Below are 137435 nucleotides of genomic sequence, written 5' to 3'. Positions count from 1 at the left end.
AATTCACCCTGTGTAGGCACATACCCATGTTGATCAAAACTCTCCTCGAGCTCTCTTAGATGATCATCCGTGGTCCTTATGGCTGGGTTTACCAAAAGCCTACACAATGGTACCCCTGGAAGCCTTTCTTCCTAGTCCACAAAATGCTTGGACAACCAATCTTTCAATAGTTCTGTAGTCACCAACCAGCCAAACTCATCTCGCAAAAAGAAGGCATATCTTGTGTTGGTGGGTCTTCACGAACAGAGGCACATCTTCTGTTAGTGGGTCTTCACGAGCAGAGGCACATCTTGTGTTGGTGGGTCTTCACGAACTAGCCTTTTCCTAGAGCTTTGGGGGGTCATTGAGCCACCAACATGACTATCCATTGCGGGTGTAACTACTGCAGAGGCTTCCTCACTCACACGAGGCACTTCAGTGCTTTTGGATCCTTTTGGTTAAGAGACATCCACCACATCATGTTGTGTACGAGCCTTCTTAGAATGAGTTTTAGGAGCCATCTTCTACCCTCATGTAAAGGCTAATCTGAAGGCACAACACACACAACACTTGTTAGGCTCTTAAAAGACAAAACACCATGATGATCAAAAAAATAAATATGAAGGAAGGGGGGAGAGAGAGAGAGAGAGAGAGAGAGAGAGAGAGAGAGAGAGAGAGAGAGAGAGAGAGAGAGAGAGAGAGAGAGAGAGGAAGAGAGAGGGAGAACTTGGCAAGGGGGAGGGTTTGGAAAGGAGGCTACAATGGAATGAAGGAATTTGCTCTATATTTATAAAGAATAATAAGCATTAATAAAAAAAAATAATGATTAAAAATAATAATTTAAAAGTAATTAGGATTAATAAAAATTAATAATGATTAAAAACCCTAAATTAAGAATTGCTTTTTGATTGCATAGCTTGATCCTATCCGAGAGTAAAATAGTTAAATTGCATGGCTTGATCCAAGATGGCAAATAGGAGCTCTGACCACCAATCATGTAGAGAGAAGCTATTTTTAAAGTAAGTTCTTCGAAAAGCATCAAGATACTTTGATATTATCATGGACTCAATCATTTTTGTTTCTATTATCTTTCATCAAGCATGATGATGCTAGAAGCGAACGTTACTCCTCTGGAAAAGAAAAAGAAGCAAATGTTACTTTGAGTTAGGAAGACATATAAGCAAGAAAGTTTTTTAAAAAAGCAAAAGTTACTTTGAGTAAAAACTATGTGAAAAAAAGACTTAAAATCAAGAAAGTCCCCGTGATTGCCTTTTTAAGAAACATTGGCTAAAATAAAAACGCTACATCTCCAAGGTGAATAAAGCTTTAAAACCATCTAAAGGTGATACATATGTATCCCCATTAGACCAATTAAAAGGTGGCACATAAGCAATACAAGATTTCAAGATGGCGAATAGGAGCTCTAACCACCAATCATGTAGAGAGAAGCTATTTTTGAAGTAAGTTCTTTGACAAGCATCAAGATACTTTGGCTTGATCCTCATACCGTCTCTTGTGGTTGCTGGAGCAAAATCCCAACGGCTGGAGATGGTACACAAGCTCTCTGACAAAGCGCTGCTGACTCGGTGGATGCGCTACCTCACGTCATCGTGGCCATGCTATTATTATGTCATCGTGGGCATCGTTGGAGCATTGGCACTATTATTGCATGGGCGTCGCTGGAGCGACCTCTATTGAGCGCGCCGCCCAGATGGAGAATGTGGTGGTGGCCAATGCCATTAGTGTGTATGCCAGATTGCCACGTGCATATGCCACGTCAGATTATCGACGGTCGACAATCTGACGTGGCAGAAGCAAGATGAGTATGAGCGCATAGTATATGCATCTTGCTTCTGCCACGTCAGATTGCTGATTGTCAGCAATCTGATGTGGCATACACATGTGGCATACACTCTAATGGCATTGGCCACCAAATTTGGTATATCTCATGATCAATGATTTTCACATCAAGTGGGAATTAAAGGCATTTAAAATTAGTGCTATGGAAACTTCAATTGACCTCATCAAAATAAAAATGACCTTCTCATCATTGTAAAACCTTATGAAATTAGTTGGTCGGAAATTCTTGTGATCTGCTACCTCAAATCAAATCGACTTGAGGTCTTATGGCTTTGATTACAAATAAATGATACATGAACATCACTAATTTTATGGAAGGTTGCATTATTTTAGGAACCATGATGTCATTAAATCATAAACACAAACTAAAATCATCAAATAAGACTATTTGACCTCAGTAGAAGGAAGTAAAGGCTTATTTAAGATATGATTACCTCATTTGAACTCAAATACAAGCCAAATGTCAACTAGAGTTGTCTTATGTCTTCACAAGATCCTCCTAGATGCCTTGTATCCTCACTTGAAATAATAAGATCTTACTAAGACTTATACCTACCCATTAAAATTTTTCATACATGGTACATGAAATATAGTTGCCCAAATATTTAGATGGGGCTTCACTATCTCTTATTCACTAGAAAGAAATATGTCTTATAAAAAAGCCAAAAGAAGATGACTATCATGATCATGCATTGTAAATAAGCCAAAAGAAGTTAAATATCATAATTGCAAGGTAAGTCCCAAGAAAAACACCAGTGGAAAAGATTTCTTTAAACTTCCATCATGCAGCCAGGTAAGGAAGATGGCTTAACTTGATCTTTAGATATTATCATGATAATAGCTAATGAAGGGAGGCAAGAAATAATTATAGATAGTGCATCAAATGGGCATCATCCCACAAATGACTTCCCAATCATTTAGTTTAACTCATCTGTTACCAATATATGTAGACATCTGGCAGGATGCACAAAGCTACAAGAGGCAAACTACACCATCTGACATGATGTTTTATAAATAAGCACAATAGGCATAAGGTGGCTACAAAGCAAGGTGGAAATGTCACAGATCAACATGCATGTTGATGTTATAGTATCCCATTGTAGCAATCCACACTCGTGTTTCTATCATAGCCATGGTGGCCTCTCTAATCAATTATGTGACCTGTTTCTTTTTTTTCCTAATCAAGAACTAGATTACAGGTATGAACCTGTTTCTTTTTTTTTACCATGGTACCAACACACTCTCATGTTTGCATCAAGATCTTGTTGCTCTCATGTCTAGACTAAATATGGGAATGGAAGGGTTTTGTGTGGGGTTGAGTTACCATTATGTGCTCTTGTCAAAGAGGTAGATTTACCACTTAAAATTTAGGATTTCTTGGCAATAACCACATAAAATGATATTTGCAATATGCTAGCAGTATGAAGATAACTTGTATTAGATGCCACATTCTCATGATGTAGGGACTTGATGCCCCTAGACTTGCTAGTTCATGATAAAGACAGGGATCTGCTCAAGATCGCCGATCTTGGGCTCATGTGAGCCTTCATAATATCTCTCAAGAGCTGGCTCATGCGAGCCTTTACAATATCTCTCAAGAGCTACACACATATGCTAAAAAATGTTGTTGAAATTTCTTGACAACATTTTAGAGCCTACATTTATCAATCCCCCTGACATATTAGGGCACGTTTATTTGCAAATTGTTACTCTTGGTATCAAGCTCCTTTGCTTCTAGGAGCCACCCATTACTCAGATCCTATTGATATATGGTCCATTTGGATGCATCTTTAGTAGGTGGCCTACACCTAATTTTGCTCAACCTAAGTTTATGAATTTATCATACATCTCTCTTTTTGCCCTAATAGGTTGAGCAATGTTGCCTCTTTCTCCTAGTTGAGCTAACCCGTAAACCACCTCTTTTCTCAAGGGATGAAGAGCTACATCAACTACTTTTCACATATTCAGGTAAGCAGTCTACCTCATCACGTTATTCTTTACTTACCTATCTGTTATTTAACACAATGAATATAGCTCCATAAATTTATTATCAAAAGTTATAAAGATGTAGGAGGGTCACAACAAAAAAGTAAGGATAAAAGAATTATAGTCTCAACACAATAATAACTCAAATAAATAATAATGAAATTCACACGAGTTTATATATACATACTAATATATAATGAGACTCATACATATTAATATACAATAAGTAATTGTAACTTATTTATTAAGTTTTATGTAGGTTCTGTGTAACATAGGTGATAGCATGTATTATAACACAAGGATTGCATGTCCCTTTCACACAAAACCATATAGCACATGTTCCATCACACCTGAGTTTATGTATATTATAATCACCTCTGTATGGCTATGTTGGGAAGGCAGGCTCCTAGGCATCTCATGAAATCCTTTCAAGCAAGTGTTCCGAAAAAAATAATAAAAGTTTAGGTGCATCATTTAACAAATATTTTCACACCTCGGGTTTTTTTTTGTTCTATTATTGTAAAGTCTTGAGAATCTCTCGATGTAACTTCATCTTCTTGACCAAAAACAATAAATTAGACTTAATTAATATCAAACAATCTAGTTTTACTCTCAATTGATAAATTTATGAGGATTAATAGCTATAATTTTTATTCAAAATGGGATCAAAATTAAAAAATTATTCAAAATGGGATCAAAATTAAACTAAAAATTGAGGCAAGCTTAGTAGTTTGTATTAATCACTCACTTAGCTTTTCATATGGTTGTAAATTTCCTAATTTTTTGTTCTTTATTATTAGGATCTAATTAACCTTAATGAAGATACATATTTTAGGTCCAAATTCACTAATTGAAAAGTCAATTCAAGACCAAATTAAATGTCACCCTCCAATAGTGTTTCTCTAACTCTATAACAACTACATATGGCCTAACTTATAACAAAAATACTTAAATGACACCCTCCAATAGTGTTTCTCTAACTCTATAACAACTACATATGGTCTAACTTATAACAAAAATACTTAAATTAAATGTCACCCTCCAATAGTGTTTCTCTAACTCTATAACAACTACATATGGCCTAACTTATAACAAAAATACTAAATTAAAGATTGATCAATATTTAAAATTATAAAATTACTCTAGTAATGTGAAAATGAAGTTAGTATGAAGTATGTCATAGACAAATAGTAATGTCTCTATTTAGATTCCAAGCTAGAGTGAAAAAAGAGGCTTATTTTAAAAGCCACAAGACTCGTGCCAATTGATTTTTTCACGAGATACTAAGCAAAACTCCTCGATCATTGAAAAATATGTCATAGGTTCTGGTCTATTCCATGGAGATAAGCTGCATTATCATCTGCTCCTCCACCTATGTGGATTAAAGGGCAAAGACGTTATAACCCTATATCTTAGAATTGTAAGAAGTTTCTCATGGCTTCCACTATGAACAAGAAAAGGGGATAACCATGTTGGATGGAGCAAAAAATAGGAAAACTATGCACCCTAAATGAGAACCTTGTTATGGGCTGAATAGTGGAGTGGAGTGCACGATGCTAAGCTAGTCGTAGGACCCACCACATGTATAGCCTCATCCACCTATCCCTCTATAAAAACCTACACAAGTGAAGTAAAGTTAGAACACTCATAAAATAAATGATTGTTTTCAAAAACATAGTTTAAGCACAATAGAAAACCATGATAGAGAGAGAAAGAGTACATCACATGAGGCAAAGATTTAAGGGTCGCTACATTCCACACCCATGAACTCCTAGGACTAAGAGTGTGGTTGTAAGGTAAGGGGGTAAGCACATACTGAAGTATAATTCCCTACATTTATACATGCATCATCTATACATGCCTTTGGGAGACTCCAAAATGTTCACAACTTAGAAGGCACCGACAACCACAAGTGTCCATATATATATGCCTTCCTTTGGGAGACTCCAAAATGTTCATAATTTAGAAGGCACTGGTGAGACGACCACATGTGTAAGATGATTATGCATAGGATTAAAGCCAACCCTAGTCACTAGTGACATCAATGATTGTGTGGGAGGATTGCAACCAACCCTAGTCACCAATGACATCAATGTGCTCTTGAGTCAAGAGCACCATCTCATGGTAGGTTGCACAAGATGTTGTGGGAATAGAGCATAGCCACATCTTGTGGGGCATCAGCGGGATGATTGGGCCCTTAGAAAATCAAGGTAGGGTACGCTAGCACCATCATCCTAGGTAGAGCACAATGAGTGATTCTTGCTCTTTTGGAAAGACCAATGTTGACTTCTTTAACATCTATATTGCCCCCCCAACCATCTCCCCCTCCACCAAGTATCAATGGGGCACATGATGGCACTGCCTTCTGTATTATTGAATAAGAGTGCCTCCTCAAGTATATGGTAAGTGTATGGGAGGCCACTCTAACATGATTGAGTCCTCACAAGACCAACAAGGAGGTAGAACACACTCCACTATAGCATGTGAAGAGTATGTACACTACATGGGAGAATTTGATCTTCACCACCAAGGGCCACATTACACCTTGAGCACCTTGAGGAGTTTAGTGTTCCACAACCTCCTCTTTTTTGAAGAGGTCAGACCATTGGAACCAAGCTCCCAATCTCACCCACTTGGACCACATTTATCTTTATTGGTATAATGGGCATGTGACCAAGATGCCTCCATTGGCATCCATGCAAGAGGATACAGCATGTGATGTTGTACAAGAGGACACTCACAAGAAGTAGTATCTTTCACATCACAAAAGTTAAAAACAAAAATCACACAATAACAGAGATGGACAAAAATATTGTATGATTGGAGTTATGTAATAGATGGCGAAGCCCCACACTCACATTCCTACGAAGGGAACTTTGATCGTTTATATCTTGGATCTAAACATAGGTTCATGGATATGACCATAATCCACTACCTAGGTCCACAACTATGACTATTTCTCACCTCATGGCCATAACCTAGGTTCATAATTATGACCATTTTCTCCCCTTGTAGCCATCTAGGCTCATCTTAGACCTTGTTTAAGTCCCACAATGTCAAGATACGGTGTCTAAAAGTAAAGTCTACCTAGTCCATGTGTGGATTATTATGGGTGAATAATCCAATGGAGCATGTAGCCTATTTGGAAATTTGCCAAACCTAATCCAAGTCGTCTCCTCTAAACCATCCCGTGTGAATAGGCTAGAGTTAAATAATATCAGAGAAATTCGTATACACGGTGCATTGAATATTACCAAATAATAATAAATTAAACTTAAATAATATCAATTAATCAAGTTTCACTCTTAATTGATAAATTTATAAGGTTTAGCAGCTTTAATTTTGATTCAAAATGGTATCAAAATTAAACTAAAAATTGAGGCAAGCTTAGTAGTCTATATTAATCATCTCAAATTTTTGTTCTTAATTATTATGCTCTAATTAGCCTTAATGAAGCTTCATATTTTAGGTCCAAATTCACTAATTAGAAAGTTAATTCAAGCACAAATTAAATGCGACCCTCCAATAGTGTTTCTCTTCCTCTATAACAACTAAATTTGGTCAAAATTATTAAAAGAAAAAACCTTAAATTAATTTTAAATTAAAGACTAATCAATATTTAAAATTATAAAATTACTCTAGTAATGTAAAAATGAAGTTAGTTTGATGTCATAGTGATAAATAGTAATTTCCTTATTTGGATTCCAAGTTAGAGTGACAAAGAGGCTTCTTTTAGAAGCCACAAGCCTCGTGCCAATTGATTTTCACATGAGATACCACGCAAAACTCCTCAATCATAGAAAATATGTCACAAGTTCCCCTTTATTCCATGGTGATAAGCTGTATTATCATTTACTCCTCCACCTGTAAGGATTGAAGAGCAAAGATGTTATAATCCTATATATTGGAATCACTAGAAGCTGGTCATGGTTTCCACCATGAACAAGAAAAGGGGTAAACCATGTTGGGTGGAGGAAAAAAAAAGGAAAACAATCTTCTCGTGCACCCTATATGAGAAACTTTACTATGGGCTGAATAGTAGAGTGCACGATGCTAAGCTAGTCATAGGACCCTCCACATGTGTAGCCTCATCTGCCTATCCCTTTATAAAAAACTACACTATTGATATAAAGTTAGAACACTCACAAAATGCACGATCATTTTCAAAAACATAGCTTAAGCACAATAGAAAACCATGATAGAGAGAAAAAGAGTACATTACATGAGGCAAAGATTTAAGGGTGGTTGCATTCCACACCCATGCACTCCTAGGGCGAAGAGTGTAGTTGCAAGGTAAGGGGGTAAGCACATAGTGAATTATAATTACCTATATTTAGAAATGCCTCATAGTGCATCATCTATATATCCCTTCTTTGGGAGACTCCAAAACGTTCACAACTTAGAAGGCACCAGCACCACCATAAGTGCCCATATTTATACCCCTTCTTTTTGGGAGACTCCAAAATGTTCACAACTTAAAAGGCACCAGCCACATGTGCAAGATGATTATGTAGAGGATCACAACCAACCCTAGTCATAATGACATCGATGATTGTGCGTGAGGATTACAACCAATGCTAGTCACCCATGACATCAATGTGCTCTTGATTCAAGAGCACCATCTCATGGTAGGTTACACAGGATTTTGTGGGAATAGAGCATAGCCACACCTTGTGAGCGTTGGGTGGGATGATTAGATTGGGCCCTTAGAAAATCAAGGCGGGTTTAGGTGTTTAATGCTAGCACCATCATCCTAGGTAGAGCATAGTGGGTGATTCTTGCTCTTTTGGAAAGACAATGTTGAATTCTTCAACATCTATGCACCCCCACCCATCTCCACTCCCCCAAGTATCAATGGGACACATGACCACACTACCATATGTATTCATGCATAAGAGTGCCTCCCCAAGTAGATGCATGAATACATGCATGCATAAGAGTGCCTCCCCAAGTAGATGCTTGGTGTATGGGAGGACACTTTAACATGATTGAGTCCTTGCGCCCTAACAAGGAGGTAGACCAAACTCCACTATAGCATGTGAAGAGTGTACACTACCTGGAGAACTTGATCTTCACCACACCAAGGGCCACATTGTACCTTTGAGGATTTTGGATGTAGTTTACCATAACCTCCTCATTTCAAGAGGATAGACCATTGGAACCAAGGTCCTATTCTTACCCACTTAGACCACATTTATCTTGATTAGTAGTGGGTGTGTGACTAAGACAGATCCATTGGCATCCATGTATGAGGATACAACATGTAGTGTTATAGAAAAGCACACACCTAAGTAGAAGGATCTTTCACATCACAAAAGTTCAAAACACAAATCACATAATAACAGAGATAGAGAAAAAAAATTGTATTATTGAAGTGATGTAATAGATGGCAAAGTCCCACACTCACATTCTTGCTACTGCAAAGGGAGCTTTGACAATTTTTATCTTGGATCTAAATATAGGTTCATAGCTATGACCATAATCCACTACCTAGGCTCATCTTGGACCTTGTTTAGGCCCCACAATGTCAAGATATGATGTCCAAGAGTAAATTCTACCTACACCATGTGTGGATTGCTATGGGTGAATAGTCCAATGGAGCATGTAGCTTATCTGGTAATGTGTCAAACAACCTAATCCATGGGATGGTGACCTAAGAGGCTAGACTCCTTTGGATCCAACTTAAGGCGAGGAGCTTTGGGAAGAAATGATCCAACAAAATGTAAACATGAGCAGAGGAACACTGCAACACCTAGAAATAGGAGCTACATAACAGTTGTCTAAGCTCCAGAGTTCACACCAACTAGCTCTATAAACAATGCTATTAACATCATAAAAAGAGCATTGAACTGCCCTATCTTTAGGTAAAGCTAGCAAAGAGAGCAAGACCAAGAACTCTTCAAGGTTTTCTCTGTGGGAATGAAGTAATCAATGTTTTAAACATCTGGTATTGATCCAGAGCTAGGTTTATCTCAAGCTGACCACAACCAACAAGCAGCCCAATAACTGCAATTATGGCAATCAGGACATCTCTCCTTTGTTATATCATTTAGGGGGATGAGTGTTCTACAAAACAACCGACAGTAAGCACAATGCAAGTAAGAGTCCCACTTTCTACATGAGCTCATTATAGAGGCATCTTCAACATGAAACCAAGTTCCAGTTCTTTTGCAAGGACAATGACACAGTTACGATTGAAAGTGGTTAGACGAGAGCTATAAAGTATCCTCTCAAACACAGACAACAAACAATCTCCTATACAAACCCACTCTTCCCAAGCAAAAGAAACACATAGATTATGAAAACCTTCTAAGGAAACTCATGGATTATCCTAACCCCATGTTAGAGAAAGAAAGGATAAAATAAGCACAAGAGCTTGTGATGAGGAAGCTACGGGCTAAGAAGAACTATAGCCAGTTCTAGAGTAAGTGGTCTTATATGAACCACTAACCCCACATGAGCGTATCCTTGACCCTATCCTAGAGTCGATCATAGACCCAGTAAGGGAACCTCAGCATTTTCCAAAGGCCTTAAACATACCCATAGCCATTCTTAAGAGGCTACATAATGAACTAGCTTTGGAGCCTCTACCTTATTAGGACCAATTTAGCCAGACCCCACATTGCTAGATGTGGGCTTTGGAGCCTCTACCTTATTAGGACCAATTTAGCCAGACCCCACTGAGTTCATTGCTAGATGCAATGAACTCAGTGGGAGGTGAAAATTGGTCTTGCAAGGGTCATCAAAGTTTGCACAACATTTTCTTTGATGTGATTAAAGAAAATGATGACTTTATTTGGTCCAAAGGCAAGGAAGGATTAGTGCACATCCCTTACACATTGGTGAGTCCTAGCCCACCTTAGAGTGAGTATGAACCTAGCAAGTGTGAGAATCACCGGTGAAATATAACCCTCACAACCTTCTTTTCCTCAAAAGTCCAAGTCCTAATAAGTTCTCTTTTGCAAGGAAATTCTAAACTTTGGAGAGACTTATCCAACTCGTTGATGAATGGGAACCAAAGAGCCCACACAGCTGAACCTGAACCTGAAGAGGAGAAGGATGACAATTTAGGCCAAGAGAGTGGGGTCAAGGATGGAATATATAAAGAAGCTAAACTCAAAGAGCTCACTGAGCCTCAAGAGGAAGATCCGAGCCAAGTTCCCAAGAACTTTAAGTCCTACAACAACATTAGGGGCATAGTGGTACATGGAGAAAAGGCTCAAAGAAGCTTGGGAGAGCCACATGCTTCATATGTGACAACCCCGTTGAAGTCAAAGAAGTTAGTCTCGCTAGTCTAAGTCAAGAAAATAAACCAATGTTTATTACTAAAAAGACCTCAACCCAGAGCAAGAAGGAGAATTGATAGCCTTACTCAAGAAATTTCATAATATTTTTGCTAAGAAATACACTGACATCATGAAGAGAGTTCATTTGGAAGTGGTGAAATGCACTTGGAAATACACTGAAAATACATTGACATGAAGAGAGTTCCACTGGAAGTGGTGAAACACACCATTCCTCTCTATGAAGATACAATACCATCCAAACAGACAACCTACTACATGAATCTTATGCAGTAAAATGGTCAAAGAAAAGCTAGGGAAGATTTTATCAACATGGGATTTGTATATGAAATTAAGCACATGGAGTGGGTGTCACGTGATCGTTCTCCTAAAAAGAACAGCGGATAGCTTAGAGTGTGGATTGGCCTTAAAAAGATTAATGTTGCCATAGATTGCGATCACTATCTCTTGCCTTACATCAGCCACATGTTGGAAAGAGTTGCCGGAGCATTAGCTTATAGCTTCTTGGATGGCTTCTCAAGCTACATATAAGTGACGATTAACTAGCCAATCATTATTTGCTATAGTATGGGGAACCTACACATATCATGATATGACATTTAGCTTGACCAATGCCCCTACCATCTTCCAACACTTGATCTTCCAACACTTGATGTGTATAGCCTTTAAGGATCTTATTCAAAAGATCCTAGAGATGTTCATTGATGACCTATGCATGCACTCAAATTAGAAGGAACATCTTGCTCATCTTCGACCTGTCTTTGAGAGATGTAGACTCAAATGTCAATTCCAAGTAAAACATGTAGTATGGCGAACCTACACGTATCACGTTATGCCATTTAGCTTGACCAATGCCCCGGCCACCTTCTAACACTTGACGTGTACACTCCATGTACAACCCATCTATCTTAGCAAATATCCCAACCCTATAAAGGAGAACTCTAGACTCAAAGAGGCTAAGAAAGTACTCTAAGAGGATAAAAATTTATATGAGTGGAGGCTCAAAATAGATAATTCCTTGAATTGAGCGAGCGGATTCCAAAAAGATACCCTCCCCCCTCCATGAAGAGAGAGAGGGGTGAATACAATTGGAGAGAGAAACATGACATAATTATTTGAGAGGGAGAGGGCGATAGTGAGCTAGAGGAAGGATATCATTTTCTAGTGAGCAAATTCCAAATAATTAGTGGAGCTACTTTATCTATCTAAGAACAAAGAACCAAACCTTAAAGGTAGTTCTTTGCTCATGGAAAATTCCTCCCATGGGTGGACATGTTTTTGTTAAAGTGCCTAAAATAACTGTGAGAACCACATCCCATCAATTTCATGACTTCGTGGAGTTTCTTGTCATGTTCTAATTACAATGATAGGCTACTTGGGTATTATATTTGGAGCTTGGACTTTGGAAGGCTTCAAATGTCACACTCTTGTTGTGTCTATCTCATCATGTTTACTAGATGGTCACCCTATTGTCACATTTTCCCACATGATTAGAGTGACTTTTCTTTTTTCTACATTTGACAAATTTATTATGAGATTTTGAGGTGAAAGTTTCATTTTCTTTGGATTTGTCATCTGTAGGTGCATTTTTGGGCTTCACCTTCTTAAAGGTATGGTCTAGAGTGCTAGTATACTTCCCAATTCATCTTCACTTATGACCTTAAGGAAATCCTTCTCCAACCTCCAGTAGTATGTGACTTAGTGCCACTAAGTCACATACTATTGGAAATCCTCCTCCAACCTCCAATAGTATGTGACTTAGTGCCACTTAGTCAATTTCATATTTGGTCTTGCAATGTAAACCAAAAATTGGTTACAATAAATGTAGTAAAAGTAGCAAAAGTTTAATGCCATAAGTAGCCGATCCACATCTACTTATTTTGGTTGCTTCAGCACATGTACGATCTTGGTGAGTAGACACAACAACATATCCCCAAAAACTATGCACTCAATGAATGAAAAATAATATAGCACAAGAACCTATGTACGCACTTGATGGAAAAAAAAACCACCCTGGGATTACACAAGAATCTTTGTTCAAAAAATCACAAAATACACAAGAACCTCTCGGAAAGCTGATTCAACTTCACCATGATCATCACTTGACATAAAAAGTAAAACTATCTTGAGAGTACACAACAATCATGAGAGTATACAAGTAAAACCATCTTGAGAGTATACAATAATTTTTGTCCAAAAATAACAAAGTACACAAGAACCTCTCAAAACAAAATTCAACTTCACCGCCTCGTGCAGTGCCCTCTTTGTTCTAGACACAAGAGTCTATCTTATGAAGAAAGAAAAAGATCAAAAGCAAAAATTATGGAAACAACATCAAATATGGAGCAAAATGAAGATACAATACAAGCCATGTCTTCACAATAACCAATCACTAAATCTAACAAATGGTCACATTCATTGGTAAGCATTATAGAAACATTATAAGAATGAAAGCCAAGAAAAGATCCAATTTTTTTGGTAAACAATAGCAACTTTATAAGAAATAAATGAGGAGTGGGACACATTCATGTTCCTTATGTCTAGATCCCCTCTTGCTCATTGTTTTCTAACCTCTACTTCACTAGCTTTCCCACTCACTAACCCTTGCAAACACTTCATTTTACTAGCTATCATGAGGAACCTAGCATATAAGGATAAATGAATTTAAAAATCCTAAAACCATTGATGCTTGCCATTAGGTCACTTATTCTTAGGCATCCTAGTTGTAGTAAGAACATTAGGTCATTGATGGGTGCAATTAGGTCACTTATTTGTAGGCATCCTAGTCCTAGTAAGAACAGACTAAGTATAAAAGTAAACCTCTCATGATGTAAATATAGAGCAACTATAAATATTCTCTATATTCTCATTTGCGCATACAAACAAAGTGTTCTATCCACTCTCATTCGCATACAAACAAAGTGTTCTATCCACTCTCTTCCGCAACTATAAATATTATCTATATTCTCATTTGCGCATACAAACAAAGTGTTCTATCCACTCTCTTTCACAACTTTGGGTGTGTGTAGGCATGGAGGTTAAGAAGGAACTAATTTCTCTCCTCTTATGGTTGTTTCTTTTCCCTTCTCCCTTCTGTCTTCTCTTCTCTTGTCTCCTCTGTTATCTTCTCTTATCACCTTTTTGCTCAATCGAAGCTTTACACAATATGAGATCAAGGTTTTAGTAGCCACATTGAGCCATTCCTTCTCCAATTTGTAACTACAAGACATGAGGAACCACTGCAACATAATAATGCATGTAGGATGACCACTTGTTAAGATGTGAGCTCTTGCCACTATGAAATTTCATGGTATGCTTCTCTACAACCCTCTTTTTGCAAAGCTAAAGAAGAGTGGACAAGAAGGTTTCATGGAGCATGTAGATACAAGATCCAAAACCTAACTATTGATACTTAAATTAGATTTTTGGCATACCTCTTGCACTTGATAATTTTTAATGTGAGCAATAAGTAAATATGAGAAAGCTCACATCCTTGGTAATTAAAAAGCTACATAAAGGAGGGCAACAAAATAAGAAGATTATTGAATGCCCCTAATGAGGAAAATAGAATGGTTCTCCAAAAGCTTGACCCAACTAGGCAGCCAATAAAGAATATTTTAGTATTATAGATGATTCCTTGGGATTTCAAAGCAACCATACTTGCTGACTAAAAAAACAATTCATTCGATTTGTGACAAGAAAAAGAAAATGGCAATAAAATCCTTATCAATGGATGGATTAAAATCCCTATATGCTAAGAAATTATGAATGAGATTTGCCATGGATGTAACCATAAAAGAAATAGGGGGAAGAAATATGGGGTGTTAGCATCACATCCTAATGCATGTTTGGTCCAATTGGCAAAGGCAATGCCAAAATGACCAAACACAAACATCCAATCCCAATGAGGACAAGTGCTTTAGCAGCACATAAACCTAGCCTGAAAAATCAATTATAAGTGTTACGATATGACTAAACTTTTCTTAAAAATAATCACAATTGCCATAAGATGGGGAATAGAAATTTCTCTTGGTGGATATGCTTCTTATCTATAATTGATGATGGGCTTGAAGCAAAAAGGAGATTTTGGGACTAGGTGACCCATTTTTCAAATAAAGGAGAGGTGAGGTGTTGAGCCATTGCATCCATTAATTTCTAAGTACCAATAATGAATATATGTTGTCTTTTTTGTGGTTAGCCATTTTTCTAATTCTCTTCTTACTTAAGTTTTGGAACCCTCGAATGAGAGGAAATTGTGCCTTTCTCCTATTGTAAGGCCTCCCAGCATTAAAATCTCTTAAAAAGCTCCCTTTAGCTACAAAAAGAAAGCACTCTCAATAAAAGAGTTAAAACTATCCATTACTACACTCAAGCTAGCACTAGTCTTATACTTGAGCCATACAAGTTTCTCAAGGCTAATTTATGAATCTTGAAGAAATGGAAAAAAAAAATCATAAAAGTACGTAAGAATGCTTGATTAGTGTGCATCTACCCTGGTAAAAAATTAAAATAAAAATCATATACCTATCAAATTTATAGCTTCTAAAATTATTACAAATATTATTAAAATATTGTAATAGCCTTAATTTTAAGGAGACAGATATTTAAAAAATATCTTTGTCTTTGGTGGGAACCCTAGTTTAGAGTCATTATTATAACCATTGATTAGGAGATTGTCAGAGGTTCAAGCGTTAGTTGGGATAGCCTGGCCCCTTAGCAGGAATCCGAGGCTCATTATTAGTAGGTTGTGATCAGTTGGTCATATTTTGAGGGTGGTGACCATGTCTATGCCGCATAACCGCCTATGTTGTATACGCACTTACCACATCACCTGATGTGCAGCATTATATATGGACATAGTTATAACAAACTGAGATATCCAATGCTTGTGAGTATCCACAATCTCTACACTTAGTAAATCCTTCATCTAGAGTCTTTCTAGATTTCTATCTAAGCTCTACATGAAAGCACATGGGTGGACAACACCATCACATCATACCTATCACAGAATTTTAAATTTTATCTTTTCTCTATCTATTGCATTGTCTGTTACACTTTGTTTTGCTATCTATCTTTTTGTTGTGCTATATTCTTATATGGTATTAGAGCTTAGGTGTTTTTAGGAGAAATAGTGCATAAAGTCTAGTCTTCCTTTTTATAAAATACTAGGAGTGATGCCTTCTACCTTGACTGGGTACAACAACTCTTTAATGAGTACAACCCAGTATGTGAGATGCCAAAATCTTCAACGAATGGACCACGCAGATCAAGGAGAATAGACAGTAAGGAACAGAATATGATCTCATTGTCAACATGGCCTTGATGGGGCTGAGATAATGGGAACAGTGAAGAAGCCAACCACCTTAGACGAAGCCTGCGTCGTACATCCAAAGTGGAAAGCCACCAAGTAGTTTAAGTATGATAACATCATAAATAATAACACCCAGTTGACCAACCACACCAAACGAAAAGGTAATTGGTACCAAATAGGTTTATAAAGCTAAGTACAAGATTGATGGCTCATTTAAAAAATACAAAGCTAGGTTGGTTGCACAGGGACACAGGTGAAGGGTTTCAACTTTGTTAAAATCTTTACTCCCACAGCTCGGATAACAACTATCAAGGTATACTTTCCTTGGGTTCTCATAAACAGTGGCCAAGTTTTCACATAGATGCCAACCCCACCAGGTTTTCACATGCTTGGATTAGAAAACAAAGTTTGCAAGTTAAAGAAGGTATTGTATGGCTGAAACAGGCCCCAAGGGCATGTTATCATAGGATATACCAATGTTTAAAAACGAGTGGGTTTCCTAGAAATGATTTTGATGCTAATTTATATATTATAAAAAGGCATGGCAAGATTGCTTTGGTTGTCCTATATATAGATGACTCAAACATCACAACTGACAATGAAGAAATAATCTAGTAGACAATGGATATGTTGAGCTATGAGTTTGAGATAATAGACTTGGACCTTATGCACTTCTCTTTGGGGATTCAGGTTTGGTAGGAGTTAGGCAATATCTTCATATCATAGTAGAAGTATGCTTGGGAGATTCTTATTGGGATGATCGACTGGCAAACATGTATCAATACCTATGGAGGTGAACATGAAGCTTCCTGCATAAGATATTTCACCTTAGTAGACATCACGAAGTATAGGAAGCTGATGGGGAGTTTAATTTTTATCATTAACACTAGACTTGATATCATTTGGTGTTTTAAAAGCAGTTTTCTAACAAGCCACGAGAGAGTCATTAGAAGTAAGGGATGCGAGTACTTAGGTGCATCAGAGGTACTCTTAAGTATGATGTCACTTACAGTAGTGCAGGTGACACTCTTATGGGTTACTGTGATCCAGATTGAGCAAGAGATTATGATTCTAGGAAAATTGAGTTTTTGGATATTATTTTTTGCTTGGTTATGATACTTTCTCTTAAACTAGCAAGAAGTAGCCCCTACAGTGGCACTTTCTTCTATAGAAGCTGAGTACAAGGAAGCTTGTTTTGTTGCTTGTGAAGTAGTATGATTGAGGAGGATTTCAGTGGACATGGGAGTTTAGATAAATGGGGCTACAACCTTGCAATGCAATAAAATGAGTGTTACATGGTGATTGCCGAGAACCCTGTGTTTCATGCTCAAATGAAGCACATTAAGATTCAATATCATTATGTGCAAGATTTGATTGAGGATGAGATAGTGGAGCTAGAGTACTCTTCTACGGACTAGAATTGTGTCAACATCTTTACCGAGGCTCTTGGGAAGCACCAGCTCACTTGGCATCTTCATCGACTTAGTGTTGGGCCAAGAACATAATCTATCTTCAGGCAGACATTAAGGGGGGTGTTAGTATACACTCAATGCCCGCCTCTTAGCATGTATCTCACATCTATGTTTGTTGCACATTTGTAAAGGCCCCCATTGTGAGGAGAAGCCATTGGTGCATATCGCTTTGGTGGGAACCCCAGCTTAGATGTTGATGGGGTCGTTATTATGACCATTGATGGTTAGGAGATGGTTAAGGGTTCAAGAAGGCCCAATGGTATGGGTTCATTATTATAGGCAGGTCAATTGGTTGGATTCAAAGGGCGGTGAGATGACTGTGTCTATGCCACGTTAGTAACTACCCATGTTGTATATGCGCCTACCACATCACTTGTAGCACTATATTTGGACATAATTATCAGAAACTAAGTCACTTTTGTAAGTATCCACACTCTCTACACTTAGTATATCCTCCATCCAAAGTCTATCTAAATTACCATTTAAGCTCTACATAAAAGTGCATAAATGGATAGCACCATCACATTGTACCTATTTTAGAATTTAAATTCTCTCCATTCTCTATTTATTACATTATCTATTGCACTATGTTTTGTTGTCTATCTTTCTGTTTTGCTATATTGTTATAGGAAATCCTTTGAAGTATGTTTACAAAAGTCTCTAATGTTGGAAGCCAATGCTCTATCCTGACCATCGTTACTGTGCAGGACTTTATAAGGTCCTCTTTATAAGGAGTAGTCATTGTGTCTTGAGCATGCTCGAATGCTCACTTGATGTAGTTAGAATTTTTAATTTTGAGTTTTTATTGAACTTACATAAGGTTCTTGACAAAATTCTCTCCCAATCAAATATGAATATTATTGGTATATCCACCTATTTCTCTTGCTAATCAGTGTGTTTGTAGTTCTAAAACATCAATAAGAGATAGTCTGTAGGGACTTCCTAGTTATGAAAAAACAAGGGATAAGTTTATGTGATGCCACTCAAGAAATATCTCATGATATATTTTAGTTAAAAAAGCTAATAATTTTACAATTCAAAAACATTTCAAAGAGAATTTAAGCAATATGTTAGGTTAACTTTATAGTACTTAAAGCTAGTTTGTTATTTAGAAGTACACCATTTGATAAAATTCTTTGGTATGGGGGATAGCCCCACTTGCAAGCCTCAAGGATGCCTTGTTACTCTTTTGATCTTGACACAAACATCATTGAGAGAGTAGTGACCTCTCTTACCATTTTAAGCAAGAAGGCATAGGTCCATGAGATCATAGCTCTATATGATGATGCAATTAGACCCACAAACAATCTTTTTGACTCTTATGCTCACATTTTTAATCTAAGTGTGTAAAACAATGTTGTTACTGCTCACATTTTTAGTATATGTGTGTAAAACAATGCTTTTTTGGATTTGATGATTGATAGCACACAATGGAGCTAAACTCACACAAAAACAATGCTCAATGAAAAGAACACAAGGGTGTAGAGTGTGAGAGAGAATGGCTAGCTCAAAGGGGATAGAGATTAAGCTCTCTGCAACAAGTATAAAAGAGAAACTACAAATGAGTAGCAACCCTAAACAATACATGAGGTTACTTATATACTAGCTAACCCTTCACACATTGAAAGATCCCTATCCCCACCGCGCAACGAATTTTGAGGTGCTAGCAGCAGAAGTAGTGTTGGAAAGTGCACACTAGGTGTACTATTTCTCTAGTCTACATTTGTCTAGTTTCAGTTTTGTCTTGATGAGTCTTGAGTGTGTGCCATGTGGCACCTCTACATTTATCCCATAAGCACTCTCGCTCATGGTCTTATACTTGGCTCTATCTATTCAGAGGTCACATCAATGGAAAGTATCTCTCAGTTTTGCTTCATTCCTTTGCAGTCTTCCTCATGTTTTGGTTTAGTATGATACCATGCTAGATTTCTAACATGGTATCAGAGCCATGAAGATCCCTCTTCTCTCCCCTCAGTCTGCTGCAGCTGCGTCATTTCCATCTTCTCCTTTCAGTTTACCTCTCCCACATATCCTCTACCTCTGCCCCGCTATCCTTCTCTGACATCTACCCCAAAAATCTACCCGCCATCTCCTGCTGGAACTGCTCGCTTGTCTCCTCAGGCTCTGGCCGCTCCTGTCTGCCCCGCCATTCTCTCATTTTGCTGCGTGTTCGTGGAGCTGCTGTCTATACCAGGCCGGGTGCTACTGTTCAGTCAGTTTGCGCCTCATCATCTTCTCCTCCGGCCTCCACTCCAACTTCCATGTCTCCATCTTCTACTCCAGCAACCTCTACTGCAGTAGCTCAAGGCACTCTCCATCTAAGAAGGATTTTCAGTCTACTCTCTATTTCTTGAAAAATAAAAAATCTCAGTTCTGAATTTCATTTACTTCTCTATCTTGTACGGGATTAGACACTGCCAAATATGGTAAGACCTTCCCATCTCTCTCATAATTGTCTATGCTTTCATGCTATCTACCACCATTGATCACCAATGATGTAGATCATGGGGTAATGTCATGACTATTTGTCTACATGGACTTATCTTTGTCCCTATCTAAGAGGCACCCCTGCATTACTCACTCTAGCAGGAGGATTGCCCTTGAGGAGGGATTATCAGTCAAGGTTCATCTCTCTGTCTATCTACAATCAGTCAGTCTCTCTGTCTATGTGTCTATCTTGTGTGATCTTACAGTCACATGTATCTGACACTCTGTCTATCAGTCTCTATATGCCTCTCTTTTGTGGATTAGCTACCTACATTCTCTTGGCATTTTCTGTCTATGTCCCCATTTATCTTCTATCTGCTGTCAGACTCTCTCATGTCTATCTGACAGTCTCTCTCTCTGTGGGACCACTCTACTGGCTGATTGTCTCTCTGTCTGTCTGTCTATGATCCACTCTTGTACCTACCCTTGTGGACCCATATGAGGATATCACTTGAGGAGGGGTGTCTCAGGATCTTTGTCTGTCATGTCTTATGTCTTGTCTCTTAGTCTATAGGTCTCTATGTCTGTCTTCTAGTCTTGTCTTTCTGTCTTCCTCCTAGTGTCCACTTAAGGAGGGTGTTGGAAATAAGTGCACACTAGGTGTACTATTTCTCTAGTCTACATTTGTCTAGTTTCAGTTTTGTCTTGAGTCTTGAGTGTGTGCCATGTGGCATCTCTACATTTATCCCATAAGCACTCTCGCTCATGGTCTGGTACTTGGCCCTATTTATTCAGGGGTCACATCAATGGAAAGTATCTCTCAGTTTTGCTTCATTCCTTTGCAAACTTCCTCATGTTTTAGTTTAGTATGATACCATGCTAGATTTCTAACAAGTAGCACTTCTTGTGTGGGGTAGGTTCCCTCAATTGGGGCCTCGCCCACGTATATCCAGACAAGAGACTAATCCCTCGGTTCTTCCAAAACCGACGAACCCAGAAAAAACTTTCCTCACCCGGAAAGCATGGGCGATTCCACCAGGATATTTTTACTCCAACGTAGTCAAGAGTCTTAACTAACTGAACAACTGATCTGACCGAACTCGTAAGTCCCATAATCAAAATCAAGGAAAAGACTTGCACTTGGATCATAGAGAGACCAACGCTTTTTTCCTCATTGAGAGGCACATCCATTGATTCTTTTCCATAGAACAATTTTTATCCGGGATTTACTTCATCTATCGTACCATAATAGAATTGAGTCTCATTTTAGGGATCCATCAATCCAACATAACCCCATCTAGTCCCGTGGGTTAGCCAACCACCCAACCACTGTAGTGATGGGATCCATTTAAGAATTTGGTTAGGTTTTGTCCCGGGTACCAGGGAAAAGAGTTCCCAGGTCCCCCTAGTCAGATATTCATGCAAACTTAAAACTAGTCACACCACTTACACACCCAATATGAAATTTTCTTTTTCACAGATTCAGCTGTCTTTTAAAACAATATTTTAATGAAACTATAGTATCAGTGATCATAATCCTCCAAAAATATCCGGTTGAATCCTAATTTCTAATTTTTCCTTCATCGATGTACCCATGGCATCATTGGTAACCAGAACGCTTACCACCTATCCACTCAGGGGCCCTTTCGATAGTTCCTAGCACATCCACATCCATTCTTCACATACACATTCACATCCATTCATCATATACATATTCACATACATTCTTCACACATACACATCCACATCCATTCTTCACATACACATACACATCCACATCCATTCTTCACATACACATTCACATCCATTCTTCACATACACATCCACATCCATCCATTCATTTACATCTATCTGATTCACATCACATCTCATTTCTATGCAAGTTTTCAGTTTGATTTTCTTTTGAATACAAGGAGTATTTCTTGAATCAGTATCCCCAAAACTTCTTGATCGAAATTCTGGATTTCATACCAGAATTCCTCGAATTCTATAACCTTGATCCACAGATCAATTCAAAGGGTCTCAAACTTAGTTTCACATTTGGCAGGAGTTTTGAGTGTATTTTTCTAAATTGGTCACACCTTCTTTCCTCGAAACTGACGAAAGAGTTTGGTCTTGGTCATAGTCTGATTCAAGGTTCCAGTCGGATAAGATTTTTCTTGAACTATCTTTCTCGAAAAGGTTTGGTAATTCAGTTACTATTTTACTGAATTTCTTTCTTTGAATATTCACGTAACTGATTTCTAAAATAGTTACAAATTCTAATGAGGAATAAATTAATCATTTATCTGAATATTTCGATCTCGATACATTTACTGAATTTTCTTTTTACAATCCATGTGAATATAAAACAATAGAAATTTCTCTCTTAGAGTATTTAATTACTCATTTATCAAATACTCATAGAATTTAAGAGAATTCTAATTTTGATATAAAAAATCTTTATGCATCTATTTATGCATAAAAATCAACTTTAATGGGAATAACACTTTTATGATAAAATTTTTTTTCCTTTATGCATCTTTCTATGCATAAAAATCAAATTTAATAAGAATAACACTTTTGTAATTAAAAAATTCCTTTATGTATCTTTCTATGCATAAAAATCAAATTTAATAAGAATAATACTTTTATATTAAAAAAATTCCTTGATGCATCTTTCTATGCATAAAAATCAAATTTAATAAGAATAGCACTTTTGTAATAAAAAAGATTCCTTTATGCATCTTTCTATGCATAAAAATCAAATTTAATAAGAATAACACTTTAATAATAAAAAAATTCCTTTTTGTATCTTTCTATGCATAAAAATCAATTTTAATAATTTTAACACTTTTATAATTTTAACACTTTTTGTATCTTTCTATGCATAAAAATCAAATTTCATAAGAATAACACTTTTGTAATAAAAAGTTTTCCTTTATGCATCTTTCTATGCATAGAAATCAAATTTAATAAGAATAACACTTTTGTAATTAAAAAAATCCTTTATGCATCTTTCTATGCATAGAAATCAAACTTAATAATTAATATCAGTGATATCCATGCATATTCAGAGATGAATATGTACATGGAGTAAACAGAATATTTCTTTTAGATGCAGAAATGGTGGGAATTACTCTTTTGGAATAACATAAAAATAAACTTTCTTTATCACAAAATTCTGAAAATTTTTACCATAACCTCCTTTGTATGGCTGACCATTTCTCATTTTTATCTTTCTTCATTTAACTTAATTAACCCAAATTAGAATTATAGAACTCTAATCTACACAATTTTTTAAATTCAAGAGAGTAAACAATAAGAAGAGTTTAATTAATCTTTCGAGAAAGGTTGGAATGTAAAGAAGAGAAGGGGGTAGCCTTTTCATCAACAAAGGCATAGCATTTGAATTTAATTCAATCATCTGCAATTCATAAAAATCAAGAAAACCATAGATTTTTCATTAAACAAAGTCAAAAAATTAGCTTACATGGAGCTTGTAAGCTCTCCTTTGGCTTGAGGGATTGAGGGTTCTACTATTGTTTGAAACAATAGTGGCCACCAATTCATTTTGGAGAGGATTAGGCCAAAAACAATTGAATTATTAAAAAATTCAATGTAGATGGCTCTCAGGGACAGGAGCAGAGTAACAGTGCATAAACACCATTAAGCTTTTACAAAGGGGGAGGCTTCTATTTATAGGAAAAAGTGAGCCTCTAACCAAGCAAACTGATTCTAGAATTTTCTAGATCAGTTTGGTTAATTTTTGACCATTTTTGGGTCAATTCAGCTTACTTTTTGGATCTAGTTTTGAAAAAGGAGAGAGGATGTTGGAATTAGGGTTGCAGGAAAGCACACAAAGCTTGGAGAAGAATAAGCAAGAATGCACACAACACACAATGTATTAGATTGTGTCAATGTACAAAAGATAAGTTTGCCCTAGAAGGATGGGCGTATATACAAGCCGGGGGAAAAAACCTCCTAAAGAGGGAAAAAGTGCCCCGACGGTCCTAAGTATGTTCACACACATCACTGCCTATATATATGGCAACAAATCCCTCCTGGGAGTGATGGTGTGAACGAGAGCTGGCACTCATGTATAGGGAACTACCATGCCCAAAGTAGATCAGTACACAAAGGGGAGCAAGCCCAAAGCTTTGCGGAAAGCTTCGAACTTCTCACGAGGAAGCGCCTTTGTGAAAAGATCGGCGAGGTTGTCCCGTGTTGGCACATAGGCCAAGCTGATCTCTCCTGCTGAGAGTCTCTCCCTGACATAGTGATAATGCACCTCAATGTGCTTTGTGCGAGCATGAAAAACTAGGTTTCTCGCAACTGCCAATGCGCTCTAACTGTCAGTGTAGATAGAGGTGGCAGACTCCTGCCCAACACCCAAGTCAACCCATAAGCCGTCTGAGCCATACACACTCAACCGTAGCTGTGAAAGCTACCCTATACTCAGCTTCACAACTAGAAGTGGCCACAGCAGGTTGCTTCTTGCTCAACCAAGATATGCATGAGCTACCGAGCATGAAACAAAAACCACTTGTGGACACTCTTGTGTCATAGCAACCAGCCCAATCTGAGTCCGAAAAAGCATGTAAATCTGGATCCCCCCTTGGGATAAAACAACCCAAGATGTATGGTGCCACTCAAGTAGTGAAAGATGCGTTTAGCTTCTTTCCAATGCTGAGACCCTGGGCTATGCATAAACCTGCTCACCTATGAGACTGCAAACTGAATGTCCGGCCTCGTAATGCATACATAAATGAGGCAACCAACAGCTGTCTGATAAAGTGTGACATTAAAGTGATCTCCAGCATCATGAAGACTCAACTTTAAACCTGTCTCCATTGGAGTAGCAATAGGCTTGCAGTCTTCAAGGCCAAATCTCCGCAACAATGTCTCAATATACTTTGTCTGACACAAAGCAATACCTCCATCACACTGCTTAAATTGTATCCCCAAATAATGATGCAAATGCCCCAAATCTGACATCTCAAAAGAGGCATTCAAATTAGCCTTAAAATCAGCAATATGACTCTCATTTGGTCCTGTGAGCAGCATGTCATCGACATAGAGAGCAATGATTAGATGTACATCATCCACACGTTTAGCATATAAAGTGCTTTCTGTTGGACTATTCTGAAAACCATGTGCAGTCAAATATGCATGTATTTTTTCATACCAAGCTTGTGGAGCTTGCTTTAAACCATATAAAGCCTTTTTCAACCTACACACTTTGTTTTCCTGCCCTCTTTGAACAAAACCACGAGGCTGTGATACATACACCTCCTCATGCAAGTCTCCATTCAAGAACGCAGTCTTTATGTCCAGCTAATGTACATTCCAACCATTATGAGCTGCTAATGCACAAATGCTACAAATGGTAGTCATACGACAAGTGGGAGCAAAGGTCTCACCAAAATCAATGCCCTTTTCTTGAGCATAACCCTTTGCAACAAGTCTAGCCTTATAGTGATCAACACTGCCATCTGGCTTTCGTTTCAACTTAAAAACCCACTTACATCTAATGGCCTTTTTACATCTAATGGCCTTTTTACCAATAGGCAAATCACACAAAGACCATGTACCATTCTTCATTATAGCTTAAAAACCCACTTACATCTAATGGCCTTTTTACATCTAATGGCCTTTTTACCAATAGGCAAATCACACAAAGACCATGTACCATTCTTCATTATAGCATCATATTCACTTTGCATTGCAACCAACCAATTTTTTGATTTTTGTGCCTCATCAAATGAAAGAGATTCTTCCTCTTCACACATACTAGACACAACTAAAGCATAACAATCTGATGCATAAGAGGCATGCTGAAAACCTGAACGAGTAATACTAGTCATAGGTGCATCAATTTTACTATTACACGCAAGGTTTGCACCAGCCATTTAGGCATACCTCTAGCCTGCTCATTTTCAGCCCTATCTTCATAAATTACATCCTGTAAATCTGCATCAGAAATAGGCTGATCTATGATGTCGTTTGAAATCTGCATAGGCTGAATATTTACCTCATTAGGACTTACATTTGAATTCCCACCTGTAAATAGAGGCAACAACATATCAAATACATCCCGTGAGCTCACACCTGTCTCTTTGGTACATGATAACAAAGGCTGCACAGCATCTTCCACAAAAACAACATCTCGACTAATCAAGATACGCTTTGATTGCGGATGATACAATCTGTAACCCTTGCTCGCAGCACTGTAAACAATAAAAATGCGTTTGACAGCCTTATCATCCAATTTTCTACGTTGTTGCACAAGCACTAAAGCATAGGCCAAGCACTAAAGCATAGGCCAAGCAACCAAAGACACGTCAGTGACCAATAGAAGGCTTCCTGCCATGCCAAGCTTCGTATGGAGTAATAGACTACAAGGCCTTAGTGGGACACCTGTTGAGTACATATGCAGCACACATGACAGCCTCAAGCCAAAACGCATGTGGCAAAGCTTGGCTCTTGACCATACATCGTGCCATCTCCATAAGTGACATGTTTTTCCTCTCAGCAACACCATTTTGCTGAGGGGTATACGGCACTGTACATTGGTGTTTTATCCGACTAGCCAGAAATGCATCAAACTCTTTAGACATGTACTCCCCCCGTCAATCAGAACGGAGGGTGCCCACAGTACAATTGGATACATTTTCAACCATAAGCATAAACTGTTTGAAGCACAAAAACACTTCGGACTTTGCCTTTAGTGGATATACCCATGCATACCTTGAGTAATCATCAATGAAAGTCACGAAGTACAAGTGTTTACCAAACGACGGAGTTTGCATAGGCCCACATACAGCACTATGTACAAGTTGCAATTTGCGAGTGGCCCGCACAGAACCATCCTTTGGAAACGCAGAACGCTGCATTTTGCCCAAAATATAGCCTTCATAAACATGTTTCAACGGTGCCTCAAGAGAGGGCAATGAAGCAACCATATCAAATTTCTGCAAACGCAGCAAATTAGCAAAGTTCAGATGACCAAAACGAGCATGCCATAGTTTTGCATCTGAAACTGCCTTTTCATCAGAAACTGCATTTGCTGAATCTTCAACACACTTGTCATAAGAATTGAGCCTATACAGCCCACGAAACAAGGTGCCAGATACAATAATCGTATCACCAGAAGTCAAATCATGAACAGTACATGTGTCATCCACAAATTTGACTACAAGTCCAAGTCTAGCAAGTGTAGAGACAGACAATAGATTCTTCTTTATCCCTGGCACATACAAAGCATTTGAAAGTGTGAAAGTGCTGCCATTTGCAGCACTTTCATTTGCAAAGCATCTGAAAGTGTGAAAGTGCTGCCATTTGCAGCAGTAAGCATAATTTTACCAATGCCCTGGGTAAGAAGCATTATTGGCACATGTGACAGTATTCCCATTAGGGACAGCCTTAAGAGAAGTGAACATATCACGATGCGAGGTAATATGCTTTGTAGCACCACTGTCAAAATACCATACATGAGAGTCAACAGAAACTGCCAAACATGCATCATGTACAGATGGGTCATACTGGCAATACACGCTAAACGCCCATTCTGTATCCTGCACAACATTTGCAGAATCTGCATTTGTAGAAGCATCCGCTATTGTGGCGGCATTTGACTCTTTTTTCTTTGCCTCTTTAGCCTTTAGCTTAGGGCAATTCTTAATGACATGATCATTTGCCTTACAATAGTTGCACTTGATCTTTTTCTTGCCTTTATCAAGAGCCTTCTCAGACTTATTGTTGTTACCTGTGGAAGAAGAAGAAGTTGCAGACCTTCTAATAAGAGAAGAAACAGTGGAAGGGGCTGCCTTACCACTTCTTCTCTGCTGCTGCTGGGTAGCAATAAATGCTTGATCAACTGCACGCTGCCTGGCCCTGTTTTGCCTGGACTGCGCTTCTTGCAAGAGCTTGTTGACTAAAGTATCATACTTGACAATATCAGGTCTGTCCTCAGTATAACAAGTCTCCACGAAGCAAAAGTCTGATATGATTAGGTAAAGCATCAAGAACATTCTGCACAAGAGAATGATCAGGAATAATCTCACCAGAAGAAATCAACTGTTCCTTGAGATCTTTAATCTCAGCAAGAAAAACATTCATGTCATCATCTTCCTACATAATCTTCGATTCTAGCTCTTTACGCAGGTAAGAGATTTTTGCCTCGTAACGACCTGCATACAAACTAGCTAGAATATCCCAAGCCTGTTTTACTGTTTTAGCTGAAGAAATATGTGGGGTGATGTTACGTTTGACAGAAAGTGCAATCAAGGCATGAGCCTGCGCATCTTTACCATCCCAACGAGCTTGTTCAGCAGTGGGTAAAACAGCAGCAACAGTAGAGCTGCTAGAACCTGCAACATCCTCAACAGATCCTACATCCATAGAAGATATGCTTTCAGTGCCCCCTCTAATAAGGGGTGGGGGTCTTAATATTGAATTTACACATGATAAATGCATGCCCATGATAGATAACATGAAATGCAAATTGTACTTACTTGAACTACTTTGAGCCATGGTTTGTAAAAATTAGACATGTATGACAAGTGTGATGAAACACGTCTGGCAGAAACTTTAAATATAATGAAAGATGGCCTAGTTGTGGCATGCTAGGTTTGGCCATACATTGATTGGTGGATTAATGCTTTTGTAAAAGCATGGGATGTTAGAGGATCTACCTCAACTTGATCCCCCACTTAGATATGTTTGTGAAGGATGTATCCTTGGCAAACTCTCTCGCTAACCTTTTCCAAAGAATGTAATGGATAGAGCTCGTAACTCATACATAGTGATGTGTGCGGTCCAATAAAGTGGGCTTTGTCTTTGGAAGGAAATCTTTACTTGGTGACCTTCATTGATAATCATAGCAAATTGGGTTGGTCCTACTCCATGAAATAAAAATTAGAGGTATTTTCTTATTTTTAAGACTTTCTTGCTATGGTTGAGAATGAAACTGGCATAAAAGTCCAAACCCTCTGTATAGAAAGAGGAAACAATTATCTAATGCTTTCAAAGACTTTTTGGCACAAAAGGCATTAAGAATCGATACACATCTCTTTATGCACCATATCAAAATGGTGTTGCTAAGAGAAGAAATAGGATGCTCATGGAGATGGTTAGATGCATGGTTAAAGGTCAACAGCTTTCACACAAGATTTGGATAGAAGTAGTTCTTTGTGCTACCTATGTACTGAATATATTTTTGGATATAAAAATCCTCCTAGTGTCTAAAATGGTTTTCCCTGAAACAGAAAATCAAAAAGAACTTTCCAATGTGCAATTGGAATTAATTGAAAATAGGTATAAAGGACCTTAGCCTAAGGGTCCAGATTTTTAGAAATTTTTGGATTATGGTCCAATTAAGGTTTCTATGGACCAATAAGATTAATCCAAATGTAGAGAGGAGATAAATTGAAGAATAAAAGAAAACCCCCCCCAAAAATGAGTAAGATGAAGAGTGGACTAAGGACCAAAGAAAAGAATTAAAAAACTGAATTTTAACACCTCAGTGTGGGGATCTCCCCTCATGAAGTAGGCACCTTTTTCTCATCATTACCCCCAAATTTTAATCAATAAAATGAGATATTTTCATCTCTCCTCTGTTGCCATATATAGGTACCTAGTGATGTGTGTGAACACACTTAGGACCGTCGGGGCACTTTTTCCCTCTTTAGGAGGTTTTTTCCCCCGGCTTGTATATACGCCCATCCTTCTAGGACAAACTTATCTTTTGTACATTGACACAATCTAATACATTGTGTATTGTGTGCATTCTTGCTTCTTCTTCTCCAAGCTTTGTGTGCTTTCCTGCAACCCTAATTCCAACAGTTGGTATCAGAGCAGGCATCGGTTCCCAGGGCTACGCCGCTAGCACCCTCCAACTCACGTTCTCCGATTGAGGTGAGCTTTCACGAGCGCTTGCAGGTCCCTATACTCTGCAAATAAGCCCATGAGGCTTTGCATTCTCAGAAATCGCATCTGAGGTCGTTTCGGGCTCCGTTTTTGCATTGCAAGTTCTGCATAGGTGTTTTCGTCATTTTGTGAAGAAATTTAGAATTTCGACAGTGCAGTTTTCTGCAAAACAGGCATACGTATTCTATTGTGGACCGTGCTACATAGCACGAGTTGTTTTTTGTTCAGTCTTTGCTTCATTACAGGTAGCTTTTACATCAGCTTCAGTCAGCCCATGGTTGATAACAGCAATGATGTATTTTGCATGTTGTCTACTGATGATAAATTGGATGGAGATAGCAACTACCCGCTTTGGGCATACATGATGCAGCATGTTTTGGTTGCAAAAGGAGTGTGGAACATTGTGCAGGGTATCCCTTGTTAGGGTGGGAATTGAAAGTAAATCTTCATACCTTGAACAAAAAGTATATTTTGAAGATAAAGATCTTCTTTATAATAGTGTGACTATCTTGCATAGATTCCATATTATTAACCAAACTCTTTTGAGAAGTAATTGCTTGGAAGCATCATTGTTAAGATACTAACTGTTTGAAGATAAAGATCTTCTTGGTAATAGTGTGGCTATCTTGCACAGATTCCATATTATTAACCAAACTCTTTTGATAAGTAATGTGCTTGAAAGCATCATTGTCAAGACTCCAACTTTTTGAAGCATCACTATCAAGATACCAAAGTGTCTAAAGAGGCAGTTGCACTGAGATATGAATCCTGGTCAAGATTAAAGCTACAAACAGCCATAAGTGAGAAGTCTTCAAGAACAACATTCGTAGAGTCACTCTAGTTATTTTTTTCTTTTCTTTAGCCTATAAATTATAACACTCTTCAAGTGTATGGCTAGGCTTCTTCCAACACCAACTAGTAACCTCCTTTGGCTTCTTGGAATTATCCTTAACCTCAAAAGATCTTCTTGAATAATTCTTCTACTTAGTTGGAACTTATTACCTTTTTCCTTGGTGTGATAAGAGCCTGATCACTTCTATAACTCATAGATACATTGTTTTTGGAGTGCTCCACCTATAACAATAAGCTAACAAGCTCCTGGTAGGTAAGAGGGTTTGCTCTACCTCTCAAAGAAAGTCAGAGGAAAGTATTGATACCCATATAAGATTCCTGCAAAGAGTTAAGGGTGATGTTAACCACTTCTTTGTCAGTAATAATCTCATCAATGTTGAGAAGTTGTTCTCTTAAGTCCTATAACTTGGTTAAGTGTTCATTCATGGACTCATTCTCTTGCATTTTCTCATTATCAAGTTGCCTTTTGAGAAAAGCAACTCATGCATCATTTATAGATTGATACACAATCTCTAAAGTGTCTCCAAGCAAGTTTAGAAGTCTTGTAAGAATGAATATATTGAGATAATTGACCTTTTAGACAAAGTAATTAGTGCCAAAGCTTTGCATCAACAATAATTTAAGGGGCATGTATCTGGGTCTGTTGGTGGCTAAGGAGTAGGAGGAGTAATTGTGGTAGGGTGGGGCTCATTCACGACCCCATAAACCCTTAGCAGTAAGAATATTTATGATCATGAAACTCTAGACACAGTAATTTGACCCATCTAACTTTTCTTCTTTTTTGAAAGAATGTGGAGAGACATGTTACATGAGGGCAATGCTAAATTGTATGGGTGATGGGGGTGACTGAGATACACCTCGCTTAAGAGGGGGTGACTGAGATACACCTCGCTTAAGAGGGGGTGTTGAAATATGTAAGCTCGGTTTATGTGTGTGTGTGTGGGAATGCACCCTAGAGGTGTAAGATATTGTGGAAAGATAAGAATGACACATAAGAAATTGTGTGAATGGTGAGAGCCACATAAAAGAATGTAGAAAAGGAGTTGCCACATGGCACACATGTAAAGGATATTGGGTCAATGGCTATCTATATTAGAAGCCTTTTATATGGTTCATAACATATGTAATAGAATTGAGTGTTGAGTGTGCTAAAGTCTCTCTCTCTCTCTCTCTCTCTCTCTCTCTCTCTCTCTCTCTCTCTTTGGTGTGGTTTAATCCACCTTAGTTATGCTTAATCTATGTTGCTAATCACCATGATCAATCCTATAGTAGGATTCTTAACATAGTATCAAAGCTCAGATGGGCTCTTGATCATGGTCCATATCTATGTATAGTTTTCTTATTTATGAGGTTATTTGATTAAGCATTATTTTCATTTCATTATGAAAAAAAATTTAAGCACACTCATTATCATTAGTACTGCATTTGGAGAGAGATTATAATGTTGGTGATTTGAGAGATTTAAAGCTGCCATTATCAAGTTTGAATAAAGTGCAAATGGAGTCACCCGCCATTGTCAAAATCATGGAAGCTACCATGGAAGTTGAGGAGTCTCGAGAAGGTATTTTGTGAAGTTTTTACCTCAAATTTTTTGGTATTTTGGGCATAGAAATTGCTCAATGTTTGAAAAGGGTTGTTGATTTATGAGATGAGAGGATCCCATGGTTCTTTGCTTGCGCGAGAAAAGATGAGGAGGTGTGCATTGGTGTGACAAGCTGTGATGGGCTAATTTGTAGCTCATAATGGAGCATGCTTAAAGGTCATGGATCATCATGGAGGATGGGCAACAAAGATGAAAGACTTGCGAGTTCTTCCGCAGAATTGGCACCTCAGATTTCTTGCAGAAAATCCATGAAGCTTTAAAGCATCCTTGTTGAATATGCATGTATGGTTGGAGCATGTACATCTTGGAGCTCATGAAGGCCCCGTCAATGGTCATGGAAGACCTCAACTTGGAGGTCTTGAAGAGGCAAAGAATTTGACAGCAAAGAGAGCTGTGTTTTTTAGCTCATTTGGGAGAGATTGTCAAGTATGGCAATTGTAATTTATAAAAAAGGTAGCAAGAAGGAGGAGGACATCCCAACCAAAAACAAAGGGAAGATACAAGGGCTGGCTGGTCACTAGCAACCAAGACAAAAGCAGCAAAAAGCAAGGTATGGCAGCAAGAAAAAGCTTGTGCACACAAGCTAGAGAGGAGAACTGGCATAGAAAAAGGGTAGCATAACAACTATGGCTAGTAAAGAGAGTGTGGAAGAGTGAAGCAATCAACGAGTAGCCTGATGCTGCTGCAGAGAAAGTGGGCACATCAACGACGATAACTCAGGAAGCGTAGAAAGAAAAAAAAACGCAGTAGAGAGCACCAAACCTCTATTGCACAAACAATAGCATAAGTTGCTCAGTAGAGCAAAGGGTGTAAAGAAGGCGAGTGCACCTTGGTAAGGAATTGAGAGAAGATGTCTACGTGTTAGGTGGTCTAAAGAGTGCGACTACAGGTCACAGTCCAACGAGTGAAGCAATCAACGAGTAGCCTGCTCTGCTGCTGCTAAGAAAGTGGGCACGTCAACGATAACTCAGAAGCGTAGAAAGAAAAAAAAGCGCAGTAGAGAGCACCAAACCTCTATTGCACAAACAATAGCATAAGTTGCTCAGTAGAGCAGAGGGTGTAAAGAAGGCGAGTGCACCTTGATAAGGAATTGAGAGAAGATGACTACGTGTTAGGTGGTCTAAAGAGTGCGACTACAGGTCACAGTCCAACGAGTGAAGCAATCAATGAGTAGCCTGCTAAGAAAGTGGGCACACCAACGATAACTCAGAAGCGTAGAAAGAAAAAAAAGTGCAGTAGAGAGCACCAAACCTCTATTGCACAAACAATAGCATAAGTTGCTCAGTAGAGCAGAGGGTGTAAAGAAGGCGAGTGCACCTTGGTAAGGAATTGAGAGAAGATGACTACGTGTTAGGTGGTCTAAAGAGTGTGACTACAGGTCACAGTCCAACGAGTGAAGCAATCAACGAGTAGCCTGCTGCTGCTGCTAGGAAAGTGGGCACATCAACGATAACTCAGAAGCGTAGAAAGAAAAAAAAGCGCAGTAGAGAGCACCAAACCTCTATTGCACAAACAATAGCATAAGTTGCTCAGTAGAGCAGAGGGTGTAAAGAAGGCGAGTGCACCTTGGTAAGGAATTGAGAGAAGATGACTACGTGTTAGGTGGTCTAAAGAGTGCGACTACAGGTCACAGTCCAACGAGTGAAGCAATCAATGAGTAGCCTGCTAAGAAAGTGGGCACATCAACGATAACTCAGAAGCGTAGAAAGAAAAAAAAGCGCAGTAGAGAGCACCAAACCTCTATTGCACAAACAATAGCATAAGTTGCTCAGTAGAGCAGAGGGTGTAAAGAAGGCGAGTGCACCTTGGTAAGGAATTGAGAGAAGATGACTACGTGTTAGGTGGTCTAAAGAGTGCGACTACAGGTCACAGTCCAACGAGTGAAGCAATCAATGAGTAGCCTGCTAAGAAAGTGGGCACATCAACGATAACTCAGAAGCGTAGAAAGAAAAAAAAGCGCAGTAGAGAGCACCAAACCTCTATTGCACAAACAATAGCATAAGTTGCTCAGTAGAGCAGAGGGTGTAAAGAAGGCGAGTGCACCTTGGTAAGGAATTGAGAGAAGATGACTACGTGTTAGGTGGTCTAAAGAGTGCGACTACAGGAGGTCACAGTCCAAAGAAGACGGCCGACAAAAGTGCAAGGTAGCAAGTAGAAGCAAATAGACCACAACCTGCCATAAAGCCGACTGCTGCAGGTCACATTGTCCAAAGAAGACGGCCGACATAAGTCCAAGGTAGCAAGTAGAAGCAAGTAGGCCACAACCCGCCGCAAAGCGTATGGAATGGATAAGAAAACCTCACAATAGAGGTTGAAGCAAATGGTCTGCTCAACAGTGGCAAAAGGTCATGCGGTGCTGGATGTCATCACTGCCACGTCGATCTCACTGAAGAAGAGAATAGAGCAGCTTGAGTGAAGTGAGGCAAGAATAAGGCTAGGTGGGCAAGAACCTCGCAATAGCAGGAACAAGGTCACCATGGAAGCTTGGTGAGGTAAGGTTAGCATAAGCCTTTGAAGATGAAGAAGTTATGGGTCCCATAATTATAGGTCCGGTTTGGCACGTAGCAAAGAAGGCGCAACTGCCAGCATTATTGCAATTCGGCATGCTATAAAAACAAAAAAATTGTGTTTCTTGTTTTGGATCTTATTAAAGTGTTAAGGGTGGTTTCACAAACGTTCGCTCTTGTAAACACTTAAAGCCTTGTTCACATGCTTAAAAGGCATGTTTTGTTTTTTGTATTTCTCAAATAAGATTGTTTACATATGGGTGCCCTGCCCTTGCACCATACATAAAATGGTTGTATTTTCTCTCACCCATACTTATGAGGGTTCCCTACCCAAGCCCATGGGTGCTTGAAACGGTTTGTATTTGTGGTGTTATGCGTAAGTTTTCCACAAATTGGGTGTGCATGGGTTGGTTCACACCCGAACATTTATGTTCAAATTGGACTCAGTAGTTATGTTGTGAGCAAGTGGGCTCAAAATGGACTTTGTGTCTAGGATGGTAGACATATGCACACACATTCTTTGGTCTCCAATTTTGCATTGAGGGGGAGTGTTGAGAGACGTGTTACATGAGGGCAATGCTAAATTGTATGGGTGATGGGTGAGTGAGATACACCTTGCTTAAGAGGGGGTGTTGAAATATGTAAGCTCGGTTTATGCATGTGTGGGAATGAACCCTAGAGGTGCAAGATATTGTGGAAAGATAACCTGGGTTTGCATCATAAGAAAACCCTACTTGATGACATAAAAAGTCACCAAATCTCTAATCTACAATCTGTTCCAAAACATCTGTGAAATCCTCGTTGGTAGCATAAGAATCCTTCATCAAAGTGAAATCCATATGGTAACCCATAGAAACCGCATGGCTCAGGGATCTCCGAGATAATGCATCTGCTACCTTGTTGTCTTTGACGGCCATGGCCACAACATGGCCTTCTTGGTTCAAGAGTGCTCCAAAGCAACCACAAAAGGTATAGAATAACCAACACCGGTCCTTTGCTAGCATAAAGTCTCAATCCTTCAAAAGGGTTTTGTTTCAGCTTTGGTCCCCAAAGATCCCATGGCTTTCTAGAATGCCACATAAGATATTGTGTGAATGGTGAGAGCCACATTAAAGAATATGGAAAAGGATTTGCCACATGGCATGATGACATGCAAAGGAGATTGGATCAACGGCTATCTATATTAGAAGACTTGTATGGTTCATAACATATGCAATAGAATTGAGTGTTGAGTGTGCTACTCTCTCTCTCTCTCTCTCTCATGGAGTTTTTGGTGTGATTTCATCCACCTTAGTTATGCTTAATCTATGTTGCTAATCACCATGATCAATCCCATAGTAGGATTCTTAACAAAGAATACCAGATAAATCATTCGATGAGTTAGTGGCCATACTTGATTGCTCTTTTAAATTTGAGAGAGAGAGATGCTAAAAATAGCTTGAAAGGAAGTCACCAGATGCTCATGACTAATCTGTAAAATCTGCAGCAGTTGAATCATATGATTGAAGTCTACAATTGAATTAGGCGATTGAAGTCTTGGATGATCGGATAAATTAGAAGCACAGATGATTGAAGCCTACAACATGCAGAATCGGATGATTAAAATCCTAGATTAGACGATTGTTGCTGTACAATCAGGTGATAGAAGAAGTCAATTCACTTGATCAAAGAAGCTAAATCATTAATAGAGAAAAAGTTAAATCATTGATCAAAAGATTGAATTACACGATTGAAGCAATTGGATTGCCGATTGAACTAGTCTTGATGATCAGATCGAGTGATTGAAGAAGTTGGATCGCCGATTGAATTAAACCTAAATCGCATTGAATTACACGATTGAAGCAATTGGATTGCCGATTGAACTAGTCTTGATGATCAGATCGAGTGATTGAAGAAGTTGGATCACCGATTGAATTAAACCTAAATCGCATTGAATCTTACTGAATCTCACAACTTATGTAGTTAAATTGACTGATTATAAAATTTAGACTGCTGATCGAATCGGAATTGGTTGTGGCGATGATTACAAAGATTGGATCACCGGGGCTGTTGGACCTGAAGTCGAGTCGATTATTGAAGCCGACTATACAAGTGCCGTAGTTGCCGACTATTGCTACACTGCTGGAGAAGCCGCGCAAAGCAAGTCACAGCTTGTACGAAGACAAACCTGTAGACAATCAATTGGATCCTACTCCTCTCACTCAAACACACAGTCGCCTTGTTCACTACAAGAAGAGAAGCCACCTAGGAAGAGAAGCTTTGAGTGAAGTCACCTTCTTCACAGACTAAAGCCACAACCACCTGCTCTTCACACAAAAATAGAACTAAGAGATCTGATGCAATCTTGAAAAAACAACAAAGGCATGATGCCTACTCTGATAACACTAATAGCTCACAATGGAGGTGAACTCATATACACACACACACAATGCTCAATGAACACAAGGGTGTAGAGCGTGAGAGAGAATGGCTAGCTCAAAGGGGGGGAGAGAGATGAGGCTCTCTTTGCAAGTACAAAGGAGAAAATACAAATGAGCACCAACCCTAAACAATAGATGAGGTTGCTTATATACTAGCTCATCCTCAGGTGTGCTCACACCTGGATGACCATGGGGAGAAACCCAGTGGGACAGTGTCCATAGCATTAGTACATCGCCTCACTGTAGTACTACCATAAACATCTAACAATGCTTTTCATTTACCTTCACTACTATCTTTTTTAATTGCCTTGTGTTATTGTTTTATAAAAAATATAGCATTCTTCCCTTGTATAACCACACTAATTAAGATTTACGTTATCTACCATGTTGCCTTGTAGATGGTGATTGCAGAGAGGAGTGAAATATTGTGTCATAAAATCTTCCTTTTCAGACATAGATCATGGAAGCCAAGTTTGATGATGCATGTTTTAGTGTGACACTAGCAATGTAAACACTCATTTCAAAGAACGTCTCAATTGCTATCCCATTGTTCCATTGTATATTAGGTGATAAGAGTAACCCATTGTGAACCCTCTGTCCTAGTGTATGTTATGTAGTGGAAATTGTCCTTGGCAACCCTATCTCTTTAAGAGACTCTTTATATGGGCTAGGGTTCTTCCTCATAATCCATGATCAATAAGGATCCATAATCTTGCAAATTAAGATATTAACTTTCTTGATTTTTAACACCACATGCACACATGAGTATAGTTGTTCCTTATTTGACATTAGGGAGCATGATAGAAAGTATAAAACACTAATGTAGATTCATTTTAGTGTCGTGCATATAGATCATGATCTAAGGGAGTATACATGTGGCATACTCATGGGTTGGCTAAATTTTTCATTGATTTTAATTACATGGCACCAAGCAATGGAGTCAATAAAAACACAATCAAATGCATCAATTGCAACAAGAGCAAGGAGGTAGGCCACTTTTGCATCCCTAAGTTCAAGCCAATTTACAAGGTTGTGATGAGACACAAGTAGAGGTTAGATCACCAATTTTCACAAGTTTGTATTTATTCCTTATTGAAGAAGAATCAAGCCTTAAGAGGATTATATTCATGGAAGCATGGTGTGAGACAATGGCGCACTTTGAGAAGTATATATACTGCTAACAATAACACCATGCTCTAGAGTAACAATGTTTCTTTATACCATGGCTTTAAAAAATAATCTACATTAACATTTAATGGAAACTAATGTTGTTAGCACCTTCTTAATTTGACATCAATTAGATAAGGATGCTTCTTCAAAATGTGATATTAAGAAGAAGATTCCCATTGGACTTCAACTAGAACTAGTGTCATTCATGTTGTGCTATTTCCATGATGATGGATTGTTTTATGCTATTGATAGGGAATACAAATAGGAAAAGCAAATGTATCATCACTGTACACAATGCTCGGGGGGTGCACTATATGGAAGCCCCTCCTACGACGTGCGTTCAAGGGGTATTTAAAAAACCCCTTATCTGTGAATTTTGAGCTGATAAAACTACCCCTTTTTCTTTATAGACTTACGGGTTTTTTTCCAAAGTACAATTAAAATACCCCTCTTGTAATTGTATTTCTGTAAATTTACCCAATATTTTGGATTAAAAAAACCCCACCTAATGATCGCACGTGGTAGACTTACATTTTTTGAGGTGCACCCCCCAAGACACAATGACTTTGGTAAAAGAAGAATGTTATAGAAAGAAACAACTGAAAAGTATCATTATACACAATGACTTTTGTAAAAGAAGAATGTTATAGGAGGAAACAATTGAAAAGTATGTTGTAAGCAAGATGATATGTCTTTAGCTATTTTGGACTTGAGATACAAAAGTAGGGTGTCATCATTACTTCAATTAGCTATTTTGAACTTGGGATACAAAAGTAGGGTGTTAATCAAGCAAGATGTCATGCCTTAGCTATTTTGGACTTGGGATACAAAAGTAGGGTGTCAATCGTTGTAATGCACTTTATCTTAACACACACACACACACTCACACACGCAGACACATGCACGCACATGATTGCACTCATGCACTTGATGGGAGCATGAGTTTTGTGGGGTCCTTTGCACAAAATACCGATTTGCTAAAGATTTTCTTCGAAATCTCCCCTTTACTTGCCAAATGAAAATTTTCAACAAGTGAACATAAGCCTTTAGAAGATGTTTCGTATTCATGCACCTCTCTCTCTCTCTCTCTCTCTCTCTCTCTCACACACACACACACACACACACACACGCACGCACACTCACATTCACACACACTCACACTCACACACAAGACTAAGTAATTAGATATATTCTCAATCACACCTAAGGTCACCACTTTATTTATTCTTGACTTTACTGGTTTCTCTTAAGGGGAAGAGCGTGCAAAACTTTAAAAAGTTCAGAGAATTAAACGCACGGTCGTTTGAAAACAGTATTCTCGTGCGCGGCAAACGAGAAACCCACACACAGCGATGGCTTGTACGCGATCACGCACGTTCAGAACCATGGAGCTCAAAAAAGCGAGGCGGAAAAGCAGGGAGGCAAAATTGCTACCCTGATCGTGCGTGGGCGCATTTAACAGTACATGTAAATCTTGTCAATTTTCCACTCGCCCATAATGCTTAATCGATCATGATTAGGCATAATCAAATCTTAACCTGAGCTTACTTGATCATGATTGAGCATAATTAATGGCTCGCATTCATAAACATTTCCCGTTTTGATGCAGGAGAGAGATGTGCTGTTAAAGAGAGAGCCATTGTTTCCATGGCTTACTCCCCCTTTGCCCTCTGTATTGTCATAGTTGTGGTATGTTTACTACTTGCCATCAGTGTTGCCACTGCCTATGAGAGAGCCGGCTATGGGTATGTGCACAGGAGCCATGTGTGGAAGACATGCCACCCAAAAATCCATCATGGATGGCTGCTCGCTGTCCGGATCATTGCCTTTCTCTACTGTTTATCCATTCTGATATATGACATTGTACTCTGGGGTCCCTTCATCTTTGAGTATTACACTCAGTATGGCTCTTAATCCTCAACTTAACCTTCTAATTAATCGTACAATTTCATGTTTAATTGCGTCTTGCAACCCTACTCAAACGTGCTTATGTGGCCTGATGCAGGTGGAGCTTTACACTTCTTATTGTGTACTTCGGGGTATACATGCCACCTTGTACTTCCACAGAACTTTCAAAACGTTGTTGTAGTTTTTTTTTCACTGGCACTTTTTTTGGATATACTTTGGGCACATAGTACATAGTATTATGATTCATAGTTCTTTGTCATATGCATGAACATAACTTTGTGCATAGTATTTCAGGGAATGCATTCATCACCATTGTCCACAAGGTGTATAGTAGTTTGGGGAATGCATTCATTAGCATCATTCACATGGTACATAGCATAGTTTTTCTCATACTCGTATGGAAAATATTCCATACTTCCATACCCGTATGCGAATGGTTGCGTATGGTCATGTATGGAAAAACTTTTCATACTCCAACCAAAAAAGAAAATGTTTTGCATCTTCTCTAGACATAGAGATTAGTTGTCAATGTGTGAAAGTCGTGACGGATGAAACATGGTCAATTTGTGAAAACTACGATAGACCGGGTCATCTATCATGGCTTTCACATACTTTAAGTCTCTCATGGTTCATTTCTTTGAAAATGGCATGTCTACCCTTTAATTTAAGAATCAAGTATGAAATCCCACGTATGGAATTTCTCCAAGGTTTGAACCATACTTATTTCATAGTTCCAGACTCATACATGTATGTCGTATGGTTGCCGTATGAAAAAACTATGTCTACAAGTGACAGGTTTTGGCATTTGCCCACTTCACACTCCCTAGTCTCTACTTATGTAACATGTTACATGATACATCATTGATCATACATGTATGATGTAAACAAGTTACAGTAATATAAAGTCCGGAGTTTGGATTTTGGCTCTACATCATTTATGTTTTTTCTAATCCCAAAATCTTTGCAGTTTCAAGTTTCTTTGGTTTTTTGTGTCATATGTAGCATGTTTTTCCTTAAATTTAGGGTGCCGTATGGTATCCAACGTATGGAATTTCTTGGGAGTGTGAACCGTACTTTTTTCGTACTTCCATACCCGTATGCATTTGCCGTATGGAAAAACTATGGTACATAGTACTTTGTGTATGCATTCATCACCGACATCCACATGGTAAATAATACTTTGGGGTATGCATTCATACCATGACTCTAGTATAGGATGATGACATTGCACGTTAAAGGGTAATCTTTTATCTGAGCCTTGTGATGTCTGGGATCAGGTTGCGATTGGATCATCCATAAAAGAAATCCTTCATCAGAGAAATGCAGAGCAGAGCAGTGTGCTGTCAAATAACTTACTTAGCGGCTATCATCAAGTTGATGAGGAGTATGGTTCTGTTGTGGATGGATATAATTCGGCCTTGGGACTGTACTACAATCCTTCAGAAGAAGCACCCACGGATGGCTATGTGATGCAAATCCTTTATCAAGTAAGGGCTTGGTTTTTGCCAGCAGCTTTTGCCTTACAAGCCAGAAATTCTGCATGTGTATGTTTATCAATAGCTCTCCGATTCTTCTGGTAAACACTTGTGATGCTGCACTTCAGATTGTACTGGGATCTGCCTTTGTCACGGATGTGGTCTATTGGACCTGCATTTTCCCGAGTTACTCCTTTGTCGATGTGGTGAGTACCAGTCTGCTTTGTTGTAACTGGGTTTGATTATGTGCTGCTTCACATTCTTAATTGGCTAATTTTATTGTGGCACTCAGCACTGTAAAGTTATTGTGGTTGTAAAGGGCTATTATACTGGTGCACCCTGCTTGCTTGCTGAGTAGCCCAGGTACTTTCAATGGCTGCCCGGCATGGGTGGGAAGATCCTTAGGAGTTCCAGCCACCCATCCACCACAGGACCACTATGGTCATGTCCAAAAATTGCTCTCCACCTTAAGCTGGGGTGGGGGAGGGACCCACCTAGAAGTCGCAAGACTTGTGCCAGTTGATCTTTGCCCCTGAAACTAGGCAAAGGCCAAACTCCTCACTCGCTGCCGCAAACTGCTGAAAATTTTCCTCATTGTGGGAGATGAGTGGCGTTGTAAACTCTAAACCCACTCTGAACCCAGGAGCTCCTCTAAAGTGCTTATGGGCAGCAGAAGACTGGAGACGTGTACCCTGCGCCTTGAGAAAGTTTCTCATGGCCTTTGCCACAAACAAGAAAAGAGGGGGGGCTAGGGGTCAGCCCTGGCGCATTGATTAGGACATGGGGAAGCACTCTCGGTGTGGCGCCCTGTATAAGAACCTGGCTGTGGGTGGAGTGGAGAGCTGAGACGTCCCACACCCATTCGGCTGAAAATTCCATCCTGAGCATGTTGCCTTAGAAAAGCCCAGCCAACCTTGTTGTAGGCTTGCTCAAAGTCTAGCAGGAGCACCACCAGGTCCTCGTGGCGGAACCTGGCTGATTCAGTCGCCGCCTCCCAATGCTCCTATCCTGAATGAAACCTGTTTGCGTGCCATTGATTAGGATATGGGGAAGCACTCTCCCTGGCGCCGTGTTCAAGAACCCGGCTGTGGCGGAGTGGAAGGTTGAGACCTCCCACACCCATATGGCTGAAAATCCCATCCTGAGCATGTTGCCTTCGAGAAAAAAGCTTAGTCAACCCTCTTGTAGGCTTTGTTGAAGTCTAGCAGGAGCACCATTAAGTCCTCGTGGCAGAACCTGGCTAATGCTGTCGCCTCCCAATGCTCCTATCCTGAATGAAACCTGTTTGCATGCCGTCGATCCTCGGAGGAATGGCTTGTGGCATTTTCTGATGGCTTTGGCAAGGATTTTGTGAGCAGTGCCGAGGAGAGTGATGGGTCTCCACTAGTGCACTTGCAATCATCATCCCCCCCCCCCCCCACGTCCCCCCCCTGCCCCCCCTCTTTGGAGATGAGATGGATCAGCCCCTCTCAGGGTCGCTTGGGCATGTGTAACATGCGGAAGGTTGGTGGAAGAATTGGTAACTTCAATCCTCAGAATTTAGAAATCGTTCACGACGACCTAGAAGAAGATGTGCAGAGAGAGAAAGAAAGAAAGCTGTATTAACGTCTACTAGAGGCCGAACTCGACCTATGAGACAAATCAATGTACAACTGTCAATGTCCTCTGGATGTCCATAAAAAAAGGACAAAATAAACATGAAATAAACTATGAAAGTATTGAGCTACTGGGGGGGGGGGGTGTGATGGATGGAGCACTATTGCTAAAGGCTTAGTATGCAACCTATATGCGTAGGGTATACAAGAATGCAATGCAGATCTGTCTAGCTCCAACCAGTACCATAATGGGGGTGTAATATGCGATACATAGGTGATGGCAAGGCAAAAATCCCTTGGAGCATGATCTCCGGGTGTGAGTGTAAGTGAGCTAGCCGCTCTTGGATATGGTGCTGATGTCGAGCCCGTATCTCTGTAATCTCCCTCTGATGTAGTCTGGGAGTCTGGTAGCCTGGTGCTCTCAGTCTCCGTCTGGCTCGGAGGTCCGCAACGCGCTGAAGTGTAACCCTCTCTAGTGTCAGGGTAGGCACTGGGATAGATCCCTGGAAGAAATCAGTGAGCTGGAGCTGTCGCCCACCTCTCCGTGTGATATGAGTCCGTAGCAGTGCCTCTCTGGGGCGCTGTGTCTCTAGCAAGAACTGGCCAAATCTGCGCTGGTCTGTGGATTCCATGATCTGGCGGAGTGAGGGATGTCCCACTGAAGATGGTGGTGTATCTCTCTCTAATGTCACTATATTCTCTGCATTTGTATACATAATGCTCCTCACTCTCAATCTCCTCCTGGCATAGTCAGCATATCCTCTCTGCTTTGGGGATCCGTGCTACCCTACCTGCCTCAATCTCAAGCTGGTGTGATGACACTCTGAGTTGGCCAATCGCCACTCGGGCACTCTGAGGCATGTACACATCCATATATCCGGGTTGCTGAATAAATCCATCCTCTGAGATGCTCATAAAACAATCTCTGTAGTATAGCATCTTCGTAGGCAGGGGCTGGTGGGGTGTGATCCATGTCCGCCTCATATAGTGCTGCAATAAGTCCTGTCGTGTAACTCTGTTCCTCATTGTGTGATAGCTGCATATGTGGAGCATTAAGATCATATTGAAGAGGTGGTAAGTGATCTATGTCCCACCCACACTGGGTCAATAGTTGTATCATCTGTGCATACCATGATCCTGTGTCACCAGCCTCAACTAACTGTCTCGATGCCTCAAAAGCTCTACGTGACAATCTGTCTAGAGCCATGGCTCGCACTCGATGAATAAAGCAGACCTCCTGGAAGAGAGCCTCTACTAGCATGGGTGGTGCAGCAAAACGTAAATTAACGCACAAATTGAAAGGAGAAGTGCAGAAAATAGAGAGAGAGAAAGAAAGAAAGAAAGAAAGTTATATTAACGTCCACGGGAGGCCGAATCCGACCTATGGGACAGATCAGGTACATCCATTTACATTCCACTCTGGGTATCAATGCCAAAGAGCCATAAAACTGAAAAAAAATAACTCAAAATGAACTCTTAAGACTCTTAAGAGTTTAAATTACAATGGGTTCTATTGCATCTAGTTCGAAATTGAGGTGGAGAGGACACATTATTGGGTCCCAGTTACCCTCTGTAGGGCCCCCACCACGGATGGTGGAGAGGTGGAGAGAGGGAGAGGTGGAGAGGACACATTATTGGGTCCCAGTTACCCTCTGTAGGGCCCCCACCACGGATGGTGTATTTGCTTTATTAGAATGATGAGAAATTTGAAAGAAAATACAGCAATCTTGGACCTTTTCTTGGTTGGAAAATCCCTGCCCTTGACCTTCAGTTCTCCACCCCTTGCTTAGCAATTCCCTTGGCTTGTCTAGCCCTTGATTTGCTTGAGCTCTTGGTGAATAATGAGATGAATGAATGGGATTGTGGCCTCCACTATTTATACTACCCAATCATGAGCAGTCGGCCAGCTGTAAATCCAGGTGGCCAGCAATATTCAGTCCCACGACTGTAAATCCAGCATTAAATGCTGGAAAAGATCCCATAAAGTTTGCGCATCTCTTCTTGGCTGGCTGGACATTAGGCTGCTTTAAGACAAGTTTGGGCACCTTTTCTAGGCTGTTTGGGGACTGGGCAGCCTGTATGGGCTGCCCCATACTTGCCCTATACCCCTCCCATGGCTGGATAATCAGTCGGCTACCCCTGGCCTGCCCCTGGGGCTGTCCTACAGCCCCTCCATGGCTGGTGGGTTCAGCCAGGGCCTTCCTGGCCCTCATGGGGGTGGTTCCACACTATCCCTATGCCCACACAAAGACCCGGGGTAGCCCTATGGGCTGGCCCCTTGTTCTAAACGCAAACCCTAACTAACTACTCAGTGATTTGGCATCCGGTACCATACCAGATACACAAAATCACTGACATCATTCTAGAGGGAGACTCACAGCGTGGACTGGCACTGTTTCATGTGCAGGACAGTGCACACCTGACCTTAGACTCCTGTGCAGGACAATGCACACCTGACCTCGGACGACTGAGATGGATCCCTGGTTGACTCGTCCCGGACTGGGCTCACATGGGACCAGTTCACCATCCCAGGTCCTGCACCTTCTGTACAGAAATGTCTACGTGGCATGCAAGTGCGGGATGCACGTGACATCCCCTTTAGTGTTTAGCTTGGCTGAGCCTGTCAACAATAGTCAAACACTGTGTATTACGCTTACTCGGACTGGGAGGCAGATTTGTGACAAAGTCCATCGAAATGTCCTGGAAAGGACCCTCAGGAATTGGCGAAGGCTGTAACAACCCTATCTTGTAACGCGCGGAAGCTCTGGGTAGTCTTCTTTCAGCCCTAAACACTCTTGGAAACCTTCTGATGCAAAACGCACCATCCGATGCAAAAACGCAGGTAGAGAGAGAGTAGAGAGAGAAGTGCTGGAATTTCAGTATATACTATGGTACAAAAGGTACATGTCTTTGCAGCCATGGGCTGCCTTCATAAAAAGGTTGCTAACCCTAAATTCTGTCCCCTATGGGACCCCTAGTGACTCACACCCCTAGTGGGAGTGAATGAATACAACATAGAGCAAAGGTGCCTTTATATAGGCCTTGGAGCATGTGGGGAACTGGCCGACTGCTGGTCGGCCAGTTCATAATTCATTAAATTCCATTTAATGCAGCCGACTGTGGTATCTTCCATATTCCTTGATGCGCCTGCTGCCAGCACCCTCTGGCCTGCACAGCCGACAGCCCTTTGGTCATGCTGATGTCAGCCTCCATGCAGCCAACAGCCCTTCTGATCCATGCTTTGCTCTAAGTCCTGCTCCATGTCCATCTTCTACTGGTTCATAGTCTTTATCTGCTTGCCCCTTCTGGATTTAGCCCTAGAAATGTCCATGGCATCTGTGATGCACATGACATGTTTGGGAATGCGCTGCCAGGTGTACAGGGTGGACGGTTTTCATTTTAGGCTTGTGCAGGCCTGTCCGGAGCGTGTCTACTGGGGAGGTTTGCTGGGGATGATTTTAGCTGCTCGATCGTTTGAAGTGTGTGTGCGTCCAAAGGATAAGTGGGCACCCGTAAGCTGCATTCGAAAGAAGGTATGGAAAGCAAGTGAAGCAGTTAGAGGTTCGTGGTGATTGGTGTGAAAAGGAAGGAAGGGTGGCCATCCATTAGGAGAGGAGCAAAATAAAGAAATAATAGTAAACGTGGCCATTAGTGAAGAGACCACGTGGAGCTTTGAGCTGCCCCGCCAGCGGGTACACTCAGGAAGGTTGGCGAAGCTTGGCGAAGCAAGGGAATCGGCGCAGCTGCAAAAAAAGAGAAGCGATCGCCTTGTACGATGGGGGGCTCTGATCGAACTGCAGAGAAAGAGGCTGTGGAGGAGTCGCCATGCTGCAACCAGAGAAGGGCGCTCTGGAGTGAAGAGATGCGCAACTGGTAGGAGCGCTGACGGGCTGCAGAGGTTGTGGGGCCTCCCGTGTGAAGAGAAGAGTGCTGGTCGACAGTGGCGAGGCGAGCACAGAAGGGCTGCTGGGATTCTCAGGCGCAGCTGCAGTAGGTGAGGCGCCAAAGAACGAGCTGCTGGTTGACGGGCCGATAGCGCAAGGAGAGCAGCAAAGGGCGAAGGGCAAATGGTCAGCGCAGAGTTGTGGGAGACACTGTGAAGGTGCCAGAGTGGCTGACGACGCAAGAGGGGAGCGTAGGTGCAGCTGAGTGCGCAGGCAGAAAAGCTGACAAGGAGCTGTGAAAGGCTAGGCGAAGAGTAAGGGAGCTGCGTGTGTGAAGCAAAGGGAGCTGAGCCATTGTATAGCAGAGCAGGGAAGGCGCTGCAGTGGCTAGAAGGCAAAGGAGGTGGTGATGACGGGTAAGGCCGCCTTTGAGGTGTTGGCAGCACAGAGAACAGGCTGCATGCAAAGAGGAGAGAAAGGTTGGTGTGGCTGCTAGATGCCCAGGAGGGCTCGCAACTAGTGGAGGACCGCCGTGAAGAAAGGAGAGCAAAGCGTAAGCTGGTGGTGGGCCGGTAGCAAGGCAGATAAGCTGCTTGGGTTTGTTGTGAGGCTGGCAGAGGATCAGCACACAGAGAGAGAGAGAGAGAGAGAGAGAGAGAGAGAGAGAGAGAGAGAGGTTTGGGTAGCTACTGCTGACGACACATACAGAAGTGATGGGTCGTAGAGGAGTTGAGGGTTAGCTGGTGTGGGCGCCTTCTGAAGAGTGAGTGGCCGGGTTCATTCTGGTGTGATTGGCACAGCACGCAGGTGAGTGGATCATGTGGTGATTGGGGATGTGGTGTATCCTCGGCAGTGACAGGTCTGAGTAAGTGTTTGTGGGATTGTGTGAGTAAGGCTTCTGTGTCGGGAGAAGCTTGTATGAAGTGTTTATCTGGAATATATTGCTAGGTGTTTGCTTTGTCTATGGTGCCCCTGTTTTGTGCTGTCTTTCTGGCGTGGGTTGGGTGGTGAAGCGTGAGAGAGTGTTCCAGCCGGTGGCTGGTGGTGCCTCCGTTCGTGTGTTGTTTCCAAGTTTGCGAGGTGGAGAGCTATAGAGGCGGTGGTTCTTTCTTCTTTTTTTTCACCTCACACCTGCAAAGAACCTGCATCTGGCTTCTTGTCCACACGGCATCCCCAAACAAGTCCAGCCATTGTTCATATCAAAAGACTCTCTCACATTGAGTCTGCATACAGAAGCTTTCTCCCATGATCAAGGCTGCCACAACCATCCATAGCCTCTCACACTATGAACAGCATCACACCCTGACACATCCAGTGCTTCTGCATCACAACACAGACTCCCAAACTGTCTCTCAAAAGAGATATCGTATCACAGCACAGCATACCATACAGACGACACACCTGTACCAACCCTCTCTACCTTCCAAGGGTACTATCCATCTCTGTCATGGATTCCCTGTCCCTTGTCTTATCAGTAGCAAGGCTGTACCAAACATGTGTCCATTCCTGTAACCCTTGGCCTGCATGTGACCTATCTCCTGGAGAAACCCAAAAACATGTTTTCTCGGGAAACCTATGACCTGTTTCCACATGAAACCCTTAGGCCTGTTTCCCTTTGAAACTCTTGTTCTGTTTCCCATACATCTAGTTACCTGTTCCCTCATGAAACATCTGGCAACATAGAGATGCCCATAACTGTAGGTCCCACTGTTCCTTTCTAGCAGGAAGAAAACAATCTGCTCCATGAGCACGCAGCCATGCGAGCTTGCTTCACTCCCATGCCAAGAAACATAACCAAATGACCTGTACTTGTAGCCAGAAACCCAAGTACATTGCTGAATTTGCAGCCAAGCAAAAACAGCCCATAAACTGTCCCAAAATAGTCCCGTTGCAAGGAGGATCAGCACCATGTGCACCTCTGCAGTCCATCCACGTGGAGTCCATGCCGACAGTCTCTGCGCCAGCTCTATCCGCCTCCAGCAGCCCTGTAACTGCCTGCGCATCTTTTCACCAGGAAGGGGGAGAGACTCACGCTCTGTTCAGTCCTGTGGCAGTTCGCCCCTTTTTAAGAGAGAGAAAGCAAAACTCCTTGTATCCCTGGGCGCCACCTGAACGCTTCTACTTCTCCCACAGTCCGCCTGTTTGCACAAGAGAGAGAGAGACATTCCACAGTCTGTCTGCCCGTGTGCGCCGCCTAGTGGCTGCTTGCCATGAGAAAAACCAGCCCCTCTGTGTGCCCCTCTGTGTGCCACGTAGGCTGCAATCCCTGGCTACAGCCCACGTACCTCCACATACACCGTGTCCTATCCTTCAGCCGGCCTATCCCTGCAGACCAGCGTAGCCACATATTCCAGCCTGCCAGTATGCAAGAGAAAGAGAGAGAGAAAGCGAGCGCAGTCCATTACGCTTTCCTGCAGCCCGTCAATCCCCTTCCAAGGGAGAGGTAGAAGGTAGTGTATTCAGCCCGGTGCTTTTTCCTTGTAGCCCAGCAGTCGCCTCTGTGCAAAGAAGAAAACTGGCGTGTAAGAGCAGTCCTCCTAAGTGGAAAGCACACCTTCATCAAAAGATAGGCGTCCCTTTCTGCCTGCCAGCCCCTCTTTTTCCCAAAAAGCACACGTGGCCCCAAAATAGCATATGGGCCACGTTTTTTTTCATAAAAGGCATTAAAAATGATTTTAAAGGTTTTTAAAACCTTTTAAGCTAAAATCTCTTTGCCCCCTTTCACACATGGGGTTGTCCACACATGGGCTCCCTTTTTGACTCCAACCTGATGCCATTCACACTGTCCACCATGTCCCCGTGCACACCTGCATCTTGTCCAGAGAAAAACACAGGGTCGTAACACTCGGTCTTGAAACTTTGTGAGAAATTGTCGTAGTCTTCGGCTTGAGCCATGCTTGAAACGGTGCAGAAGGATCTGTTCTGGAACCATAACTTCTGCTTCATCCACAATGTCTGGTTCCGCTTCGTCTTTGACCTCTGAAGGGGGTAGACCTGCATATGGCTTTAACCAACTGACATGAAATACATCGTGCATAGTCCAACTCAGAGGTAGCTTTAACTGCATAGACACCTCATTAATCTTTTTCCGGATGGGAAAAGGTCCGAAGCTCCTGAAAGACAACTTTGGGCATTGCTTGCCCACCTGCTTCAATCTTTGCTTCATAATCCAAAGATAAACCCAATCCCCTTCCGAAAACTTCATATCCCTTCGGTCTTTATTGGCCTATCGAGTGTAGGCCTCTTGCGCTTTAGCCAATCTGTCTTTTACTGATTCTAAGATCTCCTGGTAAGACTCCGTCACTCTGTTCACCTTCAGTACTGAAGACGAAGTCCTAGTTAACAACGACTGGAAAGGTCTTCCAAACGCTGCCTCATATGGAGTCTTGCCAATAGTTGAAGAAAAAGAGTCATTCAAAACAGCTTGAACTAAAGGCAAATACGATTCCCACTTACCTTGCTGATCGTGGACATAACACTTCAGCACATCAAAGGCCAACTAGTTGTATATCTCTGTCTGGCCATCTGTCTGTGGGTGGAATGCACTGGAAAAATTCAACTTAGTACCAAAATTATCAAACAATGCTCTCCAAAAATGACTGGTAAACTTGGCATCTCGGTCTGACACTATGGTTCTAGGAATCCCGCCAATCGGGTACCAATGCTGAATGAACAACTGGGCAACATCCTCGCGGTCACATTGGCCCTGCAAGGAATAAACATAACAAATTTGCTAAACCTATCAACAATAGTTAAGCATTGCGTATTACGCTTACTTGGACTGGGAGGCAGGTTCGTGACAAAGTCCATGGAAATGTCTTGGAAAGGACTCTCAGGAATTGGCAAGGGCTGTAACAATCCTATCTTCTTTCCACGAGGAGCTTTCATCTTTTGACAAATGTCACAGTGTTGTACATATGTAAACACATCACGCCTCATCTTTGGCCAATAGTATTGCCGTTCTAATTTCTCCAGAGTGGAATTCATGCGCCTATGACCACCTTTAATGGCGTCATGGGCATCATGGAGAAGAGCTGCCCTGAACGACTTCATGACACATAGTTGGCCTTTGTAGAAAAGCCAACCATCGCGTATCAGAAAATGGCATGGTCCTGTGGCATCCAATGCTTGTTCCCACTGTGTACCGAATTCCTCGGAATCCGCTTACGTGTGCTTCATGTCCTCTAGTTCTGTATCAACAAGATTAAGTCTAGTGGTCTGAATCGTAGACACTTGTCCCTTCCTGCTCAAAGCATCGGCCACTGGATTGGTCTTTTCTGGAAGGTACTCAATCATACCATCGAATTGCTGGAATATCTAACTCCAGCGGTGTTGTCGATCACTCCACTGTGCACTTGGCATTGTCTGAATCGAGCATAATGCCTGATGGTCAGTGCGAACCTCGAAGTCACAGCCATATAGGAAATGTTTCCAATGTTTCAAGGCTTGTATCACTGCTAGGAGTTCACGATCATAGACTGAGTAGTTCTTCTCGGCGGGTAGTAACTTACGAGACATGTAAGCTATTGGATGACCATTCTGTTGCAATACATCTCCAATTGCGATGTCACTCGCATCGGTGATCACCTGAAATGGATCGTCCCATGAGGCAAGTGCTAAACAAGGCGCTTCTGACAAAGCCACCTTGAGGTTTTGGAATGCCTCCAACGCTTGTGGAGTCATTCGAATCTTTTGCCTTCTTGTTTTCACTCCCTTTAGCAGATCGGTGAGATCTTCCGAGAGGTCAGAAAACTTGTCGATGTGGGTGGAATATGCCTGGCAGATACCCACAAATGATTTGATGTCATAGGCTGTCTTCTGAGGTACTTCCCAGTTGACAATCTCGGCCACTTTAGCCGGATCAAGTTGAATGCCTTCAGCACTAATTATATATCCCAAGTAATGAACCTGGAACATATAAAATTCCGACTTCTTTTCATTGACGTAGAGCTCGTTGCTTTCCAGCAACTTAAGGACTTTCTCCACATCAATGTCATGCTGCTCAACCGTAGTTGAAAATATGAGCATGTCGTCCAGAAATATGAACACACACTTTCCAATCAAATCCCGGAAAACACGCATCATCATGCGGTTAAATGTAGCTGGGGCGTTCGTCAAGCCAAATGGCATGACCACAAATTCATAGTGGACCCGTTCTGTACGGAAGGTTGTCGTGGGGATGTCCCCCTCCACAATCCGTACCTGGTGATACCCACTCTTTAAATCAAGTTTTGAGAACACCTTTGCTCCATTCAGCCTCTCGAGAATATAGTCAATTCGAGGCATCGGGAATCTGCTCTTGATAGTCAGCTTGTTGAGTGCACGATAATCGACACACAAATGGGAAGACCCATCTTTCTTCTTGACAAACAAGATCGGTGTTGCAAATCGCTGGGGCGGATGAAGCCAGCTTGCAACAATTCTTGGAGTTGGCGGTCCAACTCCGATTCCATATTATTGGAAAGGCGATACGGAAACTTGCTCGGGGGTTCCAAGCCCGGGAGGAGGTCAATCGTGTGATCCTCCGGTCTGGACGGGGGGAGCTGGGGAGGGAGGCTGTCCCCAAGAAAAATCTTATGGAACTGTGTGAAGTAGACAGTGGTGTGAGGTGTAGCTCTGGGTGGGGTAGGTGTATATGATGAGCCTGCTAGAGATAGTGAAAGGTATGTGTGGTCTGCTCCAATCGGACAGTGTACCTGTGCTGTCTCTCTGGATCCAAGGACATAATCTATTGTGCTACCTCCTCCTCCCAGTGGGAAGCATGTCAGTGTGTCGGAACCAGGCCATTGTGTGATATGCAGCGGAAGTCTTTGTATTGGTTGATCCTGTCACACAATATGCTCACACCGTCTTCTGTATCCTGAGTTTCGTGAGTTTAGCAATCCATTTCATTTACTTCAAACTTTAAAGAGATGAGAGAGAGATATGAACACTGTACACCAGATTGGGTCCCGAATTACCCACTGAAGGGCCCCCTATCCCGATAACGAGATAGTATTTGCTTTATTACTTTAGAGAGAATGACTTTGGACTGTAGATAAGCCAAACGCAAGATCTCGGAGGATCGGAGAGCGGCTGATCTGTACACTGCTGTAGAAACACCTCAATGACTTGATCTTGAGCCTATGCACTCCTCCCAAGGGCACGAGGAAGGGCTGCACACCTGAGGCTCAAAGAAGAAGAAGGTGGACTGTTCTACACATTGTTAGAATGCTGAAAACACATATGAATGCTGAGTTACCTTCACCAGATGACTGCTGAATGTGTTGATGATGCAGAGAATGCTGGATACTGATGCAAACAACAATTTCAGGGCTGGAAACTGCTGTGGACTGAATCTCGCCCAACCACTGTAGTGATGGGATCCAATTTGGAATTTGGTTAGGTTTTGTCCCGGGTACCAAGGAAAAGAGTTCCAAGGCCCCCTAGCCGGAAGTTCATGCAAACATAAAATTAGGCACACCACTTACACACCCAATATGAAATTACCTTTTTCTTAGCATCAGCTAACTTTAAAACAATCCTTTAATGAAACCATAGTACCACTGATCACAGTCTTCCAAATTATCCGATTGATTCTCAAATTTCCCATCATTCCTTCATCAGAGTATCTATGGCATCATTGGCAACTAGAACGCTCACCACCTGTCCACCACTCAGGGGCCTTTTCAATAGTTCCTAGCCCATAATACTCGGCAATATAATCACTTATAAAAATCAAGATGGACTCTCGTTGAAGATCAGCAAGATCAACCAATAGATCCATAAAAAGAGCCATGGACTCATCCATTGAAGACCAGCAAGGTCAATCAACCAGATCCATGCCCGGTTTCAGAAAAAAACTCACATTTAGGGCAAACCCTTCTAGCATATGGTAGCCAACTCCTTTGGCTTCAAGCCCATCAAAACAGCGCAGCAAACCGCCAGTGAGAAGGAAGGAGAAATCGACGATTTGGCCGGTGTATTTTTTCCTGAGTAATTTGCAGATCTCTCCTTCATCAAATCAAATGCTTCTAATTCCTCCTAGCCCAAGGTGTATTCAAGCATGGTCTACAAGGTGGTGAAGACAGAATTCAATTTCATCAAGTCTACAGTGAGATCCAAGCTCTTCATCAAATCTGCACAGGGGACTTTGGTAAAACAGAGATTAAGCTTTCAATATTTGGTCAAATCTTGTGTTTCTTGGCTTAATCCTCTACTAGACTCATTGCTATTGATGCCTTTGAAAGCATTTGAGCTCATTTGAAGTGTAAGGCACCAGATCGGGACTCATTGCTATTGATGCCTTTGAAAGCATTTGAGCTCATTTGAAGTGTAAGGCACCAGATCGGGACTCCCCGCATACTCTGTTTTTTGCACATAAAACAGAGCATTAAAGTAGGGCTGCTGGACTGCAAAACACAGGTATCTGGAGCTGCTAGACAGAAACGCAGCACTGCTGCCCTGCTGAATCAGAAAACGCAGGAGAAAACAGGCTGAAATCTGGCGTAGAACTCTACTGTACTGTGGGCTGAACTATGGGCATGAACTGATGCTGAATCTGGGCCTGAACTGAGGCTGAATCAGGGCTGAATGCAAGCACCTAGGGCTGAATGAAGCTAGGGTTTCTCAAGGGCTGGAGAAGAAAGCTTATGGGCACTAGGGCATGGATTAGTCTTATGCTGAGAGCAAGAGAGAGAGGAGAGCTCTTAGCACAATGAAGACTGAATGAGCAAAAGAGGCTCTAGGCAAGCCTATTTATACTAACTGGGGGTTGGTCATTTAATAAAGTTAATATTTATAAATGCCCAATAATGCAAATAACGATAAATAAATACTAATAAATATGGGAAAAATACCAGATAAATCCCAGTAAATTCCCTAAGGCTTTGGGGATGTTCTAAATGATGCACAGGCATATGTATGCATATTATGCAAGATGCAGAGTGCTTTCTGATGCAAACCCTAAGGCTTCTACTGACTCTACATGCATGAATGATTCTCTCCAAGTGGGTTAAGGGACTTAACTGACTGACTGACTGACTAAGGCTGAGGAATGACCTACGTAGCTCGTGCCTGACTTATCCTGGACTGAGGATGTACAATGGGGTCACGGCGTACGACAAATATCATCCTACTGGGTTCTACAACTGTACAAATGATGCACTTCTGATGATGAGCCATCTTGTCACCATGCACTTAGTGCAGAGTGCATGTGACATTCCCTCCTGATTAGCTTGGCGGCAGGTTCATGGCTTCCAAGTAGTCCGCCAATAACTGGGGGTACTCCTGGAAGAACTCCTCGTCGAGCCATACGGCTTCGTGGGTGCCTCGATCTCGGAATTTCGTATAGAACTGACGAATCCGTCGACCGGAACCATGCTTCCATCGATGAAGAAGGATCTGCTCAGGCTCAATAACTTCTGCCTCGTCTACCACGTCTGGCTGCTGTTCATCTGAAACATCAAACACTTCTGGACCAACATATGGTTTTAGCCAAGAAACATGGAAAACATCATGCATTGTCCAACTGGCAGGCAACTTTAACTTCATTGAGACATCACTTATCTTCTTAACTATTGGAAAAGGGCCAAAACTACGGAATGAAAGCTTGGGACAACGTTTGCCCACTTGTTTCAATCTCTGCTTCATGATACGCAAATAGACCCAATCCCCTTCCTTGAAGTGGACATCTCGTCTAGATTTATTTGCCTGTCTGCTATATGCTTCCTGAGCTTTGGTCAAGCGGTCCTTGACTGACTCAATGATCTCGGAAAATGCTTCCGTGGTTTTATTAGCCTCTAAAGATGGAGACACCATTCTCGTCAAAAGAGAAGAAAAACGGCGACCAAAGGCTGCTTCATATGGAGTCCGTCCGACACTGGATGAATGCGTGTCGTTCAAGATAGCTTGGACCAATGGAAGATAGTGCTCCCATTTGGACTGCTGGTCATGACAGTATGACTTGAGGACATCAAAGGCCAACTGATTATAAATTTCTGTCTGGCCATCTGTCTGGGGATGGAATGCACTGGACAACTGCAACTTAGTTCCAAAGTTTTCAAATAATGCCCTCCAGAAATGCGAGGTAAACTTGGAATCTCTGTCTGATGTTATGGTGCTAGGCAAACCACAAATTGGATACCAATGCTTGAGAAACAGACGGGCTACGTCCTCGGCTGTGGCCGTATGCTTGCATGGGATGAGCATGCAGAACTTACTAAAGCGATCCACAATGGTAAAACACTGAGTGTTACGGGATCCAGTGGATGCTGGTAGAGGCCCTACAAAGTCCATAGATATGTCGATAAAAGGTCCGTCGGGGATAGGCAAAGGTTGAAGTAAACCTGCCTTCTTTGTATGGGGAACCTTGACTTTTTGACAAATCTTACAGGCTTGTACATGTGCATAGACATCACGCCTCATCTTTGGCCAATAAAAGGACCGTTCTAATTTCTCGAGGGTACTGTTGATACCCCTATGTCCTCCAACTAAGGAGTCATGGGCATCATGGAGAAGAGCGGAACGCTTTTCTCGAGTAACACAGAGACGGTTCTTGTAGAACAACCAACCGTTCTGTACTGAATAGTGGCCAGGCTCAGAAGTGAGGGCCAAACTATACTGAGTACCAAACTCAGGGGAGTCGACATATTGGTCTTTCATACTATCCAAGTCCTTCCCCGTGATTTCGAGAATGGTAGCTTCTTGGACTGCCTGGATGCTGGACTTTCGACTGAGAGCATCTGCTACTGGGTTATGCTTACCAGGGATGTATTCAATCATACCTCCAAACTGTTGGAAGATTTGACTCCACCTGGCCTGTCGATCACTCCACTGGGCACTTGGCATAGTCTGAAGCCACTTAAGTGCTTGGTGGTCTGTTTTCACTGTGAAAGCCTGTCCATAAAGAAAAGGCTTCCAATGTTTGAGCGCTGTGATTACACCCAAAAGCTCTTTGTCATATACTGAATAATTCTTTTCGGCGACATCCAACTTTCTGCTGTAATAAGCCACGGGTCTATTGTCCTGCTGGAGGACTGCATCTATGGCTACATTGCTGGCATCGGTGATGACCTCGAAAGGTTCGTCCCATGATGCTAACTTTAATACAGGTGCTTCTGAGGCAGCTTTCTGGAGTGCACGGAATGCATCAAGTGCCTTACCTGTAACTGAGACTTTCTGCTTGCGAGTCTTCACCTCCTTGAGCAAGTCGGTAAGAGGTGCTGCAAGGTTGGAAAACTGATGGACATGGGTACTATAGGCCTGACAAAGACCTACGAATGAACGGATTTCTTGGGCGGTCTTAGGAATATCCCAATCTAAGATCTCTTGAACCTTTGAGGGGTCCAGTCTAATCCCATCGGAACCGATGATGTAGCCCAAATATTGAACTTCCTTAACACCAAAGATAGACTTTTTGGCGTTTATGTAGAGCTGATTATCTCGCAAAAGTTGCAAGACTTTCTCCACATCTTTCTCATGCTGCTCCGCAGTGGCTGAGAAGACTAGTATGTCATCAAGGAATATGAAAACACACTTCCCAATGTGGACTGCGAAAATCCTAGACATCATCTTATTGAACGTTGCGGGTGCATTTGTAAGCCCAAAAGGCATGACTACGAACTCGTAGTGACCACGCTCTGTCCTGAAAGCTGTTTTTGGAATGTCAGCTTCAAAAATGCGGACCTGATGGTAACCACTCTTGAGGTCGATCTTAGTGAAAAACTTAGCACCGTCTAAACGCTCCAAAATGTACTCTATCCTCGGCATAGGAAACTTATTCTTGATAGTGAGTTTGTTTAATGCCCTGTAGTCTACACAAAGGCGTGCAGACTTGTCCTTCTTTTGGACAAATAGGATAGGTGCAGCAAATGGGGAGGAAGAAGGCCGAATGAATCCGGCTCGGAGACGCTCAGATAACTGCTTTTCCAACTCGCCCTCTAAAGTCTTGGAAAGACGATAGGGAAACCTGCTAGGAGGGTCTGATCCAGGGACCAAATCAATGTGATGGTCCTCAAGGCGAGAGGGTGGGAGACTGGGTGGGAGATCGTCCCTAAGCATAATGTCCTGGTGTCTGGATAGGAGGTCTGCTAACTGAGGGACTGACGATGTAAGGGATGCTACTAATGAGGGAGAGGCTGTTTGAGCACGAACATAAAGCAGTGCTCCTTCTGCTCCCTTGCGGATAGCTCGTCGGGCCTGGAGATGCGAAATCAATGGAATGCCAAGAATGCTTCTATCCCCACGAATCATGACAGGCTCAGGAAAACCTTTACAAATAGTAAAAGTGTCCTGCCCCCAATTGGGAATAGGCTCATACTGACGGAACCACTGAATTCCTAAGATCATGTCACACCCTAACAGAGGTGAGACGATGAAATCTCGTTGAAATGAGGCCTTCTGAACTTCAAAGGCAAACTGCTGTGCCTTCTGGGAAATGTGGGTGCGAAGACCAGGTGTAAATCCGTCCACATCCAGATGATATGGGACTAAAGTACAGTTCAATTTATTAGCCAACTGGGGAGAGATGGCGTCTTCAGAACTGCCCATATCGAAAAGGACTACAAACTGTCGGCCCTGGGCAGAGCCATAAGCTCGGATAAGGCTCTTCTGAGCAGCATCGCTCTCACCCTCCTGCTTAGCATCAAATACCACGGATGGTATAGGATGCATGGAAGGTAAAAGTTGAACTGCATTTGAGGTAGTAGGCGGGGCTGGAGGAGCTGGGGAAGCTGTGGCAACTATGGCAGAAGGAGCTTTGGCAGCTTGTGCCGCTTGCCATTTGTGGCAATCCTTCTTACCATGCCCTATAATATGACAGAAAAAACATCTATTTTCTGACTGATACTTCTTTTGCTCCTCTGGAGGAAGATAACCTCCAGTAATGCCTGCTTTAGCCTTTTCATCAGGGGTTTTCTTAGGTTCTTTATCCTTCTTACCCCCTGAACTGGAGCTATTACTGCTGTCCTTCTTAGCATCTTTAGAAGATGCGTTACCTTTCCCTGACTGTGCAGCTGATTGCTGCTGCTGGGGTTTGGTACTGGACTGAGATGTCTGCTTGGGCTTGCCCCCGTTGAGCTTCATTTCTTCGTTCTGAGCGAGAGTCAGAGCCCGGTCATATGTACTTGGTTCAAAGTTACGAACTGTGAACCGAATGTTGGAGTCCAATCCACGAATGAATTGCTCCATCTTGGCCTACTCAGATAACCCTAACTGCTGTGCTAAAGTAATAACCTTACCGGAAAACTGAAGCACTGGGGAACCGTTCTGTCTGAGTCCATAGAACTCGTCTTTCAGACCGGTCATGTACTGGGGCGGGAGAAATCTGGTCTTCAGGTCATGGACAAAGATGTCCCAGTCAAAGGCTGTGACACCTGTGGCCTGGTCAGTATGAATACTAGACCAATGCTGCCACCAAGTGACTGCCTCACCAGTGAGATGGGGAGCCGCTAAGTGGACTTTGTCTTGTGGGTCTGTGATCCTAGCTAATGGAAAATGTGCATTAAACTGATGAACAAATTGATTAACTGAAGAATGATCACACTTACCATCATACTTGCTGAAATTCGGTTGATTGCGAATGATGGTGGTTGAAGCTGCTGCGGGATGCTGGCTGGTGACACCTATGACTGGGGAGACTGAGGAGAGCTGCTGATACCTCAAGTGTATGGCCTCCTTTTCCCGTTGGTGTTCGAGTAACATACGTTCTCGATCAAGCTCACGTTGGTGTTCCCGAGCGGCGAGTTCAGCCTGACGCCGGTCTTCGTCGATCCTGCGTTGGGCTTCCTCATAGTCCCGTCTTTCTTCTTTTTCTCTTCTCCTTCGGGCCTCGTCCTCTCTCCTTTGTTGTTCCATCTGAAAGAAGAGGGAGATGTAGTCGGGTGCTGCTGGAGGTGTAGAAGGACGTGCTGCTGCTGCCTCCAAGAGTTGGAGACGCTCCATGAGTAGCTGGTTCTGAGCTCTTAGAAGAGCTATGGTGTCTGCTGTAGGCGGAGGAGCAAGGTCTCCTTCGGGGGAGACGGCTTCCGGCTGATGAGTACTCTCTCGTGTAGACATGATGCTGAAGTCGGTGGTCGTGCCGGAACGCAATCTAACCATCCGAGGATGCCCCCACGCTAGGATACGGTGTGTGTGGACTATCTGAATCTGATACCAATGTGATATGCAGCGGAAGTCTTTGTATTGGTTGATCCTGTCACACAATATGCTCACACCGTCTTCTGTATCCTGAGTTTCGTGAGTTTAGCAATCCATTTCATTTACTTCAAACTTTAAAGAGATGAGAGAGAGATATGAACACTGTACACCAGATTGGGTCCCGAATTACCCACTGAAGGGCCCCCTATCCCGATAACGAGATAGTATTTGCTTTATTATTTTAGAGAGAATGACTTTGGACTGTAGATAAGCCAAACGCAAGATCTCGGAGGATCGGAGAGCGGCTGATCTGTACACTGCTGTAGAAACACCTCAATGACTTGATCTTGAGCCTATGCACTCCTCCCAAGGGCATGAGGAAGGGCTGCACACCTGAGGCTCAAAGAAGAAGAAGGTGGACTGTTCTACACATTGTTAGAATGCTGAAAACACATATGAATGCTGAGTTACCTTCACCAGATGACTGCTGAATGTGTTGATGATGCAGAGAATGCTGGATACTGATGCAAACAACAATTTCAGGGCTGGAAACTGCTGTGGACTGAATCTTCAGGGCTGGAAACTGCTGTGGACAGAAACGCTGAAGAGTAGGGGTGCTGAGGAGCTGAAACGCAGACCTGTAGGGCTGCTGGACTGCAAAACACAGGTATCTGGAGCTGCTAGACAGAAACGCAGCACTGCTGCCCTGCTGAATCAGAAAACGCAGGAGAAAACAGGCTGAAATCTGGCGTAGAACTCTACTGTACTGTGGGCTGAACTATGGGCATGAACTGATGCTGAATCTGGGCCTGAACTGAGGCTGAATCAGGGCTGAATGCAAGCACCTAGGGCTGAATGAAGCTAGGGTTTCTCAAGGGCTGGAGAAGAAAGCTTATGGGCACTAGGGCATGGATTAGTCTTATGCTGAGAGCAAGAGAGAGAGGAGAGCTCTTAGCACAATGAAGACTGAATGAGCAAAAGAGGCTCTAGGCAAGCCTATTTATACTAACTGGGGGTTGGTCATTTAATAAAGTTAATATTTATAAATGCCCAATAATGCAAATAACGATAAATAAATACTAATAAATATGGGAAAAATACCAGATAAATCCCAGTAAATTCCCTAAGGCTTTGGGGATGTTCTAAATGATGCACATGCATATGTATGCATATTATGCAAGATGCAGAGTGCTTTCTGATGCAAACCCTAAGGCTTCTACTGACTCTACATGCATGAATGATTCTCTCCAAGTGGGTTAAGGGACTTAACTGACTGACTGACTGACTAAGGCTGAGGAATGACGTACGTAGCTCGTGCCTGACTTATCCTGGACTGAGGATGTACAATGGGGTCACGGGCCACGGCGTACGACAAATATCATCCTACTGGGTTCTACAACTGTACAAATGATGCACTTCTGATGATGAGCCATCTTGTCACCATGCACTTAGTGCAGAGTGCATGTGACACATTGTGTCATCCCGTTATAAATAACGAGACGGTGTCGGGCGCCTAGCTCTAGCAAGTGGTGTCCGTATTTGGTGTTATTTGGTCCTGTGTCAGTAGAAAGCCGAGTGACACCTGTATCCTCTGCCTCCATGGCAAGCATCATCTCTGGATCCTCCATGTCATATATCTCACACTGCCGATTCTGTCTCCTGGCGTTGAAATCCCCCATCAAGAGGACCTCACCTAGTGTGGAGTAGTGTATAATGTCCTCTGAAAGAACCGAGTAGGGGGAGTCGCCTGCTGTTGCTGGTGCAGTCTCCTCCTCCTCTCCCTCACTACTCTCTATGTCCTCCCCTCCAAGTGTGGCATATTTTGATCCTCTGGGCGAGAAGTAGCATAGCGCAATGTAGAGCACTCGGGTCTCGGATAGCTGTAATCTAATCCACATGTATCTCACCTCTGGGTCACGTTCTACCACATGTACTCGTCTCTGCATCTCTCTCCTAAGTAGCATCGCTATACGGTATACCCCCTGATCCTCGTGCAGTGCTCTGTCTCGTGGTCTTCCTGTAAGCTGACTCCCACTGGTATCCCTCCACTCTAGGTAAGCCTCTCTCCGGGCTCTGATGTGTCTCTGTAAGTAGCAATATGTCATGTCTCTCCATCACCTCCTCTAGCCGTCTTGGATGTGTCCATAAGGCTCCGTTGCAGTTCCAAACTGCAATGTGTATCCCCAGCTTTGGCAACTCGTAGTTGTCTCATAGGTCGCTTGGCGCTATGCGACCATCTTCCCCTCAATAAAGACATGACCATCTCTGTAGAACGCTTTTTGTCCTGCCTCTCTAGCTGCTTTCACCTTGTGCATAAGTTTCTTGCGATGGGCAACCTGAGCCTGAGTGAGGTCATCATCTAGATAGATAGTTTCATCTTCCAATCCCCGCAATATCACTCTCTTCTTGAGAAAGGTGATCCTCTAGTGTCATCCTCAAATTGAAGGATAAGTGCTCGTTCTCTTGTAAGGTCCGTGCCTGCTCGCCATGCCTTGGCAAAGGGGGTGGGGTCATCTTCTTTGTACCCAAGTTTTGCACATAATGCCTTGCCATCTTCATCAGGTGAGGTACCAGCCTTTTCCTTGATGCCAGTGACTCTCACATTAAGCTTTCGAGCCTTACGCATCTTTTCCTCCGTCAATGTAGCATTGACGAGGTCTACTTCCTTGAGTGAGACCGCTTTTGCTTTCCCAATAGTCCATGCTCCCTCTGTTTCCTGTTGTACTTCATTCTTAACTGCGTCAACCCATGCTTTCTTAAGAGGTTTCCATTTTCTCTACTGTTTCTGCGACAGCCAGTGTCGTTGTAAGCTTGAGTTCCTCATGGGCTTTCCTTTAGTTCTGCTAGGTCTGCGATCACTCCGGGGGAAATTTCCCCTTCCTCCCGCCCACTTTCTTTTAGGTAGGAGAGAGAGAGAGAGAGAGAGAGAGGGAGGGAGGGAGGGAGGGAGGGAGAAGAGGACATAGTATTGGGTCCCGAATACCCTTTGTAGGGCCGTCACCACGAATGCTGTATTTGCTTTATTAGAATGACGTAAATTTGAAAATAAAGACTGGTTCTTGACCTGCACTTTTCACCTTGGCTGTCCTGGCCCTTGGAACACACCTGCCTTAACTTTCTTGTCTACCGAAGTCAGGACGAAACGGGCTTGCCGAGTGGCCTGTTCCGTGACCACATCCTTCATGCTGCTGCCGTCAAACAAGATGACGACTTTCTGGCCACCTATGTAGCCAAAGGTCTTCAGCAACTCGTTGTGCTCATCCTCTTGGTCCTGGACGCCCTTCTGCTTATCTTCGAGCTTCCGGCTAACGATTGCACCAACCAAAGAACTGGGATCCGAAGAACTAGGGACAGTTGCTGGGGTCTGTGTGGGAGCCGGGCTCACCATGGAAGCCGTGGAGATTGGGGTGGTCCCTTGTGGAGTGGTAGTCTTCTTTGGAAAATTCTTAGAAGTGTGTCCTTTTGTGTGACAAAAGAAACACCTACCCTTCTCCTTGTACTGAGTTATCTCCTCAGCACTTAGTTTCCCACTGGTCTTGCCTGCCTGAGCTTTCCGGTCTGGAGTAAGCTTAGGCGGGTTAGTCGAGTTCTTGGAGCCAAAGGCTTTCGTACTTTGTCCTGGGGAAGACCCAGTCTGGTTTTGGCCTTGGGAGTGGAAGGCTGGGAAGTCTTGGCCTTTCCACCATTGTACTTTATTTCAGCACTCTGCACAAGCGAGGTGGCTAGCCAAAACATACGCACCTCCCATTGGATTTACGTGTCAAGGCCATAAAGGAACTTTCCTTTCTCGTCCTTGTTAGATATGCCCAATTGCAAACATAAGTTTGAAATTTTATTGGCAAATTGTACTATTGGTTGCACATTCTGACATGCCTCCCTAAACTTGTCTTTGAGTTGCTTAAGGTAATGGGGTGGTAGAAACCGTCACTTAAGATCGAAGACAAACTTGTCCTAGACATAAGCTGCCATACCTAATCTGGTGTGGGCATGAGCCCACTGGGTCCACTAAGGAATGGCCTCACCTTCCAAATACCAACTAGCCAAGATCACTCTGTTAGTATCATTCTTTCTAAATGTAGCAAAATAAGCTTCAAATTGATGCAACCAAGAATAAAGGGTTGTGGGGTTGAGTTTACGATTATATTTACTGAAGTTCATCTTAGGAAAACCAATAAAATTTCAATAGGTTTATGACGACGTTTTTCATGACAATCATCAAATTCACGAGAATCGCCCTATCATCATCAACCGGACCCATATCTAGATTTATCACTCAAACTCATTGGAATGAGAGTGAAAGTGATTTCTTGACGTGTGGTGTTGAAGGGGTCATCTCCACTGTTTAGGGTGCTTCCCCGTTGTTCCTGCACCCCCCCGGCTTGGGATATTTTCCCATGTTTTTTTGTATTTTTTCCACTTATTTTGACACCTTTTCTGGCATATTCCCCCATTATGCTGTTAGAAGTCATCTCCTGTCTTTCTGTAGACACCAGGGCCTTTGCTGTGGGTGTGCCCGCCCTTGTAGGTGTTTTCTCATTTTTCCTCACTCCCCGTATTTCCCATATTTTTCCAATTTTTTCTATGGCTTGGGGGGCAGCACTGTGGTGGCAGGAGGACCCATTTGTTAGCCGACTGCATCAGTCTACTTGCTGGAGGTGGCCGACTGTGTTTGACAGGACGTGGACTTCACAATTGCTGGTTGACAGTGCTCAGCTAGCCGATTGGTGTTTTGTTGCTGGTCGTGGAGTTCTACAGGTCCTGTCGGCTGCCTATGAGCAGGCCGACTGTAGTATTGGGGCCATATAAAATGGCCCCATAGCCCCCTTGCCATATTGTATCATTCGGGGATCTTCCTTGTGTATATAGAGCAGAGTTACACGCCTCTATCTCTCTCTCTCTCTCTCTTGTGCTGTTATTTTTTGCATTGCGTTTTGCTTGTGTTCCCAGATCTGGTCATCATCTACGCTGCGTATTCTGACATGGTATCAGAGCCACAGGCTCTTGATAGTTCTTGGGATTTGTGTGAGCAAGAGGGGGACTGTTGTGTTGCTGATTGGTGGACTGTACGAGACTGTTTGGGAAGAGGAGAAGCAAGAGGACGACGGGCTGATTTGCTGGACAGCTACTTGCAGGTGTATGTTCTTCTTTGCTCCCACCCACCCACCCTTTTTCAGAGTACATCCCCGCAATGGCAGATCTGTTAGAGATGGCCGAGAGGCATGTGAAGATCCCTACACTCCCCACGTTCCCGGTGGACCGTCAGTTGGACGGGAACAACTACGGCGTATGGAAGGTTATGATGGAATCTGTTCTGGAGTCTTACGACCTCGCTGATTTCGTCGTTGTTGGGGTTCCACGGCCGGAAGTAGAGGAAGGGGAGTTACCGTCGATCCGAAAGGACCGGGAGGCACAAGCACAGATGTGGGATCGTGTCAACCCCAGGGTCCGTTCGTTTATCTTCCTCAACTGCACACCGCAGGTAATCAATCATGTAAAGCATATGACGCTGGCCAGAGGTATATGGCAGCATTTGGCTTCTCTTTACAACAGGGTATCGCCCCTAATGAAGAGGATTTCCTTGGAAGTACAAATGCGGGTTATGAGCCTTGCAAAGTCGTTGACGATGCGGGAGCATATTAACAAGCTGCAAGCTCTTCAGTAGGAAGTTCTTCAGGCTGGGAAGAAGATATCGTTAGAGGACATGGCCATAACGTTGCTGTCACACTTGCCCTCTCAGTACTTAGCATTTTACTCGTCTTTGATTACCAGTGACAGGCTCAGCACCATCACGTGGGAGGAGCTTGTGCCGATGGTCTTGGACCAGGAGGAATGGTTCACGAACCCTCCTCAGGGTGGAGGTTCGGAGGCCTTAATTGGCCAAGGGTCGAAAGGCCGTAAAACGGGCAAAGGAAAGGCTTCATTGGAGAGGTCTTCTGAGAAGAAGTCCGTCGCTGACCGTGAGAAACTAAAGGTAGAGAGGACCTGTAATGATTGTGGCGAGAAAGGCTACTATTGGAGGCAGTGTCATTGAAGGGTGAAGATTCCTTTGCAGCAATCATGAAGACTCCGGCTTTTGTGCAGCTGGAGGTGATGGACACTGATGTTTCATTTTCTTCAGGCAGGGAGGAGGTTGGAGGATTCTCCGCAACGGATACTTGGGAGTGGATTCTAGACAGTGGTGCTTCCAGGCACACGACTCCTTTCCGTTCAGATTTACAGGATCTCTGCAAGTATTCTTGTCACATTCTTACTGGGGATACATCCACTATCCCAGTTCACAGTGAGGGCAGGATGGAGATAGTTCCCGATGGCAGAGGGGGGAAGCATTTCTCCCAGGTGTTGTATGTTCCGTCACTTGGTTTTCATCTGTTGTCAGTACATCAGGTTTGCAAGACGGGCGTACGGGTGGAGTTTGATGAGCATTTTGTTGCTCTCTGGGACAAAGCAACAGGCGAGGTGGTTTGGGAAGGCGGAGTGGAGAATAGAGTTTACAAGCTTTCAGCACTATCTCCCAGGTCCTCAGGTTTGTGATGAGTGGCAGTCTGGTAATGGCCGCTTAAGTGTGGATACGCTGTAGGTGCAGGCTTTCCGGGACCAGATGGTGGATAGCTTGCCAGTTGATGGCAACAGTTGGCAGGAACTTTCCAGTACTAATGTTGATGGTTCTTGTGTTTGTCAATCAGAGGAAACTGAACAGGTAACTTATGCTCTGATGTCTCGTAGTATTCGGGACAAAGAAACTCCTATAGATGAGGATGTTCTTTCCATGGGGACCTTTCGGAAAGCCATGCAGGTGGCAGTTGATTACCCGCAGAAGGAGGTGCATTCTCTAGGCTTTGTGGTTCCGGACTCAGAGGGGGTGGTTGACAGGTTTCAGAAGGCCTTGCGTGGTCTTCAGTAGGTTTCCAGGACTAGGCTTTGCAGCGTAACAGGTGTTGATCCTTGTGAGCAGTGTGATGCCTCTTTGACTCGGAAGCAGAATGGTTCATTGATTTGGTTGATGGACACCAGATTGGACGGGAGCATCCTGATGAGGCAGTTAAGCTCATGGTTGTAAATGACTCTTTGGGAGGCAAGATTGCGTTTCCTGTGGTTTCTGCGGCATGTGAAGGATCATGGACTCTTTTACACAGGAGGGGGATTGATTGACGGAGTCCGACTCCGCGGTTGGAGTGACTTAGTTTGGGGAGGAGATTTGGACACGAGGAGATCTACTTCAGGCCCAGGAGTAGTAGGAGGCAGTCGTCTTTTGCCTTGTTGACGATAGAGGCAGAGTACCGGGTTGCTTGTGATGTTGCTTGTGTGGTGGTGAGGATGCAGAGGTTGCATTGCAGCATTGGGCTTCCACTGGAGGAACCCATGGTCATCCAGAGCCACTTTGTTCGTGAACAGATCGTTGCTGATGACATCTTGCTAGAGTTTTGTTCGACTTTCACAGCCAGGAGCTGAGAGGGGGTGTTAGAAGTCATCTCCTGTCTTTCTGTAGACACCAGGGCCTTTGTTGTGGGTGTGCCCGTCCTTGTAGGTGTTTTCTCATTTTTCCTCACTCCCCGTATTCTTCCCCATATTTTTCCCATTTTTTCTGTGGCTTGGGGGGCAGCACTGTGGTGGCAGGAGGACCCATTTGTTAGCCGACTGCATCAGTCTACTTGCTGGAGGTGGCCGACTGTGTTTGACAGGTCGTGGACTTCACAGTTGCTGGCCGACAGTGCTCAGCTGGCCGACTGGTGTTTTGTTGCTGGTCGTGGAGTTCTACAGGTCCTGTCGGCTGCCTATGAGCAGGCCGATTGCAGTATTGGGGCCATATAAAATGGCCCCATAGCCCCCTTGCCATATTGTATCATTCGGGGATCTTCCTTGTGTATATAGAGCAGAGTTACACGCCTCTCTCTCTCTCTCTCTCTCTCTCTCTCTCTCTCTTGTGTTGTTGTTTTCTGCATTGCGTTTTGCTCTTGTGTTCCCAGATCTGGTCATCATCTTCGCTGCGTATTCTGACATATGCTGGCCGACTGATTGGGCTGGCTTTACTAGCAAATATTATACATGTCTTGGAGGTTCACATTGCATTAAAGAAACGGGCCAGAAATTCGTGTATCTGACACCTGGACCTGCACCCACATGTATTGGTAGCGGTTGCAGGGACTCACTTGCATGGTGGGAAAGGGAGCGAGGGCGGCAGAGGTCTTCATCTCTACACAAGCAAAGCTGCAGAAATCCAGCGCTTTCAATAGACTGCAGTTTCAGGGATTGAATTGTGCAGATTTGGAGGTCCAGAACAAACAAAGAATGTTGTTTGCATGGACGAGACATCATGTTGGGCAGAGTCATGCATCATAACAACGCAACCATGGATTGCTCCACTATCAATCACAGACTTCCAGCTTCAGTTACACTAGAGGTGCATGTGTGCATGTGCGTGCGCGTGCGTGTGTGTGCGTGTGTATATATTCACCAGTTTTTTTAATATACATGTACACATAAAATTGCATTCACCAACTGATTTTGAAAACTAAAAATATAAAATATTATACATATATTATATATACAGTGCATGATGCGTGTACCCAATACTTAAATATTAAATTGTTTTTTTTTTGAATTTGAGGAGTCTTCTTATATAAAATTTTCTCTTTTGCAGATAGAGATTAGTATGCATGCTGTGAACCTGGTTTTCTTGCTTGCAGACATTGCTTTGAACAATGTGGTGAGTGCATCATTAGATTGACAACGGCTTGTTTTTTGAATTTTTCGAGATGGTGGTGTCTCTGGTTAAACTTTTGTGGTGACGTGTATGCAGGTATTTTACTGGTTTCGAGGTGCCTACTTTTTCATATTCACAGTAGTCTTCATCTTCTTTTCTTGGATAATTCATGCGTTAGGGGAAAACCAGTAAGGAATAAAGCTCTCTCTCTCTCTTTCTCTCTCACACACACACACACACACACACACATTTTTTTTTTAAAATGATATATTACTAGTGGGAAACCTCAGTGCGAGGTGAAAACCCACAAAGGAATATGCATTGTACAATTGTTAATCCCATTTTGGATTAACAAACATGATCCTCCAATTGAGGACATGAATAGGTGTCATAAAACGGCACTATAAAAGTTGTACATTATGAGATATTGGCCACCGAAGGCCTAGTAAGTAAGTTTTGGAAGCCCAAGTGTGAATACGGACCAAATGTATATAAGGCATTTTCTTATAATGAAAAGACACAATTTCCTTTGTGCTATAGAGAGCTCTCCCTTGTGTCTTGAGAGAGATTGAGAGAGAGAGAGAGAGCATTCTAGCATTATTCCTCTTCTATGCTTGTGTGGAAGAGTAAGAGAGAGAGAGTGATTGTCTTATGCGATGGTACGAGCGACTCTACGGTGACAGCTTGGAGGTGGAGTTTTGAGATTAGAGCTTAACAAGCGAGCTTGGAGGCCTCCAGGGACTCAAGTTCGAAGCATTGGTAAGTGTCCTACGACAGTTGTGATCTATTGCTTATCCTTTAGGTGAATGTGTTGAGTTTCCTTTTGGAGGTGTGGTAGCCCATAACATTTTTGGCACCGCTGTCGGGGAAACATCTTTGTTTCTTCCACTTTGAGTTTTAGCTCCCATTGCATAAGATTCATGATTGCCCTTGCATTCTGGTAGTGTATTGTGTAGAAAATGAATGGATAAGATTTGTGTGGTAGGAAGAAATCGTGAGAAATTGATTATGATGTTGTATATGTTTGTGGCGGAGTGGTCTTAGGATAGAGCTTCACTATTTTTTCTTGTTAATTTTGATAATTGCATCATTAGGATCACCAACGTGAACGAAAAGGTTGGTGTTTTGTTTTTCCTCTTTTTCAAAAATCCAAAAAAATAAAAAACATAAGGAGTCATTGACTGTGCCGAGAACCTGCATTCCATTCCTTAGGTGTGGCATAATCAATTTGGGATCAATTGGATAAGTATTTCGCACCCAAAATCATAACTTCCAATTCGCGGGAAGTTCCACGTGAAACTGTAGAAAAACGTTCACATCATGAACATTTTCTGTAGCTTCACGTTGCAATCGCTCTCGAAATCAGCGTCACAATTAACGCCGCAAATCACGAGATTGCCTTGTTAAAAATAGGCAACCTTATCCGGACACCTCTGACGCTACGAAGTCTGCCAAAATTTTTGATCACGTGAAAGTTCGGCAAAATCTTCACGACGCAAACGTTTCCAGAAAATCTTCACGACGTGAAACTCTTTGAAAATCTTCACGACGTGAACCCTTTGAAAATCTTCATGGCATGAGCCCTTTTGTTCATGACGTGAACTTTTTCTACTACAGACTCACGGTTTGGTCTAATCCAACGAATAGTTAGGCCAAGGCCACGAGGGTCGGTAAGGGAGGGCCATCTATAGCAAAGAGAGGGGGTCGGATCCGAAAGGCAAAAATCTTTGAGCACATGAAAGTGTAGAATAACGTTCACGCCGTGAATCTTTTTTTGACACTTCACGTCGTGAACCATTCTCTGCAGTTTCACGGCTTCAAAAACAGAGCGGTAGAATCGAAAGCAAAATCATATCGGGTCGACAAAGTAGCTTATCAAATCGTACATACATGCACTTAAGATTTGGAAAACTCATCAAAGACGATCTTACATTTGACGATAGTGTCCCGAATCACCCAGGATCTTCCTATCAAAGAAGTGTAGGATCAGGACATTCCGCAAGCATACACCTTAGCGTCTTAAGAAACTTGACCACCGCTGAAACTAGTAGCGAGGAGTCCATGGAAGAAGGGCTAAGATACATTGGGTTTGGGGAAGAGGAGAAATCACCCTAGGTCCAGTGGTATCATTGATATCGCCCGAGGATTTTTTGGTCTCCAAACTAGTTATGACGAAGAAGCACAATCTACGGGCATGGGTCCGTCAACCAGCGCCTATCCAAACGTTGAATTCTAGGCTATCAAATATCGGCACCCTCGAATAAGACGGGACATGGAAAGTGCGGCTAGGTCGGGTCAAATATTCTTCCCCATCTCCGAGAAAGTAAAGTTAGATCTTAAAAGGAGCGAGGTGGAACGACAGCTATGAGAATTAAGCTTAAGGAAACAAGAGCTTGATACTCGAAGGGCGTGAGCTGAGCAAAAGGAAACGGGTAGTTTAAACCCACTCCAATCACGAGGTAAGGAACCATAACTGGTTATGGGAAGAAGTGAGGGAGAAATTCCAAACTTGGAACCCATAAATGAGGAATCCTGAGTGGAGGAAGGTTTTACAATCTTAGAAGAGGAGGATAACCTAGCAAGAGTGGCGGGCGAAGTTGAGGACCATCTGTACACCAAAAAGGATATTGAGGAGATGATCAATCACCCTACGTTCCTACAAGACATGGAACTTCTGATTTTGCAAAGACGTATGGAGACGAATAATGATGAGTCCCTCCAAGATACAGCGGCGGCAAGACCATCCCATGGACCAGAAATACCTAGAAGAGCCAATACACGAAGGGGACGAGGTCTAGGAAGGGGGGGAGCAATTCCTCAAAGGCTAAGGATGGATCCAACCATGGACCTTAATGCAGCCACAAGGACAGACCTGCTAAATATAGCGGCAGAGATGGGCCGAGGGATGATCAGAGAACTAGGCACTGCTCCAAAATTCCGACCCTCCCAGATGAAACTACATATTATTTCCAAACTTGTCCAAAAATTCTCTGGGGATGGTGATCCTATCCAACATGTAGAGATTTTTGAATCCACATGTGAAACCTGCCGGCCTGTTAGTGATGTGACAATGATTCATGCCTTCTCACTGACCTTGGAAGAAAAAGCTCATCAGTGGTTCCGAACCCTCAAGCATGAGGATAAGGTTAACTTTACAAGCCTCAAGAACGTTTTTGTGCCTAATTTTGTCCGAAGTGGTGATAGATGGAGCCCTGTGGCACAGTTACATAATATCAAACAAAAGGAAGTTGAGTCAATGAGAGACTATGTGTCTCGTCTTAAGTACTTAAATTCAAGGTGCAAACTTCGGGAGGGATTAACTGATGATCAGCTATTGCCTTGCTTCCGGAGAGGGGTTAGAGACCACAAAATGCATGATTACCTGGTACTAGCCCGACCTGCTACTCTTGATGCATGTTGCAAACTAGCAATTGAATATGAAGATAATACGTTGGAATTATCGCAACTGGAAGATGTCAAAACATCTTCAGCAACTACGACTTCGCGTGTATCGAGTCACCAAGAAATTGGAACTCGAAGCAAGCAAGTCGGAAACATGACGGTGGATGAGCTTAGTAATGCCATATTAGAGGAATTGAAAGTAAAGAAGGGAAGAGAAACATCTGGGCATAGGCATAATCATCTTTACCCCTGCAGGGAATTGGTGTGGTGCTCTATGTGCACATTGAATCACACTACCATTGAGTGTCCATAGTTAAGAGCATGGCCATTACTCTATTGTGCCCATTGTGTAAAATTAGGAAATAATGACACTTCAATGTGCAGATATCCAAGATTTCAAAATGTTGCACAGCTACTAGCACTTACAGTCCCATTGGCTTTACCTGTGTCACGTGCACAGATCACCGTTGCTGCTGGACAACCCAACTCTTCCTACTTACCTAGGGAGATGTTCCGGGTACAAGACGTTTCACCTCTGCCACCACCAGTTCTACCACCACACAGGCTAAAATCAATCAAGTATTGATTGAAGAGCTGTCAGAAGATGTTGATATGGTGCGGGAAATAGAGCTTAGCGGAGAGTACTACGAGGAAACGACGGAGGTCATGCCAGAATATTGAGAAAAGAACCGCTACAATGCTTTGGTTGCGGAGGGCCGCATCGAATCGCCGAGTGCCCAAACAAGAATATGGTTCATACGCACCATTCCCAATAAGTGGCGGCTACGCCCAACGACATGCCAGTACCTGTACTAAATGTGGGATTGATCATTTGATCAAGGATTATCCATACCGCGCAAGTTGTTCGACTTCTACTGCCAATCAGGCCACCATCCGGACCATTAGTATACAACCTGGGAATATCACACCACTCAACTTCTTAACAAGAGCTCAAGCTCAATTAGGGGACAAAGGAAAGAACCGAGCGGATGCGACTGTTTCCAGAACTGGTCGCAGGAGAAGAGTAAAAAAAGTGGGTAAGGGTGACACAAGGGTCACAATCCAAGATGGATCCGAAGAAGATACAATCGATACCGGATCCGGAAGAGAGGGATCAAAGAATCAATCACAAGGGACCGGACCAAGAAGAGCAAAGGGAGCAACCAACAACTTCTAAGGGGGTTGGTGAATACTCCAATGCCGACGAGAAAATAAGAAAGCTCGAAGACGCTAGGGCCTTAGTCGAAGAGTGCCAACGGCTTCATGAAGCCAAGCTAAGGGCCAACCGGATCAGGGATACAGTTTATCCACGAAACGAGCCAACCAGGGATAGAGAATTGGACGTGCCTATCCCAATTCCAGAAGAAACAAAAGAGGAGTCCCAAGCAAATACACTGTTGAGAATGTTTGAGGAAAATGTGTTGGAGGAGTCCATCCATTCTTTCCCTATGGAGGAATACGAGGCACATGCATGGGGAGAATCTTTTATCTCCAAGGAACCCAGAGACATAGGAAGTCTCGGGGCTGTGTTGTCCACGCCTGTACAAATGCCATTAGGACAACTGTTACGTAATTCACCCACCCTATGGACAGACATAAAAGAATGGATAGAAGGCAGACTAAAGCCAACCGGCACTATAGAAGAGGCTTTGCTACCTCTGGCAGAAAGAACCTTGAGATACACAAGGAAAACCCGAGTCGTTAAGATACCAGTTAATCAACTGGGACGCTATTACGAAAGTGACGACACAAATGCTACAATTCCGATTCATCATAATGGGTACCAAGCACTGGCTATCCTGGATGGTGGGGCAGGGGTTAGCATCATCACAAAACGTTGCTAGGAAAATTTGGGAAAACCTGATCCAAAAAAAGCTTTCGCTACCATCATACATTTGTGGTCATGGACTTCTTGCGCCAACCTGATTCATATGACAATATATTGGGGAGACCCTTCATGAGGGAATCCAAATTGGTGCATGATTGGGTCTTAGATCATGTGTATGTACGTAGGGATTCGTAAATCTTAAAGATTGATTTGAGAACATGGAAAGCACACCATATGGAAGGGTAATTGTTCGGTAATGTTTCGGTCACAATGGAACGGACCACCTCTGTACAAAGATGTGAGCCCTCGGTGGGAGATCTCAAGGATGAAGAGGAAATGGAAATGTATGCGTCACTTCCTCCTCTGGACTTCAGTGAAAACTGGATGCATGTGTTGGCCACCATAGATGTGATGTAACCTAGGGGGACCTAGTATGTGGAATCTGGAACCGTCCCCATGACCTCTATCTGTATGGTTAATTGGTAGGCCATTGATGAAGCATTAGAAGAGGAGACATCGAGTAAAGAAGAGACCATAGCAAAAGGCCGTACCAGTGCTCAATGCCTCAGACGGTGGCGAAAACAGAAACGAATGTCCTATTACGAAGAAAACCCACGGATACCCAGTGGTTGAGATACCTTGAGGCTACTAAGGTACACGATGAGTTCTCAAAGGATTGGGGTGAGGAGTTGAGTAAGATATCGTTGGAGGGAAGACACAAGGAGAAAGTCGTCCTTCAAGAGCTAGAAACTTCCAAGCTTACAAAAGCTGGGCGTCGAAAACGCAATAAAGCCTTGGTAGAAGCAGAATGTGAGGCTAGAAAGATCATGGCTAAAACCAAAAGTGAAAATGAGGACAAACCAAACTTGCTCTCAGTACCCGACCACTTCAAAACCGATGGGCTATCCACATCATACGATGGCCCGGCAGAAGTCAAGGAAGTGGATATTGCGGGACTAGGGGAGGAAGCTCGACCCGTATACATTGCTAAGGACTTGACTTCGGCTGAAGAAGATGAGCTCATCGCTCTCCTTAAGGAATTTAAGGATTGTTTCACCTGGAATTACAAAGAGATGAAGGGGGTACCACCTGAGGTAGTACATTATACGATTCCAATCATGGAAGGTTCGAGACCAACCAGTTAGAAACCATACCAGATGAATTCTAAGTATGCAGCAATTGTAAAGCCGAAAATAGACAAGCTCATTGCTGCAGATTTCATCTATGAAATCAAACATACGGATTCACTGTCACCAATTGTGATAGTGCCAAAAAAGAATGGAAAACTTAGGATATGTGTTGATCTTAAAAAGGTTAACGCAACCACTAGGAAAGACCATTATCCACTGCCTTATACGGAACATGTTTTGGAAAGAGTGGCTGGGAAAGAAGCGTACAGCTTCTTGGATGGATTCTCTGGTTACAATTAGGTGTCCATTGCACCAGAGGACCAGCACAAGACAACTTTCAATACAATGTGGGAGACATTTGCATACAAGGTTATGTCGTTCGGCCTCACCAACGCCCCAGCAATCTTTCAACGGTTGATGTGCACAGCCTTCAAGGACTACTTACGAAAGTGGTTGGAGGTATTCATTGACGATTTGTGTGTAGACTCTCGATGGGCAGACCATCTGGCTTGCTTGAGCAAAGTGTTCGAGCGATGTCGATTATATCGTATATCCCTGAACCCTTTGAAGTGTCAGTTTTGGGTCAAGCATGGTGTGATATTGGGACACATTGTCTCAAAGAATGGTATATCCACGGATGATAGCAAGGTCAAGCTGATATTGGAGCTACCACCGCCTACCAACTACAAGGGTGTGCAAAGATTTATGGGCCATGTGGGGTATTATCGCCGCTTCATAATTTTCTATGTTGAAATAGCCAGACCCTTGTACAAGCTTTGTTAGCACATTCATCCCCAGTTTACGCCCATTTCTGGTGTCCTTTTGGTCCCTTTTGCATGGCCCTTGATTGTGGGCTGGCCACCCCTTTTTTTCATATTTTTTTGGGATTTTTCCCAGCCCTTTTGGTATTTCACCAGTCAGTCAACTTATTGAGCTCCAGTTGGCCAGCCCTCCTCACCTATAAATAGGTGGGACTGGACTCTCACTTTTCATTTAGTCTTGTACATATTTTGCTCCCTCACTTATGAGACTTCTAGTGTCTCTTGCTTAGGACTGTTTTGCTTCAGTATATTCAGCATAGTTGCTCCATATCTTTCTCTCTCTCTTGCACTCTCTATTCAGCACACTCTAGTGCCCCTTTGCTTTGCTTCCACTCTGTGCATACTTCTCCTTGCTAGGATGATATATCTGGTAATGTTTTTGAGGGTGACAGTGGGCTATCTTTGCTCATAGTATCTGAGGGGGATTTGTCTCCTATTGCTACGCCTCCGACTCTTTCTTCGACAACCAGTGACCAGGGTGTGTTGCTGGTCCCTTTGCCTTCTATGGAGGAGCTTGCTTCTACGTTGTGTGATGCTATTGAAGAGGCTACTACTACTTCAGTTACCACTACTGTGAATGTTCCTATTTCCCTTACTCTGTGTGAGGATTCTGGATTGTGGTCAGGTGTGTCCGTGACCGTGCTTGGGGCACCCTGGTACTTCCAGGGCTTGAAGGATTGGGATTTGGATTTGGTTGGGCTTGTGGAGTCTCGACAACAGTTTTCAGAGGGGGCAGTTGAGTTTACATCTGGCGATGCCGACCTTCAAGGAGGATGCCATTGCACAACATTTGGCTACTCTTGGTACAGAGTTGGGGCAGATGGACTCTTTCTTTTGAGGGTATTATCCTCTTGGAGCTACAGGCTTCTAGGGATTTCTGTGGCACTGTGTTAACATTTGGGTTTGGCACCGATATTTGGAGCAGCACGATGTAGCTTACATGGTTGTTTTCTTCTAGAGGAATAGGGTACCTGGTAGCTTGTTTTGTTGCTTTTGTAGCTGAGTTGGTGTGGAGATTGCTTGTGGAGCTTTCTTGGTACCTGTTGTTGCTGCATTCTTTTGTCTTTGACAGAGGATGACTTCTTCGGCTTCTCGGAGTTTGTTCAGCATCTGGTACTGAGAGGGATTGTTAGTACATTCATCCCCAGTTTGTGCCCATTTCTGGTGTCCTTTTGGTCCCTTTTGCATGGCCCTTGATTGTGGGTTGGCCACCCCTTTTTTCCATATTTTTTTGGGATTTTTCCCAGCCCTTTTGGTATTTCACCAGTCGGCCAGCGCTCCTCACCTATAAATAGGTGGGGTTGGCCTCTCACTTTTCATTCAGTCTTGTACATATTTTGCTCCCTCACTTATGAGACTTCCAATGTCGCTTGCTTGGGATTGTTTTGCTTCAGTATATTCAGCAAAGGTTCTCCATATCTCTCTCTCTCTTGCACTCTCTATTTAGCACACTCTCGTGTCCGTTTGCTTCCACTCTGTGCACTCTTTCAAGCTTCTCATTGTCTTTGAATGGATTGAGGAATGTCAGGAAGCATATAATCGATTGAAGCAAGCATTGGCAATTCTACGACCCCCCAACTGGGATCTCATATTTCACGTGCATATTGATGCATCAAATTTTGCTATTGGTTGCGTACTAGCCTAGCCCGGTGAGTTCAAATTGGACTATCCAGTTTACTTCGCTAGTCGTCAGCTAAGTGATGCGGAAGTGAACTACACCACCACAGAGAGGGAAGGATTGGCCATGGTTTACGCCGTCAAGAAATATCGACATTACCTCTTGGCCAACAAATTCGTATTTTTCGTGGACCATCAAGTCTTATTATACCTAGTGAATAAACCTTGTACCACGGGGAGAATCACACGATGGTTTCTATTATTGTTGGAATTCGACTTTACAATCACGGTAAGAAAGGGAACGTAGCATGTGTTAGCTGATCACATGTCAAGAATTCCAAATGGGGAACCAACAAACTGGTGTTGATGATGATCTCCGTGATGCTTGTTTGTTGAAGTTGGACATGGTACCCGAATGGAGTGAGGAAATCTCATATTATCTAGCTTATGGTTTCTCGCCTATGTTATTTGGAGATGCCATAGAATTTATCAAAAGATGCAAAGAATGTCAACGTTTCGCTATTCTAGAACCAAAGGACAAGATGCGGTTCATCCCTATTATTGTAAGACAACCGTTCGAGAAATGGGGGATAGATTTTGTGGGACCTATTAGTCTAGCGGCACATCCATCCCAAGCCCGATACGTGATCGTGGCCACGGACTATTTCACAAAATGGGCAGAAGCCAGAGCCTCAAAGAGAGTTGATGCACGAACAACAACAAATTTTTTATACGAGCAAATCATCTCGTGGTTCGGTTGCCCGTTAGAATTAGTTAGTGATCGCGGCTTACATTTTATTAATGAGGTGATTGATCATTTACTTGCAGGATTCTTAGTGGTCCATCGAAAATCATCACCTTATTATCCATTGGCCAATGGTCAAGTAGAGAGTACAAACAAAGTTTTGTGTACTATCTTGACAAAAATCTTGGAAGCAAGTCGAACAGACTTGGAACATAAGCTGATAGCAGTCCTATGGGCATATCGAACATCATATAAGGTAGCGATGGGATATACTCCCTTCCGTCTAGCTCATGGTGGTGAAGCAGTTATGCCCATAGAATACCTAGTCCCAAGCTCAAGGATTGCCGTATAAGAGTGTCTAACGGAGAAAACGTTAGCTCATCGAGCTCAGCTCTTTTTTGCATGCTACAGCCTTGACACGGCTAGGAGAGACACGAGAGTGGGAGCGTCGCTTGAGACGTAGCCTTGCTTCGCTCCAGCGCCTTCAGGAGCAGCAGCCCACATGTGAGTGGGTGGCGTCCCAGCTGAGCCAGGCACGTCAGGAGGTTCGAGAGGCAGAGGAGCAGAGACACGAGTTTCACTATCATCGCTAGGCCTCTCAGTGGACTCAGCTTGGTGATAGAGTGACTGGGGAGTTTTTTGAGATCACTGAACCCCGCCATGCTCGAGCAGGAGTACGCCAGCTTAGGAGGCAGGACGGATCGTTAGCCACTGAGCCCGAGGAGATTAGAGCTATTGCCACTGAGTTCTACAGAGACCTGCTTTCAGCGGAGCCAGCCCCACGGAGGCACATGATGCTTGCAGACAGACTGTGTGGACCCATGTGCAGAGGAGGGTCACAGATCATATGCGCACAGCTTTGGGTGAGCCCCTTTTAGAGGATGAGCTTGTTAAGGCTTTGAGGGCCCTCCCGTGTCATAATTGCCCTGGGGAGGACGGTTTGACGCCTGCCTTTTTTATTCGCTATTGGGACCTTTTGGGGCTAGGCCTCCGCAGGGGTTTTCAGCATGTTTTGGACACCGGGGTGATGCCACAGAGTTTTTCAGAGGGCTTGATCTTTCTTATCCCCAAGGGGGAGGGAGTGTCAGATGATATTCGGTAGTGGAGGCCTATTACGAGCCTCAATACTGTTTACAAGGTCCTAGCCAAGGCCTTGAGTTTGAGGATCCAGCCCTTCCTTGGGGTTTTGATTCATGCTACCCAGACAGGCTTTGTCAACAAGGAGCGCAGTATCCTTGACAACATCTTCACCTTCTGGGAGGCGACGGCCCGAGTTAGGTTTCTCGACGAATGGTCGTTATGCTTCTCGATTTTGAGAAGGCATACGATAGAGTCGATTGGGGTTTTCTGGAGGGCACTATGCTTCGCTTGGGTTTTGAGCCAGATTGGATTCGAGGAGTGGCGGCTCTATATTCCACAGCTCGTAGCGAGGTGTTGATGGCAAGAGGACGGGGGCCGAGTTTTGAGCTGACCAGATCAATCCGTCAAGGATGCCCTCTCGCTTTGTTCCTTTTTCTTTTCTTTGCAGAGGCTATGAGCATGTATCTGACAGCAGAGGAGGTTGGCTTGAGAGGACTCCAGCTTCCAGTCCGGGGTGAGGACTTGCTTGATTCTGAGTTTGCTGATGACACGGGATTGTTTTTGCATGGCAAGGAGGCCAATCTACAGAGGGCAGAGCAGTCTCTACAAGTTTTTGGTGTGGCTTCGGGAGCATTGATCAATTAGCGCAAGACAGTGGCTTTTTGGATCTGTAGCGCTCCCGCTCCGGCATGGAGCCCAGACCCGGGTTTTAGATGGATTCCTCCTGGCACAACAGTGCGGTATCTAGGATGCCAGATTGGACTTGATTTGTCACCTGAGCAGCAGATCGCCCTGCTTCTTCTGAGCATTCGGAAGAAGCTTCTATATTGGAGTACAGCTCGGCTTTCCTTGGCTGGGAGGGTGGTGGTGATAAATCAGGTGCTTTTAGTGACTATGTGGTATATCACGTCTTGCTGGATTTTCTCGAGCTCTTGTATCAGCCAGGTACAGAGGCTGATCAGGACCTTTCTTTGGTCAGGGCGGGATGGTTAGCCGGCCCGAGCAAAGGTTGCTTGGGTAGTTATTACTCTTCCGCTGGGCCAGGGGGGCTTGGGCATTATAGATCCAGCTGATCAGAGTAGAGCCTTGTTGGGGAAGCTTATTGTTCGGGGACTGCTTCCAAGCGCTGAGCCTTGGAAGGAGCTTCTTTTTCAACGGCTGCAGGCTAGAGCTCCCCTAGCAGGGGGCACTTGGGCACCAGAGATATGATGGATCTTCATAGAGATGAGGAGGACAGGCCTCAGTAGAGGATGGGAGGACAGATTTGCCTTAATCATCCTGCGAGCTTGGGAGTTGCTGAGACCGGGGCTTTCTCAGAGACCTCCCACTTGTGATGAGGAGCGGGCAAGACAGCCGCTCATCTGGAGCCCCGCGGTACGCACAGAGCAGGGTGGGTTATTGGCCTCGTCTAGCCTGGGGACCATTGGCGGCAAGCCTAGCACGCAGTTTTGGAGATTGGCAGGCCTTTTGCAGTCTCCCGGAGGAGATCTAGGCGGAGAGGCTGAGTCACTTCAGAGGGGGGCTGATTATGAGGGATGACATTCAGGAGGCACTCACTGCAGAGTGGTTCACGCCTTTCGAGCCAGCGGCCCCACGGTGGATGGGAGCCTTTACACAGTTGGAGATCCTGATTGCTGTCAGAGCTTGCACTGAGGATGGTAGATGCCTCTACTATGAGATACAGGATGAGGGCAGACTTCAGAGAGTGGAGGCGGAGTTGCCTTTGGTTGTAGAGTGCATCTTTGAGAGGATACGGGTAGTGGCCGCTACTTCTTGGAAGTGGCATAGAGCATTGGCGGCTACAGGGACTCTCACAGGAGTTCCTGGAGGATTTTTGGACCAAGCTTTGGGGTAGCAGACAGGCACGCAGGATCTCGGCTTTCCAGTGGTGGCTGGTTGCCCACAGGGGCTCTGCAGTCGGCACCTGGCTTGTCTACAGTGGCCTTCCGCCGGCCTGCGTCCGATGCGGCCACCCATTGGAGACACAACGACATTGCCTACGGGACTGTCCATAGGCGCAACAGATTTGGCTAAGGATTCTGCGCATTTTGGCCCCCCTCTCTCCAGAGGGAATGTGTACGTGGGGAGCTGCTGCTTGGTTGACTTCGTTAGGGCTAGCTATGGGATACGAGACGGAGCAGGCCAGCCAGGCCATTAGATTCATTGGGGGCCAGCCTCGCCTTGTTCCTTCACCGGATTTCTCGATAGCCGGCTGGACACAGGAGAGGGATTTACGATGGGAGCTCCTTAGCAGCCTCACCATATGGTTCATCTGGAGAGCCCATTGTTTCAGGGCTTTTGAGGGGAGACTGGAGCCACTAGCAGAGACTGTTCGGGCTATCTGGCAGGAGTTGATTCACACCATGCGAGGACAGTATGACTGCATCCGGGGTGACTCGGATCGAGCGATCTTGCGACGCCAGGCTTTCCACACCACTTGGCGCAGCGGCCCTTTCTATACTCTACATGCGGGTACCCCCCCGCTGGCACTACAGGCCACCTGTTTGGATTTTCCCCCCTCCTATTGTATGATATAGCCTCTCAGTTTATTTGTACTTTTCTGCACCTAGGGAGTGTCTCCCTAGCTGCCTTGATTGGTCTCTGCTCTGCCTTCTTATGAGCAGGAGAGGGTTTGTAGTCCATTTTATAACTAATGAAAGGATCTTTTCATGGAAAAAAAAAAGAACTTCAGAGTCATCTAGTCCAAGCAAGAGAAGGCGGTTGGAAGATGAAGAAAGACTTCCCCAGCTGGCCTCCGTGCAGAACATAGACTATCAGCAATTCTTGCAGGAGACCATGGAAGGACTCGATGAGCTACTTAACCAACCACAGATTGGGCTGAAAGCCGAATCAAGCACAAGTGCAATGTGGGAGCACGAACAAAAGGTTTGGCGGTGCCACCTCTTGACAACGCATATGCTCCACGACCGTAACGCCGCCCTCTGGAAACAGATAAAAGATGCATCCACACAAGAACAAAGATTAAAAGCCAACTTGGAAGCAGCTGAAGCTACTCACAAGGATGCCATCATGAAGAGCTTGAAAGCCACGAAGGAGCAGGAGAAAAGGTACAACGCCCTGGAGAACAATAACATGGTCCTAAGCCAAACAATCGTGCAAAAAATCAAGGAAAATGTGGACCTCAACGCCAAATTAGAACAAGCAAAGGAGCAGCTTTAGAAAGAAGTCACCCACACAAAGGAGCTCACTACACTTCATGCATAACAAATACAGGAGTTCTAAGCCAATGCCAGGGCCAAAGAAGAAGATTTGAATGCCAAATCCAGCAGCTAACAACACAGCTAAAGGTAGAGGAGGAAAGGGTATTCCATTTACAACCCTACCATCTATATCTAATGGTGCCAAACCTTCGTAGTTGGTGTTGTGTTCTCCAAAATTCAGAAATCTTGGACAACAGTGTCGAAAAATTAGACCTGTTTATTCCAGATTACATTCCAAAGATGCCCGCCATCTATGAGGCAGTAGCACGTAGTTACCAATGGGTTATTAGTCATGGGTGGCTAGAAGTATATAACACTCGCGAGGATCTAAATTTATGTGAGTCCACTCTATATCATCCTTTTGGCATTCGAAAACTCTACTCTAATATCTACAAACACTTAGAAGCCATGCTAACAAATGTACAATACAATTTTGATGCTACCCACATAGAATATTCCACTATCAATTCTGAGGAAATTCCAGACTTACAAGAATTTATTAAGTCTCATAAGCCTAGCCACCCACCCCCTAGCATAGGTCAGGGTCAAGAATCCTCTTCTTCATTTTCAAAATCAACTTCCCTTGTCTATTCTAATGTTGCTAGTAAGTTACTTAACCCATATTCTAACACGCCACCTACTAACACATCTCAAGCTGACTGTATTTTCTCATCCTTCAATCCTCCAGAGATAGATTTTCCAACTAACCCTCTAGCCCTGGAGAAGATACTGGCACCTCACCCATTTCCACTACGGTACTCTCAAGAGGTACGACATCCTATCCCGCAAGATAATATTGAGGCATTTACTAATGATACCATATTGGAATCTTTATTAGGTGTAGAGTACGAGGGTCTCATTCGTGCATGCAACCCTCTTTTGAAGCCAAAGTTAATGTTCAAAGTACTCATGCAGATAATGCCATTTGAGCCCACAAGACGAATCATGCTGGAAGCTTATTCGGAAATCACTCCAACCAAACAACATAATGTGCCATACCCTCTCCGAGCTCCACGCCTTGACTTAGAAGAACTACTTCCATTGGCTGGAGAGGGTACATTATGGGCGAATGTGGCAAGGCACATAAAGTTGGAAAACCCCCAATTAGCTAATCTGCTGAAGATACGGATAGTTACATTCATGATCAGCTATTGTTTCCGAAGATGGAGGAAAGCAAATCTTGTGCACACAAGGGGTGGCTACGCCACCATAGTCACCAATGAAGAGTACCCCAGACTGGAAGACTTTGGCATATAACCAGACTGGCGGAAGAAGTACCTGGCAATTCCGGAATACAGCCAAGTGTATATGGGCGCGCCACCAACACTGCGGGTCGATCCTTTATACATGCCAATTAAAAGAAGATGGACATCGTTGGAATTTCAGGAAGCCAAAAGGCGCGACTTACATGTTTGCTACAACTTTCCAATTTTCATACCAGCAACATTTGCAAACATTCAGGAGCAAAGAAAGCAAATGCTTACATGGATAAGGGCATGGCGCAGAATTCCAGATCCCGCAATTGTGGCTAGCGTCAGATTTTTGAAATTCGTGGTGGTGCTGATAGACCGACCAAAGGAGCCCTACGATGGGTATGAAGCATAACACCTGAAGTTCGACATGAATCAAGGGTCATCCGACAGGGATATCATGCTTTACTACCACCGACTGCGATGTCTTCCAGGCTACATGCATGTCACTTTTGAAGACATGGTGGATATAGGATTCTGGAGATCACACTCAACATTCCGACGCACACTCAAAAAGCTCCAATCCAGAAGGAACATGAGTTCGGCGACCAGGTCTTTAAACCTTGGTAACAGCTTTTGTGGACTGAACCTACATTAGGAAGGGGGGGATGTTGATCCTATTTTGGCTTAACAAACATGATCCTCCAATTGAGGACATTAATAAGTGTCATGAAACGGCACTATGAAAGTTGTACATTATGAGATATTGGCCACCCAAGGCCTAGTAAGTAAGGTTTGGACGCCCAAGTGGGAATAAGGGCTAAATGTATATAAGGCATTTTCTCATAATGAAAAGACACAATTCCCTTTGTGCTATAGAGAGCTCTCCTTTGTGTCTTGAGAGAGATTGAGAGAGAGAGAGAGCATTCTAGCATTGTTCCTCTTCTATGCTTGTGTGGAAGAGAGAAAGAAAGAAAGTTATATTAACGTCCACGGGAGGCCGAATCCGACCTATGGGACAGATCAGGTACATCCATTTACATTCCACTCTGGGTATCGATGCCAAAAAGGTATAAAACTGAAAAAAAATAACTCAAAATGAACTCTTAAGACTCTTAAGAGTTTAAATTACAATGGGTTCTATTGCATCTAGTTCGAAATTGAGGTTGAAAATAAAAATAGCTTAACTTTATTCAGCTCTGCCGATCTGTTCTTGAGTTGTAGCGGGGTGAGTTCATCAGCTATCCATACCTTTGTCCCTTGGAGAGACCTTGTTTGCTTCATCACTGCTATTTTCTCATTGTTGTCCATATAGGAGACTTTTGCCTGTGTACCCTTTACTATAATAGAGATAGGGTCTCCTAAGTCCACGAAGGGGACTACTTTGCTCAGTTGTGCTGTAAGTACATCTGTATCTAATATGTAGTCTTCTCGAAGCTCTTGGGCTATGTCTGTCCTATCCTAGCCTTGAGGAAGACCACTGACTCTGATTACCTTCTTGTTACTTTCCATTCGTTCCTTTTCTTTGACTGTTGATATGACTTCTTTAACAAAATCTTGTGAGTTAACTGAATTTACCTTTGAAACATGGTTTGTCGTTTCTGTTTGTAGTGTTGTAGGTATGGGTCCTTCTCGTGCTTCCTCTTGCTTCGTCTTCATGGCTTGCACTTGCACTTTTAGTTCGTTGATTTGTTCATCTTTCTTGATAGTCTCGTGTTTCAGTGTTGCTAATTCTCCCTGGAGTTTCTTCAGTTCTTGCATGAGGTAGGCTTCCCATGGTGTCGGCTTGCTCACGGGTGGAGGAATGGGCGGTAATCGTGAAGCGGTGACTGAGGCAAAAGACTTCTTACTTCCCATGTGTTGCTGTTGATAAAGGAGAGGGCTGTTGGTGGAACGAGTCTCCCCTCAAGGGGACCCTCTCCCCTTTGGGGGAGACTCAGAAAATGCGACCTACAAGATGCTCAGCTACAGGTGCAGGGGAGAGTTATGTTGCTGCCTTGGGGGCCTGAGCAAAGGTGGGTGGAGAAAGGGCGCACAAGTGGGGGGGAGGGCAGAGAGAGAGCGAAGGGGGACGCAGGCAGCAGCAGCAGGCAGCGGGAGAGAGAGCGAAGGGGGGCGCAGGCAGAGACGGACGAAGGGCGGGGTGCAAGAGGGCGCACAGGCGGGGGGGAAGGCAGAGAGAGAGCGAAGGGGGGCGCAAGTAGACAGGCAGCGGGAGGGGGGGGGCGCAAGTAGACAGGCAGCGAAGGGGAGGCGCAGGCAGCACCAGCAGGCAGCGGGAGAGAGAGCGAAGGGGGGCGCAGGCAGAGACGGACGAAGGGCGGGGTGCAAGAGGGCGCACAAGCGGGGGGGAGGGCAGAGAGAGAGCCAAGGGGGGCGCAGGCGCACAGGCGGGGGGGACGGCAGAGAGAGAGCGAAGGGGGGCGCAGGCAGGCAGCGGGAGCGGGGGGCGCAAGTAGACAGGCAGCGAAGGGGAGGCGCAGGCAGCGGGGGAGAGAGCGAAGGGGGGCGCAGGCAGGGACGGACGAAGGGCGGGGTGCAAGAGGGCGCACAGGCGGGGGGGAGGGCAAAGAGAGAGCGAAGGGGGGCGCAGGCAGGCAGCGGGAGGGGGAGGGCAGAGAGAGAGAGAGAGTGATTGCCTTATGTGACGGTGCGAGCGACTTTACGGTGACAGTGTGGAGGTGGAGTTTGGAGATTGGAGCTCAACAAGCGAGCTTGGAGGCCTCAAGGGACTCAAGTTCGAAGCATTGGTAAGTGTCCTATGACAGTTGTGATCTAGCTCATCCTTTAGGTGAATGTGTTGAGTTTTCTTTTGGAGCTGTGGTAGCCCATAACAACAATGGTGAGTTTGAAAAGGACCCATACTAGAGCTCCTCAGAAACAATCAAAGAAAAGTGAGAAAGTTTGCAAATCAACATCTTGGTCCACATAACAACAATGCGTAAGGAGAGCCGAAGAAGGAGGTGTACATATGCTGTCCAAACATGAATCGGTTCCGGTTCGTCCAAATTGTCCACAGAGCTCAAAACCGTACCTAGGAGAAGAATGTAGCATAAGGCCAGAGCGCAATTGTCAGCACTCTAAATATCTAGAACTGTTTCCCAAAAAAGTGTGTGGGAAATCTAATGCGCAAGCAAGCTGAAACCCTGTCCAGGAGCAGTTTGGAATGTGGGCAGGTCCAAAGAAGGTGCAACATCGTTTGAGTTTGCGCACCACAGTAGCGGCATGACACGAGGCATAGATACACTGTGAGTGCAGAAGCACACCCATTGGGAGAACTCCAAGCATGCATCTCCAGAGGAACATGCGTTCTTTCAATGGCAAGACGCTCCTCGAGAGGCCTCTTAAACATTTCCTCCACCATAGTAATGTTTTTTGTAAGAGCACGGATCATTACATACAAGCATAATCCATGGCGGTGGCTGTAGCCTCACATATAAATTCGTAGTCGATATAATATCCAAAGGCATCCCCAAAATTTTCCAATTAGCTGGGCGGTCATGCATACGAAGCGGTGGTATTGGTGCAAAGGGGGACAACAACTCATATATCTCATGCCACAAAGGTCTATAATGCATACCCAATCCAAAACTACGTTGAGCCATAGGAAAGGACTTAATGTTTCCAACTTGGTCCACCACATCATGGATCTCAATTATGCCCTTTTTTGGCAAGAAGAAAGCTTTTCTTGGCTGTGTGAAAGCCAATGGGCGGGCAAGAGCCGCAGTCCAATGTATGCTTTTAGCCCTCAGTGAATTCCCTTGCACCATGTCACAGCCATTCCATGTCACATGCTCTAATACTTTCTTCCAGTCTTGAATAAGGTGCGTGCTGTATGGCAGCCGGGTATCTTTCCAACAAAACGACCATAGTCACAGGGGACGGAAGGGACGAGTGCTTGGAACGTAGGGACGCCGAAACGGGATGGACCGGCGACGGACGGACGTCCCCTAAGAAGCGTCACTCACAGGGGACGGGGACGGGGACGCCGGTGGGGGACGGTTCTGTGAGGGGACGGCAGGGAGCCGTTTGCGCGTTTTTCTGCCGTTGCGCCCGCTGTTTATAGCCGTTGTAGTCGCCGTTTCCAGCCGTTGCAGTCACTGCTTGCTTGGGCCTTGGCCTTGGCCCTTGGCCCTTGAGCCTTTGAGGCTTGGCCCTCTCTCTCTCTCTCTCTCTTGCCCTTGAGGCTTGCCTCTCTCTCTTGCCTATCTATATAAGAACAAGTCTCTACAAGGCTACAAGCACACACAACTTTCAAGCTTTCAAGCTTCTTCTAGCTTCGAACTTCCAAGTTCCAAGCCTCTCACACAAGGCCGGCGGGCCGCCGCCCTACTATCTAGACTCTCTCTCTCTCTCTCTCTCTCTCGTCATATGGTTGTAACTTTGGTCTCATAGGTCACTTTGGCCTTTTGAAGACGTTAATATAACATTTCATTTCATTTCTCTCTCTCTCTCTCTCTCTCTCTCTCTCTCTCTCTCTCTCTCGTCTCACCTCTCCCTCAAGCCTCTTGAGTCTTGAGTCTTCCAACTTCCAAGCCTCTAGGCTCTAGGCCTCTCTCTCTCTCTCTCTCTCTCTCTCTCTCTCTCTCTCTCATTCCTCAAGGCTCAAGAGCAAGCCATCTTCAACCATGGCATCCTCCTCACGTGCCGGGGCTTCCCGGAGAAGGACAACGGGATGGACATGGTGGGAGGAGGTTAACTACACCCCATCCGCTCATGGAGGTGGTTCTCGGCCATGGGTATGCAAGCTTTGCCCGTACCGGCGAACGGGTGGCGCCGACAAAGTGCGAGCCCACCTCTTGCATGAGAGTGGGCATGAGGTGAGGTTTTGCACGAATGTCACGCCCGAGAAGAGACGGGAACTTCTTGACAAGTTTAGCGTCTACGAAGCGGTCAAAGCGACAAGAAGGACACCACGAGTGGCCATGGATCCCGCGACGATGGGGAGAGGAACTCAAGCCTCTACAATGGAGTCATGTGGTGGATCGGGATCATGCACACCATCACCTTCACCATCAAGTCGGAATGTTACTCCATCCACGACGCCGGCACCCTCCATCTCCACGGCCTCTCAACCATTACGTGGCCCACGACGACAATCTACACTTGGGGAGAATTGGAACTCCAAGTTGAAGGAGGAGGTGGATATGGCGGTGGCCCGCTTCTTCTTCCACGACCACATTGCCTTTCAAGCGGCTAGGTAAGTGCAATCGATCATTGCCAATTCATCATTCATGTTTTCATCATCCTAGTCCCCTTCTCATTAGTAAATTACTTTCTTGAATAGGTCGGAATACTTCAAGGTCATGGTTAAGAAGATTGGGGAGTATGGCTCAACCTATACGCCTCCCTCATCCGAGAGCTTGCGCACTACATTGCTCGAGAAGGAGAAGCACATTGTAGAGCAAGCGGCCGACAACACAAAGCGGCAATGGGAGAGGAACGGAGTCTCCCTCATTGTGGATGGATGGAGTGACATCTGCAAGAGGAGTATTCACGGCATGGTTGCATATTCCCGTTGAGAGATATATTTCATCTTATCTCATGATGCATCCGGCACTGGGAAGAGCGCGGATGTGCTTGTGGCGGAGTGGGCTACCACCATGGAGATCGTTGGCCCCGAGCATGTAGTGGGCTTTGTTGGGGATGGGGAGCCTTCCAATAGGGCGGCGGGAGTGAAAACGGAATCGTTCTCTAGGATAGCTTGTGGAACACTTGAGAAATTCAATACATAAATTCAACTATGAAAACACATGCTTTGCAGATTTCAACAAAATTAAATAAATTGAACGAAAGCATAGGAAACATAATACTTAGCTCCAAGACAAACACGCTGGGTGCAATCTTTCCCCCCCTTGTGTGTGGCTTCCCCACACGAGTATTTTTATTAGCTTTCAACCAAAAATAGGCCATAGCCCTCAAAAATATACAAAGTGTGCTTTTAGAGAGCACGACACTCTTCCACAACAAAAATAGAGTGTCCCAAAAATTGGGGCTAGGGTAAAGCCTTTAGGCTTTAATAAATTCAACATTATAAATGTATTTTTTTCAATGTATCAAAATGAAAAAATCAAATTCTAAGGTTACAAGCTACGCTTGTAAAAATAAATATGATGCGCATAAGAAACATTGTCCTCGATATTATTTATCAATCCTCGTAATCTTCATCACTTGAAAATATAAGCCCAATTAATAATTAAATTAATTCCACAAATATTAAACAGGCACAAACCATCACGAACTCATGACTACCAGGCGTAAGTACCCCAGGAATCACCCTGCCATATAAACCTAACTGAAATAATCATAGACGGCTCCAAGCATACGTCATATACCGCACGTATTAATATTTATAGTGGTGTCACCCACGATATTAACCTAGCCGGCATGACGCAAGAGTAACCTAGGCTTCCCCAAATTACTCAAGAGAGGAAAATAATATTCTTAAAGAGGACTTAAAATATATTCTCATGACACACTTAAGATAAAATGCGATCAAAGTCTCGAGTATATTGGTCAGCAACTTCAATCTTATGGGAGAGTCTAGTAGCCGGAATAGGCAAAGCTCTACCATAGATAATCTCAAATGGTGCTCGACTAGTAGCAGAAAGAGGAGTATTACTATAAGCAAATTGGAGTAGATGTATGTACTTATCCCATGAACTAGGTTGCTGGGAAACATAGGCTCTAAGCATATCCAAGATAGTGCTATTGGTGACTTCGGTTTGTCCATTTGATTCAAGATGAAAAGCCGTAGAAAAATCTAACTTAGTGCCTAAGTTTGAGAAAAGAGCAATCCAAAAGTGACTACAAAATTTAAAATCTCTATCAGAAACTATCACTTTAGGTAGACCATGATGAACAAAGATTTGCTTGATAAATATGGTCGCAGCTTGCTGAGAAGGCAGTGTCTTTTTACATGGAATGAAATAGGCTTGCTTACTAAAGCTGTCCACTATTGTCCAAATCATGTCATGATGACTGGAAGTAGTAGGAAAGCTTGTAATGAAGTCCATAGACACTTGTTCCCATGGTCGGTCTGGAATGGGTAAAGGCATAAGTAATCCCAAAGCTTTGCCTTTGTAGCTTTTAATTGCTTGACAAATGTTACACTTAGCTATAAATTTTGCTACATCATTTTTCAAATGAGGCCAAAAGAATTCTCGAGAAACTACTTGAAGTGTTGCGGAAACTTCTCTATGTCCCATAAATGGTGGTTGGTGTATCTCTTCCAAAACAGGTTATCTATAGGGTTGAGTAACACATAATCTTTTCTCAAAGAAAAGATAGCCATCATTATGAGAATAATTTCCTTGAGGTGTCCAATTGTTTTCATGCAATTTGATCCATATCTCAGAAAAATCTGGATCTACTTTATAAGTTTCTTTCATAAGTACAAATGGTTCACTTTCAATAGCGGAAATGTTGTTGATATGTGGTCTTCTACTTAAAGCATCGGCAACAACATTTTCCTTTCCAGGTTGGTATTGAATCATGGGTTGGAAACTTTGTATGAAAGATGCCCATCTGATGTGCCTATCTGAAATAAGGGGTTGCGAAAGCAAATGTCTAATGCTTTGTTGATCAGTCTTGATAAGAAATTCTGAACCCATTAGGTAATGCTTCCAAATCTTCAAGGCATGCACAACTGTCAAATCCCCACGGATCCCCTCGTGATCGATCTTGGTTCGAAACTCGAATCCTGCAAACAAACGAACAACAAACAAGCAAGGGGGTGCAGGCCTGACTCACCTCCCAACCATGACAGCCGTGGGCAAGCCCACAATCTTGGCTGTCCCCACCGAGCCACGAGCTGAGCTAACTAGGATGACGTACCGACCAATCTCCTCCTCGCGACGTCCCATACCGCCACGAAGCTGCCCTCGCGGGCCTCGAGACTGCTGCCGGCCTCGGATGCATAAAGCAGGTGCACGTCTGCACTAGATCCAGGCTCCAAGACCATAGAGCTCTCACAAACTCGCGAGACTCTCTATGCCTAATAACTAACCTTGGCCACCCTTTTATAGGCTCTTGGCCGGTCATCGGGCGTCCACACTTGGCCGCCCGCCCATCCATACTTGGGTGCCCGCCCGTTAGTATATCCCTAACTCAGCTCGTCAATCAGCCTGCCTAGTTCCAAGCTTCCCCAAGCCTCGAAACTAGTCTTGCATGCGTATAGCACACGGTAGATACCCACTGTGCACATGACATACTCCCCTTCCTCTAAGAGCTCACTCCTGAGCTCACTAAAAAGCCAGGGTAATCTCTCTGAAGAGAAGTCAGTGTCTCCCATGTAGCGTCCTCCTCAACACGATCCTTCCACTTGATCTTGTATTCCGTGATAAGCGTATGACGAATCTTCGTTCACGAAAGCCAAGAATCTTTTCAGGTTCGTGCGGAACAAATGTCATGTCCTGGACATCTATAATTTCTTGAGGAGTAACTAACTGATCTGCTCCACCCAGTACTTCCTTAAGTCTACTGACATGAAATACAGGATGAACTTTCACATGAGAAGGCAAATCCAATTCATATGCAACTGAACCAATCCGTCGTGTAACACGAAATGGTCCACAGTATCTAGGGGATAATTTCGGAGATCTACCTGTCCGTAAAGTCTCGGAATCTTTCGGAACTCGCAAATACACCATCGTTCCTTCAGAGAACTCTCTAGGTGAACGATGTCTATTAGAATAAAACCTGTCTCGGTCTTGAGCACTTCTAATAGATTCCTTTGCAACTTGTAACATTTCCTGCATATCTTGCAAAAAATTACGTGCTGCATCATGCTGAAGTCCTGAGAATCCTACTGTAACCGGTGATCTTGGTTGAAAACCGTACATAAGCATGAAAGGACTAAACCCTGTACTCGTATGCTTAGTACTGTTATAAGCAAATTCTAACATAGGAAGATAATCCTCCCATGAACTTTGTCTTTTGGATACATATGCTCGAAGCATATCCTCCAAAATCTGATTCACTCTTTCAGTCTGGCCATCAGATTGAGGATGATCAGAGGAACTCAAATTCAAAGTTGTTTCCAACTTCTCGAAAACAAGTTTCCAAAAGTCACTCGTAAACTTAGAGTCCCTATCACTGACTATGTCCTGCGGTAACCCGTACAGTCTAAACAATTGCTCGATAAACTGCCGAGCTAATTGCGTAGCTGTAATAGTCTTCCGGGTCGGTAAAAAACTAGCCATCTTTGTCAAGCGATCTACCACAACCCAAATAGAATCGTGGCCTTGATGTGTTCTTGGCAATCCGGTAATAAAATCCATGGAAGTACTTTCCCACTTATTACCTGGGATTTGCAAAGGATGCAACAACCCAGCCTGTCTAAAGCGTTCAGCTTTATTTGCCTGACAAATCTGACACTTCAGAACATAATCTTCTACATACCCTTTCATCTTCGGCCAATAAAAAGTGTGTTTCACTAATGATAGTGTCCTGTGTACCCCAGGGTGTCCAGCAGAAGGGGCGTCGTGACACTCCCTCAGAATCTTGGACCTAATGTCCGGGATCTGTGGTACACAAATTTTGTCATTACGGAATAGTAAACCATTCCGAATCATCCACTGACCTCCTGCAGCCTGAATGGTAGACTGTTCAGTCACCGAGTCTTGGTCAATCAATGAGCTCCCGTCCTGGATCTTCTGCCAAAATGGACCAAAATAACTATCAGTCCTGCAAAGCCCTCTCAATGACTGAAATAAGTCAGTAGAAATCTCGGTGAACGACAAAGTATTCACCTCTCTAATCCGACTAAGCGCATCTGCAATATTATTCATGGACCCTTTCCGATAACGGATCTCAAAATCAAAGTCTTGCATTAACTCTGCCCAACGAGCTTTCCTGCCTCTCAAATCATCCGCATCACACACATACTTGATTGACTGATGATCAGTCAATACTACAAACTTGGAGCCATATAAATAATGTCTCCAAACCTTGAGAACATGAATCACAGCATAAAGCTCCTTCTCAAGGGTTGGCCAACGAGATTGAGTGTCGTCTAGCTCCTTACTTTCAAAAGCAACCGGTTTACCATCTTGAAATAAAGCAGCCCCGATAGCATAGTCACTGGCATCAGTTTCAAGAACATAAGGGCGACTAGGATCAGGCAATGCTAAGATAGGTGCTTCTTTGACTTTATCTTTCAAAAGTCTGAAGGCCATATCCAAATCGTTATTCCAAGTGATAGGCTGATTGGACTTACGTCCACGACCTTTCAATAAGTCGGTCATCGGTAGTGTGAGCTGAGAGTACTCCCGTACAGATTTCCTAAGAAAAACAACAAAACCGAGAAAAGAACGAAGTTGTTTCACTGTTCGCGGTATAGGCCAGTCCAAAACCTTCTGAACTCGGTTATAGTCAATGCTCAATCCATCTCTAGTGATCTTGTGTCCCAAGTAAATGATGTCGGTCATAAAGAACTCACATTTACTCAATTTAGCATATAGTCGATTCTGTCTTAAAATAGATAAGACAATCGTGAGGTGTCTGACATGATCCTCAAGAGTACGACTATAAATCAAAATATCATCCAGGAACACCACCACAAATTTTCCCAAATGTTCACGAAAAAGATCGTTCATCATTTGCTGGAAAGTGGCTGGAGCATTGGTTAACCCAAAAGGTAATACGAGAAACTCGTAATGGCCATACCTAGTCCGAAAGGCGGTTCTTTTGACATGCCTTTCATGAATACGTATCTGGTGATAGCCAGTACGCAAATCTATCTTCGTGAAATATTTCGCTCCTGCTAACCGGTCAATTAGGTCATCTGATCTAGGGAGAGGGTAACGGTTCTTAATTGTCAGCTTGTTCAATCTTTTGTAATCTATACACATTCTCCAAGTATTGTCCTTCTTTCTCCTAAGCAACACAGGTGCACCCCAAGGTGATTTACTTGGACGGATCTGGCCCATCCTTAAATAATCTTCGAGTTGTTTAGCCAACTCATCTTCCTCAGCTTGGCTCATCCCATAAGGTGGAATACTCACAGGATGAGCACCAGGGATCAAGTCAATACGATGATCTACTGCCCGTTCAGGTGGTAAACCCGATGGCAATTCCTTAGGAAATACATCTTGAAACGAATCAAGTATCTTCTGTAATTCTTTGCTTTCAAAGACACTTAATTCATTCACATCCATGGAAGGGATGAGAAAAGAAGAAAGTGGAATCAAGACACAATGGAAAGCGGTGTACAAAGAAGAATCCATTATATTTCCAAAATCAATTGTATTTACAAGAGGTCCTTGAGAGGGATGAATACAATCACCTAAAATACTATACTTGGTGTCGCTATGCTGAAAAGAAAAAATATGACTAGACCAATCTATCTGGACGTCAAGAGTCTTAAACCACTCAATCCCTAATAACAAGTCTACATTTTCCAGATGCATGACATAGCATTCCAGAGTATCTTTGTAGTCCTGAATCTGGATTGGAAGCATCTCCACCTTGCGATCCCAAACTTGTCTGCCCGCAGGTAGACGTACCTCATAGGTATGGTCGCTGAGTGTCGTATCAAGACTCGATTTCTGCACAAGTTTGTAATTAACAAAGTTATGCGAACTGCCAGGGTCTAAAAGAATGTGAATTTTATGGCCATTCACTTCTCCATAAACTCGGAGAAGATCATGCATGCCAAATACTTTAGAATTGAACAGACAATCAGAACAAGTACTAGGGCGAGAAAGTACAATAATTGACGTACCTGTCAAAGACAACTGGTTAGCTGCCTTTGGCTTGGGTCCTGCGTTTGACTTGGTATCCTTTTTCTTTGGGCACTCGTTAAGCATGTGTCCTTCTTCTTCGCAGATAAAACAACGTCCTTCCTTCTTGAGCTTCAGAGCCTTAAGGAGTCGTTTCTTCTTCGCTGGTGTCGAACAGGAATTCTTCGAAGGTTGGTCCGAAGACTTGCCTTCATTCGTGTAAGCCATAGGTGCAGAGAACTTTCTTTTATGCTTGTTCCCCTGCTTGGTAACGGGTTTCGACTTGGAAGAGACCATCGTATCATCATAGATACGAGCCGAATGAATGGCCTCGTCCAAAGTTTTACATTTATTATTTTTAACCTGTAAACGGTACGAGTCGGGTAAACCAGCTACGAAAAACCCCAAAAGAGTAGTGGGATCCATCTTTGTAGCCTTCATCTGCAAGTCACGAAACTTCTGGAGGTAGACCTCATAAGTGAGGTGCTGCGAGGTCATGGTCAAAGCTGAAAACCGGGCAACAACATCGTAGTCATCCTCTTTCTTGAGGAATTCTTTCTTGAAAATATCTTCAAATTGCGCCCGTCATTGGCTTTGGGTTCAGTTCCTTCCACCAAAGCAAAGCTTTGCCGGACAGGAAACCTGCTGCTAACTGTATCTTCTTTCCATCATCATATGGATGAAACTGAAAGTGAACTTGCCACTTGTGTAGCCAAGTGTCCACGATCTCCTTGGTTCGCTGCTTTTGCTCGCCCCCGAACGGTTCCGGAGTAATATTGGGGCCTAAAGCAGAAGCCAAGGTATCCATTCCCGAGAAAGTAGAGAGGGTAGTGGTCAAGAGAGCGATGGAGTTCTGCAAAGCCTGCATCTGGGCTGCGATTTGTGCCTGACGTTCCGCCGAAGAAGCTTCAAGAGTTACTTTGAACTCTTGGAAATCTGATTTTGACACAAACTCGTCAAAAAGATCGGCATCAGTGCCTTCCGTAGCCGGCAAGCCTTCGCGTTCCACGAGGGGCTCCAACTCTGATTCTTGGGTCGACATCGTGAAGAGGGTACGTGGAGAGAAAATTCGATCTTTGCACAATGAAAGTGCGAACGAACTCGAGAGCTTGAGAGCTTGAAAACTTGAGAACTTGAGAACTCGAGAGATGTGTGGCAAGAAGCCCATGTGAGGGTGATTAATAAAGGTTTCCCAAAAGCCAAAAAAAATCTCGAAAAGCTAGGCTTAGCTTTTGCTTTAGCTTTAGCTTTTGTGTTTTTTTTCTTTTTTTTTTCTTGAATAAATAAATAAATAAATATATATATATATTAATATATATATATATGGATATATATATTCTTTTTTCAAAAAAAAAATAATCTTGAAACCTTTGAAACCTTGGAGGAGAGATGACTTTTAAATTTTTATTAAAAAAAATTTAAACTAAAAAAAACGAAAGCCTCAAAATAAACGAGTGCTTTACTATTTTTTTTTCCTCGCCGGCGTGCTGGTTGCCATCGCTGACTGCTGACTTTTCTTGGTGAGCTGTCGTCGTCGATTGCAGCGTTCTGGCCAGCGCTTGGGTGCGCACAGGTAGGCTGCGTCTACGCCTGGCCACAGGATCACGTGGCCTGGGCATCAGCCTTGCGTGGCCTGGACGCCGGCCTGGGTTGGCTGCGCAGGCCTGGCCTGGGCTGGATTGCCCGCCTGGCCTAGGCGCCTACATGGGCCTGGCCGCCTGGCCACGTAGGCCCATGCGCCCGTCTCCATACGCACCTGCTCGCACGTCAACAAAACTCGCCAGCAAACCCACTCGCCAGCGATCCAGCACTTCTCTCGTTCTCTCTCTCACTCTCTCTCTCGTTCGTTCAACGAAAATCAACGAAAAGCATCATGCTTTTTTTTCTTTCTGTTTTTCTGTTTTCTCTCATGCGATTGCACAACACGACTCCCCTTCTTTGCAAAAGCAATCAACCCTTATTATTCTACCATCTCCCATCAACATGGGGTTCTTTGATGAAGAAAAAACACATACAAAACTGAAAACTGCAGTATGCACAGAAAAAACAGCAAGCTTTTTTAACACATACCGTACTTCGATCTCTTCTTCTCTACCTACCGACTTGCTCGTTCACGAGGTATGCTCTGATACCACTGTCAAATCCCCACGGATCCCCTCGTGATCGATCTTGGTTCGAAACTCGAATCCTGCAAACAAACGAACAACAAACAAGCAAGGGGGTGCAGGCCTGACTCACCTCCCAACCATGACAGCCGTGGGCAAGCCCACAATCTTGGCTGTCCCCACCGAGCCACGAGCTGAGCTAACTAGGATGACGTACCGACCAATCTCCTCCTCGCGACGTCCCATACCGCCACGAAGCTGCCCTCGCGGGCCTCGAGACTGCTGCCGGCCTCGGCTGCATAAAGCAGGTGCACGTCTGCACTAGATCCAGGCTCCAAGACCATAGAGCTCTCACAAACTCGCGAGACTCTCTATGCCCAATAACTAACCTTGGCCACCCTTTTATAGGCTCTTGGCCGGTCATCGGGCGTCCACACTTGGCCGCCCGCCCGTCCATACTTGGGTGTCCGCCCGTTAGTATATCCCTAACTCAGCTCGTCAATCAGCCTGCCTAGTTCCAAGCTTCCCCAAGCCTCGAAACTAGTCTTGCATGCGTATAGCACACGGTAGATACCCACTGTGCACATGACAACTGCTGCTGCTAATTCCTTGTCATATGTACTATAATTTGTTTCAGCAGGTTTTAGCTTTCGACTTTCATAGGCAATAGGATGGTTGTCTTGCATAAGCACAGCACCAAAACCTTTGCCACTAGCATCAGTTACTACCACAAAGAATGGTCTTTGAAAGTCAGGTAGTGTAGGAACTGGTGTATGAGTTAATGCATCCTTGAGTACTAGAAAAGATTTATCTTGACTTTCGGTCCAATGGAAAAATGTAGTTTTCTTGAGAAGTTCCGTCAAAGGATGTGCAATATAAGCGAAATTCTTGACAAACTTCCTATAGTAACTACATAGACCTAGAAAAGATCTAAGATCATGAATGTCTCGAGGTGTAGGCCAAGAGGCTATACACTCAATCTTCTTAGGATCCACACGGATTGCTTCAGCTGACACTATATGGCCTAAGTATTCAATCTCTTTTTGAAAGAAAGAACTCTTTTCAGGATTGACATACAATTCATTTTCTCTCAAAAGGTTAAACACTTGCTCCAAGTGTTGCTCATGCTCTTGACGATTCTTGTTGAAAACAAGAATATCATCAAAGAACACCACTACAAAGCTTTGAAATTTTAAGAAAATGCGATTCATCATACGACTGAATGTAGCTGGAGCATTGGTCAAACCAAATGGCATAACCAAAAACTCATAATGGCCAGTCTGGGTTCTAAATGCAGTCTTGAATATGTCTGACTCAGTCATGCGTACTTGATGATAACCAAACTTTAAGTCAATCTTGCTAAAGACCTTTGAACCTCTAAGCTTATCAAGTAAGTCATCTACCCTTGAGATAGGGTATCTGTTCTTAACAGTGATTTTGTTCAATGCTCGGTAGTCAACACACATTCGGAAAGTTCCATTGTTTTTCTTAACAAGAAGGACTGGAGCTCCAAAGGGTGAACTACTAGGTCTAATAAGGCCTCTTTCTAACAAATCCTCGATTTGTTTTTGGATTTCTTTTTGCTCTAAATTGTTGACTCTATAAGGAGCTTTACAAGGTGGAGAGTTGCCTGGCAATAAGTCAATACTATGGTCTTCAGGCCTAGACTTAGGTAATCCTGGAGGTAAATCTTCCATAAAACAATCCCTGAATTTGGAGATATAAGGATCAAGTTTTGGACTTTTGGATGTGTTAAACTCAACGCTAAGCTGGTTAACCCAAACCATATAAGTCTTCTCTCTTTTCCTAAGAGCTCGCTTTGCCTGAGTATGACTCAATAAAGGGCTCGTCTCTCCTTTGACTAGACATTGGAGGAAAATATTTTCATTGTCCTTCCTTACACAAATGCTATGTGTATCATAGTCTATAATAGGGTTACACATATGTCTCCAAGGCATACCCAATATTACATCTACGCCTTGTAAAGGTGCAACTAAGAAATCTCTTTTTTCTGTTAAGGAATTGATGCTTAAAGTTAAACCTTTCACCTCTTGCATGCAATTATACTTGGTTCCAGTAAATGCAGCTTTAACTCTATAATGTGTAGGTGAAGGTTGAATGTTTAAAGCTTTAATTGCCTTTTCAGAAATAAAGTCATGAGTGCTACCATCGTCATGCAAAACAATAACTTCATGCTCATTAATTTTTGCTTTTGTTTTGAGTAGCGAATGAGCTTGAGGCTTACCTTCTGCTTCTGAATAGTCGGGGTCAGAGTTATCCTCTTGCTTGAGCGATTCATCTTCATTGTCGTCCCCTTCAAGCATATTGACTCGTGCCGCAGGTGTCGGATTCTTTGCACGTTCTGGGCAATTTGGTGCTATATGTCCTTCTTTATGACATCGAAAACATTTGATTGGAGGAGCTTTGGGCTTGCCACCGTTGACTTTCTTTGAATTTGATTCGTCTTTGACCATCTCCTTGTCTTTGTCAAACCCTGGCTTATGAAAATTTCTTGAAGCATGAAAAGGTTTAGAAAAAAGTTTAGAGTGGTTACTCTCAAATGGCTTGGTCTTTCTAGGAAAACCATTTTTGCGTTCGGAATTTGTTGCCAAAGATATAGCTGTAGAAAGTGAATGAGGTCTAAACATATTCACATCGGCCCTAATTGTAGACTTAAGGCCCGAAATGAATTTCCTCTTTTGGTCCTTCTCATTGACTTTCTCCACAACCTGTACCTGTAGTAATGTATTCCAAAACTTCTCCACATACTAAGACATGCTTTCTTTTTCAAGTTGATGCAATGTATCCCATTGATGCCTAGCTTTAGATTTAAATTGTGAAGGTAAGAAATGCTTTTTCACTAGCCTTTGAAACCTTTTCCATGAATCCGGTTTGTCATGTCCTTGCTTGACGACGCTCCACCATAAAGCTGCGCTATCCACCATGTAATTAGCCGCACATTTGATCTTGTCCTTCTCGGAAAATTTCTCCCCCGAAAAGTAGTCATCCAATTGAAAAAGCTTTACGACTGATTTTAGAATCTTTTCGGTGAATTTTGTGCTTGAAGTGTAGCATTGACAGCTCTGGTGTCGTCTTCGTCATCATAAGATGGCAAAGAGTCACGCTTACGCCTTCGACTCGTGAGCTATCGCTCCAATTCAATTCGCATCTCTCTCTCTTCTACAATTTGTTGTTGTAGAGATTGGAGTTGCTCTTGAATTGAAGGTAAAATAGAAAAATTTGCCATAGTGCTCATGCAAACAATGTAAATAAGTAAAATTGATATTATTTGATGTATGTAAATAAAGCAAATGATTGTACTTATCTCAATTCTCCCGCAATTCGATTTGTGTTGAAATTGAACAAAGACTTTGGTTCAATGATTGGGTCGAATTCCCTTCGTTTCGCACAAGTCCCGAGCAATTCCGAGTGATTTAGGAGACTTGGACTAGTCGAAATGCTGAAGAAATAATTTTGTGCACCTTGAACACTACTCAAACAATTCTGAAAACTTGGCTAAATCTCTGTAATAATTTTTGAGAATTTTGAGAATTTTTTAGAAATTATTTTGGAATTTTCTGGCATTTATTTGGCCTTTTTAAGTCTCTTTGAGCCTTGAAAAATCAATTTTCTGCATCCAAAAATCTGAAAATTGCAATTCTTTGGAATTTCCCTTGAAATAGGAAAATAGGTAGTGTGAAAGCTCCAAAAGTTGATGTGACATGCATTGGGCTTGGGAAAAGTAGAATTGGGTTAAGTTGAGGATTTGGCTTAATTGAGATTAAGTAATTAGTAGTAATTGATTTTTTTGGTGGTCTTCTTCTCATGTTTTTTCGCTCGTGAGGCTGCAAATCGGCGCGCTTGAGTTTATTTATTTTTCATGGCTTAAAACTCACACAGCATGCAGTCCGTTCATTATAGGTTGCTTCTACCTTGAACCTTTGCAAAAACTGAGCAAATCACATGAGGTTTTTGGCTATGGGAAATCTATCTATACGGTTGGATTTGAAATTCATGAAGCTTTGAGCAAAACCACTTTTTGATGAAGAAGAATGGTTTTGGGAAGAGGTAAGTGGGTTTGAGAAGTAGAGCTAGTTTGAGAATTTGAATTTTTGGTTAAAGACCACAACCCCTTCTTTTGTCCACCGGTTAAAAGCCTGCAACTTTCTTGAGAGTTGTGTTGATGAAGACCTTTTCCACCTTTCCACAAATCTCCTAGCCCAAGCTCTGATACCACTGAAAACGGAATCGTTCTCTAGGATAGCTTGTGAAACACTTGAGAAATTCAACACATAAATTCAACCATGAAAACACATGCTTTGCAGATTTCAACAAAATCAAATATTTTTTCCAATGTATCAAAATGGAAAAATCAACTACTAAGGTTACAAGCTACGCTTGTAAAAATAAATATGATGCGCATAAGAAACATTCTCCTCGACATTATTTATCAATCCTCGTAATCTTCATCACTTGAAAATATAAGCCCAATTAATAATTAAATTAATCCCACAAATATTAAACAGGCACAAACTATCACGAACTCATGACTACTAGGCGTAAGTACCCCAGGAATCACTCTGTCATACAAACCTAACTGAAATAATCATAGACGGCCCCAAGCATACGTCATATACCGCACGTATTAATATTTATAGTGGTGTCACCTACGATATTAACCTAGCCGGCATGACGCAAGAGTAACCTAGGCGTCCCCAAATTACTCAAGGGGGCAAAATAATAGTCTTAAAGAGGACTTAAAATATATTCTCATGACAGGGAGCTATTCTCCAAGGTATGTATGGACATGCCACGGTGTCCTTTTGTATGGCTCATTGCCTAAACAATCTCCTCTCAAGGACATCGGGGCATTACCATGGATCAGCCCGCTCATTGAGGAGGCCAACACCATGGTCTCCTTTGTCCTCAACCACCAAAGACTTCGGCATGAGTTCAACAAGAGGTCCTGTCTCTCTCTCCTCAAATATTCCGACACTCGGTTTACCTACAACTTTCTCATGTTGGGCCGGTTGAAGGATTGTAGTGGTGCTTTGAGGGGGCTTTTCTTTAGCGACGAGTTTGTCGCCATGCAAGAGTCCCATACAAACACTGGCCAAGAGTGTAGGCTACGGGCGGATAATGCCTCTTGGTGGGAGTGTGTGAAGACCACAGATGCTATGGTGAGGCCCATAGTCCACCTATTGAGGATTGTAGACGCTATGCAACCATGCATAGGCAAGGTCTACGAGGCCATGGATCGCATGATAGAGAAGTTGAAAGACTTCGTGCTTGACGAAGACAGATACGAGGAGATCCATGCCTTGTGTCTAGGAAGGTGGAATTCCTACTACTCTCCATTGCATGCAGCAGCTTATGTGGTGGACCCAGAATTCCAAGGCAACAAGCAGGAGAGCGACCGGGAGGTGAGCGCTGGATGGAGGATCATCTTGGATCGTCTTGTGCCTGATGCATCGGTTAGGCGCAAGATCAGGGACTAGCTTTCGATGTACAGGTCATTTCATGGCTCCTATGGCTTGACAGTGAGGATGAGACTGAGGATGAGCTTGATGCTTCTTTGGCACAAGCTACCCATGACCATGAGGCGAGGACTTCACGTGGATGATCATTCATGGATCATGATTCATGGGCCTTACTACTTAGCTCTAGCCTCTAGCCTCTAGTCTTCAGCACTTTTTTTGTCATTGACTCATTTGAGTCCGTCCATGTATTCTGCCTCCTTAAGGCTTAGTCCTGACTCCTGACTCTTGAGTCATGACTCATTTTGTATCTACTTAATTATTAATATGACTCAAAAGCTTACCATTTTAGTGTAAATTTGTGCTCATTTTGATGTACTTCCAAAGTAGAATAAGTGTAGAGTAGAAAAATTAAAAAAAAAGTATTTTTTGAGTGCCGTTCCCTTCCCCGTCCCCGTTCCCTACTTATGGCCGTCCCCCGTCCCGTCCCTGTTCTCGTCCCCCGTCACCGTCCCCCGTCCCTTGTGACTATGAAAACGACCAAACACCACCTCCTAGAGTGTGTGAGTATTCCAGTCACCAAAGCCCGAGGTCTCATTCTAACACACATGGCCGCTAGCATCCGTGACCAAGGCGCTGAGCTACGAAATCTGACAACAGAGTAGCTTTCCATGCAAGGACATGTATATGTATGTTGAGGATGCTCAGTCCACCATGCATACGGGGAGTATATAGCTTTGCCAGCCTAAGTGCTTTCTTATTGTGTTTTGATTTCCAAAAGAACTCTAATATTTTCGACATAAAGGCATCAATCCAATCCCTTGCCCAAAACAAAAGAGGTAAAAAGAATTGAATATATGCAATGAGTATGGATTGCACTATTCTCAAGCGCACATGTAGAGGCCAAGTGGAAAGCTTCCAGTAGTACAATTTCTCTTTTATGCGCTGTAATATCCAATTTGCCTCTGCATTAGTAGTAGTGTTCCATGCCAGCGAATATCCCAAATGACGCATAATTTGTGAAGGCTCAATTAGCGTGCATTAGCGAGTTCTTGCAAGACCTGACATTTGACTTTGGCTTCTGTTACCATTTGCCTTTGTTCATACAAAAAGCTTTTGCCATAATCTTGATAACAGCTTGCATACAAGTCACAAATCTATACCATGCAACATTTGGATTTTGAAACATCTGAGCTGCTAGAGGAGGGATGATATCCTTTATCATTTGTTGGAAGCGGTCATGTAAGAAAGCTATTGTTTATTTGCAACAGGTGTTTGTTATACAAGGACATATCATCTATTGGCAGTCCAAAATAGAAACCCATCCATAGCGGAGCATGATCTGATAGTTGCAATGCATGGTCAATCCACATTTTGCAAACAAATTCATCATAGTGATTTGTTTTTAACAAGTACCATCTATCTAACCTAACACGGTAAGAAAATATGGCCGAATGCGAGAAAGTGTAACCAAGCATCCCTTTTCTGACATGTGGCCATAAATCTAGTGCATGTATTTCATCAACCATGTTTGGCCAAGCAACCTTTTCCAAAGCCAGCATATGCGAGTGCCCCGAGGAATTATCTCCCAACGAGGGCACATTATTGAAATCGCCTCAGATAAAGGCATTGTGCAACCATGGATAACTTCTAATTTCAGCCCATAAGGCAGCCCGCTTGGTTGACGCTGTGTGTGCATAAACTGTAACAAACTCAAAAATTTCCTCGTGCAACAAACATTGTACAACCTTCCAGCGTCCAGCTGGATCATTGAATGCAAGAGTTGGGTGTAGTTCATTGCGGACCATGATAAGCACACCGGAGTAGTCCCCTGTGCGTGCATAAAAAATGCTATATTCCGCAAAGTAAACCAATTGACCAGTAAATTCATGTTGATTGTGCTCTTGCAAAGATATCACATCTGGCTTCATGCTAGCAACATAAGACCATAAAAGTCGCCATTTTTCGGGTTTGCACAACACACGGACATTATATGTCATGCGTTTAATCGGTGGAGGTCATGTATATACAATGCAGAGTATGTACAAGGCCATGAAACTGTAATTATAGGACGTTAGGCGGTGTTCATGGGAACATCACCTGAATCCAAAACATCATTACCAAGATCATCTTGAAAGTAAGCATCAGAATGCTCCCCAAGATAGGATTGTTGTCCTGAAACTGTGAGGACTGTTGGATTATATCATCTCTAGATGGTCTACATCACCATTTTCATGCTTATACCGGCCATTTATGAGGCCCTGCATTGGCATATCTTAGCAAATATTATTCAGCATTTTTCTACCATTTTAAAGATATTTTATAGCATTTTATGCTACTGTCCTACTGTCGGCTTGCTACAGCTGGCTGACCAGCACTCTGGGGGAGTATATAAGGGCTGACCCCCTTTCCCCCAGTTTATCTCATTTTCTCTACATCCTCTTGAGGTCATTAGTAGCTGCTTTTGCTTCTTATCATTGTACAGCACCTACAGGCTTCCCTTGTGCTCAGTTTTCAGCAATAAACTTCAATTTCCAGCATCTATAGGTGTTGTACTTGGGCCTACATCTGTGTTTTCTATTTGCTTCACTTTCTTTCATGGTATCAGAGAAAAACACTGACTTGTGAGCAAAAGAAAGCTGTGTTTTCTTTTTTGGATCAGAGGCTTTGACAATTTGCTGTGTTTTCTGCAGATTTCAGCGTGGAAGGTTCTGCGTTTTCTTCCGGAAGCATAGGCTTCCTCAAGATTGCTGCGTTTTCTTCATATGACGCTTTGGGACTGTTGTATTTCTGAATTTTCAGCAAAGATTGCTGATTTTTATGCTGATTGGATTGTTGAAGCCCTCTTCTAGGTGCCGAGGACAAGGATCTACAGCCTGGAGAGATCTTCTTTCTTCCTCTCCTTTTAGTTTCCCACCCTCCCTCCCTTTTATTCGTGCTATGCACAGCTTGAGAGGAGGATTTGCTGATTTTTTTCAGCCCCTTTCTTAAGAGAAGGTTTCTTGTCAGAGGACATGACTTCAGGAGAGAAACTTCAAGAGATTTCTCTCTTGCTGCTCCTTCTGCAGTTTCTTCTCCAGTGCCTGGATCTCCCATCCACCCTCTCTTCTAGTCTTTCTTGAGGAGGTTTGGAGTTTTGGTGGTGATGGCTTCTGGAAACCCTCCCCTTACCTCTACCAACTATCAGATTTGGTCATATTGGACTCAGTTAACTTTGGAGGCTTCTTGTCTTTGGGCTGTTGTGGCTTCTCCTCAGTTATTGGATCCGGTTTAACGGGGAGTTTATGATGCTTCTGCCAGGATGGTTATCACCTTCCATACAGGTGAAATTTTTATCTGCTTCTTATGATGCCTCTCAGCTGTGGCTTGAACTTCAAAGGCGGTATTCGGACTTAGGCCTTGCCTCACAACATCAGGAGACTAGGGCCAAAGTGGCCCCCTCGCCAGTTTCAGATTCTCTTTCTCCCTCTTGACAAGACACAATCCTAGCAACCACAACTATGAATTCTTCAGTAGAGGTTAGGGTTACATTGGATAAGGTTGAGGATCATCCACTAATTTCTTCCTATGCAGATGATCATGCCTACCCTCTCCATGGTGTTGATGATATTTCTCTGGGTTCCCCTCCTATGCTACAAGATATTCTTTCAGAGGAGAATTTTGCTTATGTTCTAGAGGAGGCATCTTCAGAGGGTTCTATGGAATTCTCATTGGTGGTTACTTCCACTATTTTAGAGTCTATTTTGGTTTAGACTTCAACCCTGGCGGATTCAGTTATCCCTGATGATCCTCTTGTGCCAGAGGTTACTTCATTTCCTCCTTCTCTAGAGGAGGATTCATTGTCTGAAGATCATCTTTCTCCTATTGTTGGAGAATCTTTACCCCAGACAGTATTTTCATCTAGCGTACCTTCGGTGGATTTTGGGGTTGCTACCTCTATGGTTTCTCTAGTGACTGCTCTATTGGTGGTTGCTCCTAGCCCTTCTCTAGGCATTTTGGTGTCACTGACTTCTACTTCACCAGTACCTACAGTTGTTTCTTCTTCTTCTTCTTCAGAGGAGGAGTCTACTACGGTACCGATACTTGTTGCAGATTCAGAGGAGGTACCATTTTCCCTGGAGCTATCAGTGGTTCCCTTTCTTGAGAAGAACTTCTTCTGGGTTGATCTCGGTGCTGCTTCTACATCGCTTGCTTTGGATGTGTACATTACTGCAACTTGTACCTCTTCCTTCCGATTTGAGAGGAGGTGTTCTTCTTCGTCCAGTGTTCGTTGATCCTTTTCAGTCTTACATGCTTTACAAGACATTGATCAACCAAAGGATCCCCCGGACTGAACTTTGGCTACTTTTGGAGTTCTTACTTCAGCATGCTGGTATTGGACCACCCCTCTATCGCTGAAGAGGAGGTGTTGGATTATATCATCTCTAGATGTTCTACATCACCATTTTCATGCTTGTATTGGCCATTTATGAGGCCTTGCATTGGCATATCTAAGCAGACATTTTTTAGCATTTTTTTGCCATTTTTAGGTATTTTATAGCATTTTATGCTATTGTCCTGCTGTCGGCCTGCTACAATTGGCGGACCAGTACTCTGGGGAGTATATAAGAGCTGACTCCCTTTCCCCCCAGTTTATCTCATTTTCTGTGCATCCTCTTGAGGTCATTAGTAGCTGTTGTTGCTTCTTATCATTGTACAACACCTACGGGCTTCCCTCGTGCTCAGTTTTCAGCACAATAAACATCAGTACTCAGCATTTACAGGTCTTGTTCTTGGGCCTCCATTTGTGTTTTCTATTTACTTCCTTTTTTTCAAGGACATCCTTATTTGTGCCTTTTGCGGTTTTTGTCCAAGCATTAGCAATGGTTGTACCATCATCTCCCTTGTTTACATGGACATTTGGCTGCTTGCCATTAGACATATGAACCATATAGTTTCTTTAAATTATTGGTCGCTTTGCTTTAAGAGGCTTTTTTGGCAAGGTCCAATCTTCCAAAGCCTCTGAGACCTGCATTTTGCCCTTTTGCTTCGAGGTGGATGCTAGAGGTAGTGGCTGAGATACCAAGACTTGCTTTCCTTTGCCTTTTTCATTTACATTGTTCTAAGTTTGTGTAACATCTGGCGATTTAACCTTTTGTTGGATATTGTGGCTTGCTGTGACAAGATCTAGCTTTTTAGGGATAGCCGAGGGAGGCAGTTGCAATTGCGGTTTGGGACATTTTGACCGCATATGTCCAAATTTCCCACATTGGAAACACGTGCCTGCAAATTTCCCCCATTTTGATTTGAAAGGCCTTTCTCCTATCATAGGGTCCCTTGAGTCAATGACAATGCTTGGAAGGGTGGGTTTGTCAGTATCCCACAAGATGCAAAATCGATTCATGTTTCCATTCATTTTGGGGGGGCAAACTACTTTCCCCAATCCTGCCGCAATTCTAGGAAGCAAGCATCTCCTCATGCGGGGAAAGTCGACAACCTCGATCCATACCAGACATTTGTCTTATCAAACTTTGGAAATCCCTCATGAGCGACTAAGGCAACACATGTGCCATCTGTGTTTTGAACATAAGAGGAGACATCTCCAACAACTGATTTTTTGCATCATTGTCCGAAAGCAAGACCTCATAAAACCCGCGGGCACCAAAGAAAACTCCCTGCACAACATGTTTTTTCAAGACGGAGACTATCCACTGAGCCACATCTTGGGCTGAAGGCATCTTGCCAGGGAAAAATAGAACGACTGCATTTTGCACATACTGCTTCATTGGGTCTATGAGATCCTGCGCGCGCTGTGCTCGAATCTGAAATTTCAGGTTTTGCTAGGGACCCTCCCATGTCTTCCTTGATTGAGCAAATTCTTCTGACAAACTCTCGTGCAAACATCGGCCATCTTCATCTATCTGATTCCCCATGTCTTTCCTGCGTTTGTAGGAGAAAATCCGCCCCGAAGAAGAAGTAGACATAAAAGGGAGACTGCTTACATAGAATATACACCCCCATTATGGTAGTGGTTGGAGCTAGACAGATTTGCATTGCATTCTTGTATACCCTACACACATAGGTTGCATACTGAGTCTCTAGCAGTAGTGCTCCATCCATAACACCCCCCCACTAGTCTCATAGGTCGAGTTCGGCCTCTAGTAGACGTTAATACAGCTTTCTTTCGTTCTTTCTTTCTCACACACACACACACACACACACACACACACACGCACGAGTATGTGAAAGAGGGCAGGAAAGGCTGGACAAGTAGGGACTCCCGAAATTGGTGAGTGAGGAACCCAAGAAGGCTGTTTAGCAGGTCGCAGGGGCTCAAGCATGATGAGGATCCTGGGCACTCGCGATCAGAGATTGGGGGTGCAGGGATAGTTATGCGACAGGCAGCTCACGCAACATAGTCACACACACACGTGCGTGTGATCGCACGTAGCTGCACACAGTTCTCTTGTGTGGACGCTTGACAGGTTGTCTGTGACGCTGATGAGGATCTCGCTCGACACACACCTAGCACACCAATTTTCTCTCTGTCTCTCGCTCGACACACACCAAAGACGATTCTATGTATGAAAAAGTGCAGATTATGATCAAGGCGGAATTGAACAACATGCGACTAGATTTGGAAAAGGAAATGTATGAGGCTATGGAAGCCCGGAAGAACGACATGTATGCATGCATGAGGAAGGAGTTGCATAAGGAAATACTAATGGAATTGCGGGCTGAGATGTATACGGCACTGAAAGGGGAAATGCATGCCCTCTTGAGAACAAAGGTGAATGTAATGGAAATTGCGGTGTATGAAAAAGTTAGTGATGCAATGGCTGAGGTCGAATCGTGGAAAACTAAGATGGAGAAATGCATAACAGATAAAGATGTCTTGATCAAGGAACTCCAAGGAGAACTTTTGGCATGCAAAAAGCAGCTAGAAGGACAAAAGGGGTCGGTAACTCCCCAACTTGCTGATGAAATTAAGAAGTTGAAAACACACGTTGAGAAAGAGATCAGATCCTTTGCTGAGGTGACAAAGCAAACAAAAGAAGATGTTGAAGAGAATACCAAATGGATTGATGTAGTGAAGAAACACAAGGGTGCGCCAGTTGATAAAGTCGAGGTAATGAATGCCACTTTGGTGGAGGAGGCTAAGAGACGTGCCAGGGCCTTACATGTGCGAGTTACTGGATGGAATGAGAAAAGCTCCCCCAAAGAGGATGCAAAAGATCTTGGCACTAAAATGGGAGTATCTGAGCTCCCCATAGTGGATGCAGAGTGGGCAAGGATGCTACAAAGGCACGGGCATTGATCTTGAAGTTCCCAGACATGGGATCGAAGAGGGCCTTCTTATAAAAAAGGATGGCTCTCAAGGGAGAGAAGATTTATCTGGATGAGGATCTAACACCAACACAAGTAGCACACATAAAAGAGCATATACCTCGGGTATATGAAGCATGAAAGGAAGGGAAGTGGGCAGTGTACAGGGACGGTAGGGTGATTATTTTAGAGTGCCGATCTACATGACAGTATGGAATTGTAATGGATCTCTACGTCTAGATGCAGGATACTTCGAAGACACATTCAGAGATAGAGACATTGTCTTTTATACGGAGACCCATTAGTGTGCAGGGAGTCTGTCATGGCCCTGTGAAAATGGAGCAGGACAAGTGTGGGCATGGTGGTTGCAGAGTCAGAATATTTTATGATTCACATGGGGGGTGCCCGGACAGTGTTTAAGATGTGTGGACATCCCTAGGTGTGAAGGGGGGAACTAGAAACATTAAGTTTTAATGTTTATTGGAGTTTGCCCCTAGGCCTTAGTGGCCCTAGGAACTTATTAAAGTTTGGGGCCCTAGGGATTAAATTGGGGAGGAGTTTTCTCTCTCTTCTCTCTCTCTCTCTTCCCTTTTTGGGGAGTCGTGTAGCAAAAGTGGAGAAGCCTTCATGCGCATGAGGAGAAGCGTGGAAAAGCTCAAGAGAAGGAAGGTGGCTGCTGTTTTTCTGTGCGCTGCTGCTGATTTTCTGAGAGTAGATCAGCCGTATAGCACTGTACGGCCAGATCTGTGTAAGCACTCTCTTTCTCTCTCTGGTACAGGCGGCGGGTCTTCTTCTCTCTGCTGGATTCTCTGCGCACAGGGTCTGGACAGACTGTACCAGTAGGTACAACAGTCAGTACAACACTGTACGGCTGCCGTACAGTGTACGGACAGCCATGTACAGCAAGTACGGTTGCTGCAGGCTGCTGCAGGTGGTGCAAACAGGTGCTGGACAGACTGTTTACTCAGATTCAGGCAGGTACAAGAGTGGACAGCCGGCTGTTTGTGCAAGTACAACGCTTGGCACGTATCCCGAGGCGGTACAGACGGGTACAACGCTGATTTTCAGATCTGTATTTTCAAGGACAGCATAGAAGTGAGCATCAGGAGGAGGATACAGGCAAGTGCAAGCACACGTGTGAAGCAGGGTTGTGGATTCAAGTGCCTGCAAGCACAGATTGGTGCTGTTGCTTCCTCCAGTGTTGTTTCACGAGTTGAACTTGGTAAGCTCTGTTTCTGTTCATCTATCTCTCTTTCTACTGCTTGATGTCTGTTGCAGATATGTGTTATCTGGCCCCTTGTGAGAGGAGGGGTATGGCAGATTGACAAGGGATTAAGACAGAGATTGGACAGCACATGTATGTTTGAGCTGAGAAGATGTATCATACACTTGAGTTATGCCAGATGTATGCCCATGGCTGGCCTGCTTAGTGATCTTGGTTGATCAGAGGGAGGCACAGTGTGTTGTTTGAAGACACAGATCTGTGTGCATAGATCCTCTGTGCTGAGAAGGATTTGTGGGCCGTCAGATTGGACTTACAGGTGTAAACTCTTGGCTGGTCTTTGTGTTGTACTCAGCCATCCATATTATTTTAATTGAATAAAGAAATACCACAAGGGGCGCCAAGCTTTGGGGCCAACAGGTGTCGCTGTGTTTTCAGATTTGGGCACTCTAGCTCCAATCTGTGTTTTGTTTTTCATCTAGACTACAAGTGGACGGGTGATTGCTCCTACCGCACTCTGGTTTTCTATCAGAGGCCGGTTTCAAGGTTCCGTCCCCGGGACCAATCATCAACTTTCTGAAGGGGGTGAACTCGTGGTTGCTTTGAAGAAAGCCATCGCTGAAAATTCAGCAATCATGTCTGATACAGAGGAAGAGTACTTCTATCATGAAGAAGAAGAGCAAGAGACTTCTCCTGAAAGAGATGTATCTGAGGATATTTTTGCAGGAGAACAGGCTGCAGATGTTGAGCCTTATGAGGATGTAACACAGCCAAAAGATGTGCATGGTAAAGAGGATGATGATGCTCGGTTCAAAGATCGCTTGGCTAGTGTTATGGATACTTTTATGCAGCTCACACAGAGTGAGAGATTTGCTGAATTTTTGAGATCTCGCACAGAGCCCCGCACAGAGCCCCAGAACAAGAAGAAGAAGGTTCGTTCGAAGAATCTTCCTCAGGGTCATAGTGGTGCCATCCCACAGGAACCATCTTTTGGCCAGTTTCCGAATATGCAGCATGCTTATGGTGCAAACTCTCAGAGTTCCTTCTATGGACAGCCACCTATTCCTCAGCAGAATATGCATCCAGGTTATTTTGGTGGTGGCTCGGTGTTCCAATCCATGACTGGGGGTTATCCTCAGGGAGGCATGGGTATGTATGGGCCTTTTGGAGCCAATTTTCAGCCTGGCATGCAAGGGAATATGTATGGTGGTATGCAGTCCGGTATGGCTGGAAATATGTTTGCAGGCATGCAACCTGGGATGCAAGGCAGTATGTTTGGTGGCATGCAGCCAGGTATGCATAGTGGAATGTATGGAAACATGGCTGGAATGTATGGTATGCCTGGCATGGGAATGGGAAATGTTGACCCAATGATGGGTATGAATGTTGGGGGCAGCAATCTCACGAAACCACTTCCATATGATAATCTAACGCCTATGGGAAAGGCGAAGGATTACAAGGAGGGGGGAGCTGCAGTGAAGTTTGACACTTTCAGTGGGGCCAAGGATAAATTGAAGGCACTTACCTTTTTACAGCAGTTTGATGCTGCTTTTTCTGGTGGGAATTACACAGAGTCTTCTAAGGTGAGGAAAGCTGCCACTTTTCTCAAGGGCAATGCCTTGCAGTGGTGGTGGTCTACTCTTCTTTTGCAGGGCATAGCACCCACCACATGGGTCCAATTCAAACAGGTTTTCTCTTCCGTATGGCTCACATCTACATTTGAGGTGGATGTTATGACCGCATGGCACAAGCTGGATGCTTCAAAGTGTGATAGTTTGGAGGATTATAACAAGAAGTTTTGGGAAGCTTTACTCCCAGTGACTTCTTATCGTGCCGTGCCATTATCTGAGCAGGTAGAGAAGTATTGTTGTGGGCTGCCCAAGGAGGTACGAGATTATTGTATAAAGACAAGAGTAACGAACATGTCACAGATGATTGAAAATGCTATGACAGCTAATGCGTTACTCACAGGTGGTTCATCTGGATTTAAAGGCAGTAAGAAATTGAGCAAGAAAGCTGAAAAATTTGGGCATGCTTCTCGTGATGCTAAAGGGTCTTCTGAGACAAAGTATAAGAAGTTGCCAATGCCCAAGAGGACTTCTGAGGAAAGACAGGCTTTGAGAGATGCTCAAAAGTGTTTTTACTGTACTGAAGAGGGGCATATGTCATTCAATTGTCCCAAAAGAACGTCCAAGAAGGACCCTGACAATAAAGGAGAGCCCAAGCCAAAGAAACCAAAGCCTTCTGCAGGCTTAGTTCCTGATCTTGTGGGGGAGCAGCTAAGTGGTGAAGCTACAGAGTTGTGCAGGGCATGGGGCAAAGTGAGAGATCAGAATGCTTTGATCTTCTTTGACACAGGTGCTAGAGCCAACTTCACTTCACCAGATTTGGCTGGCCGATTGGGGATTCGCGCAGAGGAGATGGGGCCGTTACATGAGGCTAACATGGCTTGTCCAGGGTATGCAGAACCTGTTACTCCTATTATTGGGAAGCTTCGGCTTCATTTGCAGGGTTATGTGGACAGTGAGGAGTTCTTCATCATGCCTTTGGATGGCTGTGATGTTTTGTTGGGGATGCCATGGTGCCACAGGGTACATGCGGTGGTGGATACTTACAATAGGAAAATTACTCTGACTCATAGAGGAAATGAGCATGTATTGGATGTAAAACTCAAAGGGGAATCTGTTCCTATTGTATCCGCTTCGGCGATTTCATCAATAATGAAAAAGCATCTTTCCGCGTACTTGATTCATGTAAAGGATGCACAGGATGATGAGTCTAAGTCTAATTTGTCAATGTTAGATAAGGACAGGGCTGATTTCTTAAGTGGGTTTCAAGACTGTTTTTCCGAGTCATTGCCAGGAGAATTACCTCCTGAGAGGCCAGAAGATCATGCCATAGATCTGATTCCTGGTAGTACTCCACCGAATAGACCGCCGTACCGTGTTAGTGCAGCCCAACAGGAAGAGATTATGAGTCAGGTGCAGGAGCTATTGAATAAGGGGTTGATTCAGCCTAGCTCATCACCCTTTTGCTCACCTGTGCTCTTAGTGCAGAAGAAGGATGGTTCTTGGCGCATGTGTATAGATTACAGGGTGCTGAATAAGAATACCATCAAGAATCGATTCCCCATACCGAGGATCGATGACATCTTGGACCGCTTACAGGGCTCCACAGTTTTTAGTCGTATTGACTTGAAAAGCGGGTATCATCAGATACGCATTAGACCCGAGGATGTGCATAAGACAGCATTCCGAACCACATTTGGGTTGTATGAGTTCTTGGTTATGCCCTTTGGTTTGACAAATGCGCCTGCCACATTTAACAGAATGATGGACAGGATCTTCAGGCCTCATAGAGAGTTTGTGGGCACATTCTTTGATGATATGATTGTGCATTCACGAACTGAGGAAGAGCATAGAAGGCATTTGGCCATTGTGTTTGCAGAACTCAGAAACCATAGATTGGTGGTTAATGGCAAGAAGAGTGAGTTTTTTTTGCAGGAGATACATTTCTTGGGGCATATTGTGTGTGGTCATGGAGTCCGTATGGATCCAGCAAAGGTGGAAGCAATACTTAATTGGCGAGCTTTGAGGACCGTGCATGATGTACGCAGCTTTCTAGGATTGTGTTCCTATTACAGGCGTTACATACGGCACTTTGCTGAAATTGCTTCGCCTCTTCATGCTTTGACGAAGAAAGCAACTCCGTTTAGATGGGCTGATCGGGAAATTACAGCATTCAAAAAGCTCAAAGAAAAGCTTACTTCGGACCCAGTATTGGTGTTGCCGGACCTCCGAAAGGCTTTTGTTGTCCAGTGTGATGCATGTGGAAGTAGCATTGGTGCAGTTCTCATGCAAGAGGGACATGTGATAGCCTATGAGAGTAGAGTTTTGCAAGATGCTGAGAAGCATTTACAGGTGTATGAGAAAGAGATGTTGGCTGTAATTCACGCTCTTTCTACATGGAAACACTACTTGCTTGGGGCTGATTTCACTGTGCAGACAGATCATCAGACCTTGCGATATTTCCTCACGCAGACTAAGCTTTCAGAGAAGCATATGCGTTGGGCAAACTTTTTGTCAATGTTTCACTTCCAGATTGTGCATGTGGAAGGCAAAAAGAATGTAGTGGCAGATGCTTTGTCACGCAAGCCACAGGTCGCTGCAGTTTCACTTGCTTATCATCATGAGCTTGATGAAATGAAAGAGCAGTATGCCCATGATGAGGATTTTGAAAGGTTGTATGATCAGATGTCTGAGGGTCAGCGGCATGAGCATTATACTCTCAGAGATGGGTTTTTATTGATGCATGGCAGACTGTGTGTTACCAGGCCATTGCGACTCAAGGTTATGATTGAAAGTCATGCTCCACCGTACGCAGGTCATAGAGGTATTGACGCCACGGTCAAAGCAGTGGAGACTTTCTTTTATTGGCCAACCTTGAGAAGAGATGTTGATGCCTTTGTGAGGCAATGCATCGTATGTCAGAAGGTAAAGTTTGACCGTCAGAAGACACCAGGGTTATTACAGCCTTTACCTATTCCGGATAGACCTTGGGAGAGCATTGCCATGGATTTTGTATTTGATCTTCCACGGACGCAAACGGGAAATGATGGCATCTGGACTATCATATGCAGGTTCAGTAAGCAAGCTCATTTCATTCCCGTGCGGAAGACAATTAAAGTGGATCATATGGTGAAGTTGTTCATGGCGAACATCTTCAAGTATCATGGCTTGCCTACGTCTATCATTAGTGACCGTGATCCACGGATGACGAGTTTGTTTTGGAGAGGGTTGTTTGACAACATGGGTACAACTCTCAAGTTTTCATCGTCATTTCATCCACAGACAGATGGTCAGTCAGAAGAGGCTAACTCTACAGTGTTGGATCTTCTCAAGTGTTATGTGTCAGAGCACAAGCAACAATGGGAAAAGTATCTTCCTTTGGTGGAGTTTGCATATAACAACACTGTACATAGCTCGACAGGCAAGGCGCCTTTTGAGATTGTAGAAGGAGGGAAGAAGGTACCACCCATTTTGCATACAAAGGATAAGATCTTTGAGGCTGATCAGTATGTGGAGAGCTTGGATGAAGCTTATCGGAGAGTTAAGTTGGCCCTCCAGAAAACTCAGCAGAAGCAAAAGAAAGCCGCAGACCGTCACAGATGTGATTTACAGTTTGCATTGGGTGATTGGGTTCTTTTGCGCTTTGAAAAGGCTAGACTCAAGAAGATGAAGGGTAAAGAGCGCTTATTCCCTAAATTGAGCATGCGATATTATGGGCCTTTTCAGGTTTTGGAAAAGATTGGTGAGGTAACCTATCGATTGAAGTTACCAGATCACTGGAGGATTCACAATGCTTTTCACGTGAGTCTTCTTAGACCTTTCCGTGGGGATGTGCCTGAGGATGTATCAGATGAGGCTCAGCCGGAAGTTGAGGAACTTGATGAGGTTCTGATTCCAGAGCAGATACTGGCACATAAAGAAAGGAAGGTACGAGGTAAAGTTTCCCGTCGCTATCTTGTGAAGTTCAAGAACTATTCACCGATGGATGCGAAGTGGATGGAGGAAGGTGACTTAACAGATTCACCTCAGGTTTTGCAGCTTTATCTCGATGCCTTTGAGTTAGAGCCGACTCTTATTGTGGCTCATTCAGGTTCAGCAGAGCATGAGTCTTGAGCATTACCTGATGCTCAAGAGGGGGGTAGCACCTCCACTCCCTTGGTACAGACAGGCTCAGATGACATCTAGAGGTCGCTTGGTGCAGATTTTATCTCATCCGAAGGTACTGAGGCTGACAGTACATCTGTTTATGGGACTTCTATGATATATGTGTACTAGTCACATGGTATTTTTGTGGATATGTATGGTTCACAGTGGTATACAACTTGGACTATTACTATGCCATTGGCTTGCAGTGAATGTTGATACATGTGTATGGCTCAGAGAGATTGGGACGCTGATCTTGCCATATTGTATATTTCACTTTGGATATTTTGATGCATCACCAGAATGCAATCGAGGACGCTTGCCATTTTTTCAAGAGGGGGGTATGTCATGGCCCTGTGAAAATGGAGCAGGACAAGTGTGGGCATGGTGGTTGCAGAGTCAGAATATTTTATGATTCACATGGGGGGTGCCCGGACAGTGTTTAAGATGTGTGGACATCCCTAGGTGTGAAGGGGGGAACTAGAAACATTAAGTTTTAATGTTTATTGGAGTTTGCCCCTAGGCCTTAGTGGCCCTAGGAACTTATTAAAGTTTGGGGCCCTAGGGATTAAATTGGGGAGGAGTTTTCTCTCTCTTCTCTCTCTCTCTCTTCCCTTTTTGGGGAGTCGTGTAGCAAAAGTGGAGAAGCCTTCATGCGCATGAGGAGAAGCGTGGAAAAGCTCAAGAGAAGGAAGGTGGTTGCTGTTTTTCTGTGCGCTGCTGCTGATTTTCTGAGAGTAGATCAGCCGTACAGCACTGTACGGCCAGATCTGTGTAAGCACTCTCTTTCTCTCTCTGGTACAGGCGGCGGGTCTTCTTCTCTCTGCTGGATTCTCTGCGCACAGGGTCTGGACAGACTGTACCAGTAGGTACAACAGTCAGTACAACACTGTACGGCTGCCGTACAGTGTACGGACAGCCAGGTACAGCAAGTACAGTTGCTGCAGGCTGCTGCTGCAGGTGGTGCAAACAGGTGCTGGACAGACTGTTTACTCAGATTCAGGCAGGTACAAGAGTGGACAGCCGGCTGTTTGTGCAAGTACAACGCTTGGCACGTATCCCGAGGCGGTACAGACGGGTACAACGCTGATTTTCAGATCTGTATTTTCAAGGACAGCATAGAAGTGAGCATCAGGAGGAGGATACAGGCAAGTGCAAGCACACGTGTGAAGCAGGGTTGTGGATTCAAGTGCCTGCAAGCACAGATTGGTGCTGTTGCTTCCTCCAGTGTTGTTTCACGAGTTGAACTTGGTAAGCTCTGTTTCTGTTCATCTATCTCTCTTTCTACTGCTTGATGTCTGTTGCAGATATGTGTTATCTGGCCCCTTGTGAGAGGAGGGGTATGGCAGATTGACAAGGGATTAAGACAGAGATTGGACAGCACATGTATGTTTGAGCTGAGAAGATGTATCATGCATTTGAGTTATGCCAGATGTATGCCCATGGCTGGCCTGCTTAGTGATCTTGGCTGATCAGAGGGAGGCACAGTGTGTTGTTTGAAGACACAGATATTTGTGCATAGATCCTCTGTGCTGAGACGGATTTGTGGGCCGTCAGATTGGACTTACAGGTGTAAACTCTTGGCTGGTCTTTGTGTTGTACTCAGCCATCCATATTATTTTAATTGAATAAAGAAATACCGCAAGGGGCGCCAAGCTTTGGGGCCAACAGGTGTCGCTGTGTTTTCAGATTTGGGCACTCTAGCTCCAATCTGTGTTTTGTTTTTCATCTAGACTACAAGTGGACGGGTGATTGCTCCTACCGCACTCTGGTTTTCTATCAGAGGCCGGTTTCAGAGTCGCCTCCCGACAGTGTGCGGCTATACATGGGAGTCGGTTTATCGCCCCCACCCACGTACACTAGGTAGTACTAGAGGATCAGGTGGAGTGGTTGTGTTATTTAGAGAGGAGCTTCGGGATATGGTTCATGTAGTACATAGAGACGCAAATGCACGATATATGTGGACTAGAGTTCGCATAGAGAGGCTACAAGACATATACATTGCCATATGCTATTTTCCTCCTGCCTACTCGAGACAATGCACAACAGGGTGAGTCACCTTATTTGCCATTGTATGAGGACATCATACGCTTTGCTAACTTGGGAGACATTCTTTTGCTGGGGGGCTTCAATGCTTGTACGGGCAATGAGCAATCAACACTTTATGACACAGAGGAGCCTTTATATAGAGAGCTTGAAGCGGATGAAGTGGGCATACATAGGACATCACAGGATATGGGTGAGATCACAGATTATGGGACACATCTCTTGGCTTTGGGGAGTGCTCATGGGTTGCTTATTTATAATGGTTTGTCACGATGGCCCGGTTCGGGTGCTTTTACATGCTGGAATAACAAGAAGGGCGCTAGTTTAATGGACTACTTGATGGGATCCCCTACTTTGATGCCAGATATCGAGAGTTTCTATATTTTTGACAGGCCGATTGGGATGGTGGCAAATCATGCATACTTATGCTTCACTTTGGTATGCAGGAACCTAAGACGGTTATCGCCATTACCTCTCTCTCGCCACCCTAGATACCATTTTACACGAGAGACTGCTGGTTTTTATTGCAGTGTAGTCTACGATGGCCTTTTCACTCTTGACCCAGATAGCCCTTTAGAGGAGCTTACGAGAGGCTTTACAGAGGTACTACATACCTCGACAGCATATGCTTTCCCATATACTATAGCTGCCTCTAAGCCCTTGAGCAGTACTATTCCGCAAAATAGCTGGTATGATGACGAATGCCGAGAGACCCGAGCTTAGATACAGAGAGATGTCGCCCTTGGGGCACGTACACACAGACAGGCCAGGACGCTCTTCCGACGCTCTGTGCGAAAGAAGAAGCAGGATTACCTGGCAAAACTCGAGGCAGAGTTGTACCAATTATTCTTGAGTCAGGACAGTAAGAGGGCTTGGAAAATGTTCCAGGAGGAGAGGCAACCACCTACTCCGATCACGGCACGTGAGACTTGGCACGAGTATGCGATGTCCTTATATGATGTACCTGGACAGCCTCCCATTCCGCGCCCGCCATCACCTCGACTGGATCATTGCGTTTTCTTCACTTTGCAGATGGTGCTGGATGCGATTGATAGACTACACATAGGGAGGGCACAAGATCATGAAGGTTTACTCTAGCCCCGATCCTTGTGCACATGTTTAATAGAGCTACCTGTGAAGGTTTCCCAGCTAGTTGGACAGTGTGATATGCAGCGGAAGTCTTTGTATGGAAGATCCTGTCACACAAATGCTCACACCGTCTTCTGTATCCTGAGTTTCGTGAGTTTAGCAATCCACTTTAATACTTCAAACTTCAAAGAGATATGAGAAATGTACACCAGATTGGGTCCCGAATTACCCACCGAAGGGCCCCCTATCCCGATAACAAGATAGTATTTGCTTTATTTCTTTAGAGAGAATGACTGTGGACTGTAGATAAGCCAAACGCAAGATCTCGCAGGATCGGAGATTGGCTGAACCGTACACGGCTTTAGAAACACCTCGATGAACTGATCTTGAGCCTATGCACTCTTTCCAAGGGCATGAGGAAGGGCTGCACACCTGAGGCTGAGAAAAGAAGATGGTGGACTGTTCTAAGCTATGTTAGAATGCTGTAAAATGCTTATGAATGCTATGGTACCTTCACCAGAGGGCTGGTGTATGACTGGATGATGTACTGAAGGCTGGATACTGATGTAAACTGATGATTCAGGGCTGAGAACTGCTGTAGACTGAAACGCAGACCTGTAGGGTTGATGCTGGACTGAAACGCAGGCTGAATGCTGATGTTGGACAGAAAACGCAGGGCTGTAGACTGAATTCTGGTTTGAATAGATGCTGAAAGCAGGCGACTGTTCACATGCAGAAAACGCAGGTATCTTATGCTGATTTGGGGCTGATCTGATGCACTTATGGCTGTAGGGCTGCTCAAGATGCATGCGTTGGAGAACCAAGGTTGGCTGAAGCAAACTCAAGCACTCCAAGGGTTGGATGAGACTAGTCTAGTGCTGAAGGCAAGGGAACTCCTAGGGCTGAGGAGGAAAGCTCTTAGCACACTGAAGATTGAATGAGAAACTAAGCCCTATGCAAGCCTATTTATACTAGATAGGGGTTGGTCAAGTTGGTTGGTCATTTAATAAAGTTTATATTTATAAATGACAATAAATGCTAAATAAATACTATAAAATATGAAAAAAATACTAGATAAATCCTAGTAAATTCCCTAAGGCTTCTGGGATGTTCTAAATGATGCACAGGCATATGAATGCATATTATGCAGAATGCAGAGTGCTTTCTGATGCAAAGCCTAAGGCTTCTACTGACTCTACATGCATGAATGATTCTCTCCAAGTGGGTTAAGGGACTTGACTGACTGGCTGACCCGCTAAGGCTGAGGAATGACCTACGTAGCTCGTGCCTGACTTATCCTGGATTGAGGATGTACAATGGGGTCACGACGTACGACAAATATCATCCTACTGGGTTCTAATACTGTACAACTGCTGCACTGCTGATGATGAGCCATCTTGAGTGCAGAGTGCATGTGACATTCCCTCTTGCTTAGCTTGGCGGCAGGTTCATGGCTTCCAAGCAATAACTGGGGGTACTCCTGGAAGAACTCCTCGTCGAGCCATATGGCTTCGTGGGTGCCTCGATCTCGGAATTTCGTATAGAACTGACATATGCGTCGACCGGAACCATGCTTCCATCGATGAAGAAGGATCTGCTCAGGCTCAATAACTTCTGCTTCGTCTACCACGTCTGGCTGCTGTTCATCTGAAACATCAAACACTTCTGGACCAACATATGGTTTTAGCCAAGAAACATGGAAAACATCATGCATTGTCCAAGTGGTAGGCAACTTTAACTTCATGGAGACATCACTTAACTTTTTGACTATTGGAAAAGGGCCAAAACTATGGAATGAAAGCTTGGGACAATGTTTGCCAACTTGTTTCAATCTTTGTTTCATGATGCACTAAGAGACCCAATCCCCTTCCTTGAAGTGGATATCTCGTCTAAACTTACATGCGTGTTTGTGAATTGAATGATGGCCAGGCTTAAAATTGAGGGCCAAACTGGGTTGAGTACCAAACTCTGCGGAATCGACATACTACTCTTCTAAGTCTTTTCCAGAGATGTTGAGAATGGTAGACTCCCGACTCGTCGGGATGCTGGTCTTTCTACTAAGAACATCTGCTACTGGGTTATGCTGACTAGGGATGTACTTAATCATTCCTCCAACTTGTTGGAAGAGCTGACCCTGTCTAGTGTGCTGAGCACTCCACTGGGCACTTGGCATCGTCGGGAGCCACTTAAGTGCTTGGTGGTCTGTGGTGACTGTGAAAATGTGTCCATAAGGAACATGTTTCAAATGTTTGAGAATTGACTGCTGTCTTACCATGCCCAATGGTATGACAGAAAAAACATCTGTTTTCTGACTGATACTGTCTTTGCTCCTCTGGAGGAAGATAGCCTCTAGTGATGCCTGCTTGAGCCTTTTCCTCAGGGGTCTTCTTAGGCTTGGATTCCTTACCCCTTGAACTAGAGCTAGGACTGTTGTCTGTCTTAGTGTCTTTAGAAGACGAATTACTCTTCCCCTGTTGGGGCTTGGTACTGGACTGAGATGACTGCTTGGGCTTGCCTCCATTCATCTTCATTTCTTCATTCTGAGCGAGAGTCAGAGCCCGGTCATATGTACTTGGTTCAAAGTTACGAACTGTGAACCGAATGTTAGAGTCCAATCTACGAATGAATTGCTCCATCTTAGCCTGCTCACATAACCCTAACTGATGTGCTAAAGTAATAATCTTACCGGAAAACTGAAGCACTGGGGATCTGTTCTGTCTGAGTCCATGGAACTCGTCTTTTAGACCGGTCATGTACTGGGGCGGGAGGAATCTGGTCTTCAGGTCATGGACAAAGATGTCCCAGTCAAAGGCTGTGACACCTGAGGCTTGGTCTGTATGAATACTGGACCAATGCTGCCACCAAGTGACTGCCTCACTAGGATGGGGAGCTGCTAAGTGGACTTTGTCTTGTGGGTCTGTGATCCTAGCTAATGGAAAATGAGCATTAAACTGATGAATAAATTGATTAACTGATGAATGATCACACTAACCATCATACTTACTGAGGTTTGGTTGACTGCGAATGATGGTGGTTGATGCTGCTGCGGACTGTTGGCTGGTGACACCTATGACTGGGGAGAATGAGGAGAGCTACTGATACCTCAAGTGTATGGCCTCCTTTTCCCGTTGGTGCTCGAGTAACATACGTTCTCGATCAAGCTCTCGTTGGTGTTCCCGAGCGGTGAGTTCAGCCTAACGCCGGTCTTCATCCATCCTGCGTTGGGCTTCCTCATAGTCCCGTCTTTCTACTTTTTCTCTTTTCCTTTGGGCCTCATTCTCTCTCCTTTGTTGTTTCATCTGAAAGAAGGGGAGATGTAGTCGGGTGTTGCTGGAGGTGTAGAAGGACGTGCTGCTGCTGCCTCCAAGAGTTGGAGACGCTCCATGAGCAGTTGGTTCTGAGCTCTAAGAAGAGCTATGGTGTCTACTGTAGGCGGAAGAACATGGTCTCCTTCGGGGGAGACGTCTTCCGGCTGATGAGTACTCTCTTCTGTAGACATGATGCTGAAGTCGGTGGTCGTGCCGGAACGCAATCTAACCATCCAAGGATGCCCCCACGCTAGGATACGGTGTGTGTGGACAATCTGAATCTGATACCAATGTGATATGCAGTGGAAGTCTTTGTATTGGAAGATCCTGTCAGACAAATGCTCACACTGTCTTCTGTATCCTGAGTTTCGTGAGTTTAGCAATCCAGTTTAATACTTCAAACTTTAAAGAGATATGAGAACTGTACACCAGATTGGGTCCTGAATTACCCACTGAAGGGCTCCCTATCCCGATAACGAGATAGTATTTGCTTTATTTCTTTAGAGAGAATGACTGTGGATTGTAGATAAGCCAAACGCAAGATCTCGGAGGATCGGAGATTGGCTGAACTGTACACGGCTGTAGAAACACCTCGATGAACTGATCTCGAGCCTATGCACTCTTCCCAAGGGCATGAGGTAGGGCTGCACACCTGAGGCTGAGAAAAGAAGATGGTGGACTGTTCTAAGCTATGTTAGAATGCTGTAAATGCTTATGAATGCTATGTTACCTTCACGAGAGGACTGGTGTATGACTGGATGATGTACTGAAGGCTGGATACTGATGTAAACTGATGATTCAGGGCTGAGAACTGCTGTACTGAATCGTAGACCTGTAGGGATGATGCTGCGCAGGCTGAATGCTGATGTTGGACAGAAAACGCAGGGCTGTAGACTGAATTCTGGCCTGAATAGATGCTGAAAGCAGGCGACTGTTCACATGCAGAAAATGCAGGTATCTTATGTTGATTTGGGGCTGATCTGCTGCGCTTATGGCTGTAGGGCTGCTGAAGATGCATGCTTTGGAGAACCAAGGTTGGCTGAAGCAAACTCAAGCACTCCAAGGGCTGGATGAGCTAGTGCTGAAGGCAAGGGAACTCCTAGGGCTGAGGAGGAAAGCTCTTAGCACACTGAAGACTGAATGAGAAACTAAGCCCTATGCAAGCCTATTTATACTAGATAGGGGTTGGTCAAGTTGGCTGGTTATTTAATAAAGTTTATATTTATAAATGACAATAAATGCTAAATAAATACTATAAAATATGGAAATGATGCACATGCATATGAATGCATATTATGCCGAATGCAGAGTGCTTTTTGATGTAAACCCCAAGGCTTCTACTGACTCTACATGCATGAATGATTCTCTCCAAGTGGGTTAAGGGACTTGACTGACTGACTGACCTGCTAAGGCTGAGGAATGACCTACGTAGCTCGTGCCTGACTTATTTTGGACTGAGGATGTACAATGGGGTCACGACGTACGACAAATATCATCCTACTGGGTTCTAATACTGTACAACTGCTGCACTGCTGATGATGAGCCATCTTGTCACCATGCGCTGAGTGCAGAGTGCATGTGACAGACAGATAACACTATTGTGCGGTTGCTTAAGAGCGGGGATCCCATGATGCCCAGTAACTATCGTACGATCATGATTGACCATTATCTGGCTAAGGTATACGGATCCATCTTGGAGCATGAGATGAGCCGGTGGGCAGAGAGGCAGGGACAGAGAGCAACTGGACAGGATGGTTTTAGAGGGGGTACACCACACTGAATCATATACTCACCTTCGGAGCTCTTATTGAGGAGGGACGAGCACGAGGACGGAGGATATATTGTTGTTTTGTGGACTTCCGCAACGCATTTGATACGGTACCATGTGCCAAGCTTATGAGGAGACTACAGGATATTGGTGTCCCTGAGGAGATGCATAGTACGTGCCCCAGGGGGCTTGTCGGATGCAGTGAACAGTACTATTGGGGTGAAGAAGGGCTGCCCGCTTTCACCCACGCTCTTTGGGGCTATACATTGATGAGGTCTCAAACTATGTGGATAGATTGGGTGGCCTAGGGGCGAGCCTAGCTAGGGTGTTGATACCCATCCTACTATATGTAGATGACATTGTGCTTATCTCAAACACTCCTTAGGGACTACAGAGACTTGGATGCATTGCAGTCTTTTTGTGTGGACAAAGATCTCATAGTGAACCTTAGCAAAACCAAGGTTGTGACATTTAATACCACACAAGCATGGGTGACTAGAACACAGACGCAGTTTACGTTTTGAGGAGAGCCAGTTGAGTATGTGAGATCCTATGTGTACCTGGGGGTGACCTTCAGAGGGCCGTGGTTTTCTATGAGGGAGGCAACAGAGGCTAGACTAGCACGAGGATTTGCAGCTTTGGGGGCACTTGAGAGACAGTGCGTAGACATACAGTTTCAGGAGACATGCACGAAACTATGGCTATTTGACACTCTGGTTACATCGACACTTCTCTATGGAGCAGAGATATAGGGGCCTAGTCTTTTCCAGGGAGCCATTGGCAGGACAGGACGGACCAGAGAGAGACTATTACGATGGATGACAGCATATGGAGAGGCCATTAGTGATGATGATTGCACGCATGATTCGGAGCAAGTCATCTGTACCACATGAGATCATCAGGGTAGAGATGGGGGCTGCCCCAGTGGTTACTGAGGCTTTGTTCCATGCAATTACTTTTCTCCATAGAATATGGGAGCTCCCTCAGCAGAAATACACTCGCCTAGCACTCACTTCCTCCAAACAGCTTGCAGATGAGGGAGACATCCAGTGTTTGTATGCCCAGATGCGCACATGGCTGGCCTTGCATGGCATGAGTATTGATGCACTCCTGCCTTTTGCTTACAGCCTGGACTGCCCGTTCTTAGATCTCAGCCGTTCAGAGCTGAATCGGGTGATCAGGATGGACATTGTGAGACTAGATACAGAGAGGACATGGGTCAGCCCCCCCGCACAAAAATGACACACTACCATAGTCATTTTCTAGACCTCTCTTCGGACGGGTTTATTATACGCCATGCTTACATGGACACACACCTCTCACATGGTATTCGGAGTGCTATTGGACAGATTCGCACCTGTTCACATTGGCTGAGGATAGAGACCGGTCGATATGAGGATATATCACTAGAGGACCGCATATGCCAGCTTTGCCATCAAGAGGTGGAGTCGGAGGAACACCATATATGTCGTTGTAGTGTCTACTATGAGATCCGAGGGAGGTGCCACTGCCTGTTCCGTGAAGGCTTTGGACCTTTGCGTCGGATCATGGACTTTGAGGACCAAAGGTGCTTGGGGCTCTTCATACTTGAGCTTAGACGCCACAAAGAGCCTATTGAGGGGCAGGAGAGCAGTGGGACCAGAGCCGCCTAGACGACAGAGAGCCCTCGCAGATTTTTTCAGAGCCGGCACTGTAACCCCACCAGCCTCTACTCCCCCATCTACAGGCCTAAGACCACCCTCTAGAGAAGTCACCCTGGACAGAGCCATTGCCATCTGATGCCCACGACCACGAGGATCGCGTCCATGACTCCCTCACCATCGGCAGATTCGAGCCATCATTGCTCGCCACTGGAGGAGTTTACCGCGACAATTCAGCGGTTCAGCTTTCAGCTCTTAGCTCTCTTAGGATGTTACTATTTTCATTCTTTCTTTCAGATTTGTTATGATGAAACATCATCATCATCATCATCAGTTGTACCTTGTTTTGGTCTCATGGGCCGTTTCGGCCTTTAGGAGACGTTAATATATCTTTCTTTCTTTCTTTCTTTCTCTCTCTCTCTCTCTCTCTCTCTCTCTCTCTCTCTCTCACACACACACACACACACACACACACATGTAGAGAGATGTACCCTTTTAGATAAATTCTTGCTGCAGTAGAAGCTTCCACATCGTTGTTCTCCACTTTGTCACATGACTGGCTTCTACATATTCTTAGTGATCCATAGCCATGGCCTGCTGAACGTTTTGAGTTTATTGCAGAACTGTTTCAAGGACAGATTGGTTCCTTGGTGCACCAGTTTGTAAGAAATATGAAATTTGTGGTGTATAGAGTGCCCGGGGGTCTCACTTATGAGAAAGCCTCCATATCAGCTCGAGGGTTAAAAACCAAACTCTTTGTTCAAAAATAGCTTATAGGCGTGAAATAGCTCTACTACAATGATCCTTGCTATTCCAATCTAACTTATAGAGTATATTATGCTTTGCCTTCGATAAGAATAGTTCAATGGTTCTATGAGATTTTAATTATCTTATTTCAAACTGAAATATGATAGCCAAAGAATGCATATTACAATAGGACCCTCTTCCTCGTTGGTAGTCGTCTCCACTTTTGTGTCTAACCTTCTATCTATGCTCTCTAACATGTTTGTGTTGGTATTAAAATGGCAAGACCATCTGCACATGCTTAGGGCATGTCAGCTTGTTCTTATTTATAGCCAAAACTACGTCAAGTAGACTTATTCATGGGATGCATGCATCCTCTGTACCAACTTTGAATCGTCATCACTTCTTGTTTTTGGACTTGGGCAAGGTGATATGCATCTTTTGATTGATTATTGTAGAGTGTAGGACCCTTCTTATTGAAGAGTTTTGAAAATCCCATTGTGTGGAGGAGATTCGACCATGTTGAAGTCACAGTCTACATCCAAGTGCTCTCTTGCATGGAAGACAAGGGGTTTTAAGATGGATGATGCAAAGCCAAGAGTCCTCGCTGTGTAGCTGATTAGTTGTTGATGTTCTGCTCATCTAGAGATGGAGACACTGCATTCTTATGCATCAACCTCCCAAACAACTTATCAGGGTTGTTTCCGTACGGCGTATGACGGCTTATCGTACGGAATACCGTACGTACTCATACGGATTCGTATGGATTTTTTAAGGGAAAAAATTTTGTTTTTCCGAATTTTTTTCCAAAAATAAAGATTTTCCCAAAAAAAGGTAAATTTTTTGGGAGGTAATGGTCTTTTTTTGGTTTATCTATGGCTGTTTGAGCTTCCTCTGTACTATGATGCTTCCCTCCTTTCTAAAATTCTCCATATCTGGACTTGGAAATACCTAAGTTTATAAGTATTTTTTTAAAACACCGTATTTTATCGTATGATAAGATATTTTTCTAATATCGTATCGTATTTTCCTGTACGGTATCGTATCGCACGAACCGTACGGTATCGTACCTGAAAACTATGCAACTTATGTATGTACTATGGTCCTCATGACTACCTGGCACTTGGTTTACTACAGTTCTCCCTGTGGAGGATGATCAACAGCCTTATTTGCATGATACGAGGTTGCTAGGAATCCTTTGGGGTAGTCACAAGGGACATGGAGGAATGCAGAAGCAGCTTTTTTGTGCATTTAGAGTGTAGGAAAATTATTCGAGAGGTTTGATGAGTCCCTTTCTTGTGTGGAGGAGATTCCACCATGTTGAAGTCAGCCTACATCCGGCCCTCAAATTGGAAGCCTTGGGAGTGAACCCTTGACATACAGGGATATAGTTTTCTATCATTCAAAAGTAAAATTCTCTAGGCAAAGAAAAGTGATTTGAATTCTATGGTTTCAAATGAAGTGACCCTTCAAATTTGAGGCCTGTAGACTACCAGCTGTTCATCTTCATTCTTGCTACGTGTCTAATATACTTGTGCTGGTTGTAGGTGGCCTTATCCTTTCCTGGATGTTTCAGTGGATCTGGCACCTCTTTGGTATGTGCAACACAAAAGCTACATAGCCCAATTCTTACTGCAGGGGATGTAAGTGTTATGATGTGGGTGCATACTTTGATATGAAAGATGGATAATAAGCTTGCTTGCTTGTGTGTAGGTACTTTTGTCTATGCATTGTACACTTTGCTGCTTATGGCCTTGTATGGGGTGTTGTTTATTTGAAGGAGGTTTGCTTAAGGCGTTGTCAGACCTCCCAAACTCTAGAATAGGCTCGGGACATGCATTGCTAGAGACTTTTACCTTTGAGATGTACACTCTTTGTTTCCATTTGATGCTAAAAATGTTCTCTTTGAATCTTGAACTCGTTTACGTTTAGAATGTTTTCATGGCAAATTTGGGTAATAAACAACATGTATTATTTTGTAGAGTGACTATCAATCACAAATGATAATGAAAGTAACTGATTTATGTTAAGTTATTTGTAAGTAATTGATTTATGTTAAGCTATTTTGGACCTTAGCAAATTAGACACAATTTTGATACAAATGAAAACGAAAGTAATTGATTTATGTAAAGCTAGAGGGAGATGCTAAACAAGTTTACTTTGAATTGTAAACTTTGATTAATATAAAATATGCTCTTAGCAAATCAAAGCATTGTGGACCTTTTTTTTGCTGAGAATGTGTATTCTCAGCAGCATTTGTTATTTTATTACTAGATTTTTTTATGTGAAGTATCATTTTGTGTGTGCTTGCATGTTGCATGGATGTGCGCTTGTTTGTGTGTGTGTGTGTGTGTGTGTGTGAGAGAGAGAGAGAGAGAGAGAGAGAGAGAGAGATCCACATAAGATTTTCATCATCTTGCTAACATATATTGGTATACAATATTTGTAGAATTAGTATTAGACATTACTTTAAATATTGGATTTTAATTTTAAAATATGTTTTTAATTTTAATACTATATTTTTTATGTGAATTTTTCATTTCGAGAATGCTTGTGCATGTGTGTGTGTGAGAGATCCACATAAAATTTCCATCATCTTACTAACATATATTGGTATACAATAAGTATAAAATTAATATATAAATATTAGCTATGTTAAAATAATTAATTTCTTTGTTGGCTATAATTGAAATTTAGTTAGTTTGGTAGCTAAGAAACAAACTATGATGTAATGTAAGAAGGCAAATAGTTAATCCATGTGAGCATGTATGTATATAAGTATCATGGACTTATCAATATTAAATGCAAATGCAACAATTTTGTATGTCTTTAACAATGTTTGTAGATCATTGTACAATTGGGGTGGGAAGAAATAATGCTAACACTTAAAATGTTACAATTATCCTTGGAAAAAATCTTCTTATAGATCATTGCACAATTGGGTGACACCTATAAGTGTACTCCAATTGTCTTGAAAACCATTAAGATTAATTCTTCTTATAGATCATTGCACAATTGGGGTGGTAGATATAAGCATACTCTTTAACTCCTCTATTGTTAAACAATTCATTTAATTGATGGCCTATATTTTAAAGATGCCAAGCATTTTGGCCCCTTGATTAGTGTGGTCAAATATTAAGAATGTTTTTTGAAAATACTTGAGATTTGGGATCACTTAAATATGAGCTATTCTCAATGGGTGTAAGAGGGCTCATAAGTGCAAATTGATTTTATCTCACTTAATGTTAATATCAAGATTAGAGATGGGATTAGACACTTAGCAAGAAATCACACAATGATTAACACTAAGCAAGAGTTATATGCACAAATGAAAGATTGAATGTACACTAATGAGCAAACAAGTAGAGGTATTCTACAAAGCAATATCACTAAGCTTTATTATCACTAAGATGCACCACAAAGAGGTTGTGTACTCTCCTCAAATCACTCTACCTCCCTTGATTGTCTTGACCTCTACTATGATTCCTTCTCTCCTAAAAGTGGGGATGGGGCACTATATTGGAAGAGAAGGTCTTTTCACCTTAGGCTAGATCCTTAATCACAAAAAGGATATAAACCACCTAGCTATCTACTAAGGTTGAATGTGTTCACATCGAATTAATGGATGATAGATCAAGTCTCTCAACACTCTTGATCTACATCCATACCTTGTCGGGTGTGTAGACCAAGATCTCATATAGATCACAAAGTATATCACTAATGATTTTCATAGAAATGATCATTGACTATAATCACAAATCATATCATTAAGTTGAATACAAATGTCATGTGCATGATAAATGCCATGGACATTTTCAGGGCTAAATCCAGAAGGGGTAGCCAAGAAAAAGAGTATTAGAACTAGGACATGGAGCATAGAGTGTTGTTTGGCAATGTAGGGATTGGAGCAAAGGCATGAGAAGGACTGTTGGCTGCGTTGGAGGCTGTCGGGAGCAGAGGAGTGCTATCGGCTGCATGAGGACCAAATGACGATGATTATGGACTTAAAGAGGGCAGTCGGCTGGCCGACCACCAATATTCCCAAGTGACTATAAATAGCATGGATGCTCATCATTGTTGGCATTCAACTCATTTAGGAGTTGGATCCTTAGGGTCCAAGTAGGGACCAGATTTTGGTGTTTATCACCCTTTTACAAGGTAGCCTAGGACTGTGGACTGAGTACCTTTTTGTACCATATTAATATACTAAGTTTCTAGCATATCTCTCTCTCTCTACTCTCTCTTCATATCTGCGTTTTGCATCAGCAGGTTTCCAGGAGTGTTTAGGGCTAAAAGAAGACCCCTAGAGCTTCAGCGTGTTACAACAAAGAGCTTAAAAAAGGTGGTCACAAAAGTTGGATTCTTTGGTTGATGTGTCTTTGTCTTCAATTTTATTGTTGTTGGAGCTCTTTTGGTCCTTCTTCTTCGATCACATGCCCTTTGTATTTGCAATAGTAGCAAGGATTTAATGGACCATTTTTAAGTTTAGTTGGCCTAGTAAATACTAGTCACTTGTATATGGCATTTTTGATAATAAGCAATACACAATCATTCCCTTACAATAGTATACTTGTGAGCTCTTCTCTTCTCTAATCTTGCTTGCTTGTATGCTATTGGATTTATGCATGCTAAATGGATGCTTGCTTGAATAGGTATGCTTGTAGGTTTTCCTCCTTCCATTAGCTTCCTCTTCTTTCCCCACACCTTTTGTAAGAGAAAACCAATGTGAGAAGGACCATCTCTATGTGCCTCCATCTAGGCGAAGAGAGCTTTTCCTTCACCCCATCATCAAGGAGCATTATAGTGTGAAAATGGAGTGAGGACATGATGGACGAGCTAGCACATCCACATAGGGAAGTTACAATCGTGGCTCTAAGGCAAGGCCCAATGACACATGCTTCGGCAAGGCTAAGATAAGCTATTGACTTGAACATATTTGGTGCTGCTGTCAGGGACTAGACTAGGGCTTAGCTCCGTCCATTCGTCCATTCCACGCTATTGGGATTACCCAATATTGAATGGATGTGATTATGAGGTCATACTCTATAAAACATACAATTTTCAAGTCATTTTATGTCTTTAGGTGGTTGTTTTTGGTTTTGATTTGAAGTTTATTTGCAGTAGGACATTATAGTTTCATCCCTTGGAGGGGAAAAACCTAGATTTCATTGATAAGTTACATGATTTTGGAGTTCAAGAAGCTTAGATTTCATTGCATTGAGCCAAGCAATAACTTAGCTTTTGTGATTAAGAGTGGAATCCCTCCAAAAACATGAGCATTAAGAATGGGATAGTTAATTGTGTTTATGCATTTCGTAATTTTTTCATGCATTATTTGAATTACTATCTTAGAAGTATACAAATCCAACAAAAAAATAATAAAAAATACTTACTTGCATAATAACCATTAACTAAGATTAGGATCCTTAATCACACTCCCATCAAGTCCAAGAAATCTTAACTAAGATTAGGATCCTTAATCACACTCCCATCAAGTCCAAGAAATCTTAAAAAAAACTCTACAAACCAAGCCAAACTAGCTCTCAGATTGGAGATATAAGTCCATAGTCTCGTACATAAGACGTAACTATGGATAAGTGAGCCTAGACATGTGAGCCGTAAGTCTAGATGGACACGTCTTTAGGCTCACATGAGAGACGTGAGCATGTACACGTGAGTTGTGAGTTTGGACACGTGAGCTTGAAGATGTAAGTCTAGAGGTAGGTATGTCTAACATTATACTGACTAATTTTCAATGCCATAAAGACTAGTAAGGATATATTTATCCATGTCCTTTGGGGATTTTCTTGTCATCCAATGTGTACCAGTTACAAAATCCAACAAAAATTCTTATCCTTTATAATTATTTAAAATTAAAGTACAATTATAAGTACACACCAACCTTGTCATAAGTACATGTCAAATTCCATGCCCTACGTAGAATTATTTTGTAATAGTAAAAATATGTGAGCCTAGTCCATATAAAAAAGAGGTGAACTTGAATACATGATCTTGGACACGTGAGCTTACAAACTGAACTTGAATATGTAAACCTAGACATGTGAGCGTGCAGATGTGAATCTAGATATGTAAACCTAGACACGTGAGGGTGCAGATGCGAATGTGGATACGTGAACCCTTTCATACATGATCGTGTAGATGTGAGTTTAGAGGCATGAACCTCGACACAAGATCTTGCAGACGTGAGCTCTAGATGCACTAAAAGCCTTTGATGGCGAACTGGCGAACTTGATATGGAATAATTATTAAAATTGATAATACAATCGACTGTAGCGTATCAAACCACACTTCCTCAAATCCACATAACCTTCGATCGCAACAGTAAATGACGTGTTGAGATATTGCACTCAATTAGTGCGGATATGAGTGAATGCTTGGATGACACCTCGCACCAGTGGTATGGTTGGTGAGATTATGTGATATACTGCTACTAGTGGTTTATAGGGGTTGTTGCAAGATCAGGGTGTCCAGTTTTATCCAGTTTCTGCTGTGGACTGGGACAATGCTTGGAGAGCAAATTTTAGGGGGCAAGGTAATTAAAATGAGATCAAGCAAATAATAGAAAATATGCTTGCCCTTAAATTAACCCAATATAACTTAAATTAATATAAATTAGTCTAATTAATCAAAATTAATTAAAAATATGATGAAATGATAAACAAATGATCTTTCCATACTTAGAGTGATCCAATTTATTTTTTCGTAGACGCACCATTACAAGTACACTAGTCCCTATAGGTTTTAGATGATTCATATCAAAAATGTAATTTTACTAATCAGATTATTAATATTTGCAGGCCTTCTGATAATCTGGAAGAATTTTAAAAAAGAGATCATTAAAAATCCAACCATTGGATTTGTAATTTTCACTAACCACCACATTCTACTAATGTCTCAGTATCTACTCACTCTTTTGATCTACAAGATTGAGGATTTTAAGTGGTAGCTATTGTGGGTACAAAAGGTGGCGTATATTATAACACTTTAAAGACATTGAAATATTTAAAGAAAATAGACAAATATCTTAAAATTTTCTCAAAAAATCAAGTTAAGCTCCATATTATGTGAAGATCTAAGGTACAAAGTGGGAATCTCATATGAGTTTATATGTAAAAGATATTAGCATTTTATGGAATCAGCTCAAATTTGGGACAGGGTGTATACATTGACTTTGTACCTAAGAAAATGAGGACTTTTCACTATCTAATGCTTAATCAAATTATGCAACTATATTTCCAACTTTGAATATGATGTTCCAACAAAAGAACTTGAAACAAAATTCCTTCATTTACTAGGAGAGATTAGCCACTAAAGGTAAACAAATGCCTGTTTTTTTACTGTTTACAGGGTGCCTGAGTGGACAAAACTGGGCACCCTGATCTTGCAACCACCCATAGACTGTGTGAAAATGATTCATTTTGGTTTACTAGAGTTATGGCATAGTTATAGCACCATCTCATGTAGCCAAGTTCACACTATGGACCCACCTTCATATGTTATAGTAGGAGAGTACTTTCCCTTTTAGTATGTACTCTTATCTTTATGTTATGGTTTTTGAGAAGAGAAGAGAATAGTAGAAAATTTAGTCATCCATCTCTGTTTTGTGCTTGTCTACTCTTGTGTGTGTGTGTGTGTGTGTGATTGCAAGGAGCTCAACCTTGCTGTCTACCCCGCATTGTTCTCATGGTATTAGAGCATCGGTTCGTGTGAAGAGCTCAAGAGGCAAGTAAGAGGTAAGTAAAGGAAGCGGTACATGGATAAGGGTAACTCCATCTCTTTTTCTTTTATAGCATGTACTCTTATCTTTATGTTATGGTTATAGAGAAGAGAAGGGAATAGAAGAAATTTTAGTGATCCATGTCTCTTGTGTGCTTGTCTACTTTTGTGTGTGTGTGTGTGTGTGTGTGTGTTTACTTGCAAGGATCTCAAGCTCACCCTCTCCCCCGCATTCTTCTCATGGTATAAGGGTGTTGGTTCATGGTGTGATGAGCTCAGGAGGCAAGCAAGTGGCAAGAAAAGGAAGTGAAACACAAGTAAGGGTAACTCCATCTCTTTCCCTTATAGTGTGTTGTCTTTTCTTTATCTTATAGATGTAGAGAAGAGAAGAGAATAGAAGAAATTTTAGCCATCCATCTCTCTTGAGTAGCACATAATCCAGTTCCAATTTACTAGAACCCATAACTGAGAGGTATGTAAAGATCACTACCAATGCCATACCCACCTCTGGTATGTAAAGATCACTACCAATGCCATACCCACCTCTGGTATTACCACCCCATCTAGTTTCTTTAGAACTGCACCAATACAACAGTACTCATTGACTCTACCAGCAGCAGACTTCAAGAGTCTACTTGGAGGAGGAGAGCTATGCATCATGTGAGAAATATGATTCATGTGGATATCGTGAGCAATTCCCATCCATTGACTATGCCTTCTTGCTCGAAGAAGCTTGTTAACCCATTGTGGGGTTAATAGGAGTTGCCAAAAAAGTTCTACATCTAATAGAAAAGACGGAGACACCAAAAGCATTTATGATCAATCTATGAAGCAATGGTGTCCAAATCTACAGCTTGGACACGGGCGCTTGGAAATGGAGGAGGAGTACTTATATGGCGATTCTCGCTCCAAGAGCATGCGACCAACAAGCTCGAATGGATTTTCTATGAATGTACTTTATGCATGTATTATGAGATTAAGCATTGTATAAGTAATAGGACACTTATGAGAGTCAGGTGCTTGATTGGCAGTTTAAGTGTGTGTGAG

General features: G+C 43.2%; 1 protein-coding gene across 2 annotated transcripts; it reads left to right on the top strand.

Moving 5' to 3' along the window:
• Nucleotides 1–40129: 40129 nt before the first annotated feature.
• LOC147615482 (uncharacterized) lies at nucleotides 40130–130714 on the top strand. 2 transcript variants are annotated; one of them, XM_086779577.1, is made up of 9 exons: nucleotides 40130–40267; nucleotides 40410–40701; nucleotides 40806–40839; nucleotides 41986–42195; nucleotides 42312–42389; nucleotides 69417–69482; nucleotides 69576–69667; nucleotides 130199–130246; nucleotides 130365–130714. In XM_086779577.1, exons 2-9 carry the CDS (start codon nucleotides 40448–40450, stop codon nucleotides 130474–130476), a joined length of 894 nt encoding a protein of 297 aa, XP_086635703.1. In that variant the 5' UTR covers nucleotides 40130–40267; nucleotides 40410–40447; the 3' UTR covers nucleotides 130477–130714. The 2 variants fall into 2 exon arrangements, with proteins under 2 accessions (XP_086635703.1, XP_086635704.1); XM_086779578.1 differs by having other exon boundaries at nucleotides 40158–40267; nucleotides 40806–40855.
• Nucleotides 130715–137435: the final 6721 nt, after the last annotated feature.

Source organism: Cibotium barometz, chromosome 40 (assembly GCF_041138505.1).
Source record: "Cibotium barometz isolate CiBa-2024 chromosome 40, ASM4113850v1, whole genome shotgun sequence".
NCBI lineage: Eukaryota > Viridiplantae > Streptophyta > Polypodiopsida > Cyatheales > Cibotiaceae > Cibotium > Cibotium barometz.
This window is presented reverse-complemented; position numbering and strand designations above follow the sequence as displayed.

Coding starts and splice junctions, on each gene's coding strand:
- LOC147615482 (XM_086779577.1), top strand. CDS start 40,448: ATGGCTTACTCCCCCTTTGCCCTCTGTATTGTCATAGTTGTGGTATGT. Junction 42,196..42,311: donor TGATGCAAATCCTTTATCAA/GTAAGGGCTTGG, acceptor GCTGCACTTCAG/ATTGTACTGGGATCTGCCTT. Junction 42,390..69,416: donor GTTACTCCTTTGTCGATGTG/GTGAGTACCAGT, acceptor TCTCTTTTGCAG/ATAGAGATTAGTATGCATGC.